The sequence below is a fragment of the Hypanus sabinus genome, chromosome 4 (genome assembly GCF_030144855.1).
Source record: "Hypanus sabinus isolate sHypSab1 chromosome 4, sHypSab1.hap1, whole genome shotgun sequence".
In the NCBI taxonomy this organism is placed as follows: Eukaryota; Metazoa; Chordata; class Chondrichthyes; order Myliobatiformes; family Dasyatidae; genus Hypanus; species Hypanus sabinus.
This window is the reverse complement of record NC_082709.1, coordinates 39,411,106-39,555,284: the sequence shown is the minus strand read 5'-3', so window position 1 is coordinate 39,555,284 and position 144,179 is coordinate 39,411,106. Positions and strand designations below refer to the sequence as shown.

Below are 144,179 nucleotides of genomic sequence, written 5' to 3'. Positions count from 1 at the left end.
GTCCATACTTCCAGTTCCCAAGTGAAATGAACCACTATTTGCTCTGCCTTCTCAGCTGGGATCATGGAGAATGGCTGATCAGTGCAGAAACAAATGTCACTGTGAAGGTTGAACACTCTAGTATCATTTGTTTGGTGACAATAAAGTAAAGAAGCCATATACATCAAGATGTATTCCCCCATGCCCCAACCTTAAATGCCAAGGCTTTGAAAATTGGCTTAATGGTACAGTGGACCAGCGGACTCCCCCCCCCCCCCCCCCCCACAAGTATATTGCTGGACTTTTAAAGTGGCTTCAAACTAATTATCTTTATTTTCCTAACCACACTTTCCAGCGATGTCTTCTCTTTTGATTAATTATGAATGACTTCCAATCACCAATTATCTAATAATATAATTGATAAGATATATATTAACAATCTAGCAAGTGATTTGGGCAAGAAAATAAAATTAAAACAAAAATTGCAATGAACAGGGAAGTAGCTTTGAAAGAGTTTATAACCTGATCTTTCTCTCTTTATGTTTAAGTGAAAATGTACTCTTTAATATGCATAACAAATAGAGTTCTAAATTATAACAAAATAAGAGAAATAACTGCTTGTATATTTTGGTCTACTACGTAATAACATTGTTTCCTTTACTGTCTTATCAGTTAAATAGAAATAAATTCTGAAGTGTGTGTTTTTATTACAAAAGAAAAATTAACTATGCTCTTCTATAATTGTTAGATCCAAAGTAAATTGTGTTTTTAATTTAATGAGACTGAAACACAGTTACTATTTGGTTCATTAATATGAATGTTTATATGTTGGCATGCTGCGCTATTTACAACTGTTTCATTGTGGATTAATATTAATGTATTATACCATTTAAGGGCACTTTTGTTAGAATAGCTGAATCTGAACAACTGCTCTAAAAAGGGTAAAGCACCATCCCGACTTCCAATTGGAAGTGCTCCCATTAAAAGAACTATATCTCAATTTGTGACTCTGCCTTTGCTGTACCACAGCTTCAACATGAAAAAAATGTGAAATATGGCAAGCTTCTGTATGAAAATTATATAGAAGGCAATTTTATAAAGCTTACCATAAACGTCAACATGCTCTTGCATAGCAGAGAGATGCCTGAAACAGAACATTTAGAACAATGAGTTCAAATAAACCAACAAATGTTTTTAAATTGAAAGAACAATGAGTGAGAACACTCGGGTTACATTTCATAAGAACGAAAAAGGATGTTAAATAGACATTGCAGAAAGATGTTAAATCTTTTTTTTTTGTTGGACCCCATCAAATCCTTGATTTCACTATTGAGGCTGCACCATCTGATATTCTAGTCCAAGTTCAGGACATAACAGACCATTTGATTGGTATTCCACCAATCTAAGTATTTGTTCCCTAGGCCAACAGTACAGTATGAAACATTTGCTAACTACATTGCAGTTACTCAGCGAGGTTAGTCTGAAAGCATCTCCTTAACTCATGAGAACCACCATTCAAAAGGACCAGCGCTTTAGATAGTTGCCATCTCCAGTTTCTATTTCAAGTGACATGTCATCCTGATTCAAAGATCCAGGATATAGTCATTGTCACCAGATTTAAATTCTGGAAAGGCACAACAGGAATACCTTCATTAGAATGTTTTCAGCAGTCTTGGAAGGTGGCTGTCTCACATTATCAAGGGTACTTAAGGATAGGATGGACAATGAATGCAGTCTTTATCATTGATGCCTATAATCCTGTAATATGCATGATTTTTAAAAAAATCAGATCCAGGTATGTTGACATGGCTGATGGGCATTTTTTCTGACCAGGCCTACACTACAGCCGGAATGTGATGGAGATGGTGTAGGAAGGAATTGGAATCCAATGTTCTGGTTGCGAGAGAAGAGGCATTGATGCACTTGGGTGGTGGTTTTAGGAATAGGAGTTGGCGCTAGGGGAAAATAGAGATCTGATGCAGTATTTGATTGAAATAGGCAATGAAAAGGCATTATAGTCATCTGCTATTGTGAAATGTAGTTTCTGAGTTAATGTGTGGAAAGAGATCAGGAAACTTGCCTTGAGTTGAGGAGAATAGAAAGGAATTAGAGACTTTGATGTCCAATGTTTTAAGTCACAGGTGGGCGATGTAAGAAAGTTCAGAAATAGTGATAGAGGAAGTGGCAGGTTGGAATGGTTAGAGTTAGATATTGAACATCAACAACCTTGACAATTCATGGAGTTGTGAAAATTGGGGACTCTGTTGAAGAGTTTTCATAGTGTGATAAAATTTGATTTTCAGAATGAGAAACGTAGGTCTAAAATACTAATGAACTTAAATAAAATCAATTACAAAGGAATGAAGGCAGAATTGACTAATGGGGGCTGGGGCACAAAATGGTAGATAAACTGTGGAAGGCATTCGAGGAAATATTTTATACTGCTGAACAAAATATATTCCACCAAGAAACACAGATTTCATGAGTAGGATGATCCATCTGTAGCTATAAAAAGTTAAAGATGGTAAAAGATTTAGTGAAGATATATACAATGTTGTTAAGGTTAATGATATAATTTGTTATAGAAGATTATCATTTGTTTTAAACCAGAGAGCACAAGTAATCTAATAATATCAAAAGAGAAAATAGCATACGGGGAAAATTAACTTCATCATCATTATGTTCCGTGTAGTATGACATGGCTGATCATGAGCTTCCCATTAATCTATAATCTGACTGTGATTATTCTTGGCAAGCTTTTCTACAGAAGTGATTTGCCATTGACTTCTTCTGGGCAGTGTCTTTATAAGATAGGTGACCCCAGCCTTTATCAATCTCCTTCAGCGATTGTCTGCCTGGTGTCAATGGTCACATAACCACAACTAGGATATACACCAGCTGTTCATACGACCAACCACCACATGCTCCCATGTCTTCACCTGCCCCTGATCAGGGAACTAAGCAGGTACTACACCTTGCCCAAGGGTGACTTGCAGGCTAATGGGGGGAGGGGGGAGGAAGGAAGAAACTCCACCCCACCATCCAAGAGCTAACAAGAAATATTAAGAAAATAGTAAGAACACAAGGGGCAACTTTTTTTCATCCGGAAAGTGTTCAGCATATTGAATGAGCTACCAAAGGAAGTGATTGAGACAGGTACATTAACAACATTTAAAAGAAACTTGGACAGATATTATGGAGAGGAAATCAGAGATACGGGCCAATGGATCAAGCTTAGTTGGAAATCTTGGTTGGCATGGACCGGTTGGGCTGAATGGGCTGTTTCTGCACTGAATGGCCATATATCTATATAACATATCAAATATATAAAGAGACCAGCTCAGGACTTCAATAGATGATCTTGGGAGTTACTCATAAAATTGAGGAAATGGCAAAGAAAAATGAACCTTTTCCCAATCTGAGATCACAGTAGAAGACGACAAAAGTTTTTTTCCACAAATAGAAGAAATCCAGGGACAAAGAGTCTGTGGGTGGGGGAAGGAGGTGAGGACTTACCCGAGTCCAAAGGCTTGGATGAAGCAGGAGATTTGCAGTCTGAGGGAGGGTTAGATCTGTGGCATTCAAGATCTATACCAGTAGTCCAGGTATGACCACAGATGGCTATTTTAAGAGCAAGGAAACAATTCCAATTGAAGTTAGAAGTGGAATCAGATGTATGGCAGCTCTGGAAGTGTTTGCAGGCCGTTACTTCCTGCAAGAAGGAACTCAACATGAGTGGCTTTGATGCTTTACTCCCAGATGAGGTCAACACCTTTTATGCATGCTTTGAAAGGGAGAATCAAACTACACCTGCGCAAATCCCTGCAGCATCTAGTCACCGTGTGATCGCAGTCTCAGAGGTTGACATCAGAACACAGTCCAAGAGCAAACCCTTGCAAAGTGTCAGAAGTACCTGGTAGTGCAGTGAAAACCTATGCAACCAACTGGTGGAAGCATTCAAGGACAGCTTCACTGCTGCATTTAGAGGTTCTCAACAGCTTCAAAAGGGCGACAATTGTACCAGTGCCCAAGGGCAGGACAGGATGTCTCAATGACTATTACCTAGTGGCATTCATATCTACTGTATGAAGTACTTTGAGAGGTTGGTCATGACCAGAATCAACTCCTGCCTAAACAAAGTTTAAAGTAAATTTATTATCAAAGTACATATATGCAACCCTGAGCTTAATTTTCTTGTGGGTGTTCACAGTAAACACAATAGAATCAATGAAAGACCACACCCAACAGTATGGACTAAAAAGTATGAAATACAAACTGCAAACACAAAATAATAATAAATAAATATCAATAAATATTGAGAACATGAGATGAAAAGTTTTTGAAAGTGAATGCATTGGTTGTGGGAACAGTTCAGCGATGGGGCAAGTGAAGTTGAGTGAAGTTATCCCCTTCAGCCTGATGGTTGAGGGATAATAACTGTTGCTGGACATACTGGTGTGGGTCCTCAGGCTTCAGTACCTTCTTCCTAATGGCAGTGATAAAAAGAGAGCGTGGCCTAGATGGTAGGGGTTCTTGATGATAGATGCTGCCTTCCCATGACAGCACCAAGATGTGCTTAGCGATGGAGAGGGATTTACATGTGTTGGACTTGGATGTAGCCATTGTTTTTTGTTGGCATTTCAATACCATGCCATGATGCAAACAATCAATCTATTTTCCACCATACATTTCTAGCAGTTTGTCAAAATAATGGCCAACATACAGAATCTTCACAAACTTCTAAGTAGAGGTACTGCCGTGCTTTTGTTGTAATTGCACTTGTATGCCGTACCCAAGACAGATCCTCTGAAACGACAACACCAAGGAATTTAAAGTTGCTGACCCTTTCCACCTGTGATCCTCCAGTGAGGACTGGCTCATGGAACTAGTTTCTTGCTCTTGAAATCAATAGTCAGCTCCTTGGTCTTGCTGATATTGAGTGAGAGGTTGTTGTTGTGGCACCACTCAGCCAAATTTTAAATCTCCCTACAATAGGTTGATGTGTCAGCACCTTTGATTTGGCTAACGACACTCCACGCTGCATCCGCAAAGGAAACAACATTATGAAGGACTCCATGCACCCCTCATACAATCTCTTCTCCCTCCTGCCGTCTGCGAAAAGGCTACGAAGCATTCAGGCTCTCACAACCAGACTATGTAACGGTTTCTTCCCCCAAGCTATCAGACTCCTCAACATCCAAAGCCTGGACCAACACCTTGCCCTACTGGCCTGTTTATTATTTATTGTAATGCCTGCACTGTTTTTGTGCACTTTATGCAGTCCAGTGTAGGTCTGTAGTCTAATGTAGCTTTCTGTGTTTTTTTTAATTACGTAGTTCAGTCTAGTTTATTGTATTGTGTTATGTAACACCATGGTCCTGAAAAAAATTATCTCATTTTTATTATGCACTGTATCAGCAGTTATGGTCGAAATGACAATAAAAGTTGACTTGACTTGACCTGGTGCCAGCACCAAACTTAAAATATGCTGTTGGAGTTGTGTTTGGTCTCACAGTCACTAGTATAAAGTGATTAGATCAGTGGGCTAACACAGCCTTGTAATGCACCTGAGTTAGTGGAGACGTTGCCAATCCTAATGCACTGGGGTCTGGAAATGAGGAAATAGAGGATCCTTTTGCACAAGGAGATATTGAGGTCTTGGTCTTGAAACTTATTGATTAGTTTTAAGGGATGATAGTAGCGAATATGGTCAATGAACAGCATCCTGATGTATGCATCTTCACTGTCCAGATGTCCTAGGGCTGAGTGAAGAGCCAATGAAATGGGATGTGCTGTTGACCTGCTGTGACCATAGGCAAATTGGAGCCAATTCAAGTCATTTTTCAGGTAGGAGTTGATATGTTTCATCACCAGCCTCTCAAAGCACTTCATTACAGTGGATGCAAGTGCTACTGGATAATAGTCATTGAGGCAGGTTACCATGTTCTTCTTTGACACTGGTATAAATGAAGCCTGTTTGCAGCAGGCAAGTACCTTAGACAGCCAAAGAGAGAGAGTAAAGATTTTGTACTTGGCCAGATACCCTGTCTGGACCGGATGCTTTCCATGGGTTCATCCTCTTGAAGGATGCTGTCGTGTCAACTGTAGAGACTAATCTCAGGGTCAGCAAGGGTTGTCGGAGTTCATAAAATGCCTCCTCATTTTGATGGTCAAAGCGAGCATAAAAGGCATGGAGCTCAACTTGGAACAAAACTTTGTTGTCACCTATGCCCCTTGGTTTTACTTTGTAGGTGCTAGCATTAAAGCTCTGCCACAGCTGTTAGGCATCCTTCAGCATATTGTGGAACTCATTGTTCTTCCAGGGTTTTTAGTTAGGAAGACAGAATGGTTGTCAAGACACACTCATCTACAACTGTTTTTATAAAGTCTGTGACAACTGTGGTGGATTTGCTGAGATCCTCTGATGAATCCTTGAACACAGCAAAGCCCACCAACTCCGCACAATCCCATAGCTGCTCCACTGCCTCCCATGAGCACCTCTTCATTGTCCTTCCTTCTGGAGCCTTGCTCTTCAACTTCTGCCTATATACGGGTAGGAGGACAGCTAATTGATCAGATTTCCCAAAATGCAGTCCAGGCATGGAACAGTAATAGTGGTCAAGTGTGTTAGGACACCCCCCCCCCCCCGACCGCCATTTGCTGCAGGTTACATGTTGATAATTGGCCAGACACTTCTTCAAACAAGCTGGATTGAAGCCCCTGACAGTGACTTGAAAAGTGTCGGGGTTGACTGCTTCTTGTTTGCTGATGACAGCACTCAGTACCTCAAGAGTCATTATAACATGAAAGGATCAGGACCTGCTGCAATTTGCTTATCACCACAATAGGTCTGCAGTGGATGCAATCTCTCTGCAGCTCTGTAGTTGTATCAATGGCAAATTTATAGATGGCATCCCAGCTTTGCCTAGCCACACAGTTGCAGGAGTAAGGAGGGTAGAGCAGTGGGCTAAGCATGCATCCTTGAGTTGTGTCAGTGTCGATTGCCATTGAGGAGCAGTTGTTATTTCCGAACCACACTGACAGTGGTCTCCCAATGAGGAAGTCATAGATCCAGTTGCAGAGGGAGGTGCAGAGGCCTTTTTGATTATTACTGAAGGAATGATGGTGATGAATGCTGAGCTGTAATCAATAACAGCAGTGGATGTCAGTCCAGGTGATCGAAGGGTGAATGGAGATCCAGCAAGGTTGCATCCATCATTGATCTATTGTGGTGATAGGCGAATTGCATTCTGTCCATGAACAACCTCTCAAAGCACTTCACAGAAGTGTGCATCTGGGTGATAGTCATTGAGGCAACTCGCCCTGCTCTTGGGCACTGATATGATTGGCACACTTTTAAAGCAGATGGGAACCTCTGATTGCAGCAGTGAGAGATGGAGGACGTCTTTGAACACTCCCACCAGTTGGTCGGCACAGGTTTTCAATGCCCTACCAGATACACCATTAGGGCCTGACACATTGTGAGCTTGCACCTTCTTGAAAGATGTTTTCATGTTGGCCTCCAAGATATAGATCACAAGGTCACCGGGTGCTACAGGGAACCACACAGGAGTAGTTTTATTCATGAGAGATTCTGCAGATGCTAGAAATCCACACACAAAATGTTGGAGGAGCTTAGCACATCAGGCAGCAGCTAAAAAAATCAGTGATCAGATGATGTTTTGGGCCAAGCCCCTTCTTCCAAACTAGTTTCATTCTCCTTTTCACGATGTGCATCAAAGGTGTTAAGTTTCTGGGTGGGAAGTAACATAACTATTGATGTCCAGTTTCATTTTGTAGGCCTACAAATCCTGCCAGCTAATGTGCATCCAATTCTGTCTCGAACTTAAATTGGAACTGCTTTTTCCACTTAAAAATAGCCTTCATTTGGTCATATCCAGACTTCTTGGATAGTTCTGGATCACTGGTCTTGAACACCAGTGATCTAGCCCTCAGAGTACAAATCTCCTGGTTCATCTGCAACTTTTGGTTTGGGTATGTCCAGTATGTTTTCAGAGGTACACACTCATCAATAAAGTTGGTAACAACTGTTGCATATTAATTCAGATTCAAAGATGATTCTCTGAAAATTGTGCTGTCCACTGACTCAAAGCAGTTTTGTAAGGGCTCTTTGGCCTCCCTAGACCATACCTTCTTGGTCCTCACAACTCGTGCTGAAGTCTTTAATCTCCATCTGTTCAAGTAGGGAAGTGTTGCTGCAAAAGTAATAGATTTTTGCTGAAACCACACCTACAGTATTGCATACAATTTTGTCTTCAGTATTTTAGGAAGAATGTATTTATGTTGAAGGCAGTTCTGAAGATAGCTTCATGGGAAGAAAAGATTGACTTATGAGGAAAGGCTGAACAGTTGGGGCTACACTTACTGAAGTTCAGAAGAATTATGAGCTATATTATTGAAACATACAATATGAGAAAGTGCATGTTGAGAAGACATTTCTTCTTATGGGGGCTTCTAGAACCAGGCAGCACCATTCAGAATACAAGTCAGCTGTTAATTTGGAAGGATTTTCTCCACTCTGAATGTTTTGAATCTTTAGAATTCTCCACTTGGATAGCCAAGAAGGCTGAATCATTGAATACATTCAATGCCAAAAAAAAGGTTTGTTGTTCTATAGTGGAATCAGCAGTTAATGAGAACAGAGAGCAAAGTGGAACTCAGGAAAAGATCAGACCAGCCATGACATTAGATTACAGTGCAAGTTCCAGGAGGTATATCTGGCTGATTCTGATTCTGTTATTATGCATCACTGGATTCAACACTAGTTTCACATTGGAGTATTAAAATACTTTGATTCTAACCCTCAGTATTATCATAACCATGTTAATTTAGATAGGATCACCAACCTCAGTTAAATCATTTCTCTTTGTCATTAATTCAGTCTTCTAGTTGTTAAAAACATTTCTCTAACTTTTATTACTTGGCGCTATTTGGTGTGTTTTGAATGCTTCTGATTTTCATTTAGAAATTATTAAAGAGGTCTATGGAATCATTGAGGTGTCTAAACATCATTGGGGTATCTAGTGCAAGGCCCTGGGACATTTTATTTCTACAGTGGCAAGGCCAACATTCATTTCCCATCCAATATGGCCTCAAGAGGGTGGTGATGAGCCACATTCCTGAACAGCCTCAGTCCTTCAGGTGCAGGTACTCCTGTAGTTCTATCGTGGTATTTCTAGGATTTGTAACCAGCAATGAAAGACTCTCAGAATTGGAAGTGACTTGGAGCAGAACATCATATGATGCTGCCCTCTCCCTTCTTAGTCGTAGAGGCCATCAATTTATGATGTTAGAACAACATAGATGAGTAACTGCAGTGCATTTGGTAGACAATGAGAAATGTGTATGGGAAAGAATGAATGTTTAGGATGATTGATGGGATGTCAGTCAAGAACCTTACTTTATCCTGGAAGGAACTAAACTTAAAGGTTACAGAACCATAGAATCACAGAACAAACCAGTACAGAAACAGGCACTTCAACCCATCTGGTCTTTGCTGAACTCTTAATCTGTCCAGTTCCAGTGACCTACACCATGACTATAGCCCTCCATAACCTCTCCCATCCACGTACCTATCCAAATTTCTCTTAAATGCTAAAATCAAACCCACATCTACCACTTTGTCTGGCAGTTTGTTCCACACTCTCACCACCCTCAGTGAAGAAATTCCCCCACATGTTATCCTAAAAAATTTCACCTTTCAATCTTTAGACCACAAGATATAGGTGCAGAATTAGGCCATTTGGCCCATCAAGTCTGTTCCACCATTTCATCATGGCTGATCCAATTTCCGCCTCAGCCTCAATATCCCTTCATACCTTACCAATCAAGAATCTATCAACCTCTGCCTTGTGTATACATAAAGACTTGACCTCCACAGCTGCCTGTAGCAAAGAATTCCAGATATTCACCACTCTCTGGCTTAAGAAATTCCTCCTCATCTCCATTCTAGAAAGACTCCCCTTTATTCTGAGGCTGTGTCCTCTGGTCAGAGACCTCCCACCATAGGAAACATCCTCTCCACATTCACTATCAAGGCCTTTCACTATTTGGTAAATTTCAATGAGGTCACCCCTCATTCTTCTGAATTCCAGTGAATACAGGCCCAGAGCCATCAAACGCTCTTCATATGACAAGCCATTCAATCCTGGAATAATTTTTGTGAACTTCTTGAATCCTCTCTAATTTCAGCACATCCTTTAAGATAGGGGCCCAAAACTGCTCACAATACTCTAGTTAGTCTGACCTCAGTTTTTGGGTAGATGTTGGAGTCAGTTAACAAGGATGAGGTCGCCGGGTACTTGGAAGCATATAATAACATTGACCATAGTCAGCATAGTTCCCTCAAGGGAAAACCTGCCTAACTAATCTATTGGAGTTCTTTGAAACAACAAGCAGGATAAAGACAAGATAAGGAAAATCAGTTGATGTTGTGTACTTGGATTTTCAGATGGTATTTGACAAGATGCCACACATGAAGGTGCATAACAAGCTATGAGCCCATGATATTACAAGGAAGATTATAGCATAGATAAAGCAGTAGTTGATTGGCAGAGTGGAAATATAGTGAACCTTTTCTGATTGGCTGCTGGTGACTAGAGGTGTTCCACAGGGGTTTCTGTTGGGACCAATTCTTCTTACATTTAATGTCAGTGATTTTGATGATGAATCGATTGCATTGTTGCAAACTTTGCAGACAATTTGAAGATAGGTGGAGGGTAAATAAAAGGCAGATGGAATATAGTGTCTGGAGGAGTATGGTCATGCACTTTGGTAGCAGAAATGAAAAGGGTTGACTTTTCTAAACGGAGTGCAAATACAAAAAATAAAGGTGCAAAGGGACCTGAGAGTCCCTTTAGGATTCTCTAAAGATCAGGCTTTCTTCTGCCTCTCTCCCTTTTTGAAGTCTGGAGTGACATTTGCAATTTTCCAGTCTTCCGGAACCATTCCAGAATCTAGTGATTTTTGTAAGACCGTCACTAATGCCCCCCATAATTACTTCAGCCACCTCTTTCAGAACCCTGTCGTGGACACCATTTTGTCTAGGTGACTTACCTACCTTCAGGCCTTTCAGTTTCTAAAGAGCCTTCTCTCTAGTAATGCTAATTTCATACACTTCATGACCCCTGACACCTGGAACTTTCACCATACTGCTAGTGTCTGCCACAGTGAAGACTGATGCAATAGACTTCAATTCATCCAGAATTTCCTTGTCCCCCATTACTACCCCTCCAGCATGCAACAGCACTGGACCAGTCATTTAACACCAACCACAAGAGCAGTCTTGCAGCTGTCTTTCAGGAATTCACCAGCTTAGGCAATATTGTTATCAACAGTTTCAGTGACACAAAAATCCCCCACCCCAGAGAGCCCTTCTGCACTCAGTTCTCATTCAGTGTGGTGTTCAACAGAGAAGAGTATTCATTAAAGGAGAGCTCTGTGGTAATCAAAGGGTTTTTTTTGCCCAAAGATGGCCAGATTGTATGAGATCATATAGGGAATGACACCAATACTCAGGATTTGTAGATTCATTTCTTACTAATTAAACAGCACTGTGCCATCACATCTGACTGGATTAGAAGAGAAAGGTCCAGAGTGTAAACTGCTGCTAGATTGTTCTCAAATTATGAAGATCAGATTCATGAGATCTTTTCAGGTCCTGTTTATTGGTGTGCCTCTGGCTTGTTGAAACGTACAAGTGTCACATTATTTCTATACTGATTGAGTCAAATTCTATTGGTAGATGGCCATTGAATCCTCAGGTTTGATGCCAATGCAATTGCTGAGATGTTTGTGTGGGCATTCTAATTCAGAAGTCTGTAAAATGCTCAGTAGGGTTCATCATTGGACTACACACAATTCAAAAAGCATGAAGTTGAGATTCCCAGCACTTATACTGCAGGATCGGTTCATCGATCCTGTGTCAAGATCAGATGCAGCTTCAATGAATTCATTTAATTCAGTGGAGATTTTATAGTTAGAAGGAAGAAAGGGAAGACCAAGGCAAGATACTTTAATTACTTTGGTTACCAGATTTTTAATAATTTCTCCTCTTGAAAAAAATTATTTCAAATTGTGTGTCATTGTTGATCATTTCTCAACGCTTCAGTATTGCCAGGAGTGTTCAGAGCATTGCAAAACCTTGAAAGCTGGGGGACATAGCTCTGCTATTTGTTAAAGGCTTCTTAGCATTGCACAGTGCTGCTGAGAATGCTTTAACCAGCAAGTTCAATCTGATAGATCTGAACTAGATAAGGAAGTCTCTGGATAATCTAATCAGTGATTAAAGATGATAAATCAGACAGCAGACCCAGGCAATTATATTTCACTGTAGTGTTTTGACAGTGGTTGCAAGTTAGATGTCATTTGCTTTGTAAGATTGAAGTCACCTTATAGCCAGAATGGGCAAGGATTGCTTTAATGAATATGGTTTGTTTTTTTTTTAAACTGAAAATAGCTATTTATTCCATATAATTTAATAAACTGAATCAAAATTATCCAGATGCTATTTCAAATACAAGTCTCTGGATCATTAGTTATTGTGTTGAAGCCATATGACAGGCTTGCCTCCATAGTTTGAGGCAAATAAAAAGATAAGTTGAGGCATTTCATTGCAGCTTGACAAAAACTGGTTAGACCTTCCATGGAAGTATGTGTACCATTCTAGTTGCTATACCATAGGAAGGATATGGTTGCACTGGAGATGGTGCAGAGCCAGTTCACCAGGATGCTGCCTGGTTTGGAGGTCTTGAGTTATGGAGGGAGATAGCCTAGGTTGAGCTTGTTTTCACTGGAGCAAAGGAGGCTGAGGGGGTGACCTGACAGATAGTCAATCTATTCCGCTCCCCTCCCCCTCCCCCTACTCCCCCCCCCCACGTAATAAATGTTTAATGTGAGAGAAAGGAGTTTTTAAACAAATAGGATTTGAAGGGCAAGTTGTGTTTTTTTTTATAAATAACAGCTGTTAATATCCAAAACCTGTGCTGGAGCAGGTGGCAGACTGATATACAATTACTATATTTAGAGTGATTTATACAGGCATTTCAATCAGCAGGCAAAGAAAATTGCAAGACCCAACAAGGGCAAATGAGATTAGAGTAGAGACTTGAGGACCCGAAGGTTCCGTATCTGTGGTGTACAACTGATTCTATAACTAGAATCCTGGAAGAATAGCAAAACTGAAATGATGATCCAGAAGTCTATTTACTTTAGTTTGAGGCTCAGATATTTTGAATGTTTCCAGTCACCAAAATGGAAAGCAGAAGCTGTATGATGTTGACTTACTTTCCACTTGCATTGATCCTCTCATTAAATAATATATCAGAGCACAGTTTACTAACTTTATCTGTATCATCTGATCCAAGTACAAGAATATTGTTTTGTCTTCAATTTTTAACACGTCTGTTGTATTTTGAATGTATCTGTTGTGCTACAGTTAACTTATTTAGCTTTCAGTGGGTTGGTTTGTGATATTACAGGTAACTAGTGACTGTCAGAAGGGGAGAGGTAGCCACTGCAGAGTACCTCTGTGGTCATTCCCCTCAACAACAGGTAGAGTGTTTTGGATACTGTTTGGGGATGGGTTACCTAGCAGAGGAAAGCCAGTGTGGCTCAGAAGGGGGAAGAAGAGTACAGTAGGGATAGGGAATTCCATTGTTAGAGAAGTGGACAAGAAAGAGAAACTGAATGGTTTGTTGCCTCCCAGGTTCAGAGATGTCTCAGATTGGGTCACAGCATTCCAAAGGGCAAGAGTAAGCAGCCAGAAGTGGAGGTACTTATTGATACCAACACCATTGGTAGGAAAAGGAGGCAGTCCTAAAGAGAGAATATAGGTGAGTTAAGTAAAAGCTGAAAAGCAGGACCTCCAGGGTAGTAATCTCTGGATTAACACCTGTGCTACACACCTTTGAAGGCAAGAATCGGATGGTTTGACAGATGGATGCATGGCTGAGGAACTAGTGCAGGGGCAGGGTCTCAGATGTTGGATCATTGGGATCACTTCTGGCCTAAGTATGACCTGTACTAAAAATGGGTTACACAAGAACCTGAGGGGGTGGGGCCAATATCCTCATGGGCAAATTTGCTAGAGCTGTTCGGGATGGTCTAAACTAATTTTGCTGGGGGACAGAAACCAGAGTGATAGGACTGAGGATGGGGCAGTTGACATCCACTTAGATGCAGTGTGTACTGAAACTGAGGCAGGTGATTGGTAAAAATGCAGTCAGTGGGAAGAGTTGAAGTATAATACAAGATCAAAAAAAATCAAAAAGGATGAATACACGACTGAAGACATTACATTTGAATGCACACAGTATATAGAATATGATAGTGATCTTGTAGCGCAACTAGAGATTGGCAGGTACGTTGTGGTCATCATTGAGTAGTGGCCGAGAGAAGCTCAGTTGGGAGCCTAACATCCAGGGATACACATTGATCTGAAAGTACAGGTGGGTAGGCAGAAAGGGTGGCATGGCTGTGTCGGCTAAACAGAGGCACGACAGTGCAGATTTCTGCAGATGCACCATGGAAAGCATCCAAAATGGCTATGTCACCATCTGGAATGGGGGAGGGGCTACTACTGCATAGGATTGAAATAAGCTACAAAGTGTTGTAAACTTAGTTAGCTCCATTATGGGCACAAGCCTCCGTAGTATCCAGGACATCTTGAAGGAGCAAAGCCCAAAAAAAAAACAAAAACGCAAGCAGCATCCATCATTAAGGAAAAGGGAGGGACTCTTGAAGAGGATCATTAAGGACTCTCATCACCCAGGGCATGCCATGTTCTTGTTGCCAGAATGATAGCCAGGATGTGGGGTACAAATGACAATGGGAGATTAAAAAAAAGGCATGCAAAGTGGGAAGGTTACAATAGTCATGGTAGATTTCAATATGCAGTTAGATTTGGGATGGCATCAATATGGTTTTCCTAGAGATTGTATTTTAGAGCAGCTTGTGATTGAGCCTACTAGGGGAAAGCAATTCTGAATTGGGTGTTGTGTAATAAACTAGATTTGATTTGGGAGCTTAAGGTAAAGGAACCCTTGGGAGACAGTGATTGTAATATTTTAGAACTCACGCTGCAGTTGGAAAGGGGAGGGGGAGAAGCTAAAGCCAGATATATCAGTATTACAGTGGAACAAGGGAATTAGAGAGGCATGAAAATTGATTAGAAGGGGACACCATCAGGGGATGATGGCAGAATAGCAATAGCTGGAGTTTCTGGGAACAATTTGGAAGGCCCTGGATAGATACATCCTAAAGTAGTATTCTTAAGGTAGAATGATGCAACCACAGGTGACAAGGTATGTCAAAGACAGCATAAAAGCAAAAGCAAGGGCATATAATTAACAAAGCTTAGTGGGAAATTTGAGGATTGGGAATCTTAAAAACCAACAGAAGGCAACAAAAAAAAAACTATAAAGAGAAGAATGAAATATGAAGGCAAGCTAGCCAATAATATAAAGAGAATACAAAGTTTTTTTGGATATACAAAGAAAGAAAGAGAGTGGATATTGGACCACTGGAAAATGACACTGGAGAGGTAGTAATGGAGGGGAAATAAATGGCAGCTGGAAGTCTTTTGCATCAGTCTGAACTGTGGATAATACTAGCAAAAAATCAACTAATGGGGGGAGGGAGGAGTACAAATGCAATTGCTATTACCAAGGAGAAAGTGCTTGGGAAGCTGAAAGGTCTGAAGGTAGACAAGTCACTTGGATCAAATGGTTTACACCCCAGGGTTCTGTAAGGAGGTAGCTGAAGAGCACTGGAGCATTACTAACAATCTTTCAAGAATCACTAGACTCTAGAATAGTTCAAGAGGATTGGAAAATTTACAAGTGTCACTCCAGACATTAAGGAAGAATAAGAAATGCAGTTATAGGCCATTTAGCCTGACTTCAGTGGTTGGGAGTCTGTTATTAAGAATGAGATCTTGGGATAGTTGGAGGTGCATGATTAAGTAGGGCAAAGTCAACATGGTTTCTTAAGGAGAAATCTTGCCTGACACATCTTTTGGAATTATTTGAATACTTTGCACTTGGAGTATTGAGCAGTTTATGGTCCCTTATCCAAATAAGGATGTGCTGGCATTGGGGAGAGCCCAGAAGTGGTTCACAAGAATGATTTCAGGAATGAAAGGGCCATTGTATGAGGAATATTTGATGGCTCTGGGCCCGTAATTGCTGGAGTTTAGAAGAATGAGGGGGAAATCTCATTGAAACCCATCAAATATTGGAAGTGGAAGAGAAAGTGGAAGTGGAGAGAAAGTTTCCTATAGTGGAGGAGTGTAGCACCAGAGGGTACAGACTCAGAATAGAGGGATGTGCATTTAGAACAGATGAGGAAGAATTTATTTGGCCAGAGGATGGCAAGTCTCTGGAATTCATTGCCAGAAACAGTGTTTGAGGCCAAGTCATTAGGTACAGTTAAATCAGAGGTTGACAGGTTCTTCATTAGTCAGGGCATCACAAGTTACAGGGAGAAGGCAGTAGAATGGGTTTGAGTTGGATTATAAATCAGCCAGGATGGAATGGCAGAATAGACTATGGGCTGAATGGCCTAATTCTGCTCCAACATCTCATGGTCTTAATACACATTGGATTATTTTAATACCAGTTCATTCAATTTAACTGTAATGGACAATGATGGGCTTGGATTTTCCAAATTGTTTTATTATATATTGAAATAAATTAAATGTGTCATTAAAAGTAATATCAGAAAATCCAGTAATCTATCTCATTGGTATGAGAAGAACACTCAATATTCCAGTAGATAAGTGAATTGAATAACCTCCAAGTAGTCAGTTGGAACAGATGTGAATGTTTGTTTGAGCAAAGTGCCAGAGGGCAGTTGAGACTTGTATTCCAGCAACTTGTCATCTTCAGAAAATACAACAAGGCAAAAACATCACATTTGCAGATAAACATAGCTAGAATGAGACACATTAGAAAGACTTATGGGTATAGATAACCTGGCTGAAATCCAGTGCGTACTTAAAAATATTTCATTGGAGTAAGACAAAGTGAGATATATATCATGTAAAAAGTTGGCATGATAATCATACTTAGCAAGGCTAAGGATGGAAGGGATTGCCTATTTGGAAGAAATAGAAGGGATCAGGACTGTGAGCTGATCAGAAACAAATAAGTACAGCATAAACAGGCCCTTCAGTCCATCTAGTCCATGCCAACACCATTTAAACTGCCTACACCTAATCGACCTGCAACCAGACCATAGCCCTCAATACTCCTACTATCCATTACCTACCCAAACTTCTTAAACATTGAAATAGAGCTCACATGCACCACTTGTGCAGCTTACTTCACACTCTCACAACACACTGAGTGAAGAGGTTTCCCTCATGTTCCCCTTAAACTTCTTGCATTTCATCCTTAACCCATGCCCTCTAGATGTAGTACCACCCAACCTCAGTGTAAAAAGCCTGCTTGCGTTTACCCTATCTATACCCCTCAATTTTGTATACTTTCATCAAATCATCTCTTAATCTTCTACATTCTAAAGATCTTTCCTTGTAGCTGAGGTCCTCCAGACCCAGCAACATACTTGTCAACTTAACCTGTACTTTTTCCAACTTTGTTTACATCTGTCCTCCAAGTAGTGGTTAAAACTGCACACAGTACTCCAAATTAGGCCCCAATGTCTTCTACAACTTCAACATAACATCCCATCTCCTGTACTCAGCACTTGATTTCTGAAGGCCAATGTACCAAAAGCTTTTGTTACAACCCTACCTACCTGTGATGCCACTTTCAATGAACCATGGACCTATATTTTCAGATCCCCTTTGTCTACTGCACTCCTCAGTGCCCTGCTGTTCACCATGCAAGACCCATGCTGGTTGGCCCTACTGAAGTGCAGAACCTCACTTGTCTGCATCAAATTCCATCTGCTATTTATCAGCTGAAGCAGGTCATTCTGCAAGCCATGACAGACTTCCTCACTGTCCACTATACCCCCAATCTTGGTGCCATCTGCAAATTCGTAATCCAGCTAACCAGATTAGCATCCAGATAGAGATGACAAACAAAGGACTCAGCACAGATCCCTGCAGCATACCACAATTCACAAGAACGCAGTCTGAGAGGCAATCCTCTACCACTCTGGCTTCTCCCACGAAGCCAATGCATAATCCAGTTTACTACCTCACCCTGAATGCCAAGCAACTGAACCTTTTTGACCAACCTCCCATGTATGGACCTTGTTGAGAATCTTTCAAGTGTTTCTTTTTCATATCTCGTGCAGTTGCATCAATGATTTGTATAACTGCAACTTAATATCCCATCTCCTGAACCTCAATACCCTTACTGAAATAAGCATGCTATACACCGTCACTACTGTATCTGCTTGATGACTACTTTCATCAGACTGCACTTGTGTTCTCAGGTGCTTCTGTTCCTCAATAATTCTGTGTCCTGCTATTCACTGTACAAATGATATTGTGATTTGACTGTCCAAAATAAATTACCTTGCATTAATCTAAGTCAACAGCATTTGCCATTCCTTGGCCCATCTCCTGAACTGATCAAGAGATCTGCAATTCATTGTAAAGTGCTTCACTACTAACAAGACACTAATTTAGTATCATTAGCAAACTTGCTAATTATGCCATGTGATTTCACAACAAAATCATTTACATAAATCATGAATAGTAGAGGGCCCAATATTAACTACTGGAGCACCCCATCTGTCACAGGCCTCTAGTCAGAGAATCAATCTTCAACCATCATCCACCATTTGCTGTCATCTAGTCAGTTCTGAAACCACCTCACCAACTCCCACGTGACCTTACAGACCAGCCTTCAGAATTCCCTCCAGCCGAAGTCAGACTCAGTAGCCTGTAGTTCCCTGGCCTCACCTCCTTGAATAATAAATCATCATTAGTGACACTCTTGTCTTCTGGAACTTTGCCAGTGGCTAAGAACAAAACAAATACATCTACAAGGGCATGATTTCTTCCCTGGCCTCCCTTAAGGTTCAGATACAGACTTGGTGAGGTCCTGGAGAATTGCTCACTTTAATGTGCTTCAAGGCAGCAAATGCCTCCTTCCTTATGCTGTGCCTATGATCCAAGACCTCTTTTCTTAATAGATTAAGCCAAGTGGATTGGCTGTATTCTGATTGGTTGGGCTACATATCCCTGATATCCTCACTGATTCCATTCTCTTGACTTACACCAACCTGCCACTCTACTGTAAGTTCTCTGTGGTGGCAAGTGCAAATTTTCTCACCAGAATAGTGGAACCCCTCCAGTTCAAGTGCAACCTGTCCCTCTTGTACATCGAAACATAGAAAATAGGTGCAGGAGTAGGCCATTCAGCCCTTTGAGCCTGCACCACCATTCAGCATGATCATGGCTGATCATCTAACTCAGAACCCTGTACCTGCTTTCTCTCCATACCCCCTGATCCCTTTAGCCACAAGGGCCATATCTAACTTCCTCTTAAATATAGCCAATGAACCAGCCTCAACTGTTTCCTGTGGCAGAGAATTCCATAGATTCACCACTCTGTGTGAAGAAGTTTTTCCTCATCTTGGTCCTAAAAGGCTTCCCCTTTATCCTTAAACTGTGACCCCTCGTTCTGGACTTCCCCAACATCGGAAACAATCTTCCTGCATCTAGCCTGTCCAACCCCTTTAGAATTTTATACGTTTCAATAAGATCCCCCCTCAATCTTCTAAATTTCAGTGACTATAAGCCTAGTCGATCCAGTCTTTCTTCATATGAAAGTCCTGCCATCCCAGGAATCAATCTGGTGAACCTTCTCTGTACTCGCTCTATGGCAAGAATGTCTTTCCTCAGATTAGGAGACCAAAACTGCACACAATATTCTAGGTGTGGTCTCACCGAGGCCTTGTACAACTGCAGTAGATCCTCCCTGCTCCTGTACTCAAGTCCTTTTGCTATGAATGCCAACATACCATTTGCCTTTTTCACCGCCTGCTGTACCTGCATGCCCACCTTCAATGACTGGTGTACAATGACACCCAGGTCTCGTTGCATCTCCCCTTTTCCTAATTGGCCACCGTTCAAATAATAATCTGTTTTCCTGTTCTTGCAACCAAAGTGGATAACCTCACATTTATTCACATTAAATTGCATCTGCCATGAATTTGCCCACTCACCTAACCTATCCAAGTCACCCTGCATCCTCTTAGCATCCTCCTCACAGCTAACACCTTTGCCCAGCTTCATGTTCTCCACAAACTTGGAGATGCTGCTTTTAATTTCCTCATGTAAATATTTAATATATATTGTAAACAACTGGGGTCCCAGCACTGAGCCTTGCAGTACCCCACTAGTCACTGCCTGCCATTATGAAAAGATCCCGTTTACTCCCACTCTTTGCTTCCTGTCTGTCAACCAATTTTCTATCCTCATCAATACCCTACCCCCAATACCATGTGCTTTAAGTTTGCACACTAATCTCCTGTGTGGGACCTTGTCAAAAGCTTTTTGAAAATCTAAATATACCACATCCACTGGTTCTCCCCTATCCACTCTACTAGTTATATCTTCAAAAAAGTTCTATAAGATTTGTCAAACATGATTTTCCTCTCACAAATCCATGCTGATTTTGTCCAATGATTTCACCTCTTTCCAAATGTGCTGTTATCACATATTTGATAACCGACTCTAGCATTTTCCCCACCACTGATGTCAGACTAACCGGTCTACAATTCCCCGGTTTCTCTCTCCCTCCTTTTTTAAAAAGTGGGGTTACATTAGCCACCCTCCAATCCTCAGGAACTAATCCAGAATCCAAGGAGTTTTGAAAAATTATCACTAATGTATCCACTATTTCTTGGGCTACTTCCTTAAGCACTCTGGGATGCAGACCATCTGGCCCTGGGGATTTATCTACCTTTAATCCCTTCAATTTACCTAACACCACTTCCCTACTAACATGTGTTTCCCTCAGTTCCTCCATCTCACTAGACCCCCCGGTCCCTTACTATTTCCGGAAGATTATTTATGTCCTCCTTAGTGAAGACAGAACCAAAGTAGTTATTTAATTGGTCTGCCATGTCTTTGTTCCCTATGATCAATAGATAGCCTCCACCCCAGACAAGATCCTAATGTTTCAAGAAACCATATACCTGTACCAACATTTCAGCTACACAGTCATCAAACCTATCTTTCAATTTCTTGGACTCACTAGCACTTGATACCAGGAGTAACCTAGATCCTGAATTTTACCCTGGAGATCCTGCATCTTAATTTCTTACTCAACTCCCTACATTCACTCTGAAGGACCTCATCCCTTCTTCAACCCATGGCATTTGGACAAACATGTATAAAGACCACTGGCTGTTCACCCACCCCCTGGAGAATCTTCTGTAGTTGCTTAGAGACATCCCTAATCCAGTCACCCAGGAAGTAATACACCATCCTAGCGTCTCTACTACAGGGAGAATCTTCTGACTGTCACCCTCAGTATCAATTTCCCACCACTATCACCTTAACAGCACCATTTCCCCCCCTCAGCCAGTCACATGGCCGGAGACCTGACCACTGCTGCTCACTCCTGAAAGAACATCTCCCTCAACAGTATCCAAGGGAGATGTCAGTTTGTGATTTGAAAGGCCAGAGGAACCTTGCTCTGACTGCCTACTCTTCAGACTAATCTGGTAGTCAGCCATCTGTTTGAAGCCTACATCTTGGGTATGATCACCTCACTAAAAGTCTCATCAATGAACCCCCCCACTTCCAAAATGGCCCTCCCTACATACACATCTAATTCCTAAACCCATTGCACCTGAATATACTTACCACAATCAATCATCAGAGAGACAGTGAGCTTGTCTAAACTATCCACACCTTGCAGGACGAGCATTCCACTGCCCTATCTCTCTGCCTATACTGAATCAAGGACAAACAGCAAAGTAAAACCTTACCTCAGAGCTGTTCTTACTCCCCACCTGGACCACTTTTCTACACAGAAAGCTCCTTCAGCCAAAGCCATAGCTTTCCATTCTTCTGAACTTTTTTATTGGCTGCTGTCAATTAGCCAATGAAGTATTAACTAACAATTTGCAAATATGCCTCTTTTGTTAAACTTTAGCAAGTCGCAAGACCTGCCTCTTTTAAATTCTCATGATTTTTGCTCCAAGACCTGTCTGCTGTAAAATGAAACTCACCAGCAAGATAACAACTAATTTGACAATGGTTTTGACGCAAAATGGGCTGGTCTGATCTAACAATTGGAAAAAACTGGGTGAAGTCAACTGAAGTTTATCAGTAAACAAAAAGATAGTTCAGGGATCATCTGAGAAAAATCACAACTGAGAGTAAAAAAAGTGGCAATTTAGTGACAGCTGAAACTTAGCAAAATGGAGAAGCAGGGTCATCCTTGCACTGCATTTTGCCCTCTCCTAGTAATCATCTCAAAAAGACCTGAGATTATGTATGTTCATGCAAGTGTTTGAGAAATAACACTTTATGATGCCTTTCTGCATTCTTTCCCTCTAAGCCAATCAATCGTAGTGCCAGTGACCTGACCACAACTGCTTGCCCCTGAAAGAATGTTCCTCTCCACAGCTTTTGCTTCCCACAAAAAACTAACAAAATTAGTCCTTAAGTGATTTCTGTTGAGGATAGCCTGATGTTAAGCACGATCAGCTGAGAAGACCAAAGCAGATCATTCAGTTCTCCTTATGGGGTGGCTTGGTAGCGCAACGGTTAGTGTAACTGCTCTGCAGTGGCAGACACCAGGGTTCAATTCCCACCACTGTCTGTAAGGAGTTTATAAATTCTTCCTGTGACTGTGTGGTTTCCTCCGCATGCTCCAGTCTCTTCCCACATTCTAAGGATGTACAGGTAAGTAGGTTAATTGGTCCCATGGGTGTAAACAGGTTCATTGGGCCTGGTACTATGCTGCATCTCCAAATTAAATAAAATTAAAAGATCCCAATGATGTGGATGTTACCTGATGACAAATCTATCATGGCTGAAAACTTCTCTCTCATCCCGTATCATACGATTCTAGTTTGAAATGCCACTACTAATATTTAAGCATGCTGACATTTTAGTTTGCTACTGTTGATATTAGATGCTGTCTTTGAGATAAGCTGTTAAATTAAGTTTGTATTATCACTCTCGTTTGTACATAACCAATTCCATGGCATTACATCTTGAACAAGAAAAAGCCTCAGTGTCCTGATCAATATTTATGCTGTACATCAGCATTACTAAAATAGATGATCTTATCATTACCTAATGCCAATTATGTGAGCTCATGTGTAAATTGGCTGCCACATGTTGTTATAAACGGGCTATAAAGTATGCTGGGACATTAAGGTGATTTAATAAAACACCATTTCCAGAAAGAAGAACTTGAGAAGCCCACGGAATAACTTGTGGTGCTTAAGCTACCTGCCGGTTAAATATGAAGAGACAGATCCCAGGTCCTATTAAAGAAAAAATAGGTTTCAGAACCAATCCCAGTTCATCTAGGAAGTGGTACAGAACCACTAACTCCATATCCTAGGAATATCTGTGCCATATCTCCTTTTCATTTGCCTCATGACACAGGCTTTATGTGGGGAAGGGATGTGGTTGCTTAGGGAAGTGTAGAGGGTATCGAGAGCTGGTTTATCTACTATAGGATAGTAATGGCTTTAGTTCCAAGTATACATCTAACCCTCCCCTCTAGGTATCAACTGGATGTTTACAAAAGTGAAGATTCGGGGAAAGGATTGAGAGAGGAGAATGAGGAGCTAAAAAAAAGTGAAGCTTGATTTCTTCTTTTTAAACAATCCCTAGGGATCGAGGATTACTTGCATCAATTCCTGTTTTGTAGGCTGTGAGGTGGCTAGTGAGGTAAATATGGGGCAGCCAACATTCATAGAATACTTGATTTAGTATTATGTACATAAAATATTTTTGTTAAATTTATGAATAAAAGTAAGCTTCAGTACCAGAGTGACAACTTGGAATTCTACGCTCAAACCACTGGAATGGACCAGACACCAGAACTTTTTGATCCAGGGTGGTGCGTATACCATCAAATTCAGAATCAGATTTATTTATCTATCACGAGCACATCAGAACATACAGTGGATATGCTAATTGTGCTGCCTCCTCCTCCTACCTGCAGGAGAGGGAAACCAGAAACCAGAGATCCCTGAGCCAGTCCTCCTCAGAGGTGGAGGGGGTTAGAGACTTTAAATTCCTGTACGTTACTATTTTGGAGGACCTGAGATTCAGCATAACAACTAAGACTTTGACAAACTTCTATAGAGTGTAGTGGAGAGTATATTGTTTGGCTACTTCATGGCTTGGTTGGATGCACTGATGTCAATGAATGGAAAATTCTAGGTAGAAGGTAATGGATTCAGCCCAGTAAATCATGAATAAAGCCCTCCCAACCATTGAGCACATCTACATGAAACGCTGTCATAGGAAAGCAGCTTCCAGCATCAGAAATCCTCACCACCCAGGCCATGGTTTCTTCTTGCTGCTGCCATCAGGTAGAAGGTACAATAGCCTCAGGACTCACACCACTAGGTTCAAGAACAGTTACTACCCCTCAGCCATCAGGCTGTTGAATAAAAGGGGATAACTACACTCACTTGCCCCATCATTGAAATGTTCCTACAACTAATGATCTCACTTTAAGGACTTCTTATCTCATCATCTGATATTCTCTTATTTATTGATACTTGCATTTGCACAGCTTGTTGTCTTCTGCACTCTTGTTAATTTTTCAGTGATGTTGTTATAGTTACTATATAGACTTGCTGAGTATGCCCACAAGAAAATGAATCACAAGGCTGTATATACTGATGTATATGTACTTTGATAATAAAATTTACTTTGAACTTTGAATAACTAGCACAACCTGAAGTGCCCACAAGTCCAAATCACCAATAAATCCACAAATAGAAATTGAACTCTTTAAGTAAAGTGGAACTAATCAGATTGCTAAAGGAGATCATGTAGAATTTTTTTTTTGTATTTTAAGTACATATCACTGTTGCAGTTTTCTTTTACTGAAGAAACAGGTTTTGGTAATGTCACAGTAAAACAAAAGGCAATACTGATATTGGATGAGATAAAATAGATAAAAAGGAGTCATTTCAAAGTTAACAGCACTAAAAGTAGAAAATCTGGATCATTAATTCAAAGCCACTTATGCTTGACACCTTTGTTTGAAAGGAATGGGATAGCAGAAGATGTGCCCACACTTTTCCATTCATTCCTTCGATCTATGGTGCCAGAGACAGAAGGATTACAAGTTTCATTTTCTGTTCTAAAACAAGAGAAATCTGACAGCTTGGATCCATTAGGCAATGATAATAATTTTTAATCATCCTTAATTCTGGTTTTGTATTTCTAGTTTAAGATTGAGTTCTAGATTATAGAAGGCACCAACTTAATATGGAATTATATTTATCTAACAAGTTATGGATGGAATTTATATTACAGTTTTAAAATGAAAACTTCTCATGTGCTTCTTTCTGATCTCTTTTTGTTCTTCAAAAGTCTAATCCAAACATACAATCTGTTAGGAAAAGCAATTTATACTCGAGGGATTCCAAAAGCCATAAATGAAACAAAATTTTGCATTGGCTCTTCTGTTTGCTGCAAGTTCCTTGGTTTCTGTATATACCACTAGATGGTGCACTATATTTAAAAAGGGCATTTCAATGTAATAAATAATTATGCTCCCAGTAACTGGATTAGTTTACCAGATCAATAGAAAATATAGCCATATCATCTCCTTAGCATATTGTATGCCCAGAGGGTACAGACATATTATCATGTAAAATTTGACAACAGATTACTAGCCTGAGTGAACAACTTCGTAGTCTGAAGATTAGGTAATAAGATCTTAAATGAGGAACATAGTAAGACTAGTAGTGGTCGCTGCCATATAAGACATCATGATTGGTCTGTAAATTAATTTCATCTCCCTGCTTGATTCTCTAATTCTTAGTATAAAATATCTATTAACCCCAATTTTGACATTTTCAGTTGACCTAGCCTCAACGAGACTCAGGATCCCACCACCTTTTGTGTGAAATGCTTCCAAAATCAGCTCCTGAATATTGGAGCTCTAATTTTATATGCACTTTCTTCTGAATGCTCCCTTTAAGGGGAATGGTTTTGGCCACCTGCTTCACACATCACTTTTACTCCTTAACGACCTCCATTATATCACTTAGTAATGTCCTGTAAGATTATCCATGCAACTCTTCCATGGCTTAGCCCTTAGAGGATCTGCCTGGTAGTTAGGTGAAGTTATGACAGGGCACAGAACGTGATTCCAAATTCAGCTGAAGGGCATCACTTTCAAAGTTCAAACAAATAATAATCTTTATAGATTGTATATGTTCTAGAAATATATACAAAAAAAGGTGAGAATTTTATTTTCTCAGGAGAATTGAACTAAATAAAAAATGAAAAAAATGGAGAAAATAAAAATCTAAAGAATAAATAAATTGGGAAAAAGGGGGGGGAAAAGGAAAAATTGTAATGGTTTTCCTATCCTACCTTCAGGTATCTACATGCTGAGGCTATGCACAGGCCTCTCAATGTGGCTGTAAATTTGGTTGGTAGCAAGAGCTTAAATTGCTTAATTTTCTGATTTTTCTCACCCTCTCACTGAGGCATCTGTGTACAACAGTTTCCATGAAATGATTGGTAACACAAACCTGTTCCCTTTCCATGCCATGTGACCATTTTATATCCAACGAGCCACCTACATCACTACATTCCAATCTGTGCTGATATCTGTCATGAAAGTCTTGTATTCCTTCCTTCCACAGTTCACAGAAAATCCCAGGATATGACATTGTCAAACTTGGTGTAAAAAAAAAGTGAGTGGATCGTAAGTTATAGTCCAGAAATAGGATAAGCATCAACCAATCATTGGATGAAAGATAGCAACTCAAAACACACACTCATCCACTTTTGGGATAATCCAGGACAATTAACAAATTGTCAGTGAAACAAATATCAATAATGTCATCACCAAAATTCTGTATAATGGAAGCATGTAGACTCCAAACTTTAAATATCATCTCAGAAGTGTTGAAGCTTTAAATGATTTTATGAGAAATTAAGAGAACTTTTGCATTCTTATTTTCCTTCTCTTAGTCACAGCTGTGTCCCACAAAATTTATTTCTAACCATATTGGTCACAGTGCTCTAGCAGTTTGATGCAGTTCAGGACATGTAACTGAGTTCTGTGTGCAACAAGGAGTTACATCCCACACGCCCACACTAAAGCAAGTCTTCATAGCAGCGGTTATTTGACCTATCTATCACACTTGAAAATAAGCTTCTCATAAAAGGCCCCGGCTTGGGTTTTTATGTAGGCGTAGATATAGTACTTTTCTAACTGTTAAATAAAAGTCGTAAATTGCAAAAAAATTTGCTGGTGTATGGATGAGTCATTCCTCAGTTTCAGTTTGTGTAAGTGTGATGCAAATCGTAATATGATCCATTAACAGCTTCCTTACCCATGTCAGCAAGCAGTTGTAACTGCGAATGATGGCCTGCAGTAATAATCAATGGTCAAACTGCAAACACAAGCCATTGCTCCCAGTATGCTGCAACAACCCTGACAGCTAACTTGGATTCCTCTCTCAAATTCACAACCTTTATATTCTGATGTAAATTTGATATTACTGACAGAAGCACTTTGATACTTAATTAACCTGTTCCCTTTATTAAAATAAATTATTTTAATCCAGAAAGAATCCTCTGCAAACATTTAACTAAAAACAAAATGATTTTTACTCATAAAAGCATAATTTTCAATCAAATTAATCAAGGTAGAACACAGTTTTAGTAATTCTCATGATATATATCTCATATCTCATGATTTTAGCAACATATCCAAAATAAGAAGTTTCCAAACTCAGCAACAGCCGATGGAGAAAGTCACATGAATCTTCCAGTTTTGAACCATGGTGAGTTCTGCAGGCAAAATTGGTGTTGCACGAATCTGCAGTGAATTAATTTTATAGCCTTCTTCTAAAAGTTCAAAGTAAATTTTATTATCAAAGTACATATATGTCACCATTAAGAACACTGAGATTCATTTTCTTGTGGGCATACTCAGGAAATCTATAGAATGATAACCATAAATGAATCAGTGAAAGATCGTCCAACGAGAGCAATCAACCAGACTGCAGAATACAAAAAAACTGTGCAAATACAAAAAGAAGAAATAATAATAACAAATAAAGCAGATGAAGGGTCCTTGAAAGTGAGTCCATTGGTTGTGCGAACATTTCCATGATGGGGCAAGTGAAGGTATCCCCTTTGGCTCAAGAGTCTAAAGGTTGAGAGATAATAACTGTCCCTGAACCTGGCGGTATTAGTCCTCAGACTTGTACCTTCTTCCTGAGGGTAGCAGCGAGAAGAGAGCATATCCTGGATGGTGGGAGACCCTGATGATGGATGCAGCTTTCCTGCGACAGTGATCTGTGTAGATGTGCTCAATGGTGGGGAGGGTTTTCCCCATGATGGACTGGGCTGTTTCCACAACTTTTTGTAGGATTTTCTGTTTGACTGTAGTGATGTTTCCAAACCAGGCTATGATGCAGCCAGTCAGCATGCACCTCACCACACATCTATAAAAGTTTATCAAAGTTCTAGGCGTCACACCCATTCTCTGTAAACTCCCAAGTAGTGGCGCTGCTGTACTTTCTTCATAATTGCACACATGTTGGATCCAGGACAGGTCCTCTGAAATAATAGCACCTAGGTATTTAAAGTTGCTGACCCTCTCCACCTGTGATTCTCCAATGAGGACTGGCTCATGGATTCTGGTTACTTTATCTTGAAGTCTATAATCAGCTCCTTGGTCTTGCTGACATGGACTGAGAGATTGTTGTAATGACATCACAAAGCCAGATTTTCAATTTCCCAAACACGAGGAAATCTGCAGATGCTGGAAATTCAAGCAACACACACAAAATGCTGCTGGAATGCAGCAGGCCAGGCAGCATCTATAGGAAGAAGTACAGTTGATGTTTCGGGCCGAGGCCCTTTGTCAGGACTAACTGAAAGAAGAGATAGTAAGAGATCTGAAAGTGGGAGGGGGTAGGGGAGATCCGAAATGATAGGAGAAGACAGGAGGGGGAGAGATGAAGCTCAGAGCTGTAAAGTTGATTGGAAAAAAGGATACACAGCTGGAGAAAGGATACAGAGGATTATGGGATGGGAGGCCTAGGGAGAAAGAAAGGGGGAGGGGAGCACCAGAGGGAGATGGAGAGCAGGCAAGGAGTGATTGTGAGAGGGGCAGAGAGAGGAAAAAAGGGGGGAAATAATAAGTAATTAAGGGATGGGGTAAGAAGGGAAGGAGGGGCATTAACAGAAGTTAGAGAAATCAATATTCATGCCATCAGGTTGGAGGCTACCCAGACGGAATATAAGGTATTGTTCCTCGATCCTGAGTGTGGCTTCATCTTGACAGTAGAAGAGGCCCACCCTGTCTCTTGCAAAAATGACAGCCCCTTCTCGCAATTCCTCCATCTCCACTGCATCTGCTTTCAGGATGAGGCTTTTCATTCCAGGGCAGAGGAGATGTCTTCCTTTTTTAAAGAAAAGGGCTTCCCTTCCTCCACCATCAACTCTGCTCTTAAACGCACCTTTCATGTACATCTGCTCTCACCCTATCCTTCCACCACCCCACTAGGGGTAGGGTTCCCCTTGACCTCACCTACCAACCCACCAGCCTCCAGGTCCAACATATAATTCTCTGTAACTTCCGCCACCTCCAACGGGATCCCACCACCAAGCACATCTTTCCCCCCCCCAACTCTTTCTGCTTTCTGCAGGGATCTCTACCTATGCGACTCCCCTGTCCATTCGTCCCCCCCCCCATCCCTTCCCACTGATCTCCCTCCCGGCACTTATCCTTGTAAGCGGAACAAGTGCTACACCTGCCCTTACACTTCCTCCATCACCACCATTCAGGGCCCCAGACAGTCCTTCCAGGTGAGGTGACAATTCACCTGTGAGTTGGCCGGTGTGATATATTATGTCCGGTGCTCTCGGTGCAGCCTTCTATATATTGGTGAGACCCGACGCAGACTGGGAGACCGTTTCGCTGAACACCTACGCTCTGTCCGCCAGAGAAAGCAGGATCTCCCAGTGGCCACACATTATAATTCCACGTCCCATTCCCATTCTGATATGTCTATCCATGGCCTCCTCTACTGTCAAGATGAAGCCACACTCAGGTTGGAGTAACAACACCTTATATTCTGTCTGGGTAGCCTCCAACCTGATGGCATGAACACTGATTTCTCTAACTTCCGTTAATGCCCCTCCTCCCCTTCTTACCCCATCCGTTATTCATCTATTTATTATTTCCCCCCTTTTTTCTCTCTAATTTTGTGTGTTTTCAATCTCCCTCCAATGTGCTGATTCATCACCACCTTTGATTCAGCCTCTGACAGTGGTGTCATCAGCAAACTTGAATATGGCATTGGAGCTGTGCTTAGATATACAGCCATAAGTGTAAAGTGAGTAGAGCAGGGAGCTAAGCTGATGCTGAGCTGTGCTGATGGAAATTATGGAGGAGATGTTGTTGCCAGTCTGAACTATCAGGGGTCTGCAAATGAGGAATTACACAAGGAGCTATTGAAGCCAAGGTCTTGGAGCTTATTGATTAGCTTTGAGGGGATGATGGTGTTGAATGTTGAGCTATAGTAGATAAAGAGCATCTTGATGTATGTATCTTTGCTGTCCAGATGTTCCATGATTGAGTGAAGAACCAATGAGATGACATCTGTGTTGACCTGTTGCTCCGGTAGGCAAATTGGTGCGGATCCAAGTCACTTCTCAGGCTGGAGTTGATACGTTTCATCACCAACCTCTCAATACACTTCATCACTACGGATGTAAATGCTACTGGGTAGTAGTCATTGAGGCAGGTCAGCAATGCTACAATTGAAGCAGGTGGGTCCCACACACTGTCGAAGTGAGAAGTTAAAGATCTCAGCAGACACACAGCACAGGTCTTTAGTATTTGGCCAGGTACCCAGTTTTGGCTGAATGTTTTTCATGGGTTGTTCCTCCTGAAGTCTACTTGCATGTCAGCTTCAGAGATTGAAATCATAGGCTCAGTGGGGAATGTGGGAATTCCACCATGTTTTGATTGTCAAAGTAAGCAATAGAAGGCATTGAGTTTATCTGGAAATGAAGCTCTGCAGTGTCCTATGCCATTTGATTTATGTTTATAAGTGTGATAACATTCAAGCCCTGCCACAACTGTCAAACATCCTTCGTTGATCCAAGTTTGGTTCAGAATTGCCATTTTGCCTGTTGAGATGGCTTTCCTGAGATCGTACCTGGACCCCTTGTAATTTTCCTGGTCACGAGACCTGAATGTCTCTGATCTGGCTCTCTGTAGATTTCGGATCTCATGGTTCAAATCCAGGGCTTTTTATTGGGGAAGTCTCTGAATGATTTTATGGGGACACATTTGTCTGCGGCTGTTTTAATAAGTCTGTTACAACCGTGGTGTGTGGACCCAGAGATGGAAGCAAGGTAAATATATCTTTTGTCCTAGTTAAGGCATCAATGAGGCCAATGAGGTTCAAGGGGAAAACACCACACTGGTTGGAGCTACACATAATGCCAAGAAAAAAAGTTTGTGGTTGTTAAGCCCATTGTTTAGGCTTATGATATTTTTGCAAGAATTCCTCTGGACAATGACCTCGGCTGAATCATCTTAAGCAGCTTAATCAATCCATCATAACATTGGAAGTGGAGCAGTGTTATGAAAATTCTATAGAATTTTGCTAATCAGATTTACAATATTTATCTTAATTTACAACTCCGCCAAGAAAAAGGCAGCAGGTCCTGGGCAATACCTTATCATGGGCAGGTAACATTCACACTGTAGAATTGACAGGGAAGGACAATTGCCAGAAGTAATATGTCTGCCTCCCATTAATCATTCATTATAGAATTCCCTTCCATCAATGTATTGGAGGGTTGAAGAAGATGATTTATGATCATAAATGATATCACCTACATCAAAATAATATTTATCGTAGGAATAGGCTGTGATGCATAACTCAACCCCAACTTCCTCTAATCCATCTCAGTATCTAGATTCAAACTCTGTTTTCAGCATTCAGATAAGGTCAATTTAATCAATGTCCCTGATGCTCAACTTAATGTTTATCCCATTGCCCTCATTAACATGTATGTGGAATGTGCTACTTCTAGGTCAAACTAAAGCAGTTAATTAAGTTGAAGTCACAGAAAATTCCATTCCATAACCTAAATCACTAAACAGAGCACAGCAGCAAATTCAATAGATTACCTTAATCTAAAAGTTTCCCTCCAAGCCACCCAGCATTTTGCCTTCAATAGTTACTGTACCGTTGTTGTGATAAAGTCCCAATTTAATTCATTTTTGGAGTATCCTTAGCAGCAACAGGTCAAAAAAGAATCACTTATCAAGAGAAGTAGAGATACAACTGATCAGTACAGGTGGTTCTCCTTATGGATGGTGATAAAAGAAAATAAGAAGACAGACTTGTATTACAAAATATCTTTGACAATTTATTGCTCTGGACATATGGTCTAAGGAAATGTAAATAAGAACAAATTGAACTACTTAAAATAAATCTGAGGTACAAGAATGGATAACTTTTGCATACTTCCACTTAGCCGGTTTGTAACATAGCCTCAGTGATGATATGTACCAAACTATTGTCTTGGATAAATTTAAAGACAAGATGATGTTACAGGAATGGACAGTAGGTGGGGTTGTGGTGTGGGGTGGGGGGGGGGGGGGGGGTTGCAGTTGACAACTATCTTTTCTAATTCATTTCCCTTTTACTTTGCAAAGCTTTTTTTTTAACTTTCCTATGAAAATTGCAATCATGGACTAGTTGTGAACAATGCCTCAAAAATTGAATAGCCTTAAAATTAAATGTGATTTCATTTGTGTACTTAAATTTGCAAGTTACATTATACTTGTACACCCCAAAAATAACTTTTACTATGTCCTCATGTTTGCATCACTGATGTTGGTTCCTAAGAACATAAGAAATAGGAGCAGGAGTAGGCCATCTGGATGGAGCCTGCTCCATCATTTGATAAGATCATGGCTGATCTGGCCATGGACTCATCTCCGCCTACCTGCCTTTTCCTATAATCTTTAATCCCTTACAATGCAGAAATCTATCCAACCTTGTCTTAAGTATAATACCTAAATCTCCCAGGAATATATCAGTAACCTTACTGTTTCTGATTGCAATCTTGGACTCAGTGAACTATTCGTAATATTGTGCTGTAATTAACTGTGGCTGATTCTGTCGATTACACTCTTTGGAGGTGCCAGCCAGAGGCGTGTTCAAACCTTCACAAAGGGTTAAGGACTGGCATGACTGCAGTGTATATCATCACCATGATGAATTATCATTTCCTATTGTGCGTCATTGTGGTAGCTTGAAAACATACATTTTGCAAAATTGTTTTAACTCTGAAAATAGTTCTGAAAGAAGTGGATAAGCAAAAATCTCTATAACTTCATATCTACTCAAGCTAAATTCTCAGAGCAATCTGATACATACTATTAATTACCATTCCAATTTAGCTTCTTCCATACTTCTGTGCTTTATGATTAGTAGAAAGAATCTAGTGTATTGGTTTCAATAAGCATTTTCTCACTCAGTTAGGTTCCTGTAATGATAATTTGTCATCCAGTAAGAAAAACCATGAAAGTCATGATAATACAGAATGGAGGAGAACTTGATGTTCTGTCTCACAAGTAAAAGAACTCTTAGTCATGTTCAATATCTGCCCCATACTCAAACACGTTTTGCTCAGTCACTTCTAATTGAAAAGAAGAACAGTTCCTCACTGGGTTTTACAAGAGGCTTTCTCATCGCTTCTCGGCCTTTTGGCTAAGATCAAGTGTAAAAGAGGCTTTCTCATATTCAAGTTCAAAGTTATTGCTGTGGGCATACATACTCAGGGCATAAATAAGCTTTTGATTAGGTTTCAATAGCAGCAGCAGAGTATATTACAAAGATGACAAATATAAATGATCTATGCATAAATTAAACATAACTTACATGACATAATAAATAAAAGATAATGACATCAAAGTTTCAAAGTACAGGTAGCCCCCGTTTTCCGAACGTTCACTTTACGACACCTCGCTTTTACAAAAGTCCTACGTTAGTTACCTGTTTTTGCTTTTACGAAGAAAGGCAGCATGCGCCCCGAGCAGCCAAGCTTCTCACCTGGATCTGCTTTCAGCATCAAGCCACCGTAGGTTAAACACATGTCTGAGAGCATCTGTGCTTTATCTCAATTTATTTTGTGCATCCGTTAGCAAGATGTGTCCTGAGGTATCAGAAAAGCCTAAGAGAGCTCGTAAGGGTGTTACGCTTAGTGTAAATCTGGACATAATCAAGTGTTTCAATCATGGTTACTGAAGTAAGGACATTGTCCTCGCGTTGAACTTGCCTGCGTCCACCATTCACACTATTTACACGGAGAGAGAAAGAATCTTGAAAGCCGTCGATGTTACTATTGGTTCTGCTCATAACAAAGTGGTCTCTTTTAGTCTGCTGGGAACTTTTCAGCAGCTTCATAGCTTAAAGTTTACTGGAGAGAGTGCTTCAGGTGATACTGAAGCTGTTGAAAAGTTCCCAGCAGAACTGAAGAAAATAATTACAGAAGGTGGTTATTCATATAAGCAAGTGTCCAACTGTGACAAAACTGCAATTTATTGGGAAAAATTGCCAAGCACCCCAACCTCTGATGACTCAGCCTAATACACCATCATCAGTGTGCTCACTGTCTTCCTGATTCTGGAGAGTGAAACTACATTGCACATACATCATTTCTACTTTATATAGGCTGTGTATTTTATGTGTTATTTGATATGATTTGGTAGGTTATTTTTCGGGTCTGGGAATGCGCAAACATTTTTCCCATATAAATTAAAGACTTTGTTGCAAAAGTGGGATTTAAAGCCAGTCATGGGTGGTTCGATAGGTTTTTGAGGCAACGGCAGCTTCTTAGCTTAAAGGTTACTGGAGGGAGTGCTTCCACCCAGAGCGCTTCGGCCAATAGCGCTTGCGTGAGATTTTCGCTATGCTTGACAGTACTGCAATGATTGCAGAAAAGTATTTCTACTTTACATTGGCTGTGTATTTATCATATTATTTCTGCTTTTACTATACGTTAGTGCTATTTTAGGTTTTGTGTTATTTGGTATGATTTGGTAGGTTATTTTTTGGGTCTGGGAACACTCACAAATTTTTCCCATATAAATAAATGGTAATTACTTATTCACTTTACAACATTCCGGCTTATGAACTGTTTCATAGGAATGCTCTACCTTCAGTTAGCAGGGGATCCCTGTATAGTTATTATCAAAATAGGTGAGATACAACTTCCCCACAGACTGCCACAAAACAAAGAAAACCATCAACCCCCTGTCCCAGGCACAAAAAAAAACAAATTGCACAAACAGCAACAAAAAATATATCTGAAAAACACAGAATATTAAAACGCAACATCTAAAGAGTCCAGTGCAAGTGGAATGAAACATAGAGCGAGGTGGAATGGGGGTTTTTCAGGCCAGTTTAAGAACATGATGGCAGTGGGGAAGATACTGTTGTTGAACCTTGGGGTACGTGGCTTCAGGCTCTTGAACCTCCTACCTAACGGCAGCGATGAGAAGCAGACATGGTCCAGATAATGGGGGTCCTTAATGATATAGGTCATGTTCCTGAGACATCATCGCTTATAGGTGTCCTTGATGGTAGGGAGAGCTCTCCTATCATGGAACTGGCGGAGTCCACCACAGTCTGTAACCTTCAGTGTTCCTGTGCATTTTAGTTACCGTACGAGGTTGTGATGCAACCAGTTAGAATGCTTTCTACTGTAATCTGTAGAAGTTGCTCAGAGTTTTCAATACTGCATCTCCCTAAACTTCTGAGAAAGTAGAAAAGCATGACCTTCTTAATGGTTTCACCTACATGTTGCAGCACTCTAGATCCTCAAAGATGTTCTCACCCAGGAAGCAGCTCATTCTTTCCACCACGGAGCCTTCAATGAGAGATGGCTGCTCGTTTGCCTGACTTTCCCTTCCTAAAGCCCTCGATCAGTTCCTTGATTTTGCAAGTCTGCTGTTCCCACACCACTCAACCAGCTGATCGATCTCACTCATTTATGCCTCCTTGTCACCATCCATGATTCTGCCAACAACAAAGAATTTGTAGATGGTGTTAGAGCTAAGCTTAGACACACACTCACAATTTATCTTATTTACAAGCAATAATCGCAGATGTTTTCAGGGGAATTTACATATATTTGTATTTTTATTTCACCTTGTTTTCTTTTAATATTGAATGAAATCATCTGGCCCTTTGTGTTTATGCCAGCCATTGGATCATCCCATACCCCCACCTCCAAACTACTCTCCCTGAAGAATTGCATAGTATTGTAGCACAAAATGTAAACAAATCTCCTATTCAATTGCTCTTACATTTTACCAAAGCAATCTGTAAAAAAAAACACATTTTCCTTTAGCTCCTTGCATCAATTATTTTAAATCTATGACCCCCAATTGTTGACCTCATTGTCAGAATACATAATTATTCCTATCTTGCTCTGTTATGCTGCTCCGTAATTTTGAAAACCTCTGCCATGTCCCGACTTAACCATTAAGAAAAGCTGAAAATGCTTTGCTCTTTAGCCAGCCAATTTTGATGGAGTTTTCCACTTGAAAGTTAACTCTGTATCTCTTTCCTAAGATGTTGCCTGATATGCTGAGTATTTCCAGCACTTTATATTTTTTAATTCATACATAGGGTGCAGGAAGTATGGAAAAGGAATTTCACCAAATTCATCAACTCTGGTGAACTTCCACCCACTGCCACCAACCTCATAGTACCCATACTACTCAATTCTTCCTCCTACCCAAGATCCACAGACCTGATGTGTCCAGGTAGAACTATTGTTTCTGCCTGCTCCTTCCAACTTGAACTCATGCCTACATACCTCGACTCCATTTTATCTCTCTTAGTTCAGTTCCTTCCCATCCACATCAACAACACTTCACATGCTCTTGACCTCTTCAACAACTTTCATTTCCCTGGCCCTTATTGCCTCATTTTCACCACGGACATCCAGGCCCTATACGGTTCAATACCCCAACAAGAAGGCCTTAAAGCTCTCCACTTCTTTCTCGACAACAAACCAGACCAGCTCCCCTCCAAAACCTCCCTTCTCTGACTGGCAGTACTGGTTCTCACACTCAGCAATTTCTCTTTTGACTTCTCCCACTTTTTCAAACCCAAGGTGTAGCCATGGGTATCCACATTGGCCCCAATCATGCCTACCTTTTCATCCATATTCCAAGCCTTCCCTGGTAATGCTCCCCAACTCTTCTTGCTCTACATTGATGACTGCATTGGTGCTGTTGGGCTCATCAAATTCATCAACTTTGCCTCCAACTTCCACTCTGCCCTTAAATTCACTTGGTCCATATCTGACACCTCTTTCTTCTTTCTCAGTCTCTTTGTCTCCATCTCTGGAGTGTCTACTGATGTCTCCTATAAGCTTACTGTGTCTTGCAGCCATGTCCAGGTAGAGCTATAACTGACTAAACGTCTTCTCACCCTGGCACCTGTAAAAATACCATTCTCTTTTCCCATTCCTTCACCTCCATTGTATCTGTTCCCAGGATGAAGCTTTACTTTCCAGAACATCAGAGATGTTCTACTTCTTCAAAGAATGTGGTTTTCCTTCCTCCATATTGATGCATCTCTCACCCGCATCTCCTCCATTTCCCATACATCTCCTTCACCCCATCTTCCTGCTACCTTAACAGTGCTAGAGTTCCCCTTGTCCTTACCTGTCAGTCTATGAGCTTTCACATTCAGCACATCCTTTGGTACAACTGCCACCATCTTCATTGGGATCGTACCACCAAATTTCCAGCCCCTTGACCTTTCCACAGGGATCGCTCCCTCTGTGATTCCCTTGTATATTCATCCCTTCCTATTAATCTCCCTCTTACCAACTGCAAGCAGAAAAAGTGCTACACCTGCCTATTCTTCTCTTCCTTCACTTCCATTCAGAGCTTCTAAAAGTCCTTCCAAGTGAGGCAACACTTAACCTGCAAATCTGTTGAGATCATCTACTGTATATGGTGCTCCAAGTGTGGCCTCCTCTAAACTGGTGAGAGCTGACGTAGACTGGGGTACCGCTTTGTCAAGTACCTTTGCTCCATCTGCAACTGTAGGATTTCCCGGTGGACAACCATTTTAATTCCAATCCCACTGCCATTCCAACATGTCAGTTCATGGCCTTCTCTACTGCCATAATGAGGCCACTCTCAGGCTGGACAAGCAACACCTCATATTATGTCTGGATAGCCTTCATCCTGTTGGAATGACCATCAATTCTTCTAACTTCTGGTGATTTCCCCCCACTTCTTTCCCGCCACTTCCATTTCCCATCTGACTTCCCTCTCACTACTTCTTTGCCCCTCACATCCCACTGAACATCAAGTCTTCATTTATACTAATCCCATTAAGCATCATCTCTACACTTTGCTGATGTACATATATATTTTTCTGGATACTTTTTAACTGCTGTGAGAAAAAGTGATCCAGATTCTAAGCAAGCACTGTGTGAAAAAAATGCTTCCACAGATCCCATCTAAAATTTTATTCTGTTCCTTAAATCTATGTCCTCTGGTTTTTGAACACTTCAGCCCATATCCCACCTATGCAGCAGTTAAATTTTGTCTATATCAGCCAGGGCTGCTCTCTGCCTCAGACAAATCCAACAGCTTGTCTCCTCCAAGGCATTGTTATCCTTCTGAGGGGTCCAGAATATTTTCAATACAAACTAAAGTTAAAGCCAGTTTTTGTGATGCAGTCTGACCTGTATAGTTCCTCCAGCGTTTTGTAGCTGTTGCTCAGCACTGCTTCCTTGATTTTCCATTCATTGGTCTGATCTACAAGATGAAACATCACAGTACATTTTTAATGTCCTATCAAATTGCAATGGTACCTTCGACAACCTATACACATACACCTCAAGATCACACTTCTTTCACCCACATCATCATTATGCTGAGAAGTCCATATCAGTAACCCAGGAAGAAATTCAATTGGTACATTTCCCTTGCCCTTTCACTTTGACACCGCGGTTCCGTACTTTCTTTTTCCTTTCAAGAGCCTATCCATTTCCGTTTGGAAAGCACTGATTGACTCTGCTTCCATCAGGCATGTGGGCAGTGAATTTCAGATCACCACCACTGAGCTCCTGTTCGCTGAAATTCCTTTCCTTGTTGCAGCCTTCAGCCAGTCTTCGTCATATCCAATCCTTTTCCTTGGATCTGCATTTTATTTTCACAAGATGTCATGGTACTCCTCATAAAGCACACAATTTCAGTGTTCCCTTAGATTTATTATATTTTTGCCATTATTTTTAATTGAAAAATACATTATTTGCTGATAAGCAAGTTAGTTGCTTCAGAAGAAAGACAAACTAGAAACATGGTCAAGATTTTCATGTTTGGTACTCAGTGCATTCATCAAATAAAACTCAATAAAAATAGTATTTTTATGTTCTCATTGTTTTTCCCAAATTGTCTCACTTCACATTTATCTTAATTCAATGACAATTTAAATGTACTTACTCAATCTCTGGTCACTATCCTCTTGTAGTTTGCTATTTTTTTTCACTTTTTATAACATTTATTACAAAATCAGTTTTGCCTGATTTTGATATTTTACTCCTGGCACCTAAGTCCAGATCATTGATATGCAAATGAAACACAATGGATCTCACTACAATTCCCAGGCAGAGCTGAATAGAAATCAAATTTGCAGATGTTGAAAATCTAAAATAAAAGAACATATGCTAGAAATACTCAGGAGGTTAGCCCTCTTCTGTGAGAGGAAGTGCACGGTTAATGTTTCAGGTTAAAGACCCTGCTTCAGAACTAGGAAGGAGAGGAAAGAAGCCTGTTAAGTTGCAGGGAAAGTGAGGAAGAAGAGGTGTCCCTGAAAGGGTGAAACAGAGGCAATCGTGAGATAGGCTGTAAACAAGATAATCTTGTCAATGAATTAATGAGTGTAGTTAGAGATGGAGAATATAATAAAAGACCAGAGTTATAGAGTACTACAGCACAGAAACAGGCTCTTTGGCCCATCCAGTCTGTGCTGAACTGTTATTCTGTCTAGTCCCATTGACACTCGCATAGAGCATAGCCCTCCCTATCCCTCTCATCCATGTACTTATCCAAATTTCTCTTAAATGTTGAAATTCAACCTGCATCCACCACTTCTGCTGGGAGCTCATTTCACCTTCTCACCACTCTCTGAGTTAACAAGATCCCCCTCAGATTCTCCTTAAATATTTCACCTTTCACCCTTACAAGGGAATGTGGGAATTGGAAAGGGACATGGCCTCCACTGCCAGAGGAAAGAAAAGGAAAATAAAACAAACAAGTTGAGCCAATATCATTGATGGATGATTGATAAAGACAAAAAAAATCAAGTTAGAATTCAATATTGTATCCAGGAAGCTGTAACATTATTAACTGACTAAACCTCTTCTCACCCTGGCACCTGTAAAAATACCATTCTCTTTTCCCATTCCTTCACTTGATACTTAGTCATTGAATGGCTACTTTTCTATTTACTTCTGCCAGTAACTATTGATTAAATAAATTCAATCTAGAACAATGAGGTTTACATTTAAAATACTGTATACCTGTTAACTGAATAAACAGGATATTAACATGCATATCTGTACAAAATATACCCTATGTAGTTCAAATTGCATCACCTATAAAGTCCATCCCAGGACTTGGATATGTTCTCCTTCCTAGCAGGTTAAATGCCATCCTTCAACCCACCCTTTCCTGTACAGCAAAATAACATACACATAACCTCATACCCAAAGAAAAGCATTGTGCTGAGGTTTTATGTTGCTTGATATAAAAATAGCTAAAAGATATATACTTGCCAGGCAGGAAAACTTGATATATTTTTAAAATCTCTGTTGATTGAAACATAACTTTGGTTTGTTTTTCCTTTATCCCTATGGTAATTTTTTGATGTTCTCATGCTAAAGTCTGCAATGCATAGGTTTGTCAGCTTCAACTTCTGTTGCTTTGAAGATGAAGGTTCCTGAGTAATCAAAGAAGAAATTATGCTACACTTGTCACTCTGATCTTGGGCACTGAGCTTATGTTCCTGTTCCTTTATTTCAGAGTTGATCAAGTTTAAATGACCCATTTCTCTGAAGAAAAGCTGAAATGTCACAGAAGACAGCATTCTGCTGCAATAAATGGAGGTCAATTAATGAGAAGAACACTTCCATTTTAGTAGTCATAATTTATCTGTGATTTGTGTGTCAAAAGCACTCTGCTTCTGTTTGGAGTTCTCTTCAATAACAAAATCATGTATTACTTTACCTACAAGCTCTTCAATGATTTAATGATGGGGCTTGATGAAAGCAGTGTGGTGGTAGTATGTCTGAATTTTCACAAAGAGTTTAATAGATTACCAAAATATATTCAAAAAATAAAAAAAACTAAATAATTAAAAGTACATTATTGTCATAAGGGTAGGGAGGAGTAATTCGTTATTTCTTTCTCCAGGCTAAGTAAAATGTGATGCTCCTTGGGAATAAAGTAGCAACCGGTAAGTGTTCAGTGGAATTTGAAGAGTGCTCCAGGGAGTTGCAAAGGGTATAATCGCTTCTCAGTGTTAGAAAGAGAGGCAGTAAGATGTACCTGGTGGCAGAATCTCTTTGAAGGTGCAAAAATGGCAGAGAATAATATGTTCAATGCAGCATTTGATGGGATTGAAGATGAGGACTGGAGGATATTTATTCTTGGTCTGTCCTGGAGGTGTGGGGGTGAAAGCAGGTGTGCAAGAAATGAATGAGAATCAACATACAGGAGGAAGATAGGACACTTGGTCAAGATAAATAAAACGCAACTTACTAAAGACTTCAGGAGGTGAACGGAGAGTAAACAGGCTCCAGTTTACATTAGTGGATTGGTGGTGAAAAGGATCAGCAACTTTAAATTCTCAGGAGTTAGCGTATTGGTTCACCTTTCTTGCACATTGATGCAGTAATAAGGAAAGCATGCCAGCACCTTTACTTTCTTAGAAGGTTAAGGAGATCCATCTTGAAACTGAACACTCTTAACAAATTTCTACAGGTGTACTGTTGCAAGTATCCTGATTGGTTGTTTCATGGTCTGTTACAATCATTTGAACACACATTAATGTAAGAAGGTGTACAGAGTAGTGGCCTCTGCCCTGTATTTCACTGGTATGTTCTTTCAGACTATCAGCTGCATCTACAAGAGGTGCTGCCTGGAGAAGGCAAAATCTTTCACCAAAGATCTCCACCATCTTCTTGCAGCTATCATTTTGCAAAAAGTACGGAAGCCTGATGTCCCCCACTCTACCCAATTCAAGAACAGTTACTTCTCTCCAACTATTTGGTTCTTGAACCAACCTCCACAACCCTCATCACTATCTCGGTATAGCAACATTATGACCACTTTGCACTACAATGGACATTTGTTGCTCTAATTGCATGCTTTTTTTTGCAAAAAATTGTGTATAATATGCTTTTAATGCCATTTATCTGATGCTATGCACCTGTGATGCTGCTGCAAATAAGTTTTTCATTGCACCTGTATACACCTGTACTTGTGTGCATATGACAATAAACTCAATTTTGAATTTGAGATGTGATTAAGAGCTTTGTTAGCAATAGGAGAGATGAAGCCACTCGTATGTTTCTATCAGCCCAACCCCTTTCTTATGGCAGCTGATGCAAAACTTATCCTTGTGTTCGGTGTCACAAAGGCCTAGGACCATGTTAAGAAATTAAGCAACTTCAATGTTGAGTGAGAGGAATTGGGTAATTGGCCAGCTCATATGGAGACTGATGACAATTTTGCCAGCTGAATTATTGAAGGATGTTCATTCAAACTTGTACATGAATACATCTGACTATTTTAAAAAATAATTAATGCTGGAAACTAAATTGGTGTATTGTTATGATGGAGCTTAATGAAAAATAACAAAATATAAGAAAAGAAAAACCAAATCAAATTCTTTCAATATTTATGCGGGTATGCAATAGGTTTCTTGTGATAAAGGGAAAAGTATTTAGCTATAATGTCAAAATGATTGATGTGCCAAAGTCAGTGTGGTGTTCCTAGACTCAGTCTGGCTCCATCATGAGATAGGTATCACTAACTTCTAAACTGTCTACTTGCAATCGCCCTAACACTGTCCTAACATATTAGAAGATAGCAAAATCTTGTCAATGTCTTTTTTTTTTGCATAGGAATGTATCTATAGCAGTGTAAGGATATTTGGTATTCTTGATTAGCAGCCACTTTTGCCTCAATTTTATTAAATATATACTTATAATATTATTTTTAGAGTTGATCTATCAGAATGTTAAAGGTTTATTGACTACAGGAAAAACTGGCTGACAATGTTTTGAATTGTGTCACTTCCATCAGCTGGATATATCATTAAAAAAACATTACAAATCATAGTTTCATCAACATAAAGACCACTAAAATTTAAGAAAATCTACAATTTTAACAGGTAGGTCTAAGTACCAACATTTAACATTATTCTGGGTTAAATAAAGGTTCACTGTTAAGGATGACAGGATATCCTTCACTAAGGAGAAGGATATTGAATTGTGTAAAGTAAGGGAAACCAGTAGGGAAGTTATGGAAACTATGACGATTAAAGAGGAGGAAGTACTGGCACTTTTAAGGAATATAAAAGTGGATAAATCTCTGGATCCTGACAGGATATTCCCTAGGACCTTGAGGGAAGTTAGTGTAGAAATAGCAGGGGCTCTGACAAATATTTCAAATGTCATTAGAAACGAGGATGGTGCCGGAAGATTGGCGTATTGCTCATGTGGTTCCTAGCAATTATAGGCCTGTCAGTTTGACATCAGTGGTGGGTAAATTAATGGAAAGTATTCTTCGAGATGGTACATATAATTATTTGGATAGACAGGGTCTGATTAGGAACATTCAGCATGGATTTGTGCGTGGAAGGTCATGGTTGACAAACCTTATTGAATTTTTTGAAGAGGTTACGAGGAAAGTTGACGAGGGTAAAGCAGTGGATGTTGTCTATATGTTCTTCAGTAAGGCCTTTGACAAGGTTCCGCATGGAAGGGTAGTTAGGAAGGTTCAATCGTTAGGTATTAATATTGAAGTAGTAAAATGGATTCAACAGTGGCTGGATGGGAGATGCCAGAGAGTAGTGGTGGATAACTGTTAGTCAGGTTGGAGGCCGGTGACTAGTGGTGTGCCTCAGGGATCTGTACTGGGTCCAATGTTGTTTGTCATATACATTAATGATCTGGATGATGGGGTGGTAAATTGGATTAGTAAGTATGCAGATGATACTAAGGTAGGTGGCGTTGTGGATAATGAAGTAGGTTTTCAAAGCTTGCAGAGAGATTTAGGCCAGTTAGAAGAGTGGGCTGAACAATGGCAGATGGAGTTTAATGCTGATAAGTGTGAGGTTCTACATTTTGGTAGGAATAATCCAAATGGAACATACATGGTAAATGGTAGGGCATTGAAGAATACAGCAGAACAGAGTGATCTAGGAATAATGGTGCATAGTTCCCTGAAGGTGGTATCTCATGTGGATAGGGTGGTATCTCATGTGGATAGGGTGACGAAAGCTTTTGGTATGCTGGCCTTTACAAATCAGAACATTGAGTATAGGAGTTGGGATGTAATGTTAAAATTGTACAAGGCATTGGTAAGGCCGAATTTGGAGTATTGTGTACAGCTCTGGTCACCAAATTATAGGAAAGATATCAACAAAATAGAGAGAGTACAGAGAAGATTTACTAGAACAAACACGAGGAAATCTGCAGATGCTGGAAATTCAAACAACTCACACAAAATACTGGTGGAACACAGCAGGCCAGGCAGCATCTATAAGGAGAAGCGCTGTCAACGTTTCGGGCCGAGACCGTTCGTCAGGACTGAATGAAAGGAGAGATACTGAGATTTGAAGGTAGTGAGGGGAGGGGGAAATGCAAAATGATAGGAGAAGACCAGAGAGGGTGGGATGAAGCTGAGAGCTGGAAAGGTGATTGGGGAAAGTGATATAGAGCTGGAGAAGGGAAAGGATCATGGGACGGGAGGCCTAGGGAGAAAGAAAGGGAGAGAGCACCAGAGTGAGATGGAGAACAGGCAGGGTGATGGGCAGAGAGAGAGAAAAAAAACAACTAAATATGTCAGGGATGGGGTAAGAAGGGGAGGAGGGGCATTAATGGAAGTTAGAGAAGTCAATGTTCATGCCATCAGGTTGGAGGCTACCCAGCCGGTATATAAGGTGTTGTTCCTCCAACCTGAGAGTGGATTCATCTTGACAGTAGAGGAGGCCATGGATAGACATATCAGAATGGAAGTCGGCTAGTGTGGTATACTGTGTCCAGTGCTCCCGGTGTGGCCTTTTATATATTGGTGAGACCCGACACAGACTGGGAGACCATTTCACTGAACACCTATGCTTGGTCTGCCAGAGACCCCATCCCTGACATATTTAGTTGTTTGTTTTTTTTCTCTCTGATTGTCAAGGCAGCTAGTTTGCCAAGTGCACTTTTACTAATTTTTACCTTTTTTGTGATATTTTTCAAATTAAATTACCTGAAAATCATTTGAGCCTCATAGGCTCGCTGTGCTCTATAGACTACCTACACCCCAATCTCTGCCTGACAGCTAATTCTTCAATTTGTGCTAGCACAAATTCTTGTCAGATACAGTATAATTCTAACATTCCAGGCACATTTGTACTTGTTACACTACTCATCAAGGTGGACTGAAATGTTCACAGAAAGTGAAACATGATCAGTTTGCTCTGTGGTTCCCAACCACTGGATCCCTACAGGTGGCAGAGATTGGGGTGTAGGTAGTCTATAGAGCACAGCGAGCCTATGAGGCTCAAATGATTTTCAGGTAATTTAATTTGAAAAATATCACAAAAAAGGTAAAAATTAGTAAAAGTGCACTTGGCAAACTAGCTGCCTTGACAATCAGGTTGTTTTATAGCCCCACATCTCCTAAAAAAAAGAGCAGTCTTTAATATCTTTATTTGGAGGATTGCTAATGTTACCAGGTACAAAACAAGTGGGGGTTTCATTCAAAAGACTTGAAACCACTGACTCAGCACCCTGTTTACCCACAAGCTTAGTGGTTGGGTTTCTATGCCAGGAGAAACTGTTAACTGTAACAATTTAAAGTGGGCTTCTTCTTCAGAATGGACTTCTTTTGGAAATGCCTTTGTATGAAAGCAATTTTAGAATTTGCTTTCCAGCAATAGCAGAAAAAAATAATATTGATTTAATAGTTCATCATCTCTTTGCTGCAAATAGGGTGGTCTAACCACAAAATTCAAAGCATTGAATATAAAACTGGCAGGTTAAATTTATACTAATAGTGTTGTGTCTCTGCTACATTTTCAAACTCAGCATTTCTAACTGATCATAGTTCCACAAAATAGATTGGAGTATCAATTTGTCCCTATTTATAGACAAGTGCTGTAAAAAGGAGGGAATGAGCTCCACTGTATGAATTGATTTTATATAACATAGAACAATGTCGCACAGAAAAAGGCCCTTTGGCCCACAATATTTGGTCAATCCAAATAAATTAGTAATCAAATGGCCAACTAAACAAATTCCCACTGCCTGCACAATTGCCATATCACTCCTGTAATGTACCGATCTATTTCTTTTAGCGCAATGACACCCTCCCCCTTTACACTGTGCGTTGATCTGTTGTCTACGCATGTGCTGTTGTCTACGCATGCACATTGTTCTCTCTCTCTCACTGCAATGTGAATACACCAGTTAAAGCCATTTCCCACATCTGTGCCCTTATTTAATCAATATGTAGTTGTGCACAGACACAACAAGTTGGCAATGAATACGAACCTGAAAGTCGGAGAATATCACCAACTCCATCAAGAGTTATGGGACGAAACAGCAAGAGTTAAACAACACAAGAAGGCCATCACAGACACTAACAAATGCGAGAGTACAGTGCATAGTCACAGTGAAAGACGTACTGAATTTCAACTGAAAATAATGTAGTATGTAAGTTGTTGAAATTAGCAGTAGTGAAGGCTGGGAGTCATATATCGAGAAGGTTGAACTGAACTTTAATGTGAACAATGTGGAGGAGCAAAATTAATACTCTGCACTTCCCAGCTTAATGGGTGCAAGAACATACAGTTTCTAATGCAACCTAGTAACACTTGAAAAGCCTACGAGCAAGATGTTCAATGAAATTGTTACAATTTTACAAAATCTCTTGAGCCCTAAACTGCTGGGAATAGCCAAGAGATTTAGATTTTACAAAAGGAACCAGCTAAAAGATGAAAGCATTTCTGGATACATTGCAGAACTGTGCAAACTTTCCCAGCATTGTGACGTTAGAGATGGACTTTCTAATGTATTAAGGGGCAGGCATGCATAGTCAAAGCACTCAAAAGAGGCTACTGTCTGAAAGAAACCTAACCTTAGAACAGGTTAGAGACTGCAGCAAAGGATGCAACAGAACTACAGAAAAGGAGGTTAGAATGTGAAAGGCACAATATGTCCCTAAATAGTACAAAAAGCTAAAAAATGTTATCAATGTGGAATATCCTCCCATGATGCAAATGACTGTTGGCTCAAAGAGAAAACCTGCAGAAAGTGTCAGAGACAAGGTCACACAGAGACAGTGCAAGGCAGACAAAAAGCACAACCCAGTGAAAAGCCTCAAACACAAAACTAAGCAAATGTATGAAGTTACCGAATGTAAAACAGAATCAGACAACATAGAGTCTGACAAAGGAGAACTGTCATGTTTAGAACTATGTATTACTACTGAAGTAGATCATAATATAATATCTATCACAATCGATGTGTCTAGTGTAGACAGAAGGTCAGCTTTGTCTACAATTCCGGAGGCTGACCACAACAGACTGTCTTCTAAGTTACGATTAGAAAAGACCTTAGTGATACTAAAAACCTACAAAGGCGAAAAAATGTCCCCCAAAGGCAAACTGAAAGTAAATGGGATGTATGGAGGCCAAAATCAACAGTTAGAGCTTTATGTATTGAGAAGTGAAAGGCCAACACTTTTCAGATGTGAATGTTTGAGAAAAATCCGACTAGACTGGCACTCAGTCAAAGCACTCACAGTGGCATTAATAGGTAACAGCAGCCTAAATGGCAGCACTAACCAGAGACTGGCACAGCCGCTTAATGCTAGTGAGAAGGCGTTTGAGAAGGGGATTTGTAAACTCAAAGGCATGAAGGCCAGAATTGAATTGAATGAAGCAGCAATACCAAGATTCCATAAAGCACATCCAGTGTCTTACGCACTACGTCCTAAAGTGGATGCTCAACTGCACAGCTTGGAGGCATCTGGAATTCTCTCCAAGGTGGAGTGGAGCATTTGGGCCATGCCCATTGTCCTAGGATCAAGCAAAAGAAGGCTGCAACCATTCGCAAATGTGGTGATTTCAAGGTGAGCATCAACCTGGTGCAGTGTACTGTGCAGTATCCCCTGCCATGAATAGAAGATATTTTTGCATCTTTGACAGGCAGGGAGAGGTTTTCAAAGATTAACATCACAAGCCTATCTGCAAATGGAGATAGTTCCTCACAAGCAACACTCACAAGGGTCTGTTCCAGTATAATCGTCTCGCATTTGGCGTCGCATCAGCTCCAATGATTTGGCAAAGAGCAATGAACCAAATGCTCCAAGATACCCCAGGAACACAATTCTCCATAACTTCCACCACCTCCAATGGGATCCCACTACCAAATACATTTTTCCCTCCCCCCACCTTTCTGCTTTTCACAGGGATCACTCCTTACGCGACTCCCTTGTCCACTAGTCCCCCCCATCCCTTCCTGCCGATCTCCCTCCTGGCACCTATCCTTGTAAACAGAACAAGTAACCTGCCCTTACACTTCCTCCCTCACCACCATTCAGGGCCCCAGACAGTCCTTCCAGGTGAGGTGACACTTCACCTGTGAGTCAGCTGGTGTGGTATACTGCGTCCGGTGCTCCCGGTGTGGCCTTTTATATATTGATGAGACCCGATGCAGACTGGGAGACTGTTTCGCTGAACACCCACGCTCGGTCCGCCAGAAAAAGCAGGTTCTCCTAGTGGCCTCACATTTTAATTCCACGTCCCATTCCCATTCTGATATGTCTATCCATGGCCTCCTCTATTGTCAAAATGAATCCAAACTCAGGTTGGAGGAACAACACCTTATATACCGGCTGGGTAGCCTCCGACCTGATGGCATAAACATTGACTTCTCTAACTTCTGTTAATGCCCCTCCTCCCCTTCTTACCCCATCCCTGACATATTTAGTTGTTTGCCTGTTCTCCATCTCCCTCTGGTGCTCCCCCCACCCTCCTTTCTTTCTCCTGAGGCCTCCCGTCCCATGATCCTTTCTCTTCTCCAGCTCTGTATCACTTTCACCAATCACCTTTCCAGCTCTTAACTTTATCCCACCCCCTCTGGTCTCCTCCTATCATTTTGCATTTCCCCCCTCCCCCCACTACTTTCAAATCTCTTACTATCTTTCCTTTCGGTTAGTCTTGACGAAGGGTCTTGGCCCGAAACGTCAACAACGCTTCTCCCTATAGATGCTGCCTGGCCTGCTGTGTTCCACCACCATTTTGTGTGTGTTGCTTGAATTTCCAGCATCTGCAGATTTCCTCGTGTTTGCCAGGAGCACAACATTACCTTGATGACTTCATAATGACTGGCAAGAATGGCGAAGAGCACCTCCAGAACCTTGGTAAAGTGCTTACCAGGCTGAGTGAGTATGGTCTGCATCAAAGAGAAGGAAATATGAGTTTTTCAAGAATGAAGTCTTAACTGTGGACATGTCATTGACAAGTATGGCGTACATAAATCACAAGAGCAGATTGAAGCACCCAAACCAGAAAATTTGTCACAACTCAGGTTATACTTGGGTCTGATAAACTGCTACCACCAGTTTCTCCCAAACATCGCTACAGTGCTGCATTCACTGAAAATACTGTTACAGACAGGAGCAAAGTGGGAATGGTCAGAATGATGTGAAAAAGATTTAAGGAAACAAAGAAACTAATAACATCCAATGAACTGCTCACCCATTATGACAACACATACAAACAAGCTGGATGAACTCAGCAGGTCGGCCCGAAACGTTGACTGCTCATTTCAACGGATGCTGCCTAACCTGCTGAGTTCATCCAGCTTGTTTGTATGTGTTGATTTGACCACACATCGGCAGTAAACTTTGTGTTCACCCATTATGGCCATTCCTGCCCATCAGGTTGGTGTGCAATGTATCCCCTTATGGCATTGGAGCTGTTTTGTCATACATTATGAAAGATGGATCTGAACTCCTGTTTGTGTTTGCTTCAAGAGCATTGTCGAGCGCAGAATGCAACTACGCACATATTGACCGAGAGGCCATTAGTCTAGTATGGGGAATAAAGAAATTCCACCACTACTTCTACAGACAAAAGTTTATGCTAATGACAAGATCACCAGCCCCTTGTGTTCATTTTCGATCCCAGCAAGGGAATTCCAATGATGACTGCTACCCAGTTACAATGTTGGCCAGTATTCCTAGGAGCCCATTCCTATGACTTAAGAGTTCAAGAGTTCAAACAACATAACAATGCTGATGGCTTGTTGCTTCTTCCATTATTGGCAACTGAAGAAGAAAAGTCTTCATACTGTGACCCATCAGAAGTACCAACACAGCGTTGGTAGACCAGTTGCGGGGTAACAAATTCTGAAATACAAAGGGAAACAAGCAGTGACCCGCCATTGTCAAAAGTCTGTGAACTCACAATGCAAGGATAGCCATCTCACGGTAACCCTAGGTTTCCAAAGTTCCCCATGTGACAAGACCAACTGTCAGGTTGTCAAGGAACATTGATACGTGAATGTCAAGTTGTACTGCACACCAGAGTGTTAGAAAATCTGCATGAAGGACACCTAAGTACTTTCAAGATAAAGCGTCTCACCCAGATGTGTGGTGGCCAGCAATAGATAACAAGATTGAAGACTTGGACAAAAGCTGTACAAGATCAAATGCACCCCCACAGGCACTGTTACACCCATGGAAGCAGCTGTCTTCACTATGGCAAAGTACATACTGATTTTGCTGGGCCATTCATGTTTCTGATTGCTGTGGATGCTCATTCAACCGAAGGCTATACCAATGAAGTCACCCACCTCAGCAAAGACTGACTCTGCTCTGAAATGGCTGACACAAACAAATCGTGAGTGACAACAGACCACAATACATGTCAGAAGGATTCCGACTGTTCATGAAGAAAAATGGCATCAGACGTTTCAAGTCAGCTCCTCACCACCTAACAATGAATGGGTTAGCTGAAAGTTTTACCCAAACCTTCAAGAAGTCCATTAAAGTGATGGACAAGGAGGACATTTCTCTACAGCATAAGGTGGACAACTTCCTTTGTGTGTATCGGAACTCTGTTCATGTGAAGACAAATCAAACGCCTGAAATGCTGTTCATGAACAGGAATCTGAGATCTTGCTTAGATCTCCTGAAACCAGCCCTCCAAAGGGAAGTATTGAATAAACAGTTCAGCTAGTTGCCAAGTGAAGCAGCAACAAGTGTTGAGATTGGACAGGAAGTGTGATTACTGAGAAGACAGGTGGACACCCGGTAGGACAGTTACAAGAAATGGACCACAGATGTACACAGTGGATATTGAAAATCATACGTGGAGATGTCATGTGGACCAGATACGGGATGTCTAACCAAAGAACACACTTGAGTCAACTGCATCCAACAAAATGGACACACTCCAGTCACCGGACTTACCTCTCGGTGATGATGTCTCTGACAGCAAAGTGACACTGGAAACTGAGGACCTTCCCTTAGATAAGACACCTACCAAACCTGATGCCACTCCACAGGTCCAGAGGCGCCATAGTGAAAGAAACAGAGCACCACCCAAAGGACTGAACTGTGAAGTTGGTTATGGATGTTTTGTACATATATGATTTTATATTGTATTAATCTAAAGGGGGAGGAGGTGTAGTGTATGGATCTATTTCTTTTAGAGCAATGACTCCCCCCACCTTAGCACCACGTATTGATCTGTTGTCTGCACATCCACATTGTTCTCTCTCTCTCTCATTGCAATGTGAATACACCAGTTAAAGCCATCTCCCATGTGTGTACTTTTATTTAATTGAGATGTAGTTGTGCACATGCATGACTCCATTTTCTTCACACTCATTTGTCTATCTAATCGCCTCTTAAAAGTTCCTAAAAAGCCTCATCCAGGCAGCATATAACAGACACCCTACGATTCTGTGTAAAAAAAAACTTGATACTTACATCACCTTTAAAATTATTCCTTTTCACATTAAATGAATGCCCTCTGGTATGAAACATTTCAGCCCTGGGAAAAAGCTACCAGCTGCCTACTGCGTCTGTTAATCTCATAAACCTCTATGAGATATCCCCTCAGCCTCTGCCACTGCAGAGGAAACAACTCAAGTTTGTCCAGCCTCTTGTTACAGCATATGCCCTCTAATCCAGGCAGCATCTTTGTAAACCTCCCCTGCACCCTCTCCAAAGCCTGAATATCCTTCCTATAATGGGGTGAGCAGAATTGTTTGCAATACTCCAGATGTGGCCTAACTAGAGTTTTCTAAACCTGCAACATAACTTCCTGACTTTTTAACTCATTGGGTTGACTAATAAAGGCAAAAAAGCTACAGTGGCATGCAAAAGTTTGGGCATCCCGGTCAAAATTTCTGTTACTGTGAATAGTTAACTGAGTAGAAGGTGAACTGATCTCCAAAAGTCATAAAGTTAAAGATGAAACATTTCTTTCAACATTTTAAGCAAGATTAGTGTATTTTTTTTTGTTTTGTACAATTTTAGAGTGAAAAAAGGAAAGGAGCACCATGCAAAAGTTTGGGCACCCCAAGAGATTTGAGCTCTCAGATAACTTTTACCAAGGTCTCAGACCTTAATTAGTTTGTTAGGGTTATGGCTTGTTCACAGTCACTGTTAGGAAAGGCCAGGTGATGCAAAGCTTTATAAATACCCTGACTCCTCAAACCTTGTCCCAACAAGCAGCAGCCATGGGCTTCTCTAAGCAGCTCCCTAGCACTCTAAAAATTAAAATAAATGATGCCCACAAAGCAGGAGAAGGCTATAAGAAGATAGCAAAGTGTTTTCAGGTAGCTGTTTCCTCAGTTCGTAATATAATTAAGAAATGGCAGTTAACAGGAGTGGTGGAGGTCAAGCTGAGGTCTGGAGATCACGAAAACTTTCTGAGAGAACTGCTCGGAGGATTGCTAGAAAGTCAAATCAAACCCCCCCCCCGCCCCCCCATTTGACCACAAAAGACCTTCAGGAAGATCTAGCAGACTCTGGAGTGGTGGTGCACTGTTCTACTGTGCAGCGACACCTGCACAAATATGACCTTCATGGAAGAGTCATCAGAAGAAAACCTTTCCTGTATCCTCACCACAAAATTCAGCGTCAGAAGTTTGCAAAGGAACATCTAAACAAGCCTGATACATTTTGGAAATGAGTCCTGTAGACTGATGAAGTTAAAATAGAACTTTTTGGCCACAATGAGCAAAGGTATGTTTGGAGAAAAAGGGTGCAGAATTTCATGAAAAGAACACCTCTCCAACTGTTAAGCACGGGGGTGGATCGATCTTGCTTTGGGTTTATGTCGCAGCCAGTGGCACAGGGAACATTTCACTGGTAGAGGGAAGAATGAATTCAATTAAATACCAGCATATTCTGGAAGCAAACATCACACCATCTGTAAAAAAAAAGCTGAAGATGAAAAGAGGATGGCTTCTACAACAGGATAATGATCCTAAACACACCTCAAAATCCACAATGGACTACCTCAAGAGGCGCAAGCTGAAGGCTTTGCCATGGCCCTCACAGTCCCCCGACCTAAACATCATCGAAAATCTGTGGATAGACCTCAGAAGAGCTGTGCATGCAAGACAGCCTAAGAATCTCACAGAACTAGAAGCCTTTTGCAAGGAAGAATGGGCGAAAATCCCCCAAACAAGAACTGAAAGACTCTTAGCTGGCTACAGAAAGCGTTTACAACATGTGATACTTGTCAAAGGGTGTGTTACTAAGTACTGACCATGCAGGGTGCCCAAACTTTTGCTTCGGGCCCTTTTCCTTTTTTGTTATTTTCAAACTGTAAAAGATGGAAGTAAAAAAATAACCTTGCTTAAAATATTAAAGAAATGTGTCATCTTTAACTTCATGCCTTTTGGAAATCAGTTCATCTTTTACTGGCTTAGCTATTCACAGTAACATAAATTTTGACCAGGGTGCCCAAATGGCCAATCCACCATTGATCAAATGCAGCTTAATCTTCTGGATGAGCTTCCCACCTTGTCACACACCTTACTAAAGTCCATGTAGACAAGATCCACAGCTCTACCGTCATCAATCATCCTCATTACCTCGTCTAAAAAACCAATCAAGTTAGTATGGCATGATTTGTCCCACACAAATTCATGCTGGCTCTCCCTAATAAGGCCATGGTTTTCCACATGCTCTTACATCCTATCCCTAAAATTTCTCTCCAGTAACTTCACTACCACTTGACGTGAGTCTCACTGGTCTGTAGTTTCCAGGATTATTCCTGGATCTGTACTTGAACAATGGAACAACATTAGCTACTCACCAGTCTGTGGTTAGAAAGGACACAAAGATACTGGGCAAGCCTCTAGCAATCTCTTCACTTGTTACTCTCAATAACTTGAGGTATTTCCCATCAGACCCTGGGGACCATCTACCTTCATATTCCTTAAGAGATCCAACACTGCCTCCTCCTTTGCCTCAAAATGCCTTAACATATTAATACTCTTGGCAGTGATTTCTCTATCCTCCGCATCCTTCTCCAAATACTGATGTAAAGTACTCATTTAGGACCTCACCCACATCCTTTGCTTCGAAGCTAATGTTCCCTCCTTTATCCTTGAGTGGTCCTACCCTCTCCCAAGTTATCCTCTTGCTCCTGATATAGAATAGAATGTCTTGGGATTCTCTTTAATCCTATTTGCAAAGGACTTTTCATGGCCCTTTCTAGCTTTCCTAATTCACTAATTTCTAATTTCCTAATTCTGAGTTCTTTCCTGGCTTCTTTATAAACTTCCAGGTCTCTGTTTGATTCTAGCTTCCTAAGCTTTACATACTTTTCCTTCTTTTTGACTAAATTTCTCGATATCCAAGATTCTGTAATCTTGCCATTCCTTTTTTTCCTTCTGACTGCAATATGCCTCTCCTGTACTCTGCGCAGTTGGTCTTTAAACACCCTCTATATCTTGGTTGTGACTTGCCCTAAAAGGACTGTTCCCAATCATCTCTCCCTAGTTCTTGCCTAATGTTCTTGTAACTTGACCTGATCCAATTTAATACTCTCTCACAAGCTGCTTATCTATCGCTATCTTAAGACTTAAGGAGTGGTAAACACTGTTTCCTAACTGCTCACCCTCTGCAAGGTTGGTCACCTAGCCAGGTTCATTGCACAACTCCAGGTCCAGTACATCCCCTCCTAATGTAGGACTATCTGCATATTGATTTAAGATACCCTCCTGAATGCACATAGCAAATTCTACCACAGCTAAACCATTTAAGACCATACGAAATAGTAGCAGAATTATGCCATTCAGCTATCAAGTATGCATTAAAAAGGTCCAAGTTTATATTAGGGAAGTTGAATTTGCATATGACAAAAACTCTATTGTTTTCACACCTCTCTTTTATCTGCCTGCATATCTGTTCCTCAATGTCCCCATGACTATTGGGGGGGGGGGGGGGGGGGAGGGCGTCTTATAGTACAATCCCAGAGAGATTTTCCCCTTCATATTTTTGAATTCTACTCATGCAGACTCAGTGAAAGAGCCCCCATTATGTCCCCTCTGAGTGCTGCTGTGATATTATCCCTGATCAGTATTGCAGCAGCATTCCTCCCCCACCTATTTTAGAAACATCAAAACCCCTGGGACATTAAGCACCCATTCCTGTCCCTCTCTCAATCAACCATCAGTAATAGCCACAACGTCATAGTTCCATGTATTGATCCATGCTCCAAGTTAATCACATTTATCTACAATACTCCTAGCATTAAAATACACACACTTCAAACTATCCATCTCTTCATATCTATCACTTTGCTCCTGCTTGTTTTTACTGGCCCTGACATCCACCTTCCTCTCCATCCTTCCACTTTCTGACCTGGTGACCTGGTCCTCATCCTCTTGCAAACTAGTTTAAGCCTCCTAAGTAGCAGTAATGAACCTCCCAGTCAGGACATTGGTGCCCCTCCTGTTTGGGTGCAACCCGTCCCAGTGTACAGTTAACCCCTGCTCTAGACATGGTTCCAATGATCCAAGAACCTGAATCTCTGGCCCCTACACCAGTTCCTCAGCCATTCATTCATCTGTACTATCATCCTATTCCTGCCCTAATGAGCACATGGCACCTAGGAGGTCCTGCTCCTCAGCCTCTTTTCTAGCTCCCTATACTCTGTCCAGGACCTCTTCAACCCTTTCTATCTATTTTGTCAGTGCCAATATGCACCACAACCACAGGCACCTCACCCTCTCCCTTGAGAATATTCTGCAGCCTCTGCAATACATCCTGGGCCTTAGCACATAGGAAGGAATGCACCATCCTGGTATCTCTTTCTTGGCGATAGAGTCTCCTGTCCAAATGCCTAACTATCGAGACTGCTATCATTATTACTCTGCCTGACTTTACCCTTTCCTATTGAGCCACAAGCGGGTCACGGTGTCACTGACTTGGCTGCTGCTGCTGTGCCTTGATGGGTCATCCTCCCCCAGAAGTGTCCACAGAGACACACTTGTTGTTGAGAGCAATGGCCACAGGGAAACTCTTCACTGACAGCTTGCTCCCCTTACTGCTTCAGGTGGTCACCCACCTGCTGTCTGATGTTGAACATCACAGTTGATCTCATCAATGATAAAGGAAATGAAAATCATCCTGGGCTCTCTTCCCAGATCATAATGTGGGTTGAAAGCCTCAAACAGGCAAAATGGATTTGTAAGGGCAGGATAGGTACGGCCCACAATGACTTGTTTTGTGAAACAGCCTTTCAACACTCATCAAAAATAAATAAATAAATATTCTTCGGATATCAAGTATAAACACCGTTCTTAAGAAAAGCAAGTAAAAGAAAAAGATAATGAACCCAGGTAATTAGTGAGTTCTTCACAGCAGCCCACAACCAATGAGCTCTTATCAAACAGCAGGTACCGGGGCTCACTATTATGAGATATCCCTGATCGCCTTTAAAAGTTTTGAATGAACCCCAGTTTTAGCCTAATTGGTGGATTTGCCTCATTTAATACCCAATCCTGCAGACTCCAGCAATACAGTACCTATGGAAAAATTGACATAAATATTAGTCTAGATTAATGTCACCACAATTAGTTTCCATGTTTCTGGATTGTACCATATAGCTTGCAGTATAATAAGGGATTACTTTATTTTAGTAACATGTTATTGAATGTGCTATTCGGTGCATATTGAGCATGCATTATTAGGCACATATTGATCTGTACGTATGTATTAAAGTTTGGATTCTGCCAGTAAAGAACCATGAAACTTAGCTCCCTTCTCCAGCATTTTTATTAAAAGCATTCTTGGGTAGCCAGGCCACATACACAACAAATTGGTGATGAGGGTAATAAACCTACATCATATTGGACCACCGTGTTTTAATTGATAACAACACTTAGAGGAACAGCACAAGGAATGAGCCAAAGAGTGAGAGAAGGAGGCAGAGCAAGGCCGGGAACATAGGGAGACCAAGAGACACAGTCAGAGCTGTAGCACGTCCAGGTGAGACCACAGCCAGCGCTGACCCCTAGGGGTTGAGGGTCTGCCTGCCCCAGAATGGAGATAAAAATGAGCAACACACACATCTAGATGGAGTGTGCTCATGGCACTAGCAAAAGAGACACGTGAGTCAAAAAGAAAACAAGAGGAAAATGGGGCTAAATTAACAGAACAAAGATGGCAGTGATTGGAACCATTACAGCATTTGATTGTGGCATTGAAGACTGGGAAACTTACAGTGAGAGAGTGGAGTTATATTGTGAGGCTAATGACAAAAGGAAAGCCAGCGTCTTACTCAGTATTATGGGAGCAAAAACGTACAGCCTGCTACGGAGCTTGTTAAGCCCTGAAAAGCCAGATGACAAAACATTCAAGCAAATAGTAGACACCTTCCAACAGCATTTAAATCCCAAACCACTGGTCAGTGCTGAAAAATTTAAATTTCACAAACTGAATCAGAGCAAAAATGAAAGCATTTCTGAATATTGTGCTGAATTGCGCAAATTATCAGAACATTGTCAATTTGGAGCTGATCTATCGGACACATTGAGGGACAGGTTAGTGTGAGGCATGCACTGTGAAACCACACAGAAGAAGCTCCTGGGTGAAAAAGACCTTACATTAGAGAGGGTGCTGAAGATTGCAATATCATTGGAAACAGCAGCACGGGGTGCTTCAGAGATACAACAAAAATCTCTGGAATATGCTATGAATAAAATGTCACTGAACAGAAATGAAGGAAAGAAATGTTACAGTTGTGGGAACATGTCACATGACCCTGATGACTGTTGGTTTAAAGACAAAGAATGCAGAAACTGTGGCAAACAGGGCCACACTGGCAGAGTATGCGAAGCTTGTAAACAGCAGAAAAAGGACAAAATACAGAGAAAAACGAAACCCCAGAAAGGAAAAACAACAATATACACAAAATGGAAGAAAGCAGTTCTGATGAAAATGACTCCGATGGAACTGTATTGTCTTGTCTGCAACTTCACCGTGTGAAAGAGCACAGCAGGCGTGAGACTGAAAATCGAGTTGGACACAGGCTCAGCTTTAACAGTGATATCTGTACATGATCATAAACAACTCTTTTCTCACATACCTCTGAAACAAACTAAACTACTGCTAAAGACTTACACAGGACAGAGAGTGCATCCCAAAGGTAAAATTAAAGTGACAGTGACCTACAGAGACAAAACACAGCAGCTGAACCTCTATGTACCGGAAAATGGAGGGCCACCGTTGCTGGGACGTGAATGGCTCAGGAAAATCCAGTTGGATTGGCACACCATCAAGGCACTAGATGTGTTAAAAAAGGAGGGCAGCTCGGCGGGGAAGATGTCTGCAGCTCTCCTCTCACCCATTGTTGACTATTACAATGACAAGGAGGAGCTAGACAGCGTGGACGATGAGGACGAACGCAATATCCGTGGCTGAGACTTGGATGAAGATACAGAGGATGCAAGGGAGACAGATATTGCCAATAAGCAGGATGATGAAAACTACCTGGAAGTAAAAGAGCAGATGTACCAGGAGAAATTGATATCTCTCAAAAAGACAGCTACAGCAGTTACAGGAAGGCACTTTGCAGGGCTACCAGAAAAGGATGAAGAAACTAGATCAAAAATACAAGGGAAGAATATGAAATGCAGAGATTTTTCTGCAACTGGAGACAGAACAAGTAGGAAGGAATTATATTAAAGAGAAGAAAGCAGCAATGAAGGAATTTGAAGATAAAAAGATTGAGTTAGAAGAAAAGAAAAAGATGATTGAGAGGCTAAAAATGGGACTCACAGGAGATTCTATGGAGGTAAAGCTAATAATGACGAGGAAACTAAGGAGGGGACCTAATGATCCTGTTCCAATTACAGACAAAAGACGAAAACATACACCTGCGCAGTTAAATTACTTATTAACAGATGAACAGATAATGGAAGATCTGTAAACTCTAATTAAGCTTAAATCTCTGAAAAGACCAGCATCTCCATCTTCTCCTGAGCATCTTCCCAGCACTCCGGCTGAATCACCATCACAAAGATATGAAGCACGAATAGAAGATGGAAAGTCATATCACAATAAGAGATGGTATCATAAAGGTCAGGCTGTCTATTTGGAATCTAAGGAGAATATGAAGATTGGCTGTGTAATTAGCTCAGTTGGAACAAATGAGATATGGGAAAGGAAGACAAGTGATAGCACAAAGATGCGTATATATCTAGGACAGCTGCACAGAGTAGTCTTCATTATTCGGAGGTGATCTGCTGCCTCGGACTCTTAGCAAGTTGGAGGTGCACATCTTCTTAACTCCCTATGCTCAGAGGGCAACTTTTCATGGCTTTTATATGGAAATCTGTATTAAAACAAACAAGTTATTGACAGACGTTAACTGGAGAGGCAGAGAAGACCCCCTCAGAGACTTGAGTTATAAATGGGTCTTAGAACAAAAGTCAAAAAAAGAACTTGTTATAATTTGATATTATTAAGTTACTAAGTAAACAAATGGTAGGTGTTTGAATGTTAAGGGTAAACATGTTTGTTAAGCAGAGTGCCCCAGTTAAAAAAAACAGTTGGCACACTATTAAAATAAAAGGGGAGGAGTGTACCATATAGCTTACAGTATAATAAGGGACTACTTTATATTGTAGCAACACGTCATTGAATGTGCTATTAGGCACATAGTGAGCATGCGTTATTAGGCATGTATTGATCTGTACGTGTATTAAAGTTCAAATTCTGCCAGTAAAGAACCATGAAACTTAGCTCTCGTCTCCAGCGTATTTATTAATAGCATTGTTGTGTTGCCAGGCCACATACACAACATGGATGAAAGGCATCTTGAGTAACAACTTAAAATATGCGCATTATTACACAAATATGGGTACTGGACAACAACAAAATTGCGGGTAGGAACACACAGTGAAGATTCACAGAAGAATAATATTTCAGAAGCTGCAAAGAAATACATGCCTAAAGACCCATTTAAACCTCTGACCTCATGACTCAATGGTGAGAAGTTTATCATTAAACCTCTCTGACAGTTCTATTTAATGTCTACAGTGAAAGTTGGTGCAAGAGAAAATTGAAGAATATTCAGCACTCTGTCTGATGCCTGGCCTCCATTAAGTTATGACTCAGCAGGAATGTCCATGTTTTAATTACACCTTAAATTGTGTTGACAGAAGAACCATGCAGGTTCCTTGGCAAATCTCAGGGATTTGAGTAAAGATTAGTATATATTGAAGTTGTATCCTCTTGTGGAATTGAATTTTCGTTTTGCCTTTTCGGATTAAGGAAGGGAGTGAATAGCTACAGCCTTGCTTTGCTGGTGGAAGAGTATAGCATAAGAAAAACGGAGGCTTAGAATTTGTTCCATGGCTCGAAAGGCTGTTCATGCTGGACAAATGCATCTTTGTAATTGGGAGTCTGCAGCTACATTCTACTACACACAAGACACAGCACAAGAATCAGGACAGTCATGGAACAAAGACTGAGAAGTGTGTCAGAACTTCAACAGGAGATGTGTGAGGGAGATCACCATTGGTAGGTTGGGTGGATGGCCTGGTCATTTGGGAAGCAACTGGCTGGTGAGTAGTGGGCTAGAAATGTATTCACCCTGCAGTTCAGTCAGGGACAACCCAAAAGAAGCAGGAGAGGTGTTTGATGGCACAGGATAAATAGAAAACTTAAAGGATCAACCTAAAGAAGGATCCAGACTCCAGAGCCACTGGCCAGCACAGGCTAGATTCCAGCTAATTGGGCTGCAGTAAGTATCCCTGACTAATAAGTGCTGTTTCAATACCTCTGTGCATGTCAGCACACCACTGGAAGTGAGTAAAGTCATATGGATGGGAAACCTTGAAGAGAGCCACACAACACTGTACCAGGCCCTTTTGTCCATTTGAACTAGTCTCATTTAATTCACATCAACTCCATAGCCTTCTATACATTGATGATTCAAGTGCTTATCCAATGGTTATTTAAATAAAACCATGTTTTATTTGGTAAATGTTTCTGAAGAACACAAAAACATTGTATCAGGAGATTACAGCCTGAAAAGTTCTCCTTCAATCTAAGGGTGGTGTGGCCACAGTGACCAGGAGGTCAATTATTATCTTAACATCTATAGTGGGTGATATTTTTGCTACCCTTGAAAACTCAAAGGATAAGGAACCACAAGTCACAGAACAAATGAAGTTTATAGAGATGGGGGAAGAAAAACGATCACCTCATCAGCACCAGTAATATAACCAGGAACCACAAAAAGGACGATGACTTTGTTTCAGAGGTCAAATCAATGCATCAAGGGAATCTTGCAGTTATCCCTAAAGTCCCTCACTTGAATTCTTCATCAATGCTGAGCAGAAGTGGTATTGTTTACTTCCAAAACCACAGCTCCTTTCACAGCATATCTGAATAAGAAGCGAACTATACTGGTCACTGAATCTTCAATTACACCAGCTGGCAGCTAACATTTTGTATGTCATGGATTCCAGCCAAATACTAATAGATGAAGTGATGCAAAGTACTACTGATCCCAGAAATCTGTAAAAATATATTCATGTAGCTTCATATTTTTAATCAGGAAAGAGAAACAAATGTTAACATTTTAATCTTTCATTAGTGATGAAAAGTCATTGACTACTGAAGATGCCCATAAAGGAAGCTCAACATCATGCAGAACAGAACTCAAGACATCTGTAGTTTTGCAAATCAAAGTTAATACCCATTTGCTTCAACATTAGCAGCTGGTAATTAAACATGCATTATTTTTATAAGCAGTCAACAGTCAAGTATCAAAGGTGCCATAAGCTGCTCAAAACAAGATAAAAATCCACATTCCTGATGGTTCTACATGGGGAAAAAAGCTCAGCATAACTTCAACTTCAGTTATAAATTTACCATGGTTGAAGATTGTTTGTATAAGTTTTGACACTGACTGGTTAAAATGACCAGTGAAACATTAGTAATTTTTAAAAGTATCAAGCCCTAATTAGATCCATGTTACTTACTGGTTCTGATCATTGAATTCTATGTAGATGTGCGTGTGAATAGACTGTATCTTATGTATACTTACACCAGCTTCTCTCAGCCATTTTGTCCTGGAGGAATACTTGAAATAATTTTCAGGACTCAGGGAACTCCTGCATAAAAATTAATATATCTAGAGCTCAAGGTACATTGGTGTGATCAGTCAGTTGTAAATATAATAATCCAAAATAATTGTCAATGCTCTTTTGAGTGGAAAGTGAATTTTTAGGCAACTGTTCTTGAAAAAAAAAATTAAGTTTAGCTTACCTTTCTTGAAATTAATCTCTTCCTTTCCCTATCATAAATTTTTAAAATTCATAATGAATTTCTCAATTCCGGGTTGAACTTGAGATAAGCACACATGGATTTCATCTTCATCTGAAATTAGATGATTTCTATCCTTGCTCTTGATACTTGTTAAACAAGAAAAAGCTTGCTCACATATGTAAGAAGTTGAAAACTACAGCACAATGTTCATTGTTTTCCCATGAAAGGCAGTATATTCTTCTTTCATAGAAATACAGAACCTGTCCTGGGGAGGTCAGTAAATCTCATCTTGAGTGCATGATCAGACCGCAGCTCACAAAGTTTTTCTTCTTCTCTCAAAGTCAAGTTATCAGGCTGAGCAGAAGATTCCGAGAAAGGGTCCCTCACCCAGTCATGTACTTGTGTTCAAAGAGAGGAAGAGTACTGTTCAATTTTGTTCTGCAGTTCTTCCAGGTGTTTTTCAATAAGACTCAAGACTTTTGATATCCTTTCTCACTATCCAGCCCAAGCAGCAGTGGAAACATTCCCTTTTGCAGCAAGATTTTTCAGAAGATTCAGTTTCCTTTTAAGTCCAAGTATCTTGTTAAGTGAAGTCAAAACATTTTCTCCAGGGCCTTGCAGAACCTTGTTCAACTGGTTCATATGATGAAAAATGTGTTAAGGAAGCTAGTTTCTGCAGCTATATTCACCTTCAAAGCACTCAGCAAAATCTGGTCTACTATTCTTTTTTTAATGTATTCCTGCAATTCACCTTTCAGCTCAAACACCCTGTTGAGAACTCTGTCTGCTATGCCACTGGATTTCTGTATGTAGCAGGAGTTTGTCCCAGGCTTTCACACACAGTTTTTTAATCAATTGAGTGAATTGGTCTTAAAGCTGCTACATAACTTGCTTCCTAAACCTTTTAATGAATGTGACTTTATTTTCCAAAGCTTTAATCTGTTTGCTTTGAGATTCCAATAGATGTTTAAAATAATCAGCACTTTTACATGGCATATGACTGTGATTTGTAGTTAGTGTCTTTTCAGTTTAGCTGGAGCCATTGCTGTATTTGTGGGTAGTTTGCCATGGACTGGGCACAATGGAAGAGGACAACCCGGATCACCAGTCCATGGAAAACCCAGTGATATGTAGCTTCCATTGTAAAGACAGATTTTTTTTTGTGTCCGTTGTTGCACTAGTGCAGTGAAATGACTCAGAAGATTGCAATTCTTTATCCTTAACCTTATTGGAATTGTCCGTAGGGTAGGCCTAGGATCCTCATCTTTAAAAATTGCCAAACTGAACCACCTTTAGAATGAAAATTTCCCTCCAGTTTGTTCATTCCCATTAGGCAGTTGGAAGTGCACAAGGGGAAATTAGGGGAAGTAATTCAGGAGGGAGAGTCTGATGTCACAGCCCAAGTTGGGAGAGTCTATTCGATGCTCGGGAAATGCACTTTACGCTCCTCAGCAGCCTACCATCCATTCCTCCATGCAATACACCTATTATCAGATAACTGTCCTCTCTCCATCTAATACAGTGCCCACCAATTATCAAGGGGCTCCCTTATCTCGTGTCAAAAACTGGGAATAGACTCGAGCAAATAAACCCTACGACCCATTGCCATACTGGGCTCAGGGACCTACGACGCACTGCCATACTGGGCTGAGGGCCTACGACACACTGCCATACTGGGCTGTGGGACCTACGACACACTGCCATACTGGGCTGAGGGACCTACGACGCACTGCCATACTGGGCTGAGGCCCTACGACGCACTACCATACTGGGCTGAGGGACCTACGACGCACTGCCATACTGGGCTGAGGACCTACGACACACTGCCATACTGGGCTGAGGGGCTACGACGCACTGCCATACTGGGCTGAGGCCCTACGACGCACTGCCATACTGGGCTGAGGGACCTACGACGCACTGCCATACTGGGCTGAGAGACCTACGACGCACTGCCATACTGGGCTGAGGACCTACGACGCACTGCCATACTGGGCTGAGGGCCTACGATGCACTGCCATACTGGGCTCAGCGACCTACGACGCACTGCCATACTGGGTTGAGGACCTACGACGCACTTTCATACTGGGCTGAGGTCCTACGGCACACTGCCATACTGGGCTGAGGGCCCTACGACGCACTTTCATACTGGGCTGAGAGACCTCTAACAGGATTCCTAACAGGGTTACTCATTCACTGGCGACCACTGTGAGCACTAGCATCACGCTTTGTACAAAGTTCAAAAAGAAATACATTTTTAAAAATCATGATCTCTCACTGAACCCTAGGATTCTATGGAACCCCAGTTGAGAAAACCCGACTTATGCAGTTTGGCAATTGATTTTTCTCAGATTATCCCTTAAATACAAAATCACAGTTAAAAGGAGGCAATAAATTCAACATGATCTCATTCCGAGAGACCACACAGAGTGCTTGGATTGACACATCATGATGGAGCTGAGCTCTCATCTGAAATGAGGATTAGGGTGTATTTCCATCAGTGGAGAGTGGTTTGCATCAGATCCAATCATTGCCAGTTGCTGTAATGTACTGCCAATAAAAACATGAAATGCTCCACAAGCACAGATCAGGCAAGATTTGAGAGACTTCAGAAGAATATAAACCATGGACAACAAATCAGAACTCCAAAAATATATTTTAATGTTTATATTACAAATTAAATACATTAGTGTTTATCCAAAACATCTTATGCTGTATTTTCAGACCGCTTAGAATAATTAACACTGGCCCATTTGTCAATTAAGTAGCAATTTCAGTACAGTACAGACCATTAGAAAAATGGCCATTCTCCCAGAGATCCTTGGACCCTTGTAATGTTCATTAACTTGAATTCCAAAAGGAAACAATAAAATTAGCACAACACATTACTGATTATATTAGAGTATGTGTACTCGTTGTTGTTCATCACCTTACTGTTGCTAAAGGATTATGAGGGAGACAGTTTAAAGTTACATTCTAACATACTACTGGTGAACAATAAAGACATCATTATAGTAACATCAGTACATTACAGGTCGAAATTCACAAGAACATTTCATGGCAACAAAGTACAAAACAGTTTTAAACTTGAGTTGTACCACAGGGAATTGCTTTTAATTCCCTTTCAGCTAATCTGCCACTATAACTCTACAGCTAGTTTGGCTAAAATGTAATAATCAGCTACCAGGGTTGTTTATTACATGTTATGAACACAAATCTACTTCCAGCTTTTTGAATCAAATGCATTAAATCAAAATTGTGTGTGTCATTATTGCATTTTTTTCCTCCCTGATGTCTCTTCTGTCAATACTTCTTTTGTATTGATTGCTGATCAATCTGCATCAAAAATAATACGGCACTTCGGCTGCGTGCACAATCCAAATGAGATGTGTTCTCAACAAACAAAATGCAACATTAATTTTAAACACTGAACAAAAAGTTAAAGTAGAAAAATAGATTTGAAAAAGCATGTTCCAGAAATCTTTAATGCAGTCCAATCAGAGCATTATTTCTGATAATTTCAATAAGTTGCCAACATAATGCTCTTGACTGAAGTTTTTGTTTACAATTAACTCTTCTTGGCCAGTCCTCATCAGATCTGCAAATGGCTGGAATGGTGTGGCAAGTTTTAAAAAATAATAAACAGCATAAATCACATAGTAATAATAGAAAAAAAAACAAAAAGATTGATGCATAATGTATATAAACATATGCTAAAATGAACATATGCTAAAATATGTTCTTCTCAATAGAAAAATGACATGTTTAGTATCCTCCCACAATCTGCCGTTTTCCTCTATGTGAAAATTTTCATATGTCTGGCTTGCAAAAATAAAAAAAAATGGAGCCTGCTGACATTTGTTGTATTTTAGTCAGAAATTTGCACTGCTTCTGATAAATGGAAATAACTTCAACAGGTGTGCTTGAAATGCACAGTAACATTCAGACTTGCTTTCAAACATTAGTTTCTTCCTCTTTCAATACAGGGCTGAACAGTTGTGCTTACTCTGTGGCCTATTTTGGTTCACCTCAACTACACTAATTCAGCAAAACTTGTGCTTGATTGAATTCAATCCCACATGCCTTATTGATGATAAATAAACATGTCAAATATATATATAATTACAGTACTTTGTATAGGTTTTGACATTACATGCATACGTCACATCACTTTGGAACAAAATAAAAATATACAATGAGCAAGTTTCATTAAGCTAAACTAGATTCTAGACAAAAGCAATGCATAACCTATCTCTTAAGCCAGTGTAGTTTAAAAGGTTAAGTATTGTTTATTAACTAGTTTCAACATTGTCATCCATTTTCATGAGAGTTTGCTTCTCTTAGTGATTATTTTTTTAAATAATGTTAAATAGGTTAGTTTTAAGGAGTTGATTCACTACTCAAACAAGCTGTAGAACTTCATGAACACAGCCAACAAGAAAGTAACAGTTTAGAAGTTGTTCAGTTTTCTATTGAATAAACAATTGTCCACAGCAACTTTAACAATAAAAACAGTAATGGAACAGATATGAGGCAACACTGGTCTTTAAGGCTTTGGTTACGGTACTTGCTGATGCCATTTTGAAGAGGAGGCAGTTTTGGGAAAAGGCTATCTAATATCTTCAGGCTCTATTTTTATAGACTTCAACGCTTCATTCTTCTTTTCTGTATGATTTAGAATCGTCTGGCAGAACTCCTTCAATGTGCCTATGTTTTCTGTCACAGAGAGAAAAAAAACTAGTTTAGTAATCCAGAGATAGATGAACAGTGATCATAGTATGCATTTCATAGAAAAGATGGAGTTTGCTAGCACTTCCATTATCTTTGTAGATATAGTGATTGTAGGCTTTACCCTTAAGCTGACATTTAGATCTGTTGTGGTTTTACCACAGTTAAAAACTCCCTTCTTTCTCCTCTTCACACCACAAGTTATAGAAAGCGCATACAATTCTACAGTAACGTGAATTGTTTATGCCATTATTTCTAGAAATGCTTATCAAATAATAAAGGCCTGAACAATGGAACACGTGATCAATTTAAATTAGCATCAGGTGGCACAGATCACAGTACTGAAAATGCTTGATTTTTAGCAAGATTAATAAAAATTCAAAAACAAGTAGGCATCCCACACCCTCCCAATATTATGGCCATTCAGGTTTATGGATCACAATAAAAAAAATTTGGAACACAGAATAAGATTTGCTCTCATAGAATTTATTGTCTTTTTTTAAAATCTAATTTCTTGACATATTGTATGCATAATGACATGGCTTTGTATTATGGAAAATAACAACATGAATTGCCTCCCAAGAATGCAACCCACCTGTAACACATAGGTGTCTGTTTGGAATTCTTTTGGCACAGCTTTTCTCTTCAATACAATATCCTTTCATTTTACTGAAAAGTAGTGCTTTCACTAGTTCTTGACTACAAAATATACTTTCTTGAAACCACTGGACAAACAGAGATAGTGAAGGTAAGTCACAGCTTGCTGGTTTGACAGAGGACCACGGTCAGAAACATTTTTGACTATGTCTTCCAGTATGCCTATACTGCAATATTCCTGGTGGAAAAACTGATTGTGCAGGGAAAATAAGATTCGATCTTAGGTCAGGTAACCTAAAGTACCCTCAGAAGTATTGTTGCAGGTGATTAATGTCAGGTTGTTTCTCTCCTTTTCATCTCCAAGCTATGGCATCCATACTTGTAAAGGACTGTACAGGACACATTTATGTAAAATGCATCCAAGGCTTTCCGATTGTAGTCAATGATAATTCAGATAGCACTATTACCCACATTTTAAGCTTTTTTTAAAAAAGTACTAACAGCAAAAATTCACTATCAATTCATGGTTTGTATCATCTTGTTGGTGGATCCATTCAAATTACCTGATGAGTGTGGCTCTCTCGCATTGCTAGAATATTGCCTGCTTAATTCTTCTCCCGATACCATTTGCTGAATTATTTGTCTGCTTTGCTGATTAGAGATCCTGAGATTCAATGGTTTGTCAGCTGAAGAAAAATGATGAACAAAGTAGCATGTGATAAATAACTGTCTTAATCTTTACAGATGCTCTAAATCTAAAGCAATCATACATAAAAAGATACATCTGGATTAAACAACTTCTGTGAAGGGGAGAAAGCCTTATTTTAAGCTTGAATCTAGTACTGCATTGTTTGATGGTTATTTTTTTTTAAACTGATTAAGTATTTCCAAAACTATATTGCATCATAAGGGCAAGACGAACTAAAATTTGAAGTCAGGAATGCAATCAGAAAGGTGTGTGTTATTCAGAAAGGTGTTTTCCACTAAAAGTATCAGCAATAATTTGGAGTTTCTCGGGGACTTTTATCAGATTCTGGTGTAAAAGAGTGTAAATGAGCTGCAAGTCATTCATGCCATGTGCAAATAGTACAGGAAGTTTGAAGATGGAATGTTGCTCATGCTTCTGGAATTAGCTTAACAATTCAATGACCTTTTTCCTGGAGACGTGGGCACCACATTGGCACAGCTGGTAAAGCTGCTACCTCAAACTCTGATGCTTCTGTGCAGAAGTGCATGTGTGCGTGTGCAAAGTTTTTAACCAATCCTCTGGTATTAAAAAAAAAACATGCTAGTCAGTAATTATCCCTATCATGCAGAAAAGTGGTTGAAGTTGATAGAAATGTGTGGAGAATAAAATGGGAATAAGTGCAATGTTGGTGTAGATGGTTGCTGACCCAGTGGCTTGTGGAGCCAATTTCCATGCTGTGTGACAATAACCCCTACTGCAAAGCAAAGTCATCACCCTGAAACTTGCTGCTGAACATTTCCAGAATGCTGTTTAATTTCAACATTTTAGGTCACACTTGGGCAATCTATTCCCGTGGCTTCTAACCAGTCATTCGCATCCCACAAATTGTATAATAGTCTTAACATGAAGATTCTGAACTGGTTTTGCTTCCAACATCACACCGCCACTTGTTCTTGCCTCGTCCAGCAAGTTCATCCAGCGATAACATTGACTTAGTGTTCACCATTAGCAGAGTAATAACAGTGTGGTCCAAGACCATTAATTAGCAAGGAGCTGTGTCAAATACATGCCTGTGCTTGCGTTGAAGGTTTCCAGATGTCCATGTCAAGATAGTACAACAGCTTATCACTGTAAGTCAGTTATCTGTTACACTACATCTACAACATGAGAGTTTGACTAGATGACTTGCACAAATTTAGGTGCTTCTTTCTGAAAAAAAAAGCCATGCCTGCAACCATTTCTTGAAGGGATGGTTGTGCCTATGAAATCTAGCTTGGGGAGACACAGCACAATAAAGTGCGTGCTGTGCAACAGAGCAGAAAGATGTAGGTCATGCTTCTGTGTCTCCAGATGCAACTCAATCACAAGTTTTGTGAAGTGCAGACTGAGCAGAAAATTGCTTTTCTACAAGTGAAATGTTCCTCTGAAAAGTACTTAAGGGGAAAAAAAAACACTCAAACACATCAAGAAGGTTACCCTTAAACAGCATTTGACAACTCCCTACTGAAATGTCATTAGCATAAAAAAGGCCTCAAGCAACTGCGGATAGCAGAAAGAAGAGGGAGAATACACTTAGAGGTAGTTAATTGTCAAGAATAATCTTTTCAGAATGGATTCAAAGGCAGCAAATATTCTTCCAAAGAGACAGAGGTCTTCATCTGCAAGGCAGCATGGTAAGTGCACACAGGGACTATGACTTGTTTTAAAACGGAATGACTGTGTTCTGAAATGCATGCATGTAACATGAATCTCTTGTCCAATAGGATCGAAGTATAGCACACACTGACAAAACAAATGCTTCACGCTTAAACACACTTAATATCAGGCATTCTGGAGAACAGGGGAGTGAGTGTTATTGCTTGTGTACATGGTGCAAGACAAGTGGGCATTCTCTTCCTGAGAAATTTTCAACTGTCTTATAGATAGATGGATACTTTACTGATCCCAAAGGGATTGTCACAATAGCATTACAACAGCAGATGATGATACAGTTAAGATATAGCAGGAGTAGGAATTGTATTAAACAGTCCCTAGAACCAAAAGATCTATACCCCTAAACCTGGATGTCTGTCCAACCCTTGGGTTGATTCAAGTACCAAAAGATTTTGTGCATCATATTATGGGAGAGCAAGGAAGCAGATTCAATAGAAATCCACTGAATTAATTGGCTTTCTGCCTACTCACATAAACATGTGGTCCAATTCAAGCTGAACTTGAACTCAACCACAGTACACTAGTGGTGGAAGAGTGAGTGTTACAAGTGGTCTACAGGGTGCAAGTCAAGCGGGCTGTCTCTTCCTGAAAGGCGTTGAGCTGCTTACATGTTGGAGTTGCCGCCGTCTATAAGGCAGAACTATGTAAATGCATATCATTTGTCCTTGCAAGTAACATTCCAACACAGATAGACAGCTCAGCACTTTCCAGAATACACAATGCTCTTGATCTGCGCCCTCTACACTGCTCCCTAGAAGCTCACTTCTCCACCATTGCTGCACTGTTGCTGCAGTTTGTGCCACTTGCAAAATGCACTGCAGCAGTTCATCAGAATCATGATCTCTACCTCTTTGAAGGACATGAATTGCAGGCACTTGAGAACATCACTAATAGCAAGTTCCCCTACAAGTCACATGCCATCCCAACTAGCTACTGGCTCAAGATCCTGAATCCCCGCACAACAGTATTCCAGGAGTAGTTAGTTAAAGAAGATGGTAGCCCACCTCCTTTATAGAAGTTAAATTTGGGTATTAAATGCTGGCCTTGCAAGCAATATCCTTGCCCTAGGAGTGAAATTTAAAAATCAATATTGGTCTTAATAACATGGCTTCCTGCAAGATCTGGCTATATTGCACCAAGAAATTATTTTGATCAATGCATATCTTACATTTGTTTTATATTAAGGCCAATAAAAAGGACATTTGAGGAACCTGAGGACTCTTGTTAGGTAGATGCTGCTACCATCATAGACATATTCCTTATATTTCCAAATAAAGGGAAAAACAAGTTGATACAATGAACCCATCCATCATAAACCTCTCTCTACAAGGCCGAGTCAGTTAGAGATCTAGTCATAATTACACCAGAAGATGGAGATTGGTGTTGGCCAAATGTCAAATCTATTTTGAGGCTCAATACTCTACAGAATGAGGTATAGTTTAGAGATTGTGGCAAAGCTTTAAAGATTTTAAATATTTATTACTACTAGTGATTCTGAAGAAAAATACAATTGATTTTGGTCTAGAGCATTAATTTGAAATTCAGTACAATCGTGTGCTCTGATGTTTGAGGTGCCATTTCATTTTGACAAGATGATTTATTATACATGATTGGCATACATGGATTTTGTACCTGGTCCATCCACATTCTCTGCTGAGGGGCTTCTGGAATTCTGCTCTTCAGAATATTGCCTGCAAGCTGTGGCAGAGAGACGTCTCTCATCTGTCTGAAACATGTCTTGGCCTGTTTGCTCACGTACAAGCATTATGTATTTAGCCGTTATGGCTTCAAGCTGGACCTGAAAAGTACAAAGATACAGTTTAATTAGTGACATCTGATAGGTAAAAAATAATATCATAGGGTAGGCGCTTCCCTCTCCATACTAATTGAAACATTAAACATACATTTTTCATCCATGGTTTAATTTGAATGTTATTGAATGATTACCTTGTACTAAAATTAATATTTACAATCACATCATTTTTGCACTTTGTTTCAATACTGTTCACAGCTCCATGCCTGGATCACCTTTGAAGAAACTATATTAACATTGCCTGTCTCGCTGCCCCACACACAAACACAGGCATTCAAGGTCTGTTTGTGATGAGCCAACAAACAATGTTTCCTTACATACCTCCCACCAAGCCACGACTACTTCAATGACTAGGGGTTAAGAAGCAGCAGCTTCAACATTAACCCAACTTCTTTGCTCTGGAAACCTATGGATAGGGTGTGGCACCTGGCTCTGCTCACAGTGCAAGCTAAACAGTTACTCCATGCCTGTTCCAATGCACCAAGTGTAGTGTTGAATCAGAAAGAGCCAAGCATATGGCAGGCCAAAATTCCCTGATAAATCAGGAAGAGCCTTGATCTCATCAACCACATGGCATTCATTTTAAGTAGAAGTAGGACTTGCTGAGTCATTGATTCCTCCAATTTGATGTGGACCTTTTAAGGAGTCAAGGATGCAGAAGGTCATCCACTGCGTCAGGAAGGTGCTCATCAGCAAGAAGGAACCAAAGATCCACGTAATTTACCAGTTCCTACTCAGTGGAAAAGCCAAAGAGGGAAACTGGTCAATAGATTTACATTAAAGTGGAATGGAAAAATAGAGAAACTTCCTACAGAGAAGCACAGTCCTTCCATGTGTGTTTGCACATGGCCTGCATTCCAAGCTCAGGTGCTTTTTCTGCAATTATATTAGCAGTTGACTAAAAAAATCTCCAGGTAAATTGACCGCAATCAAAACAGGAAAGGTAGAAGCAGCCACACTTCCACAAACAATGATATAAACGCAACGGACCTACGGTAATTCATTTTAGTGGGCACGACAAGCCACAGTCTCATTGGCTTTCCATTGATTAAAGAGTTTAAAATTATAGATAATAATCAATTAGGTTCAACCAAATAAATATACACAAAGTAAAATGCATATTGCAAAATATGAATCAAAAAATAACCAAATATAGTTTCATGTATTTAGATAGAATATAGCTATTTCCTATGGCATGCACAATACATTTTGATACATTGCTTTTCGTAGGAGGACTTGCTTAACAACAGCAAGTAACACTTCTTGAAAAATAGTAATAATATGACTGTTTTAAAATCTGCTCCACTGAGGGACAGTTCAATCAATTGCTATATTTCACTCAAAGTCCCTTTTAAACTTTTTATTCATGTTTTAATTGGAAAGTGTGGTCCAAAAAAGGGTTAAAATAAAGCATTCAAGAATATTTAAGTAAACCACAATAATGATGAAGGACGATGTACATCATCCTTCAGTCTCTTTGTACCTATTCCTCTTGGCTGCATTCATTTTAAAATATTTACTTACAGGTCAGATATTCCTGTGGGCATCTAGTACGGGCATCTGATGTGCAGCAATAAACTAATTCTGCAATCAAACCAGCATGATTCTAACGTAGAACAGACTGCTCAAATTGGCTTTGGTGACAAATAAACCCAATTACCGTAATCAGGGTTTTCCCACTACTTCACCAATATACTTCAGATTACAATTACATAACTCATCCTGATAGAAAAAGTTCACAATTAATAACAGTTGTACTGCTTGGTGCAGACCATTCAACAAGACACCTTCCTCCTTCCTGCATGCCATATGAGGGGGTGTGTTTCTAGAAAACCATCCACATCACAATTTTCACGTCACATGAACCTTTGACAAAAATTAACCAAGTATGTTGCTAGTTTCAGGCCTTGTTTATTATTTTTGTTTCCTCATGTAAATCCTATGTAAGAGTGAAATTAGTCCATTGTTTGGTAGCGACATGTGAATTTTGTAATGGTAATTGTTGCTACTGTAACACAGGAGTACGTTGTACTATAGTATGTAGCTAAAGCACACACTATTGACTTTTTAAACCAACTGATCTTCTGATTTCGACTCCGTCTACACTACTGATGAGTAAGCAGAGTCTCGACCAGTTGCAATATTCACTGATGTGTAACACTTGCTTTTCTGACTGATAGGAAAATACTGACAAAAATCTACTTAGCTGTCTTTTTTTTGGAGTATGGACTGGCCTCATTTTCAACCAATCTTCAAATAAAAACACTAGAGGAAAGTCTGTGCGTCAATTACCTGTGGGGGGGGGGGGTAGAATCCACCTCACAGTCTGATCGTTCCCCTCAAAAGCAATCGAACCATGCCAAAACTCAGCACGCAACCCAGCCAACCAGCACCCTCTCCCCCACAGCTATCAGCTCACTCCTGTTACTTCGCCTCCCTAATGCCCAGCCATTCCCACACCTCCCCTCTCACATCCTCCAACTTCTGCAACTCTGCATCACCCCACCTCCACTCCCTAGACCTCCTCCACATCCACCCCTCCAGGATTTCCCCTCCACCTGCCTCCCCTCCCTCTCTTCCTTAGGACTTCCCCTCAATCCCCATTAGTTCAGGAATTTCCCTGCATGGTCCGCGCTCCTGCATTACCTTAGGAATTTCCCACCAAAAACCCTCCTCCCCTGCCATCACAGGAGTTCCCCTCTATTACCCCTGTCCTTTCATCACCCCACCTCAGAATCTCGCTCTCTCCAACCCTCCCAAGGTGTCACTCATTAAGCTCACGACAATGCACTTTAACCGCCCCAACTAGCACACACCACCCGCCCCTCGGTACCTCTACAAGTTGTGCCTTTGCTCTATCTGCCTTCTTCAATTTCTCCCCTCACTCATCTCTCCGAGCCCCTTCCTTTTATGCTACCCTTCTCAATTCCCCTACTCTCCCAGACCACCCTTCCTCCAATCCACACCCAATCCCTAATTCCCCCTTTCTTCAGCTGCTAACAATTATAGTGTGTCCCAAATCATCCAAACAATGACGTAGATACTCAAATACCTACTCTTCAATGCTGCCAGTCTCTAATCCTATGCATTGCACTCTATTAAGGCCATGTAATCACAGAGTCAGTCTCTACTTAAACAGTCTCATGGGATTGAGAATGTCTTGCTTCTGTTCTGGTTCTGCCAATTCTTAGGTGGCTGAAAAGGCTAACATGGGAACTGCAGACTATACTGTGGATGGAGCAGGTGGCTGTAGACAGATAGGTTATAGAAAAAGGCCCTTTGGCCCACCAAGCCAATAACACTAATTGTACAGTAAATCCATTCTTTCATGCTCTCCACATTCCCATCTATCACTCACCTGCACACTATGAGGAACCGACAGTGACCAGTGAACCTAGACAACGGGCACATCTTTGGGAGTCAGGAGGAATCCAGAGAATAGGGAGAAGCTGCAGGCATAAACCTCAGGTTAGGAGTCAACCCAGGTATCTGACACCGTGAGGCAGCAGTTCTGTTAGCTGCTTCACTGTGTCACCCGGGGTTGCTGGTGGTTAAGAGGACAAGTGGGTGGTTAGCATGTGCAGTGCAGCACCCATAACACGGTTTTCAGACCCTGTGCCATTGAGCTTCACAATAACATTCCGAATATTCTTCCTCCACTTTGTATGGTCATGGGCCAGAGATTTCCATGAGTCAGGGAAGATGTTGCATTTCTTCAAGGAAGCTTTGAGCAATTCCTTAAATCTTTTCTTTTGTCTGCCTGGTGGTCTCTTCCCATTTCAATTACACTGTACCGGATTGGGAAAACCAGAATTCTTCACAAGATTCTGATGGGTGGAATAGCTTAAGCTCAAATTGAAGTGTTAGTTTCATTGTGGAGGATAATAAAAATAAAAAGATACCAATATTTGTGGTATCACTATTTTAATCTCATCGAAACTTATTGAATATTGGAAGGCCTAGATGGAGTAGATGTGGAAAGGATATTTCCTATAATGGGGGAGTCTAGGACCAGAGGGCACAGACTCAATAGAAAGATGTCACTTTTGAATAAAGATAAGGAATTTCTTTAGTCAGAGAGCATTAAATCTGTAGAATTCATTGCTACAGACAGCTGTAGAGGCCAAATCATTGGGTATATTTAAGGTGCAGATTGATAGGTTCTTGATTAGTACGAGTGTCAACGGTTATGGGGAGAAGGCAGGCAAATGGGGTTGAGAGAGATAATAATTCAGCCATGACAGACTGGTGAAACAGAGTCAATGGGCCAAGAAGCCTAATTCTACACTTATGTCTTATGATCTAAGGCAGGAATTCCCAAACTGGGGTCCACAGACTCCTTGGTTAATGGTAGCGATCCATGGCATTAAAAAGTTTGGGAACCCATGCTGTAAGGAGTGCTTGAGATGCTGGAGGATAAAACAATTAGATTCAAGCATGCAATCAAAGGCAGTTTAAGCCACTGGTAAAAACCCGAGTCCACTGTTGATTAATGTAAATTTTTATTCTCTAGTTGCAGCATTTTTATGACAAAAACAACAGATTGTAATGCATCACACACTAGACATATCATTGTGCCATCAGCAGCCGACAAGTATGACTCATGTGTATCATCAGCAGAGTGCGACATTTTATATATCAGCCAAGAAGATTTGTGTGCTCTTTTTAAATGTAGCACAATTAGTTACTATCAGAGGAATTGGACTAAGGGTAGCCATGGGACCAGAAGTATATGGTACAACTGTGAACATCACAGCAGCTTGGTGCAGAAGTATCTCCAGACGCTAAACTTCATTTTCCACATCAGCTAGAAATGTCTGACACTAGACAGAGCAATATTTCCACCTTCCCAGCCAAGTTATTTGCAATGCACGAAATCCAGACCCTAGCTTTCTTTGAAATTACCCATTTGGCAGGTGACCAACCCAAATCACACACTTGCACTAATACACAGAATAACCTCAGTCATATGCTTGTGAAAGAAAAATGAGAAGGAGGTATTACTCAATTTAATCTTCTCACAGGGCAAACAGTTCAACTTGATCTGCACTGACTAATATAGAAAATAGAGACTACATCCATCAGGGATAATAGCTTTCCAACAATTGAGTAACAATGATAAAAGTGGGCATGTGGTGAAAGAAAATGAGAAAATCAAAATACATTGTAAATCAAATATTACTTCAGAATTAATAATGTGATGAAAGTTGTAACAATGTGATAAAATTCTTGATGGTCTCAAAACAGAAATGTATAGAAAGTAGTAAGCATTTAATAGAACCAGTTTATGGTTGTAATTTTATTTCTTTTTCTTTTTTTATCTTGAATGAAGATTTCCTTGTGAGCTGTCCTCCCATCATAAGTCATCAGAGTCAAGCAAATCAGTATATAGAAGTCCCAACAAGATAGTGTGTGACACCTGATCTGCTATTAGAGAATGAGATAGGGCAGATGGCATACATTTGTGTATGGGACACCTTGTATCTGGTAATTACAATGCCATTAGTTTCAAGATAAATATGCAAACCAATTGGTCCGGTCTACCAGTTGAGATTCTAAATTGGAGAGAGGCTAATTTTGAGGACATCAGAAGGCATCTATATTCTTTCCAAGAGATGGACACAGTCTATTGAAGTGAGGGAAAATGGCATCAACTTCATGGACTCTATACAAATTACAGTTGTCATTTTGAGGCAAATTAGGGTGGATAAATCCCCATGGCCTGACAAGGTGTTCCCTTGGACCCTGCGAGAGGCTAGTGTAGAAAAAGCCAGGACCTGTGCATAGATATTTAAATCATCCTTTGCAACTGATGAGATACCAGAGGACTGGAAAATAGCCAATGCTGTTCCGCTGCTTAAGAAAGTCTCTCAAAATAAACAGGATATTATAGGAAGACTATCATGGCTTACAGCAGGATTTGGGCCCACTGGAAAAATGGGCTAAAAAATGGCAGATGGATATTAATGCAAGTGTGGGGTGTTGCACATCGGGACGACCATCTAGGGTAGGTCTTACACAATGAATGGTAGGGCACAGAGGAGTGCAGTGAGACAAAGGGATCTGGAAATATAGCTCCAGAATTCACTGAAAGTGGCATCACAAGTAGAGTGGGTCATACAGAAAGCTTTTGGCACAATGGCCTTCATAAGTCAAAATATTGATTACAGGAGATGGGATGTTATGTTGAAATTATACAAGATATTGGCGAGGCCTAATTTGAAGTATTGGGTGTCATTTTGGTCACCTACCTACAGGAAAGATGTAAGGTTGAAAGAGAGCAGAGAAAAAATTCAAGGACATTGCCAGATCTGGAGGTCCTGATTTACAAGGAAAGATTGAACAGGTCAGGACTATATTCCTTGGAAGGTAGAAGACAGAGAGGAGATTTGATAGTGGTATACAAGTTTATGAGGGGTATAGTTAGGGTAAATGCAAACAGGCTTCTTCCACAGAGTTTGGGTGGGACTACAAACAGAAGTCATGGGTTAAGGATGAAAGGTGAAATGTTTAGGGGATAGGAGGGCAATCTCCTTCAATCTAAATGGCAGGAGAGTGTGGAATGAGCTGCCAATGCAAAATGGAGCATGCGAGCTCAATTTCAATGTTTAAGATTTGTTTGGAAACGTACATGAATGATATGGATTTGGAGGGCTATGTTCCTGGTACAGATTGATGGGACTAGGCAGTTTAAATGGTTTGGCACAGACTAGATAGTTTGATGGGCCTGCTTTTGTGCTTTACTTTTCTATGACTCTACATCTATTGAACAAAGCTATCGTAAAGCTACAGAATGCAGAAGAAATTAAAAGCCTCCTAAAGGGCACAGCTTGTTCATCTCCCAAACATGGAGGAAGAAACATCGACAGGGTCTTTTGGGATTTAGTAATAGGCCAACATCCCAGTTAATGTAGCCAAGAGTGCAAAGGTGATCCATTGGAATAATGACAAAAAGTCATCCGCAGGGTAGTTTATTTATAGCAACTGAAAGTTTTTTTTAAAACCAATTACATGGGATTTTGAAATTTCACCAATGCACTAAGGATTATATAAGAATTCCTCATTTAATAGTGAATACATAAATGTGGGAAAATTTTGCCTGTCAAAACTCGGCCTACCAAGTCTGCTCTGCCATTCCATCATAGCTGATTTGTTATGCCTCTCAACCTGATTCTCTTGCCTTCTCTCCATAACCTTTGATGCCCTAACTAACCAAGAATCAATCTGTGCTTTAAATATACTCAATGACTTGAGCTCCACAGCCATCCATGATAATGGATTCCACCACGGATTTATTACCCTTTGGCTAAAGAAATTCCTTCTCATCTCTGTTCTAAATTGTAGGCTACATCCTTGCTACACTGGATAAATCCATAACCAAAGCTTTTTCTCTTCGTTTTTACCCTCCATCCACTCTAAAATGGCCTTTTTGTCCCCCGAAACTGGAGCTTTTCAGAAATGCTTTCCAGGGTGGGTTATTTTTGAAAATGCTGCTCAGGCAGATCAGTGTGGACGGGGTAACCGGAGAAATCTGAAAACGCTGTCAGATGGCAGCGCGCTATTTCATTGTTTTCTTGAACGCAACCTAACAACTTCAGAACAGATGGCAACAAGACTGAAGCCAGTAGAGTTAGAAATGTACTCACCAAATACTTTGACCCATAACTTACTGAATAAATAAGTATACTCACTTTGCCCTGTTTTCTGTCCTTGCTCGTATGAAGGTGGTTTACCTATTTATGCAAGTACTTCTCTGACAATAGATGTGTAACAGCCTAATGTAACATTATATGGAAATAAAAGATAACACTGATTCAGATATTAAAACATTCATACATTTAACAAGGTGCTTTTTTAATGCAACAGGGTTAGTCAGTTTTTCAATGTTCGTCAACAGCCAGGACAATCTGTCCATGAATTCCCTGTCAGTTGCTCCGTACACTCCAGTATATGTTTTTTTTTACTTTTAAGTTCTCCTGCGCGAGAGCCAACAGCTGTCCGTCGTTTTAAGTTTTTCTAACACAGCCTGCAAGTTAGCCTTTAGGGAATCCTGCACGAAGACTCTCAAGTGCCTTTGCACCTCTAATTTCTGAATTTGCTCCCTGTTTTAAAAAGTCCATGCCTTTACTCCTTCTACCAAAGTGCATGACCATACACTTCCCTACACTATATGCCACCTGCCACTTCTCTACCTATTCTCCCAATCTGTCTAAATCCTTCTGTGGACTCCTTGCTTCCTCAACACTACCTGCCCCTCCACTTACCTTTGCATCTTCTGCAAACTTGGCCACAAAGCCATCAACTCAATCATCCAAATAATTCACACACAACTTGACCCAATACTGACCCCTGCGGAACACCACTTGTCACTGGCAGTCAACCACAATTGGCCCATTTCTTGTAATATTTCCTCAAAGAATTCCAACAGATTTGTCAGGCAATAACTTCCCTTAGGAAACCATGCTGACTTTGGTTTACTTTATCATTCACCTCCAAGTACCCCAAAATTTCATCCTTAACAATGGACTCCAATGATTTCCCAACCACAGAAGTCAGGCAAACTGGCCTGCGATTTCCTCTCTTCTGCCTCCCTCCCTTCTTAGTGGGGTGACATTTGCAATCTTCCAGTCCTCCGGAACCATATCAGAATCTAGTGATGTTTGAAAGATCATTACAAATGCCCCCACTATCTCCCCCTATCAAAACCCTAGGACATAACCCATGTTGTCTAAGTGACATCTGCCTTCAGATCTTTCAGCTTCCCAAGCAATCTTCTCCTAGGTAATAACAACCATACTCTCTCCTGCTGCAACACACTTGGATTTCTGGCATACTGCTAGTATTTTCCGCAGTGAAGGGTGACTCAAAATACTTATTGACTTTGTCTGCCATTTCTTGGTCCCCCATTATTACCTCTCCAGTGTCATTTTCCAGTGGCACAATATCCACTCTCAACTCTGTTTTAGCTTTTATATACCTGGGAAAATATTTAGCATCCTCTGATAACTTTGCCTTCATGTTTCATCTTTTTTCTCCTTATGCTTTTTTAGTTGCCTTCTGTTGGTTTTTAAAAGCTTCCAAATTTTCTAACCTCCCACTAAGATTTATTATATTATATGCCCTCTCTTTTGCCTTTATGCTGTCTTTGATCTCCCTCGTCACCCATGGTTGCTTTATCCTCCCTTTCGTATATATCTTCATCTTCATTGCCTCCAGAAACTCCAGCTATTGCTTTTCTGATGTCATCCCTGCTAGTGTCCCCCTCTGATCAATTTTGGCCAGCTCCGCCCTCATACCTCTGTAGTTTCCTTTACGCCACTGTATTACTGATACATCTTACTTTATCTTCTCTCCCTCAAACTTCAGGGTGAATTCTATCATCTTATGCCACTGCCTCCCAAAGATTCCTTTACCTTAAGCTCCCTAATCAAATATGGGTCATTACACAACACACATTCCAGAAATGCCTTTCCACTAGTGGGTGCAACCACAAGCAGCTTTATCAAGCCATCTTGTAATCATTCAATAAATTCTCTCTCTTGGGATCCAGCACCAACCTGATTTTCCCAGTCTACCTGCATTTGAAATCCCCAATGACTATAGTAACATTGTCATTATTACATGCCTTTTCTATTACCATTGATGTTTATATCTCACATCCTGGCTAATATCTGAGGCATGTATATAACTCTCATCAAGGTGTTTTTCCCCTTGCAGCTTCTTAACTAACTGCTTATGATACTTATCACAAGAGGTTTGTTTGACATCACTCCACAGAGTGACAAACTTCTCTAATTTGGCTTGTACACTTTTGACATGGTTGGGAATGAATACTATGAGCAAATTTCAATATACCACAGATAACTTTATCAAAGCAAGTGTTGGGGGAATGCATCAATTTACCTCACTTACCCTAAATTCAGATTTCTTATCTCAGCAGTAAATTAAAAAGCCTTCATGGCTGGAATGAGGACAAGATTTGGCATTTTAAATTCAAGTCACTTAGCAAATAGTGACATAAATTGAACAGCAGAAGGTTATGTCCTGGAAAGCAGCATGTACTGAAAATGTCACAAGTCAAATACAATTCTTAATAAACTTATGTGGGTTGGTGCCACGTATATGGCTTGATTGCAAAAACTATGAATGAAATTAATGTGACTGGATGCAATTCACTTCCTTGGGGGAAAGAAAATCAACAAAATGCTTCAAATGCTGGAAAGCCAAAACAAAAACAGAAAATGCTGAAGTGGCTCAGTAGATAGCTCTGATAGACACCAACCTGAAACTAACTCTTTCTGTTCCTAGAGATACAGCCTGATCTGTTGAATATCTTCAGTGTTTCTTTAATTGTTTTAGCTATTTACTCTTTTGTTTAACAAAGTTGATTACAACATTATAGATCAAAAATAATTCAGAATAGAGGGACAGACAGGGACTTGGGAGTTCTTGCAAACACGAGGAAATCTGCAGATGCTGGAAATTCAAGCAACACACACAAAATGCTGGTGGAACGCAGCAGGCCAGGCAGCATCTATAGGAAGAAGTACAGTCAACATTTCGGGCCGAGACCCTCCGTCAGGACTAAATGAAAGAAAAGATAGTAAGAGATTTGAAAGTAGGACGGAGAGGGGGAGGGGGAAATCCGAAATGATAGGAGAAGACCGGAGGGGGTGGGATGAAGCTAAGAGCCGGAAAGGTGATTGGCAAAAGTGATACAGAGCTGGAGAGGGGAAAGGATCATGAAAGGGAGGCCTAGGGAGAAACAAAGGGGGAGGGGAGCACCAGAGGGAGATGGAGAACAGGCAAAGAGTGATGGGCAGAGAGAGAGACAGAAAAAGGGGGGGATAAATAAATCAGGGTTGGGGTAAGAAGGGGAGGAGGGGCATTAATGGAAGTTAGAAAAATCAATGTTCATGCCATCAGGTTGGAGGCTACCCAGACAGAATATAAGGTGTTGTTCCTTCAACCTGAGTGTGGCTTCATCTTGACAGTAAAGGAGGCCATGGACAGACATATCAGAATGGGAATGGGACGTGGAATTAAAATGTGTGGCCACTGGGAGATCCTGCTTTCTCTGGCGGACAGAGCGTAGGTGATTTTGCCAATCACCTTTCCAGCTCTTAGCTTCGCCCCACCCCCTCCTGTCTTCTCCTATCATTTTGGATTTCCCCCTCCGACTTTCAAATCTCTTACTATCTTTTCTTTCAGTTAGTCCTGACGAAGGGTCTTGGCCTGAAATGTCGACAGTGTTTCTTCCTATAGGTGCTGTCTGGCCTGCTGTGTTCCACGAGCATTTTGTGTGAGTTGCTTGAGAGTTCTAGTATAGGATTCCCTGAATGTTAACTTGCAGGCTGAGTTGGTAATACAAGCCAACTGCAATGCTAGCTCGAAGGCTAGAATATAAAAGCAACGATGTAATGTTGAGGCTTTTTATGGGAATGGTCAGATCATATTTAGAGTACCTTGAAAATTTTTGAGCCCTATATCTAAAAAAGGATGTGCTGCCTTTGGAGAGCGTCCAGAGAAGGGTTATGCAAGGAAATGAAAGGGTTAATGTTTGATGGCTCTGGGCCTGCACTCATGGGAGTTTAGAAGAATGAGGGAAAGTGTCATTGAAACCCAATCAAATATTGAAAGAACCAGATAGCGTGCATGTGGAGAGGATGTTTCTGCTAATCAGAGAATCTAGAACCAGAAGGCACAGCCTCAGAATAGGATGTCTCTTTAGAGCAGATATGAGGTGGAATTTATTTAGCCAGAAGGTGATGAATTTGTGGAATTCTTTGCCACAGACTACTGTGGAGGCCCAGTCATTGTGTATAAAAAACAGAGGTTGATAGAAATGATCAACACACACACACACACACACACACACACACACACACACACACACACACACACACACACACACACATCTTTTGCTACTAGCACACAAAGGAATTTAAACTGTGCACAAAAGGTTGTCACCCTCTACCTTGTTAGCATGTTAACTATATTTCACAATCATACACAGTCACATTTCCTTTTCTGGTTTCTGATACAAGCAGTGTTGACAATATGGGTTTTGCAATGATTTGTCTGCAGATTTTCAGACTGGCTTATTTATACTATTTTTACTGAACAAGTTATTCAGTGTGCATATATTGTTGTCACTGGGTAGAAAACTGCATAGCACAAGATACTGGTCATTACAAATCAGAGGGAATATTGGTTGATAGGTTCTTGATTAGTAATAGGGAAAAGACCAGAGAATGGGATTGACAGGGATAATAAATCAGCCATGATGGAATGGCACAGCAGACTCAATGGGCTGAATGACCTCATTCTGCCCCTATGTTTTATGATCTTATCTTCCACCATGATGCAACAAATAAATAAATAATAATGACACTTAACATTTAAACTTCAGAAATATACGTTATTATGCCAGGCAACACAAAACCTTGCTCACCTCATGGGTCATCTGGGCAAAGCAGGTTAATGGTGGCTTCCCCATCCCCCCACATTCCTAACATTACTGTGCACATCTCACAGCAACAGCAAAAGCAAAACACCTCGTGCAGGAGTCATCACTCGTGCAATAGGATCGGTTCTACTTGCGTATTACTCAGTCCCACAATGGGATGCATCGTGTTTGTAGAAAAGCCTTGTCATTATGATGAGGTAAACAATGGTCTTAAATGTCTAATTTAAAAAGAACTGAAACCAAAACTTGCGGTTTATATGATTAAGGTCAAGTTTGCTCACTGCCAGCTCAGGCAGTGCAGTAACTTCAAACCGTTTGGGGGCTTAACTAGCAAATCGAACCAAAGGCTTTGTAATCACTTTCATGCTTCGGATGACAGCATTTGTGACATTTAGGAATAGAAAAGAAAGTTTTTAGTCAGTCGTGTTTCATATGGAAGCCAGCTTGGAACCTTCAAAGTTGTACATAATTTTCTAATTTTGTACCTGAATATGATGAACCATGGCATCATCACCTTTAATCTTGGCAAGGGACATTTGCTCTTTTAATCCCTCTTGTCTCTGTTGTAAAATCTGTAGCGATTCCTGAATGTGAATGGAAGCATCCTGCAAAAATGCAGTCACCTGTTAAATATTTCATTATAAAACTATCAACTATTTCCTATCACTAACTATAGCCAATATGTCACATTTGGCAAAAGGAATAAAGACAAGACAGTACCAGTTTTAAGTACAGAGAAAGTCAGGTAGTAACTTATAGCCTCTCTACATGCTCAATGAATGAGCTTTGGAATTGTCATTTTTCTCTACACGTTATTAAACTCAAGTTGGCATTAAAATACACAAAGGACACAGTGCCAGAACATGCTAATAGACAGCTAGTGATTCCACACATAGCAACACATTCACAATTTCCATACATGTGGAGTGAAGTTTAAAACATGCTGGAGATTAGGTGTGAGTGCACTAGACCTTTAACTCATGGAGGAGCCAAACACATTTCATCACTGGCCTCCGAGCTTTATCCAGCCAAGGCAAATGCATCTGGCATAGCCTCATTCATTTCAATGGGGTCTGTGTCTTTCATTAAGAATATGCTTAGTTATTTCAGGATATATTTATATCTTAATTAATAGTAACTTGCAGGATAAGTTTAAAAATAATTTTCAGTTATCAATTAATTCCATCTGTTTTGAAATGTCAGCAGCGTTTGTGAACAGTGGAATTGTTAGCAAAAGCTATCAGGGTTGTGCTGGGGCAGGGCCCCAGGAAAGAGCTACTCTGCTCACATGACGGACAATGAACTGAGAAAGTACAGCTCTCGGGAACCACGTGACTACAAAAGTCCAGAGTCACTGATAAGTGCAGGTGGGGGGGGGGGGGGTCAAATTGAACATATCTGACCCAAGTTGCATTATTTACCCACAAGACCGATATGTTGATTAAATTAGGAATATGTTTACTATTTTAAGAGCAGGATAGCTCTCAACTGCTGCCAAATCTCTCTCAAACTCAACTTTACAAATGTGAAGTCTCATCCAATCAAAGTTCAATTATTGTGAGTGATTTAAAATTAATTTTTCCCTTCTTTCCATTTCATCTCTTGCCATTCCACTTTGTTTCCTCTCGTTCTTACATATTCTGTACTTTTTTAATACTTCATTATTCTCATATAAACTTTCCGGCGTAGACTGTCTGCTAGTTATGAAGGATCTCGAGTAATGAAGGTGCAGATGAAAAGCCCACAGAAAATCTGTGGGTAGCTGCGTGCATAACATTTGATAAAACACCGTTCACTCACCACTGACCACAAATCTGGGCCAATTTGCCGTACTTCTATGGTGTAGGGTACCTTTAAGAATAGCGTTGAATTAAATTGTACAAAATGATAAATTACTGTACGAAGATTCAGCAGTTCAATAAGAACTACTGGCTTCAATAAAAGATTGGTTTTGTTCTAGTTCCACCATATGCTGATTTTCTAAGTTCATAGCAACTTAAGAGAAACAGCAGACACAACATACAGCACAACTGAGAAATGTGTTAAATGTGAAGAATTTTAAAAGAATCAACTTGACAAACTAAAATTCTGCAATACTTTTCTCAAGATGAAGATCTGTAAGATTAGAGCTACATCAAGCCACACCCACCACATCATCAGCCCGTTCTATGCAACGTGTGTTTACAGCAGCAGCATTCTGGCTTGGACTGGCAAGCCCTGATTGTACAGTGAACTCTTGCAGCAATTGGCAAGCCTTAGAAACACAGCCAACTAAGTTCTACCCCCAAACTTGTGGCTGTCAGAAAAGATAGCAGCTCTAAGTGTCTGCTATTTAGATGTTAAGAAAAGTTTTTTTCAACTTTTAATTTTGAACAGTTAAAGAAGCAGTTATAACAAATACTTAGACTTATTGATTCTAGTTAACTGGGACACATCAGGGGTACAGTTAGGCCCAAATCAGCAGCTGCCCCAATCAGCCAAAGTTTCATGGAAAGAGTTAAAAAGGTTTAAAAAAGACAAACTACCATTTAACTGAGTAACAAATTACGTGTGTAAATGAAATACAAAAGAACACTACTAGTTCTACTACAGTACCATAAAACTGTATTAATTTGTAATGGCTCTTCATGGAGGAATTGATTCAGTGTAAACTGCTGTGTTCTTTTGATTGACTGTAAAGGAACAAAAATTAGTGCAGACGCCTAGACAATAGACTGCTTTCATACAATTTTCAATGATTGCATCTTGCAAATCTTCACTTTCATTGTAACATTGAAGACGATTGCCGATACCTTCAAATTTTTCATAGTTCCTAACTTGAGGTAGTGATTCACTTCAAGCTGTTTCTGGCATCTCCAAGCTTGAATGCATGAAAATACAGTGAGCAAAACAGCTGGGAACAGTCTTACTGCTTATTTCTTGCCAACTATCAGAGACAAAAAAAAATCACTACTTTTTGACCCACAAGAACATGCAACTGACACTATTTAAAAAGAGTGTAGTGTCTAACGGCAAGTGCAAAGGTCTGACACTAGTTAGAAACTGTTCAGCAACAGTCTCCTATACCAGGTAAATGGTATAGTACCTCAAATAAATGAAAGGGCCCTCAGATATTTTCTTGATTAGTTACTGCTCTTTAAGAGTTGTTCCAAATGAGCAGCTACCCTGATTAACTGATGGCCAATTAACCAGAATCCACTGACTTAGAATTAGTTCTAAAAATTATAAATTATATGCTTCATCTGGAGTTATTCCTTACTAGTGAAACAAGGAGAGTCCCTATGCATTTGCCAGGTCTAACCAAGAAGAGGATCAGCCTTCAGATTCCCCAACCTATCTGTCGGGGAACTACTGCTCCACCACAAGGAATCCAATGTTAGAAAGCACAGAGTAACAATGATGAAGATCACTAAAGTAGCTTAAAACATTTACAGAAGGCATTTACATGGCTGCTCAACAGAACTGCCTCAGATTATCAATGTAGTTATTTTAATAAGCTGTGCATTGATAGATATTGGCTATGAATTTGTAGCAAAGAAACACCATACACACAAGCTAGATGTTCTTCTCTTACACTAATTGGAAATCACATTCATAAATTCTCTGTCGTAAATGCAGATAATTTTTTCCCATGACATTTCCAAAACACCTTTCATGGTCCCAGAATACATTCTACAAAATCAGGAAAGTTCACCAACACCCGTACTTTCTGAAGAGGCTGACGAGAGCTGGACCATGAACATCTATACTCACATCATTCTACAGATGCACAGGAGGGAGCATCCCAACAAGCTGCATCACTGCTTGGTACAGGAAGCTGCAGTGCAGCAGACAGAAAGGCTCTACACCAGGTAGTCAAAACTGCCGAACTTATCTCAGGCATCAAGGACATGTATACAGAAAGGTGCCAGAAAAAGGGCCAAAAGCATCATGGAGGATCCCACCCACCCTGCTCATGCAATCTTTGTCACACTACCATCAGGGACAAGGCTAAGTAGCATATATGCCAGGACCACTAAAAATATATACAGTTGCTTTCCTCAAGCAGTAAGCCTGATCCAACACCTCCACCCACTAACCCATCCCTCCACACCCCAACCACCACTACTTTGTCATTTCCTGTCAGTCACCTCACGTACAAGCACTCCTACGCTTAGCATCACTTTATAGACATATAAACAATGTATATAAGCTATCTTATTTATATTTATTGTGCTTTTTTGTTATCGTGTTCTTTGTACTGCAGCGGATCCTGAGTAACCATTATCACATTCTCATTTACACTTCTGTTCTGGAAATGACATTGAACAATTTTGAATCTTGGAAAATAATGTGGACACTTCACAATCAGTCCTATTAGGAAAGTTCTGGACACAGAAAACCAATTTACTTTGCACAATGAGAACATTCTGGCTGGCGAAATCATGAAAGGACCCGAAAAATTTAATCTTAGGGAAAGATACTCCTACTATCTATGTACGTTTAATACTGTTATAGATCTTAGTATTACCCATTCTCCCAAGGAGAATTTCTACACAGATGATCTCTGATCTTGGTTTTCTAATTAGTACTCAGAGTATACATAAATATAACTCCCATTCAAATAAAACTATACAACTGGCATAGAAAATTAGAGAACAGCTAAGATCAAAGGCAAACTTATTCCTTTATTCAAAGTTCATGGAGGTTTAATTTACTAGACATCCCCTCAAATGAGTTAAACACATCACTGCCCATTTATCACTGTATCAGCAAAAATCTAAGCAAAATTTGAAGAGACTTATTTTAATTTCCTTGAAGATACAGCCTAGTAGCTGACAAATGAAAGTGAAGGGATTGAAAATCAGAAACATGACTTGAAGAGGAAAGTCCATTTATGAAATGAAAACACTTAGACAAATTTGTATTTGAACTGCAAACAGGAGGAGTCTGATCAGGATAACTGACTTTGTGTTCTGCAATCACTCCTTAACAAAATACAGATGTCCCACGGAGACCATTCTGAGTGGTTGCATCACCGTCTGGTGGCGCCAATGCACAGAAATGGAAGATGCTTCTGAGGGTTGAAGACTGAACCACCTCCATCATGGGAACGTCTCCCCGCCTTTGCGGGCATCTTCCGAAGGTGCTGCCTCAAAAAGTTGGCATCCAAAATTAAGGACCCCCACCATCCGAGCTAAGTCCTCTTCTCATGACAACCACCAGTGAGGTGCTGCCAGAGCTTTAAGACCCACACTCAACGGTTTACTAACAACCTCCAGATTTCAGAACAGTCCATGAACAATATTTGTCTTTAGCTTCATTTATTTTTATTGTAGCTTATTCTAATTTGTTATACCTGCACTGTAGTGCTGGCACAAAACAAGTTTCACAACTTATGTCAGTGATGATAACCCTGGTATGGATCTTCATACTAATAATGCATAATAGAAAATTTTCAGCCTGCACTGTATATTCAAAGCATCCCCAATCTAAACAGTATTAACATATACAAATAGAGTGAAGGATCTTTACAGTGTACCGAATAGAAAAAGAAAATGGCTGTGAAGATTTACTATTAGCAGGACATTAACATTCATAGCTTAAGAAGACCCTTGCCCAATGCCTGTCTGGCTCTGCAAAGCAACTCTTCTAGTAGACAAGCTATGAAATACTAGAACCAACATAAGGAACATAGGCAGGTTCAAATAAATCAGGCCATTTAGTTAAACCTCGGAAAGTATGCTATGAAGGAAACTTTTCATCATTCCTCAAATTGGATAGAGAATCCTGAGAATGTCAAGAGAGTGAAATTAGAAGGCAGCTGCTGTTTTGAGTGTTATTTTGACTACTGGTCAAACCACCATTGAGTACATCTACATGGAGTTCTGTCACAGGAAAGCAGTATCCATCATCATGGAACCCCACTATCCCAAACATCTTACCATCTTGCTGCTGCAATCAGGAAGAAGGCACTGGAGCCTCAGGATCCCACACCACCAGGATCAGGAACAGTTATTACCCCACACTAATCAGGCTCTTGAACCAGACAGGATAACTTAATTCAACTTCACTCACCCCATCACTGAACTGTTCCCACAGCCACTGGACTCACTTTCAAGGACACTTCATCTCACACTCTCGATATTTATTGCTGATTTATTTATTACTTTTAAAAAATTTCTTTTTGAATTTGCACAGGTTGTTGTCTTTTGCACACTGGTTGTTTGTCCATCCTGCTGGGTGAGGTCTGGATTTGATTTTATTGTGCTTCTTGTATTTACTGTGAATGCCCACAAAAAATAATCTTAGGGTTGTATATGTTGACATATACGTACTTTGGTAATAAATTTACTTCGAACTTTTGAAACAAATTTGCATTTTATTGATTAGCATTATCAGATTATTTGGGTATTATTTTAATTGTATATGTAAACTTTGCTCTATTTATAAATTAACAGACACCTTAGAAATGGGACAACTTTAAACCATTTTCACCATGATTTTTCAGTTACCTATACAAAGAAAGTGACAGGAAAGTATTGTGCACATGCTCTAATCCTCAGTCTACCCTATGATGCTGGCTGCTATTCTCCAGATACAACCACTCCCCACCTATGACCAGCTTTCTAATATTTTTCAGACACCTCACCCCACTCCCTGGCATTCCCTCTGCAAATTATTCCACTTCTCAAAATGTTCAACCTTTTTTTTTAAAAAAAATCTTTACCCTTCCTGGCTGAAGTTCTACTCCCATAGCTTCTTTCAGGAAATAAATGTAAGCACTTCTGATATACAAGACAAGTAACATAATTGTTTGGAAATAATTTTTAAAATTTCATCCAATATTTAAATATTTCTCATTATACAAGTTGTAAATAGAGAACTTTTTAAAAACTGTTGACAATGAATTGATGCATGAGAACGTCATCATAGTGATATGATCAACTTTCTTTTCCAGTAAATAACACTTGGTCATATATATTACTTGCATACAAATTTGATAATTATCATGCAAAATAAATAACGTGTTCTTGTGTTCTGTTCAATTAAATAAGTGACCATGCAGTATTTACATATGAAACTAGTATAGTGCATATGTAACCTTTGTCCCAGTTATTATACTCTGTAGGATTTCTGATTTTATTAAATCATACCACACCCTGCTTAGATTTTGCATGTTCACTGTGAAAATATATTCATTCCATTGGTAAAAAGAATTACCTTTTCCCCCCCAAAAGAGCTGAATCTATCACTTTTTCAAATGCGGGACAAATTCCACCCACACTTGGCCTAATTTTGGATAGAGGCAACCTTTTAAAAGAGAATCTCCTTTCCTTTTCCTGTACTTTAGCATATGTTCACTTTATTTCTCAAAAGCCAGAGTATTATACATACATGAAACTTCCTGACTTTTTGCAAAATGATGTCTCATTATATATCTTTTGCACTCACGAGCAGAAATAGTAGGAAGGATGCACATAAATACCAAATCATATGTTACCTCAGTCTTTATACGCTTGGGAGATGAGTCCTCTTGATCTGCACATCTAGACCTGCAGTTAAATAAACAAGAGCAGCTTTAATAATTAATAATAAATAATCAGGTTAAAATAGTTCAAAATAAAATATCTTACCTGGAAGTTTTGTAAGTATATTTGTAGGTTACTTCCCGGGAGACCTGTCGGGCTAACGAAAATAGTTCATCTCTCCGAGTGAGCAAAGCAATGTCCTTTGTACAAAGCTGAGCGGCTGCTTCATTAACAGTTAGCTGCAGAAAACATCAAATTATGAGTTGTACAGTTACTTTAATGGCTGAGCTGGCTAAAATGTGAATGGCTGAGTCATAAATAGCAAAAAGATTAAGTCCTTGAACTATAATGATTCAGCTGATCTTAGCTGAGTCTATGGCATAGGGGCTACTTTAATTGTAAAAACACCATCACTTTAAGATGCTTCCAAGAAGCATGAAGTGTTATAGATTGTTATCAAGAACTTGCGCACAAGTCAACAAAAGTTGTGGGTGGGAAAGAAAACCAAAGTTCTTACATTGATTACCATCTATTGACTTTGGGAGGTCTATTTGTTGGATGGTTGTAGCAAAAATGGGCTTAGCAACATTGTTTTTTAATGGAGTGAAGGGGATAAAATCACCAAGAAACAGCAAGCCTATCAATAAAGCACACGCCCGAGTTAATGGAGGCTTACAGTCTAATAGTGAGTGGCCATCCAAGTTGCTTTTCTTGTGATCAGAAGTCCCTTTTGGTTTAATCTGTCATGCCGCAAGTTTGATTCGCTGATTTATTGGCTAAGAGCAGAGCTGGATGGCGGAGAGCTGTGTGGCCTTGGTTGTAACATGAACTGAGCCTCAAGCCATGGTGTCTCCTGTTTGCGGCTGCTAGGAGAGAGGCATTGAAGCTGGAAATGGTGACTGTGATACCATTTGTGCTTGCTATCTTGTGTGCACTTTGTGCTGTAGGTGACTGTTGGTACTGCGTTTTGCACCCTGACCATGGAGTAACGCTGTTTTGTTTGGCTGTATTCATGTATGAGTGAATGACAATTAAACTTGAATTGAATTTAATTGAAAGTGTTTAATCTGAGCTGTAGAATTCAAAAATGCAATACAATAAAACTGAAGTTATGAGAACATGCATTATTTCTATAATATAACTTTAGATCTCTTGCCAAGATTAGATGGCACAACTAGTTATTGCAGATTGTTTTCCAAAACCCTACATTATACTACTTTTAGTCCAGCATACTCTTCATGAACTGGAATAAAGAAAGGTGAATGGCAACAGACTAGTTGTTTATGCCTTTACATGTGTGTGTGTGGGGGGGGGGGGGGGGAGCTTTTGCTACAATATGGAGTTCCTCAATTAAAACAGTATTACATGAGGAGAAGATTAAGATTATACAAATTTATAAAATTTCAATACAGTTGAAAGAAAAATGTACAACTTCACAGATACAAGTTACACTTTCTTTGTTTTATGGGTTAATAGTATAGAAAAGTCAAATAAACTGCATCACCACTTTAAATTAATAGTATAGATTTTGTCATCATAATTACAGACATCTTAATGGAATTCACCATTATTAATGTATAAATCCTCAGTAATTTGTGGTGGGGAGGGGTAATGCAATGACAAAAGTTACATAATGCTGAATAATTTGCATTAATATCTAATACTCTTGCAAAAACAACAGCTTGCCCATGGTAATTTCATGAAATTGTTGCATTAATTATCAATCAGACACACTGGCCACTGTCAGTACTGGCCAACCCACCCAAGTTGTTTTACAGTATTGAAATACTATTCTATTTCTTCTTCAATGTCTTTATCCCAAAAAATGAACCACGGAGGCTCACTTCTTCACTTAAGGTTTTTATTTTTGACTTTTTTTTATTCAAATCTTTCCAATATCCAACCTGACCTACACTGATTAAATTTTCCTGTTGTTCCTCCCTTTCTTTCTCAATCAGTGAATCTCATTGATGCCATTGGTTACAGAGTCAAACACCATGGAAACAGACCCTTCAGACCAATTGGTCCATGCCAAGTAAGATGCCCATCTTAGCTAAATTCAGTTTCCCATATTTGACCAATATCCTTTCCTATCCATGTCATCTAATAAAATGTCCATATGTGTGGAGAAAGTTGCCCCTCAGATTCCTATCAATCTTTCTCTTCACCCTTAAAACTATGTCCTCAGTTCTTGATTCAAGAGCTCTGGAAACACTCCGCATGCATTCACCCTCTGTCTCTTGTGACTTTACACAGCTCTACCAACACCTTTATGAAGTTCTAGCCTGCCCAACCTCTACTTACAACCCAGCTCCTCCAATCCAGGCAACATCCTCATAAATCTCTGTAGTCCTACTAGCATAATTGCATCTTTCCTATAGCAGTGTGATCAAAACTGAACATATACTCCAAATGCAGCCACACCAATGTCTTGTACAACTGCAATATAACATCCCAACGTCTATACTCTTTGTCATGACTAGTGAAGGCCAGTGTGCCAAATGTCCTGTTCAACACTGTCTACCTGTAGTGCCACTTTCTGGGAACTAAATACTTGTCTAGTACTTTTGTGTTCCTCCATTCTAGTACTTCCACTAGAATGTCATTCTAGTATGACATTCTCCAGAGCCCAACTATTCACTGTCAAATTACTATTCCAGTTTGACTTCTCAAAATGCAGCAAGGTTTCAGAAATGTCATTGTGTGCATCAAGCTGTTAGTAGCTTGTAACATCGGCAAGTTATATGGAAAAGATCACATTGAAAGGCAATAGAAAAAGTGCAAAAGGTGTACCTGCTGATGTGCTCATGCGCATTCAGTAAAACAGTCTGAGTGAATTAAAAATAACAAGTTGCCTACAATCTGGTCTAGGTTTAATTTGTCTGAAGACTACTGTGTTATGTTGAACGCATTATGGTCAAGGTACTTGACTGTTTATGAAAAGCCTCTTTGTAGACCATGCCCATGTTCTGCAAGAGTCTTCCAGTCACATAATGTTTTAAAATGAGATCTGATCATTTTGTTCATGCTTCAGTCCAACTTTTATTGGAAAGCAAGCATGTGACATTAACAACTCAAATACAGGCTTTGCACATTCCAGTAAATGATCAGAGTACCCAAGACAGACAACACTCCCACCCACTATGAACATATGCATGAAGATCTGTCATTTCTAAACTAAGGCGGGAGCTGAAATCCTGCCCATTTTCAAATACAGCACTTCAGCAAGTTTTGATGACCGAAGCAACATTGACAACAAAAGAAGCTTGGGCTTCACCTACTTCAAAAGTTACAGACATTATAAAAGAACAAAAGAAGAAAATCTTGTACCTCATGAAGTGTAAGATGCTTTCCATCTTTCCTTTTGGAATCAAAACGTCCATATATTGCACTATATTTTCGTATTTCTTCTTCTCTATGAGGATCACCATCTTTCATGTCAAAGATGTGACTGATCATTTTTGCTAACTTCTTATTGGTTCTTAGAAACTCTTTCACTTCATTCTTGTCTGTTTTTTGAATGCCTTGCATCAAACGTTCAACAGATTCTGTAATGGCAACAATGGCAGCAGCATCTAGAGTTTCACCATTTTCCCTCGGCGAGGAGGGAGATGAGGGGTCTGCAGGGGAAAGACTATGTTCACTCTCAGTTGCGGACTGTCCTTGCCAGAACCGTGGCTCATTAGGTATCTGCAGTGGTGAACTCCCTGCTAAACCAGGCTTACTTGGTCCCACTCCCTGTCCGCACAAAGCAGCCAAGCATTTTGGAAACTTCACAGGAGGGTCGCGAAGATTATTGTTTCTTTCATGACTGTTGGCATTTGGCCCAGAGTAGGCAGCTGAGCCCTCAGATATTTTGTATAGTGGGATGCTACTGACCGGAAGAGAGTTCAGTGGTTGATTAAAGATGGAAGGATTTGTCACCCAGTCTCTTAGAGCTTTTTGCAACCTCCTGACATGTAGAGGTTTGCTAGCCATGCCAACCAAGGCCATGATTTCCAAGAATTCCTCTTCCCCTGCTTCACAGAGCTGCTGCACATCATCTCCACCTTGCTGGATGAAAGCATCATAATAAGACAAGAGATTGGCTCGCTGCAGAATACGATAGAGTTGTAATTCACCAAGTGTCCTTGGTAATGAAGTTGCCATGACCAACAGCAGCACCTGTGTTTTAGAAAAGTTAAATTATTACAAGCACATCTTCCAGAGTAAATGTCAGGCTTTGGTTCTTTGCACAGCGAGTTCTGACTACGCTCATACCACACTCCACCTCTGCTTTGTGTAGGTGGCAAGAGACAGGCTCCTCTTGTTTGGAGCATAGACATTCTTTAAAATTCACAGCCTGATTACTTGACCACCATTTCACACCAGGCAAATCAAGTGTTGAGTAAATTTTATTTTGTACTTTAATATTGTTTTCATTTAAAACAAATTATTTACACAGTGGATTTTTCAAAAGAAAAAGATTAATTCAATACTTTGGCACCGAAAACCAGAAATTACTAAAATGTCTCAGCTGTACAGCAACGTGACCTGTTCAGGGGATTGGAAGCAAAAGATATTTTAAAAAGCTATCACAGATCTGAGGTGATTGACAACAGAACTTGAGACAACACAAAGAAAAACTTCTCTTTGCACCATAAGTAGTTGGGGGTTGGAACAGTGTGAACAACAGTCTTCAAAAATTAACTAGGTAAATGACAAAGCTGAAAATGATACAGAAATGTGGAAATATGTGAAACTGCTCTACAAGAGTGCTGGCACAGACTTATGGGCCAAATAGCTTTCCTTTGTGCTGCTGCTTGCTGACTGAATATTTACAAAATGCAGGTGAATAACTATCTGAACTCCCATTCGTAAACCCATATTGGAAGCTACCTGTATGATGAAGGAAGCCCTGAACACCCCTAGACCAAGACCAAAATTGGTTTTGATGGCCAAGGACAGACAAGAGATGCAGGACCTTCATTGCTGCCCTAAACACCAGCAAGACAACGGACAGCAAGAGAAGAGAGTTGCTGTGGAAAGTGTTGATGGGTAAGCACAATACATACTCCTGTCAAGGAACATCGGTAGCCATCTTGAGACCCATACAGCCACTTATTAAAAATGATTATCATGTTGAGGCGTTATTGACTTAGTTGCATGCAGCTATGATATATTTTTCATACTAAGAAAATTATTAAATTTTAATTTTTGGTATTTTTGACAGCAAAAGGGGGATCTTTAGGCAACAATCCTTCCAGCCATGTTAACTGGAATGGAATTAGGCTGGTCAGCCACTCAAACCCATTCCTAATGTCACACTAACTACTTGACATTAGTGAACATCAGGAAAGAATTAAAAAAAAATCAAGTTGATCAATAAAGATGTTGACTGTGGGAAGAAATAAAATTGATGCAGTGCCAAATATATTGCATTGGAGCATTACCAAATGTACTATTTGAATCAAGCTCTCAGTAAAGCTTCTTCACAAGAAAGAATAGAACTCTGAATTCCTGTCTGCACTTGTCTCTTCTTTCTATTTCTTCCCCTTAGCTTGCATTGGGTCTTCACATCAGTAGGCTACAACAGCTTATCCCCAGCTTCATTTACCATAATTTCAAAATCATTTCGATCCTAGACTCAAGTTCAGTGGGTATCTTGATCTCCATTATCACACAAAGCCACATCAGGAGCAATTTTGGAGGTACAAAGCATAATTTACCAGACCACTAAAGCTTCCTGTGAATAACAGCCAGAAAAATTGCTAGTTAAGTAATAGATTAGTCCAGTCAAAAATCACAGTACTTTATGAACATATACACACATAGTTTGGAACCAGGCAAAACCAGCCGTAAATTCCATCAGTTACTTTGAGCAAAAGGTACAAATAAAAAAATAGGATACAATGTTGCATATTTCTGTGTCATTTAGTTCATAACTTGGACTGCACAGAAATGCTATAAAATATAATGGGAATTCCTGTTAACAGTGCTTAAGGCAGTAAACATCAGCATAAATTCAGAATAGGATTTCTCAATTTGCCTAGATGGGGTTGGTGATGGGGTTTTGGCAAAAAGGATCAAGAAGAATTTCTCCACTCAAATATCAAACCAACAAGCTGTAGTTTCAACAATTTTTTAAAATATTATGAATCTCATGGACAGTTTATCTCAAACATGCAGTTGGGTACTCTGAAGATACTTCAGATAAATAACTGTGGCCATTGGTTTCTGCATTATTTTGGTAAGAAGATCTGGCCTGGGACATCAAAATATAAAGTATATGCCTACACTGATTTTAAAATCATTTTTAAAATTGTTTTAAAATTATTCAGTTGCAGTTACCATTTATTTGGTGACATTTGTACATTCTTAACCACAGAAGTCATGGAAGAACTTTGCCTTGAAATGAAAATCCAATTTTATGAACTTGTTTTCAAACACCACACAACTGCCTCCTGCTTTCAGATTTAGAGACTATTGATTTACTGTTTCTAATTTACAGTGATTAATGCTTTAATTTATGTTTATGATTCATTAATTTCAGGAAATTATGAAAGTAAATTTGACTTGTAGAAACAAATCCTTTGGTACACACCATATTGCTATTGTCTAAAAGCCATGTAACCCCTTAGTATTGGGTGCACAGGGACAGGTCATAGTTTGTAAGAGTAGCTATTAGTCAGACAGCAAACAAGGCATGAATTAAGTCTGGCAGAAAGTATAATGCTAGGTTAACTGGCCAGACAAAAGTGCTAAGGTGGATCAGGTAGGTACATAGCTTAAGGAAGTTCGATGCGCTAAAGCTGGATATCTAAACAGCTGAAAGTAGAGTAAATAGGGTTGTCAAACAAATAAAACATGTAAATGAAGGTCACAGGATTCCATCACAAATCCAAAAGAAAAATTGAGAACAAAAGCATTATAGAATTAAGCAAAAATGGTGAGGCATGAATAGGTCTATTTTTTAATTGACTGTTCACTGGTTAGAAAAATTGCAACTTATAATAGATGTCAAATTAAGTTCCAATTGTTTTCATTTTGCTTGTTGATCCCATGCAATAACAGCAATGGTACCAAAAGTCATCAGTCATATGGATACAGTAATTGTATTTCTTAAATATTTCTTAAATCATTAGATTAAGTTTTAATTGAGAAATTAATCACTTTTTTTAAAATCAGTGAACCGCCTTAATTATTTATAGTTGAATATCAACAACATAGACAAGTTTTGTTGGAATACTGAAAACTCTGCTGCCAAGTCCAAAGAAGGTGAGGGGATGTAGGGATTCAATTGTGGTGTGGTGTGGTAGGGTGAACTGGTGGCTATTGAGCACCACCAATGGTGAGACAGTGTGTTTACATGTTGACAAATTAAAACATTTCAATTGCAAATGAAATGTAGATGTAAGACTTGAAAAGTTGGTGCAAGAAAGTGGTAAAATGTATATGAATGTACATTTAAAAAATCCATGGTGTTGCAAAATAAACTGGTAGTTTCTTCTCTAGCTCCACTCCAGCCAACCCACCCCCCATCCCCCACAGAGAGAGAGAGAGAGAGAGAGAGAGAGAGAGAGAGAGAGAGACACACACACACACACAGAGGCCTTTTTCATCAAGGCAAACTTGTGACAAAGGAGGAACTGTGCCAACTTTGGTTTAATTGTTGCAACTATCAACCAGGGTGATGTACAAGGTAAATGGTTCAAAGTAGCTGGAGGAATATTTATGCTGTAATTAAAATTTGCATACTATTCAATTTAAAACTGTAACTCAAGAACATGAAAACTCAAAAATAGGATTTTGCCATTTTATGCCCGTGCTGCATTTAATAAATCCTGGCTAATTTGCCATTTCTACACCATATTTCTCCCTCCCCCCCTTGCCTCTAGATGTCTTTTGTTTTTAGAAATCTCTCTTTAAGTATATTTAGCATATTGGCCTCTATAGACATCTGAGGTTTTGAATTCCACAAGTTCGCCACATTAAGTTAAACTTCTTCTCATCCTAGTCCTAAATATATTAATATATTCACCAAATCTTGGCCACAAACCCTGGCTCCACATCCCCAAGCCAGGGAAATATCTGTCCTGCATTTAGCCTGTTCAACCCACTGCAGTGTTGTACCTTTCAATGAGCCCTCCCCATTTCTTCTGAACTGTAGTGAATGCAAGATTAGTAGACCCAAGTTCTTCCCACTGAATGGTCCTCCCATCACAGGAATCATTTTGATTAAATTGAGTTGCCTCCATGGCAAGAATATCAGGAGTTCAGTTGACCAGCACTGTGCTCAACACTCCAACTGTAGTCTTAGCAAGGAGAAATATAACTAACAGAGGGTCACAGAACTGAAGCATCAGCTGTTCAACTTTCTACATATGCTGAGTTTTTCCATTTCTGTTTCAGTATAGCTATGAAAAAAAATCCATGCATCCATGCTCTTATGTTCAGACCTTCCGACAAACAAGGTACATTTGAGAGGGAAAACTTCTGAGGGCCATTTAAAAAAAACAGTGTTGGGTGCCTGGAGTGCACTCCCTGGGGAAGCAGTGGAGGCAAATACATAAAGGAACTTTTAAGAGCCATTTAGATAGGCACATGAATGTGAGGGAATTGCAAAGGTATGGACATTGTATGGGCAGAAGGGATTAGTTTAGTTGCTCATTACTAATTTCATTGGTTCAGCACAACATTGTGGGCTGAAGGGCCTGACCCTGGGCTGTCCTGTTCTGTGTTTATTTACCTTCCTAGTTCCTTGCTACAACTGCATTTTTAACTTCTTCAACTGGTGTACAGACACCTAGGTTCATTTGCACATCAATATTTCTCTGTATATCACAATTTAAATATTATCCTATCTTTCTGTATTCTTCCCTGCTGTCATATTGAGCTAATTATGCTGCAGGTTTTTTAATTAACAAAATAGAAAATTGATAACTTGGAAACTAAATGCAGATATATAGAATTACTTTATTTCTTACACTTTGCACTCCAATGTACATTTCGGCAAATACTTTACAGTTTGCCTGTGATTTACAAATGAACAATAAAACAAGGCCGATGATGCCTATACCAGCTCCAATACCATTCACTGGCACAAATGTCATTGTTTTTACAACTTCCATTTCTCAATTTGCGCAGGAAACATGGGCAACTGTGACAGTTTAGTGCTGTGTCTGTCATTAAATCTTACCTGGTCTTAAAGCTCATTTCCTCACCTAATATTCTTGCAGCCAGAATACCAACATGGAATGAGAATCTGTCAATTCTACCCTCACCCTAAAACGTCCAGGACTGACAGGACTTCCATTAACACCTTCAGGGTCCAGCTGAGATAAGTTTCAACACTAACCAGGTTGCTTGAATTTCCTCGTTATCATTTCACCCTGAAGTATAAACTAATTTTCGATGCCCAATACAAAAACTATGGCACTGGCGGCCATTTATGTCACACTTCGGTACCAGTGTCAACTCTTCAAGTGGATCTATTCAATAGTGTCAAGAACAATCTCACAACTTACCCTAATAAGGTCTGACCGTCTATGCAACAGTTAAGGAAGAAGGGGGTCCAGGTAAGGCAACATTACCAGCTGATGGAGAAACCGGTCAACCAACGTCAAATCTCATGTTACTGCTGCAGTTAAAGAGATCAGCGAGTTGAGGTTCTTCTGCAAAGCCTGACATCAAGCAGCTGCCCACACACAGGCAGTGGTCATTGTGCAACTCATCCCCAGCTAGACCGACAATCCTTCAGTCGCTGTTTCGGTTGTCAGTATCCCGTACCCCGAATGTTTCCAGTCAGTTTCAAAGAAACCAAGGTTTGATTGAAAAAACACTTTATGCACGATTTCTTCACATCCCTTTCTTATCAACTCTTAGATCCGCTCCACCTTCACTGGACTAAGAACTGACAAGTGATATTTATACAGGGTTGAACGAATCAAAGTAACTTCTTTGAAAGGTCAATGTACGGGACGAACCGAAAAGACACGTCTATCTCATCAGATGCTTTTCGGTAGTAATGTACCACTTTCTTAAAAGTGCTGTGTAGATACAAACACTTACCCACAATGAGACAACATTTAAAAGCTCGCTCTATTTGGTATATAGGCTTCAAATAAATACAACCCAGTCGGTTCTTCCATTATTCCCCCCGCTCCCTTGCACTACTGCAGCTTTCACGCCCACTTGAGCCCATAGTATTCAAGCTCTTTGGGAATCACCCACACAACTACGAAATCCACCCTCTCCTTCCGGCATAAAAGGACCGTACAAACCGGGATTGAAAGGAGAGACAGACAGAGAGAGAAAACAAAGTAACAATCTTCACCAAACAACATTCCCTTCCCAACAAAAAAATACATTTGTCCGGTACACGTTAACACCACCCTGTCACAATTGAAAGGACAGAGCCCCAACATGTGCAAGTAAGCAAGCTTTGCAGCAGAAATGACGCCCGTGCCTACCTGGTGCACTATGAGTCTCTCTCACTCTTTGCTGTGTAACTGGGTGCTGTGGAGGCAATTGAGAACTTTGTCGCCCGCTATCCCGTCGGCTCTGTTCGCACCAAAGCCTCGAACACCGTGGGGCAGAGGGAAGGCGGGGGTGGGAGGTGGAGGAGGAGGAGGATCCCACCCCTCGCACTCACTCTAGTGATGTTGACACGCGCTCCCTCTTTCCCTGCCCGGAGTTGCCCGCGGCTCTAATTACAGTGCGCCTCTCGCTGCTATGATTCTTGGTTTGTTTCTTTTCCCCTTTCCCCACCCCTCAACTTTCTTCTTCTCCTCCTCCACCCTGTCTGTCTCCGATACACAGACACTCACACATAGCCCCTGTGCAGCCTCCTCCCCCTCCGGGCTGTATGGGATATTCCGCTCTTGCTCATACTCACTCCCACACGGGCAGCGTGACGCAGATCCTGGCGTGGGAGGACGCAGCGAGTGGGAGGCTGGTGGAAGGAATACCAAGCATAACTAGTGTAGCGACGAATTGCAATCCAGTTAGTTTATCGCCAGCTGAGCATTAGCTGCAGGGACTGCTTGTCGCCTCTATTTATAAAGTCTCCCTCACCGTGAAAGCAAAATACAATTTATTTTTCTAAATGTGTGTGTGTGTCTGCCTCTCTCTTGCAGTCCAACAGCTTTCTCGCGCTTGCGGAGCACATGTGGTAACATCTCGCTTTGAGAGGGACGTCTCTCTAAAGACTAGGAGTGGGCGGGGGTGGTGCTAGATAGGCTGATACAGAATGTACAATTTTATAGCTGTGTGAACTTATTAACCACTTCCATGGACCCCCTGTGTTTGATGTCAAAGGCTACTTTGAAACAGATGTTGGTGTTCTATGCCACGTTTTATTTTGTTAGTAAATACCTCAGTGAATGAGTTGCAGAACGTGGAACACAATATATTCAGTTTTAGAATTGCCCTAACATTGATAATTCGAAGTTTAAGACACTTGTATCAGTGTTGTAATGCATAAAAAGGGAATCCTGCGGGGATCTTGTTTCAGGTTTACTTTGATACCGATTTATTGGTGTAAAAGAAACGGAGACACATGGGAGTGCAGATGTTGGAGTCTGGAACAACCAAGAGATATTTGAGACTAACTGAATGATTTTTGTCACACACCCTAGGAGCTACTAAACACATCTCTGTGCATTAACGTCAACATAATTTGATTCAAATCTTCTGGCCTAATCCAGGTGAAAACAAGCATTCTGCTTCACTTGACTTTTCGTCTATCATACAACAGATATAAAATTGCAGACAGCAACATAAAAGTATAAGTTTCACACCCCTCCCCCCGCACAGACTATTCATTTTATAGGGTTTTATTTTAAACATAGAATGTTCAAGACAACTTGGCAACTCTGAATATGAAGACTGTAAGCCAACAATTGATGTCAGCATTAACATGTGAAAAGTTTCTTTGATTTAGCTAATAACTTTACTACTGTTTCTGTTGTTCACATGATGTACGTTTTCACACTGGATTTTTTAAAAATCCCTGAATTCATGAACTGTATTGTGTATTTTTAAAACAGGAGAAAGTCTGCAGATGCTGGAAATCCAAGCAACACACAGACAATGCTGGAGGAACTCAGCAGGCCAGGCAGCATCTACGGAAATGAACAAACAGTCGACGTTTTGGGCCGAGATGCATCTTCATGCATTTTGACTATTTTGTCTGAGGAGATCCTAAAATGGTGTAGAATACATCTCTGAACTCTAATTTGCTTTTATAATAATTCTCTGGTTAACAGTCTCTGCACCTTCTCTGAAACAATGCCAACAACTTAAATGAGTTAAGTGCAATAATGTAATAGAATTGGAGAGAAAAATAAGATTAATGATAGACAAATCACCAGTATCTGACAAACTTCACTCCAGAAGTTTAAAAAAGGTAGGAGGAAACTGCAGATGCTTTAGATATGTCTTTAAAGACTTCTTTCATTCAGGATTTGTCCTCTAATTTGGAAAATCACCAGTGTCACTTCATTAGTTAGGGAGATTTGAAACCTGTTGAAACCTCATTGAATGGTGAAAGGCCTGGATAGAGCGAATGTGGAAAGGATGTTTCAATGGTGGGAGAGTCTAAGACCAAAGGACACAGCCTCAGAATAGACGGGCATCCTTTTAGAATGGAGATGTGGAATTTCTTTAGCCAAAGAGTGATGTATCTGTGGAATTCATTGTCACAGGCAGCTATGGAGGCCAAGTCTTTTTGTATCTTTAAGGTAGAGATTGACAGAGTTTTGATTGGTCAGGGCATGAACGAATATGGGGAGAAGTGCATGAGACTGGGCTGAGAGCAAAATTGGATCAGCCATGATGAAATGGAGCAGCAGGCTCAATGGGCCAAATGGTTTAATTCTGCTCCTGTACCTTATGGTCTTAAGGATCATTGAAGTCTATTTTTCTTTATCATTGTCCTTTGTGAAATTCATATTAATACCCTTAGTTAACAAAAATCTGTATGATATTTTAAATTAACAATTGATTAATCATCAATTGTTATTTGTTTAAGGGTTTTTCAAAATGTTGCCATCCCTTTTGGGTGGGAATGTTTGCTAACTTCAACTCTGAACAATTTACTCTTTAAAACATGGCTCATTTTGTTCCTATACAACTTTGTGTCATTTATAATGCATTCTTTTCTGTCAGTTTTAGGTCTTGTGTTTCCTTGTGCTGTCACAACTTTACCCAATTGCTATTGATATTTCTGCCTAATGTTATGCTTCTAACTGCACTGTTTAAAATACTGTATTTTTTTTGCAGTCTATAAACCTGTTGTTATGTGCAATTCCATTCCAAAATCTAAGTTGTTGATAAGAACAGTGACTAGTCAATGTATTATGGGATACTACCAATCATATTCCACCAATACCGTTACATACCTCACTAATTGTTACCCTGTTCCTTGCCATTCAATTGATTTCAACAAAATAATTAATCACAACATTTAACAGGGAAGTATTTAAAAATAAATTTTAGCCATTGTTTCAAGGACATAGAAAGATAACCATTGGAATTTATATTTCACTCATTGAACAATGCAAAGTCAAGTCCAAACACTTTTTTTAAGGGTTCAAATATAAGGGAACAAGTTGGAGGCCAGTGAGAAAGAGTCCTGGGTAATGAAGTTGCTCTGTATTTCCTACAGTATAAAAAGATTAAAAGATCAATCTATTTGGGAGATTAATGATAAGTGAAGGAGCTGATAGGCAAGAAAGAGAGACACTTTTCTCTGTCAGGATTCCATTAAAGAGTAATAACTTTAAAATGAGAACTGGACGGTTCAAGAGTAGATGAAAAGTTAGATGAAAATTTTAACTCTGTTTAAAGTAAGTGTTATGAATGACTACTAAAAGAGGAAAATGAGTTACAGAAAATCTGTGATCAAATTCCCAACTGTGGCCTATGAGTCAAACTTGTCCAGTGGTAACTTTTACTTAATTGTGCTGACCCAGCTCACATGAGGTCCAAAACATCACGCACAGTAGGGCAGACCAGTTCTTTGCATTTTCCTACCCTTGCAATGAGTGCAAAGGAAATAAGGTTGTTGGGAAAAGGATCACATGACAGAAGTGGTTGTATCAGCTGATGAGTTGGTGAGGCAGATGATGGGGAAGGCTTAGATGATGGTCAGGTTGGCTATTATTACATAGAGTGGGTTGGTATCATTACAGGCATTGTAAAGGGCTGAGCTAAGAACATTGACAATGAACAGTGAGATTAGAAATCGGAAGAAACCACGTTCCGGAAAGAAGGTAGCCATTTTGGATGCACCCATGATGGCAAAGGCTGGGTAAAGCTCTTCAACCAAGACTGAAATAGACCTCAAACCTTTGGTTAAGATGTACTTCAGAGCTCCGATAGGTGGAATTTTGCACAGCTGATGTCTCGATACTTTTATAGGTTGCCTGACATTGTTTTACAGGTACAGTGACCTCCACGCACTAACATATCGTTATCTGTTTCATGCTGCCTTTACTTTGACCTGTGGTCTTCTGCTCCAACCCGAAAAGAATTTGGATTCTTCAGATCTAATTATAGGAACTGAGTTGTCTGTTCCTGTTTTTGTTTGCACTGCCTTGTGCTACACAGAATGACATACTAATAGAGCAACCTGGATGGTTTTGTAATCTAGTAAGTATGGTTTAAGTGCATAAATATCATCTTGAATCTCTTAACTTGCTTGTAGGCCATGTTGCAATATACAAGAAAAATAAAATACAGGAGAAAGAATAGTGCAGAAAGAAATCAGAGAAATAGAAAACAAAATATTGGTAAGCAATATTATAAGGAATTCTACTTCTCAAGGGTTGAACTGGATCAGGCAGGGAGCTAAAATGATTAAAATCACAAAATTAACTCTAATCCACCCACTGACTGAACACTGAACCAATTCTCAGTACAGAAGTCAGTCACTGAAATATTTTAATAATAATGCATTTTAACTTTTTTTATTTTAAGCTCATGGAGGTCCAGATACCAAGCAGGTATCCCTTTCAGATACCCTTGAAAGGAGTCAAGAAACATTGAATCCAACACCTAAGTAGCTTCACAGCATGATTGTACTTCCCTGGGTCCAATGAGGTTAACCACAAATGAATGGATCTCCAGATTCAGCTGACACGACCACCTCTCCAAGGAATGTCTAGTGCCATTTTCACAATGTCCAAGGATATCAAGTAATTGAGACCCGAGTTCTACTGGGCACTCTTGTTATCTATTACCAAATTTCTTCTCTGCCTAACTACTGGTCATGATATATTTTTAATGATATTCTGCAGGACACATAGGAAACGCATGTATTTAGGTCTCCCATCTGTAGAGCCCTAAACTCTCTCTCCATTATCACCACAGCAAACCACAATTTCCTGCATGCCTCCTCCCCTCCAAGCCCTACTTTCCTATCAGCCCAAATTTTACTTCTGTTTGTTAAAAAATTTTAGTGTTGTGTTGGTTAGTTGCAGCATTGGGCTGAGATGTAATATCATAGCACCTGATCTGAAACAATTCCTTAAGCAATACCAGGGTGTATACAGAGTTCTTGCTGGCAAAAGTAAAATCTGAAAGATTAAATGAATCTCTTTGTTTTTATCTGCACTTTAACCTGCAACAAAAACTAACAGTTAAGAAAAAAATCTTCACAAGCAGTAAGAATGCTAATCTGTGATGGACGAATCCTTGGTTTAAGTGTGGGTGTATATAAAAGGCATAACCTTATCTTAGACTGAAGTCATACCCACAGAATGCTTACACCCATGCATTAGACTGAATTCTAAATTGACTAACCTTAACTATCTTCAAGAAATAAAGCAACTATCTTGTGGATTTCTGGAAAATGTTACTTGAAATTCAAGAAGAAATCCCATTCAGCTTAGAATGATACCATTTAAAAAGAGATGGTGATGTAGACATAAAAAGCTTGAAGTTTTCTGTGTATCTTTTTGCCCTGTTGCAGGCCATTATTTTTCATCCCTAATACACAGGGATTGTCTTTGTAATAGGCTCTGCAGATGTCTGTAATGGTCAGCTAGCAAGAGGTGACATTAAGTTGTGGTGATGCAAACAATACCAGAATGGAAAAGGTAATTCGTTCCATTTGATGTTTCATCTAGCATATTCAGTTGAATAATGAGCTCAGAACCTCCTAGTAATGTAAGTCTGATTAAACATTCAGTTACTGACTTAATGAAATCTCAATTTTTATAAGCATTCAAAATACTAGACCTGATCTATTCATTGACTCTGTATCATTTAAGTAAGGGCCAATCTAATCAGACATTGGTTTACCTTAGCTTTTTGAATCAACTATTAAAAGTTCACGTCTTTGTTCTGCTAGCTAAAATCATCCTTAAGAGGATCTTAGAAAAAGAAAAATTTGTTTCAGGTTCCTAAGGGCAGAAAACTAGTACAATAAAGAAAGAAATCTATACCATATCAGACTTTGAGATTATGATTTCTTCCTGTTCGATAGAAAGGAAATGTTATAGAAGGACGTAAAATTATCAAATTAAACAGTGGAGTTCCAACTATCAGATTATTTTTTTAAGGATATTGGTGCTTCTAAAGAGTATTCATTGATTATCCTGCGTTGTGTTAAGGAAATTGGCTTATAGAGCCAGACTGCATGAAATTAATGAAACACTTAGATCTTTAGAGTAAATCAATAGTTTTATAATTAATTTACGTGCCCTCATGAAGTGCAGCATTAATCTCAAAGGTTCTCGTTCTTTCGGTTCTTCCTTTTGTGAATTTTATCTTTGTTTTTTCCCATGTTTCATTCAAACCTGAGATCTTCCTCAAATAAAATACAATTACATTTCACGAACTAACAGTAGGGCAACCAGTTTCAGAAACTATCACATTTATTGAAAAGTTATGGTGGGGTTCAAACTCACTATTTTGTATTGCTAGATGTGTTCTATGTATTGAAAACTATGCTATTCTGCTGCAGCAACAGACTAGAAGCTGCAGTTTATGCAGTATGGTAGAGATGGGATCACAAGTTCAGATGTGTGGAGATTGTTGCATGTTTCAAGGTGAGCCACTGCAGGGCAGCACAAGGAGAAGAAATTGAAATGGTCCATAGGGAAGTGCCTGGTAGAGTAAAGGGTCAAAAAAATATGCTGGGGTAGAAAAGAATATCAACAAGTTGCTCTTCCATGAATTTCCAATACTGTACTTCGAATGTAATTGATCAAAGTACTAACAAAAATGTTTGTTATGAAGATGTAGCTTGACTTGATTCTAATAGCTTTCACAGGCTTTCAGTTATCAATGGGCAGGAAGCCAACTCTAGTCACCAGAGTTAGAGGCACTTAGGAAGCATGGGAAAAGAATTGACCAATTAACTCCTTGAGTCTGTTTAGTCGTTCAGTTAGATTATGGCCAATCTGTAACCGAACTCCTCTGAACTGCTAAGGTCAGAATAAAACTCATATATAGTGGAATGGTACTAGGGATAAGCAATTTGAATCAAGTCAAGACAATTAAGCTTTGTCTGTTTATGAAGATGAAGAATAAATTTATTGTGGTTTTCAGAACCACAAAAATGGTTTGATAAAGATTTGGGATTATTCCACTGTCAGAACGGCTGTAAACCAATTTCAAAAGCACCGGGGTTGACACAAGAAGGGGTAAAACAATACACTATCATAGAATTTATTCTGATCCAGGACTAAAGTAATAACCTAGCAAAGCACAGTTCATCTGCAACATTTCTGTTGCCTGTATTATAGAGTGGCAGTTTTAGATCAGTCTCCAAGCATCAGCATAGACCAATGAAAAGAGAAGGCAAGCAGCCAGGTTTGTAACAAACAAGTTATGAAACTGCCCCAGTAGCAAGGAGCACTGATCCACAATAGGATTCACTCTGTGAAGGACACACCCAAAGTGTTCTGTGCTGTTAAAATGATTGTGAAATGAAAGAGAGTGACAGAAAAAAACAGAGACAAAGATACAGACAGAGTGACAAACAGACTGGGGGGGGGCAGGGACTCTGAAGCCCCTCACAGCCCAATCCTCGTTCAGATTTACAGATATTGACCCCATGTATTTGTGAACGAGGTAGAGAATAGGTATCAGATCCGTTGTGAACAGTCAGATTAGCAGCAAATGGGCACAGATCTAGCCCCTGTCAGTGACTCGTCTCACAACATGAAACCGGACCTAAAGAAATACCATCAGCAGCATCACAAGGTTAGCGCTGTGATATTTGGAAATACACCGTGTGTGTGTTCAGATGCACCATGCTGACTATTCAGACAGAAATGTATGCCCACGCACAGAAAGATAGGCTGGCAGACACTCCCAAATACACCCACACTCAGGGAGAGACAATCAAGCACCCTCCCCTCAAAGCCACACCCCAAGACAGACAGGAAGGCACCACACCCATGGTCAGAAAGAGGCAGTCAGACATGCACACAGAGGGACAGGCAGATGCATAGCAATGTGCAGTCACAGAATCACACACAAATAGGAAGACACTTAAACCCACAGAAAGGTCAGGGAGAGCAAACACATGACTCAGACAGGAGACGACACCTCCTTCAAAATGCACATACAATCACACACACAGAAAACTTGACAAGCATGTCAAAATCCAGCAAGAAAATACATTTTTGCACTTTGTTTTTCCTTTGCACTTTCAAGTGCTCAGAACCAAACCGGGGGTATTTCTCCTAATGGGCACTAGTTCAGAACAGGCTTTTAGTGCTGCTACAAATGCTCTTGTAAACAAATACATTACATCCATTCACCATGCAGACCTCACTCGTAACAATAAATATTCTATCTGTGTTTGGAAGCCACAGCCCCAGACAGCTTCTTACAGATTCAACTTGATTTTTTTCGGTGTCTTCACGGGCACTTACTATCCACCATCCCCACTTGTTTTCAAACAACATCAGTGAAAGGGGAAGAAGAGGAAGAGGAACAAACAAGAACGTTGTGCCTGACACTATTAAAGCACCAGCTTGGGTAATGGTGCCGTGGGGGCTGAAAAGACTGGATTTGAGGCACGTGTTTCCTGTGGAGAATCACCCAAAATCAGAAGCAAAGGGAATCTAGTATGCCGATCCCTTATGGCTGCTGTGTATGTTTAACAAAATGCCTAACATTTTGTTTGGTCTCCCTGACAGACTGCAAGAGATGGCAAGGAGCTTACAGGGAAATAAGAGCGCTTCTTTTTCGCACTAGAAATTAAACTGGTAACTACATTCCCAAGCTGAAGTAGCTGAGGAAGCAGGTTATCCAGGCTGTAATTGTGTAGTCTCCAGAATGAACATGGCTCACTTTCTCTCACCTTTACACTGAAATGATTCCATAACCTGTCAACTCACTTTCAAGGACTCAACAAATTATGTTCTTGGTAGTATATTTTTTTCACTGCTTGTCTTCTTTTATACATTAGTTGTTAATGTATAGTTTTCATAAATTCTATTTTATTTCTTTATTTTCCTGTAAATGCGAGAAAATGAATCTCAAGGTAGTATATGGTCACAAATATGTACTTTGGTAATAAATTTACTTTAACTTGACTTTTGAGGTTCCTGCTTCCTCAGAGTTACCATCAGAGGTTATTTAAAGTCTTCATGCCTCTGCTGATTTCATCAGAGCCCTGATTACTGTGAACCAGGAGCATGCTCTCATCATGAGAGGACAGAGAGGTGCCACTTGTGAACAGAAATCAGCCAGCTACCAATTGGAGGCAAATTATTCCTCTTTGGGAATAGAGAACTGAGAATAACAGATCGCTGTTGCCTGCAAGGAGTTGATTTCTGTGTCATAGGATTGAGTGGTCAGTGTTGGCTCTTGTCACAAAGTTTTCAGTGCCTGTAGTGTGATCTGGGTCACAAGTCAAAGGTTGAAACCTGAAAGCCAGTCGCAAGTCCAGAAGACAAAGCATGGAGACCGGTCCTGGACTTGGATAACTGTCCATATGTTGGGTGGGGGAAGGGGGGGGAGGGGAGAGGAAAAACAACCTGCTTTGTTGTTGTTATTTTGTTGCTTGTTGGGTTCCATTTTGTTATGTTCTGCATTGTCCTGCCGAGCATTGTGTACACACTATGTTTGCATCAGAATGTGTGGTGACACTTTGCGGGCTGTCCTCAACATATCCTTGGATGTGTTGTTGTTAACACAAGTGATGCAGTTCACTGTATATTTATATGTACGTGTGATAATTAACTCTGAATCAGGCTCTTTTGGTCCATAGAGTCCATACCCATTCACAGAACAACCCAATTCCTTGAATAATTTCCCCTAGAGCTTGATTTTCCCCACAGTCCTATCAGTCAAGAAGGCTGTTGGAGACATGGTGCCCTTAATGAATAATGGTTGCTCATCTATTGCAGATAAGAAGTGTCAAGAAAAGATCAAGTCGGACATAGACGGTGTGAAAGTGAGAATAGGACAGAAATTGACACCCAAGGCAATAGCACCTTCAATTCTGAAGAAGTAACACATACAAAATGCTGGATGATCTCAGCAGGCCAGGCAGTGTCTATGGAAAAGAGTACAGTCAACGCTTCGGGCCAAGACCCTTCAGCAGGACTGGCATTTTGTGTGTGTTTCTTGGATTTCCAGCATCTGCAGATTTTCTCTGGTTTGTAATCCTGAACAAATGCAGGATGCAACACCAATACAGTAGACAATGTTGAGGGAAGTAAATTGAGGAAGTGATACTGAATAGAACTGAAACAAGATCTATTCCATATCCAAAAGATAGGCAGAGTTCATGCTCATGAGAACTCCCATAGCTGTACACTTTAGTTGGTGGAATAATTAAGCGGAGTTGAAGAAGTGGTAAACAATTTCCTGAGGATTTCCAATATGTTCTGTTGCCATTTCGGATTTTTGCCATCTACTTTGATGATGATCCAACCTACTGTTTGGTTAATGCTCCCACAAGCTCAGGTCTTGTCAATGAGAGTTCCTTCTCATTAGAAGATCCTGTTCATTTGGCTTAATTGTTGAGATAAATGGTCATGAATCCTCAAGTTTTTTATGCCTTTTGTACAATTTTTTTTTCCCTTTTAGATTTTCTTCTTGAGCATTTGCCACATGATGATATACAGATCATACAAAATCCCTGTGGCACAGCTCAAAGGCCATCTATAAGTTTGCCCACTACACAACTATTGTTGGCAGAATTTCAAATGGTGACAAGGAGGTGTACAGGAATGAGATAGATCAGCTGATTGAGTAGTGTTACAGTAGCACCCTTGCACTCAATATCAGTAAGACCAAGGAATTGCTTGTGAACTTCAAGAAGGGGAAGTCGAGGTAACACATACCAGTCATCATCGAGTTTCAAGTTCCGGGCTCTGAGGATCCAACATACTGATGCAATTACAAAGCATGACAGCACCTATATTTCACTAGGAGGTTGAGGAGAACTGGTATGTCACCAAAGTCACTCACAAATTTCCACAGATGTACCATGGAGACCATTCTAACTAGTTGCATCACCATCTGGTATGGAGTGGCCACTGCACAGGATCACAAAAAGCTGCAGACAATTGTAAACTCAGCCAGCTCCATCATGGGCACTGGCCTCGCCAGCATCCAGAACCCCTTTAAAAGGCGATGCCCCAAAAAGGCAGCTTCCATCGTGAGTCTGAAGACACACTCTCAGTGTTTCAGGAACAGCTTCTTCACCTCCACCATTGTATTTCTGCATGGATAATGAAACCATGAACACTACATCAATATTTTTCCCTTTTTGCACTACCTAACGTATGTACGTATGTATGTATGTATGTATGTATTTATTTATTTATTTATTATTTATACCTCTTATTGTAAGCTTTGTCTTTTATTATTACATAATGCAATGTACTGCTGCTGCTGTAGCAAAACAACACATGTCATGCCATATGCCAGTGATACTAAACCTGGTTCTGATTCTGACGAAATGGACTTGTGGGGTCATGGAATTTGTGTTTCTGTGACCTTCCTGCATTCTGTGAGTTGTTTGCCTGACAATCCCTTTCACTCACTCTGTCAGTGCCAGCACCACAACCACTTTGTTCATATCCAAAGATCTTCAGACAGCAAAAGAACTGTCAGCTGAATGTTCCATCAGATAGCTACATTACCTCTGCCTCCTCTAGACTTTTCTAAGTAAACGAAACAGTATACTGAGAACTGGGCAAGCACAGTAAGAAATCCAATGAGAATCAATATTGCTAATTAGATTTATAGTATGGAAATTGCAGAGTCATTCCTGAAGAGATCCTTAATAAAAGGCCCTGAATGAAATTTGTAAGGACCTTTACAGCTTGCAATGCTTACTTGTTTGCAGGGAGGTCACTAAGACAGCAGATGTAAATGATGAAGCTTGATGTGATCCTCTCCTCACAGAGTATGTTCAACCACTACAGACCAGCCAATGAGGTCACAGAAAACTTTGGAGGGTAATCTAGCTCTGTAAATATTGCCCGTTTCATTTACTGTTGTGTTGATGGGTAGGTTTGGACACAACAATCCTAGCCCCTCAGTTATTCCCTCCCCTCCCTCCAATCATACCCAGCCTTGTAGGATCTTTACAGAGAGATTAAATACTTTCAATAAAGTCTGCACCTGAGGTTCTGTCTGAAGAGTGGCCTTGCCACATGGACCTCTTGACTTCGATCTCTGGCTAATGAATAGAAATTACTTGTGTGTGTGTGTCAACACCATCCAGGAAAATCTTTCTCACTAGGAATAGATCCCACACATCCAGAGGAGGTCTCCTCAGTGCCACCTGGCATGAGCATCATCCTCTGCCATCTTCTGTGCATGCTGCTTTTTCTGTCTACTCCTTCTTGTGGATTGTCTCTGCTTGGCTTAGCTCTCTAAAATGGATTACGCAGGAAGCAGCAGATAGCAAATTACTCTCTTCCAGGGAATACTCAAGGGTGCCTCAGAGCAGTGCAGACAGCCTGGGGAAACCAGTGGCATTCTCGTTGATGCTTCTGAGGCCTTCCTTCTAGCAGCTTAAGAAGCAGAGGGGAGAAAGAACAGCTCCTCCTCCACGATCCAATCTTTCAGATGATGTGAAGCTTGACACACAGAAAGAAATACAACAATCTGCTTCAGAATAAAAGTTACCCAGACACTGGCTACTGATCACTGAACATTATTCTCATAGTAGTTGACCGTTACTTGTACTGATCAAGGAACATTAACATTTGCAATTCATTAAAGGGTCATAGAGTCATAGAAAAGTATAGCACAGGTTCAGGCCACTTGGCCCATCTAGACCAAACCAAACCATTTAAAGCTGCCTATTCCGACCCCTCCCCTCCATACCCCTACCATCCCTGTACCCATCTAAACTTCACTCAAATGTAGAAATTGAGCTTGTGTGCAGCATTTGTGCTGGCAGCTCATTCCACACTCTCAGAACCCTCTGAGTGAAGAAGTTTCCCCTCATGTTCCCTTTAGATTTTTCACCTTTCATCCTTAACCCATGACCTCTAGCTGAAGTCCCACCCAATCTCAATGGAACAAGCCTGCTTGCATTTACACTATCTATATCCCCCATAGTATTGTATACCTCTATCAAATCTCCTCTCGATCTTCTTTGTTCCAAGGAATAAAGTCCAAATATATTTAATCTTTCCTTACAACTCAGGTCCTCCAGAACCATCAACGTCCTTGTAAATGTTCCCCGTACTCTTTCAAGCTTATTTACATCTTTCCTGTAGATGCAGATGATACCAAGATAGGTGGCGTTGTGGATAATGAAGTAGGTTTTCAAAGGTTGCAGAGAGATTTAGCCCAGTTAGAAGAGTGGGCTGAAAGATCGCAGATGGAGTTTAATGCTGATAAGTGTGAGGTGCTATATTTTGGTAGGACTAATCAAAATAGGACATACATGGTAAATGGTAGGGCATTGAGGAATGCAGTAGAACAGAGTGATCTAGGAATAATGGTGCATAGTTCCTTGAAGGTGGAATCTCATGTGGATAGGGTGGTGAAGAAAGCTTTTGGTATGCTGGCCTTTATAAATCAGAGCATTGAGTATAGGAGTTGGGATGTAATGTTAAAATTGTATAAGGCATTGGTAAGGCCGAATTTGGAGTATTGTGTACAGTTCTGGTCACCGAATTATAGGAAAGATGTCAACAAAATAGAGAGAGTACAGAGAAGATTTACGAGAATGTTACCTGGGTTTCAGCACCTAAGTTACAGGGAAAGGTTGAACAAGTTAGGTCTTTATTCTTTGGAGCGTAGAAGGTTGAGGGAGGACTTGATAAAGGTATTTAAAATTAGGAGGGGGATAGATATAGTTGACGTGGATAGGCTTTTTCCATTGAGAGTAGGGGAGATTCAAACAAGACGACATGGGTTGAGAGTTGGGGTGCAAAAGTTTAGGGGTAACACAAGGGGGGATTTCTTTACTCAGAGAGCGGTAGCTGTGTGGAACGAGCCTCCAGTAGAAGTGGTAGAGGCAGGTTTGGTATTGTCATTTAAAGTAAAATTGAATAGGTATATGGATAGGAAAGGGATGGAGGGTTATGGGCTGAGTGCAGGTCGGTGGGACTAGGTGAGAGTAAACATTTAGCATGGACTAGAAGGGCCAAGATGGCCTGTTTCTGTGCTGTAATTGTTATATGGTTATGTAGGTGGGCAAAACTGCACACAATACTCCAAGTTAGGCCTCACAATGTCTTATACATCTTCCACATAATATCCTATCTCCTGTACTTAATACTTTTATTTATAAAGGCCAAGGTGTTAAAAGCTTTTGTTATGACCCTATCTACCTGTGACACCACTTTCAACAAATTATGGACCTGTTTTCCCAGATCCCTTTGCTGTACCACATTCCTCGATGCCCTACAGTTCACTGCGTAGGACCTACCCTGGTCTTACCTCGCACATATCTGCATTAAGTTTCATTTGCCATTTTTCCAGCTGGTCCAGATCCTGCTACAAGCCATGATAGCCTTCCTCACTGTCTACTACACCCCCAATCTTGGTGTCATCCACAAATTTGCTGAACCAGTTAACCACATTATCTTTGAAATAGATGACAAACAACAACAGACCCAGCACCAATCCCTCCGGACCTCCAGCAGTCACAGGCCTCCAGTCAGAGAGGCAACCATCTACTACCACTCTCTGGCTTCTCCCACAAAGCCAACATCTAATCCAATTTGCGACCTCATCTTGTATGCCGAGTGATCTGGATTCTAAAGGGGAACGTGATGTGTAATGTACCATATATGCAACCTTTTATTACCTGAGTCTTCAGGAAGCTTCAAACAATGCAATTTCACAAATAAGCTTTGTTAATAGTAGAAGTAATAAAAACTGTGTATTGGCTCTGTTTAGATTTTTATTATGAGGTTCAGTCTATACACCTACAGAGGTGTCTGGCTATATAGTGTAGTGTTCACACATTTTGTGTATACACGTGTTTTCCTGAGATGATACGAACGTCATGCAAATCTTTGTTTCAAAATTGAGTTTTATTCATAAAAATATGTACAAAGCCTGCATGATTTTGTTTATATTCAAAGAAATGTGCTTGTCCATTCAGCAAGTTGGTATTGACTGAAGGAAAATTAAAGTTCCTTTCCTTTGAACAAAGAGCATCCAAGATCTCGTTAATACTGCAATGACCAGAAAAATGGGAGATATGACTTAGATCAGCTGCTGCAAACTAAATGACCTGGAGGCTAGCATGTCCAGGATGAGTTGGAAAAGACATTATGCTGGAAGTACCATGAACTTAGATACTGGAATACGACCTCAGTAAATCAAGTTAAATATACAACTTAGCTCAGTTACCACCAATGAGCTGGCAAAACATTTTGGAATGAATATAATATGTATTAATTTTGCATGGAACTAATTCAGCCAAGTTTTATTTTTTATTTTATACTGAAACCTATGCTAATATAGAAATAGATTTAGGACTAAATAGGCAAAATTTTTAAGCATGTTAATTAAATTTTCCTGAAAAAACTATTGCATATAGAGTATCAAAATAGTTAACTGGCGGATCATGTTTCAATTAATCATTACTTGATTACCCAGTGTAGTATCAAATTTTAACTCCCTCTTAGCTACCTTTTATTTTAAAATGCTATGTGAAAATAATGACAGTTGTGAACCAAAATCACCATTGGCAATCCTCCTTCAAAATTTTGGTTTGGGGACTTGAATTATTAGGTTCCAAGATGCTAAGGTTATCATTTAATACATCCTTGAATGAAATGTTACAAATATATTGCCCCTCTATTGGTTAAATCTGTAAATTTTTATCAGCAGTACTTTATATTGTGCAATTTTTTTTTCATTTTACTGTCTAAAACTAACAAGAAAAAAGTTGCTATTGATGAGTTCATTCTTTTATGTTGTCCCCTTCATTTGTTAGTATTTAACAACATTTGCAATGTACATAATTTAGAGTCTAGGACAGACATCCAATTTATCTTTCTTACCATTAATATCCAAATGGTTGTGAGAAGTCAAGTTACTGTCATTCAAACTTTGATGTTGAATATCGTGGAAATATGATGGCATTGATTGTCTAAGAGTTAGCCAATATTATTTAAGGATGGATAATAAGCTGAAATGAAAACAAAAAAAAAAATTGGTGAAAACTCTCAGCAGGCTAGAAAAAAGAAAGGAGATAATATTTCAGATTGAAGGCCCTTCATCAAAACTGGGAATTGGAGAAAATAAATTGGTTTTAAGTTGCAGAGAAGACGGTGAAGGACAAAAAGAATATCTGGTAAGATGAGGCTATGGTTATTCTGGGGAAAAGCTGTAGAACTGATCAAACTGATAATTTAGTGGGGTTAACTAGGGTATGGGAATATAAACCAAGGAGCATGAAAAATAGATCAGGCTGTGCCTAATAAAGGAAGGAAGTTTGCACTAACCACATAGATTGATAACTTGAAGCAGAAGTCACTTACAGAAAGAAAAAGAGAATCACCTGAAGTTGTAGAAACCAATACTGAATTCTGAAGACTGCAGCCAGCCCAGAGAGATAATGAGGTGCTTTCCCTAAATTTACTATTATAACAGTGATAGGTTACGGCAGAGAGGAAATGAGTAATTCAGGTGACAGGCAAGACTGCACCTCTTGACTGAATGCCAATGCTCCCGGAGTATTTATCCAATCTGTGCTTGGTTTTACCAATGTAAAAGAGACTATACTATGAAAAGAGTAAACTAGAATTGTACTACTTCCACTCCTTCCCATTCCTGATGAAGGCACTTCACCCTGAAAGTTAATCTGTTTCTCTGCTTTAGTTACTGAGTACTTCCATCATTTTCTGATTTTACTTGTGATTTTCAGCATCTATACTTCTCAGTTTTATTTTAAATCAGCAGACATTCTGGGCACATTAACCTAGCGATGATAATAAGATGAAACTCACTGTTCAAAATGCACAAACTCAGCAGAATTACTGATATTTTGACAAAAGTGTAGTTTAATGATTTGAGACTAATGATAGCAAACTCATCCAAAATATTATTAGGCAAAGCCGCAAATGAAAATGTCTGGTGTTGGAAGGATAAATTAATGTATTCTGTGATCCTGAAAGGGTCATTTCTTAAGAATTGCTCTTGGCTCTAAATTATCAAATGGTCAATTAAAAAAAATTAAAAATAACACAAAACATGTGGAGTGAGCATAAAAAAAATCCAAAGGATAGAAACAGAAGTGATAAAAGGAAAATCAATAAATCCATATGAAGGAATGCAGAAGGAATATTCAGAAATAATAAGTGTTTACAATTAATCTAGAAGAGAAAGATTGTCAAGTGTAAAGTAAGACCTTTAGTGTAACATGAATCACTACATTAAAAAATTGGGAACTGACAAGTACTGAGTAATTCTTTATGGCAGTTTTATCAATAGAACAAAAGGGTAAATGCCTGAATTTTCAGGAAAAATGGTAAATCAAAATTCAGAATTTTAATACATTTATTTCAATCAAACAGTAAAAGTCATTTGATTATATTTCATTGTATGTGACTGATAATAAATATAAAATATGGAACAGAAAAGGAATTAATGGCCTAACTAGAAAAATAGGAGGGTAACAGATAAACAAAGGAGGAAGAATGAATAAGTACACAAATCAGAAGGAAGTAACTAATGATATCCCATAAGGACATCTCTGAGGACTAAACTATTAATTATATTTCTTCATAGTGTCGATAATACAACAGAGGGTCACATAGCCAAATTTGCCAGCAATGCAAAGTCTGCTGGCCTTTTCAGTAATAAAGATGAAAGCATAAAATTTCAAGGAGACATTGATGGATTTAAATGTGTCGTCAAAACTGCCATGGATGAATTTTAACATGAAATTGGACCTAAGATCAAGTAGCAGAGAAACAGTGGTAAAACAGGGAGCTGAAAACCATCAGGTCTGTGGCTGAGATAAAAGAAAATAAAGCGAGTTTACTGTTCTTTGAAGTATCCCAACATTCTGTAGGTAAAGGGGAATCAGTGGGTGCACAAACTTCAGTTTTAGAATGCATTTGATTCAATGATGACCATAAAGATTGCTCATGGTTCAGAAGGCATCTAAAATAGGTGTCTGTTTCCTGTTAGCCACACTAATATTGTTGCGTAGGAGTATGAGGGGTGATCTTATAGGTGTGTATAAGATTATGAGGGGTTAGATAGGTTGAATGCACATAATCTGTTTCCCATGGTCAGGAAATCAAGAACAGGAAGGCATAATTTTAAAGTGAGAGGGGAAGAATTTATTAGGAACCTGAAGGGCAACTTTTTCCACAAGGGGTTCAATATATGAAATAAATTGCCAGAGCAAGTGGTTGAGTTAAAAACATTAAGAACACTTAAAGTGTACTTGGACAGGTCAATGAACAGGAAAGGTTTAGAGGGATTTGTGCCAAACACAGGCAAATGGGATGAGCTTGGGGGAGGGGGGAATATTGGTCGGCAGAGACCATTTGGGCAGAGGGCTAAATTTCATGCTGTATTACTCTGACAAGTGAATGCCACAGGAATTGGTGCAGAAGCCTCAACTTTTTTTTTACAAATTACAGAAATGATTTGGAAGAAGACATCAAGCATATAATTGCTGAATGTGCAGAAAAAACAGAGCTTGGGAGGAAAGTAAGTTGTAAAGATGACACGTAAATGACATAAAGGGATGTTGGTTAGCTAGGTGAGTGGGCAAAGATCTCACAAATGGAGGAAAATCTGAGGAATGTGAAATTATCAATTTTGCAGGAGAAAGTATATTATCTTAATACAGATTGCAGCACCCTGAGATGCTGAGGGTTATGGGTGACTTATAAAACTCTAGAAAACAAGTAAAGTAAGTAGTTCGGAAAGCTAATGATGTTATCATATGTTGCTGTGAAATTAAATACAAGTCTATGGAGGTTATGCTTCTGTTAAATACGATGTTGGTATGTCCATGTCGAGAGCATTATATGAGGTTTTGGTTTGCTTATTTAAGGAAAAAATATTGATGCATTGGAAGCAATACAGAAAATATTCACAAGACTGATACCTAGAATGGGCAGGTTGTCTTAGGAGGAATGGTTCAGATTCTGCTTCTACCGGTTGGAGTTTAGAAGAGCTTCGGAGAGCTTAACTAAAACGTATCTGATCATGTGGGGTTTAGATTAGGTGGATGTGGAGAGAATATTTCCTTGTATGTTATGATCTAGAATAGAAAGTCAATTAAAAGGTAAGCGTTGGCTAATTTAAAAGAGAAATGTGATATTTTTTTTCTTTCAGTGTGCCTTTGAAACTCCAAGCTTCCTCCTTTAAAGGCAATGGAAGGGGAGTCTTTGAATATTTTTGGAAGAGGCAGATAGGAATTCAAATAGATGACGCTCTGCCTTCAGAGGCACTATTTGCACCCCCCGCCCCCTGGTGCTGCTTCAGCAAGTCCAGGGGTCCCTGTACCACCAACCATACCAAAGATCAAAGGATGAGAACCCAGTGAATGTTTGAGGAACTTCCCAAAATGCAAAAAAGCAGAAATGGCAGCAAAATGTCCCAATCTTTTCTGGTGTCAGATACAAATTTCCTTGCACTTCAATATTTGATTGAACCTCTCAACCAGGCCATTTCTCTCTTGGTGGTATGGAGTAGTCTTCAAGACTGTGAGGCCACTACTGCCTACAGATGAATTAGAACATGATACATCCCACAATATAATCATTATAATTTACAAAATAAGCAGAAGTATCTACATTAAGTACAGTATACAAGCAACATATACACTTTTACATATCTCCATTACTAAAGAAATTAAATATTCTGCTGAGTATAGTGGGAAAAGCACCATAAAGCCAACCCAAGTGCATCAGCCTGGTTTAGCACCCAGCAGACACCAAAGAACTGCCAGGAGATGAACAGCGTGAAACAGCAGACGCTTAGAGTTAAATATAAATAAAGAATTAAGTTAAACTCACACCCACAAAATACACTGCCCGTCCCACTCAGGCTGCTCCATCGACAACTCCCAAACCCATTATATCTCCAAGCATAAAGGATAAGGACAGTAGACATCTTGGAACATGTGGTGAACTACATATACCTGTCTGGACACGCCCCCTGCTGACTGCTCTTGTGGCTCCTCCCACAGACCCCTGTATAAAGGCGATCGAGGCCTGAGCCCAGCCTCTCAGTCTCCAGGATGTAGTATGGTGGTCACTCACTGCTTGTTCCTTCTTCCAGTCAATAAAAGCCGATATCTCACCTTACGTCTCAGAGTGAGTTATTGATGGTGCATCAGAACATCAGCATCTACAGATTCCATTCATGTTTAATTGTCATGCAGCTATACATGAATACAGCCAAACAAAACAGCGTTCCTCCAGAGTCAAACAGCAAAATACAGTACCAACAGTCATACACAGCACAAGGTACATACAGCACAAATGAGATAGCAGGTACACAAAAAATATATATAATATAGCCCAAGTCACAGAGAGCCTGGATGTTGTCTGCAGGAACAAGCCTGTACCAGTATGCAGACGAACACAATCCAGCCTCTCTTCCACTGAGTGAACACTGGAGAGCAGCATGGATGCTGTTGCACACCGCCTCTGGTGTTACCTCTCCTGGATGGCTGCAGTAGGCGACACTGCAGCATGAGGCATAGACCACACTACAACCGAGGCCACGCATCTCCCCCAGTGTCGGTGCCACCAATAAACCGAGTGAACTGGACTCGCAGCAGTCCACAATACCAGGGACCAACAAGGTCTTGTGATCACAAGAAAAATAACTTAGACTCTGACACCTCTCAGTAGCAACACAGTCTGCACCAAATCCAGCTTCCCAGCTCCTTCGCCAACAAGCAACTTGCTGTTAGGGCAGACCTGCAGTACCTGAAGTTCCTGATGTTTAGCAGGCAGTATCTTAGGACAATTACAAAAGACATTTAAAAAAGACAATAACACCTTTGGTTGGCCCTGTAATGACCACTGCATCCAAATGTTCCAGCGTCTTACTGGAAGAAGAACACCAAGTCGCTCACCAGCCTGACTTTGCATGTAATCTGTGGATGCTTCGTCATCACAGGGTCCAAATCCTGGAAATCTCTAGCCTACAATAATGAGGGAATACCTTCAGATAAGGACTGTAATAGTTCAAGAAAACAGTTTATCAGAATTAAAATCAGGTTTAATATTATCGGCATATGTTGTAAAATTTGTTGTATTGCAGTATCAATACATTGTGATATATAATAATTTTTAAAACCTATACAAAGCAATAAGTATACTGTATATTAAAAAGTACAAGGGGTGATCGATAAGTTCATGGTCTAAGGTAGAAGGACTCCAATGCTATGGTAAAGGAGATAGAATTGTCTATAAAAAAACACCCAGTAGAGTTACTGACCCTTTCTTGTTCCTAACTTCCACCCACAGAGACTCTGTAGACAATCCCTCCATGACTTCCTCCTTTTCTGCAGCCATGACACTATCTCTGATCAACAATGCCACATCCCCACCTCTTGTGGCTCCCTCCCTGTCCTTTCTGAAACATCTAAAGCCTGGCACTCAAAGTAACCATTCCTGCCCGAGCCATCCAAGTCTCTGTGACGGTAACAACATCATAGCTCTAAGTACTGATCCACACTCTAAGCTCATCCGCTTTGTTCATAATACTGCTTGCATTAAAATAGACACATCTCAAACCATCAATCTGAGTGCGTCCCTTCTCTATCACTTGCCTATCCTCCCTCTCGCACTGTCTCCAATCTTTCTCTATTTGTGAGCCAACCTCCTCTTCCCCAGACTCTTCACTTCAGTTCCCACCCCCGAACAATCCTAGTTTAAGCTCTCCCCAGTAGCCTTTGCAGACCTCCCTGCCAGGATATTGGTCCCGTTTGACTCCTTCAAAAGGAGTCATAGGTTTTCTATGTTTCTATGAAGTCCTCAGTGCTGGGGAGGCTAGTGCAGAATGCCCATGAAGGAACTGATTGAGTTTACAACTTTCTCCAGCTTTTTGTGATCGTGTGCAGTGCCTCCTCCATACCAGATGGTGATGCAACCAATTAGAATACTTTCCATGGTACATCTATAGAGATTTGCGAGAGTCTTTAGTGACATATCAAATCTCCTCAAACTCTTAATGAAATCCAGCTGTCGTGCCTTCTTTGTAATTATATTAATTTGTTGGATCCAGGATAGATCTTCTGAGATGTTGACACCAAGGAACTTGAAACTGCTCACTGTTTCCACTGCTGATCCCTCAATGAGGACTGCTGTATATTCCCTCAGCTTCTTTCCTGAAGTTCACAATTAGTTCCTTGGTCTTACTGATATTGAGTGAAAGGTCACCAAGTTCAAAAGTAATTAGGGATAGGTTATGGCCAGATTCCAAAAGTGAGTACTAAAGAAATCAACATACTAAAACAAGTTATTACAGTAAACTAGAAATACTGCCATGGAATCATTTTTATAAAATAATAATTGATCGATATCTTCCACAATGAAGATTGAAGGAATATAAACAAGATAAGTCATCTGATAAATCATTGAAGTTGACTTCGCTTATAAAACAAATACACTTTTAGTCTCCTTCTAATTCTATCAAACAGTTTAGTTCATTTCTTTTAATACTTGATAGCATTGCCAAATTTCCTTATTTGTTGGTGAATCTCAGCAACCACCACTTTATTTTTGTATTAAGGCGATAGACCTCTCCAAAACTTCCTCTTGATTCCTTTTTAGAAACTTTATGGAGATGCATTGCCACTATTTCTATTAATAAAATATGTTGGATACTTTTTATTTATTTTTTTTGAGATATAGCACAGAATAGACCCTTCTGGCCCTCTGAGCCTTGCCACTGAACGACCTCTGATTTATTCCTCAGCTAATCACTGGACAACTTGCAACAACCAATTTACCTATCAACCAGTAGGTTGTTGGACTGTGGGAGAAAACTGGAGCGCCTGGAGAAAACCCACACATTCCACAAGGAGGACTTACAGATGACATTGGAATTGAACTCCCTACTGCGATGCCTCGAAATGTTATAGTACTGCACTATCTGCAATGCTGTAATGACACACTATTGATATTGCTTCAGAACAGTTGTAATATGTCATTCAATCCACTTCAATAAAGTTTTGCTCCAAAAATGTATGACAGATTCTCAAACTTTAACACAGAATGGCATGATGTAGAAAGAAAGTTCTTGTTACATCTTTAAAAGCATAACATTTTAAAACTATATAGTCTTATTGTAACTAACCTTTGTTCAGAAATATTGACCCCAGGCAGTTGTGACTCTGCCTACTTGTAACTTCACTCAGACTGGAAGCAAAACTCTGTTACAGTGCCACAAGTGACAAGTTTGACAGAATTTTCAGTTGACACATATTATCATAAAGGTTGATAATATACATTGTATAAAAGCAAAGGGACATTACATAAGTAGGTTTATTTTGTCAACATAATTAAATAAACTAAGTTGTTGCAGAAAAACTTTGTGTGTAACTGTGACAATGGCTGAAAGTAGTGATTAAAAAACTCAACTAGCCTGATTATATTACGCAACATTTAATTAAGCTTATAGAGTTATAACAAAGTCCAATTATGTGGCTGACAGTATTTTTATTCAGATGTGTTGTATTACTCCCCTTTAAGCTTTTTCAATAATTCATTTTGTGCGGGCAACTTTCTCTAAACTATGCTGCTTTACTGAGTTTCATGCCAACAATGACACAATGATCACTTCCAGGAAATTATTCATAAGTATTTCAGCCCAAACCTGAAAACCATCCTCTGCTTTCAACTCCACCCAACCTTACCCACGCTCCCCATTGCATATGTTACTTTATCATTGAATTTCACTTTTCCATTGAAGTTCACCTTTCCATTGTTCACAATTTGTAATTCCTTTTTAAGGATAATGCCATGAATATGACAGAGAAAATTAACCCACTATAAATACACATTTAATTTGATGTTCACATTAGAGATGCTAACAGTTTATACCTTGAATTAATTTAGTTAGAGGGCACAAGCAAGTAGATCATGTTTTGGAAATTAATAACCTCCCTTCCAATAGGTGAGCCTCTTCATGTTACTATCATTTCTTTTACTATCATTACTTCAGTGATAACAATAGATGAAGACACTTTTCCAGTGCTGTCAACATACAATTGCATGCTGGGTCTTTACAAACCAGTTTAAGATCTTACTGCACCCATCCACATCCTGGGAATAAATAAAGATCTGATTTTGTGGTAATCGTGATAATTTTCATTTAACCTTTCTGCCGAAAATTTGTTGGCTGGATTAAAGGGACTACAGGAGACAGCAGCTTCTTAAGAATGGGTGCACCATAGATGAATGTAGGTCGGATGCTCTGGACTGATGAATGAAGAACATTGCTTGGGTGGCAGGAAGGCTTTTGTGCAGAAGCTATCGGGACAAGGACTATGGTCAGATGCTCTGCTTAGAAGTTGCCAATGCAAACAATGTAAGATTGAAGAACAGATAAATGCAGTCCATGAATGCCTGAATTTTCAGGAACCCTCATGCAAACAAATACTTGTGCCTATCAGCCTGTCCCTGTGGGATGAAGGAACAACTGGTGAAGTGTTCTTTGAATCGCCATGGGCTTTGAGAGAGCTCCTAATCAAGCAGCAAACAGTGTGAGATGGCAAGAGTTCAGCAGCAGCACCTTAAATGATCTCTGCTAATGTACTTACTCTACACATTCATGCACGAGGAACTGTTCCATAATGAATTGTTTCGTAAAACTTATCTGCACATTGAGGCTAAAAAAGCAAGAGCGGCGATGAGGATCTTAGCCTCTATGGGTAAATCTGAAAAAGCACATCTGAGAGGCTGTGTCCACAGACACAGGAAGCCCAAGTTTGCTGACAACACCACTATCATGGGCTGTACTAAAGGTGGTGACAAATGAGTTTATGGAGGGAGATTGAAAACCTAGCTGAGTGCTGCCACAGCAACAATCTCTTAATCAATATCAGCAAGATGAAGGAACTGATTATTCAGGAGGAAACCAGTGGTCCATGAGCCAGTCTTCCTCAGGGGATCACAGTTGGGGCAGATCAGCAATTTCAAATTCCTCAGTGTTACCATTTCAGGAGACCTGTCCTGAGTCTAGCGCATAAGTGCAAGTACGAAGAAAGCCGGGTCTTTCTTGTGAAAGGCTTCCTTGTGAATAATTTACTTCCTTGTGAATAATTGGCATGACATCTATGACTTTGACTAACTTCTATAGATATGTGTTGTAGAGTATATTGACCAGATGCCTTGCAGCCTGGTATGGAAACACCAATGCCCTTGAAGTAAAAATCTTACAAAAAGTAGTGGATACAGCCTAGTTCATTGTGGGTAAAGCCCTCCCAATCATTGAACACTTTTACTCAGAACTCAGTCACAACAAAGCAGCATCCATTATCAAGGACCCTCATCATCCATGCCGTGCACTCTTCTCTCTGCTGCCATCAGGAAAAAGGTACAACAGCCTCAGAATTCCCACCACCAGGTTCAAGAACAGTTATTACCCCTCAGCAATTAAGCTCTTGAACCAGCAGGGATATCTTATTTCAACTTCACTTGCCCCATCACTGAACTGTTCCCACAAACTATGAATTCACTTTCAAGGGCACTTCTAGGTTGTTCTTGATATTTATTGCTATTTATTTATTTATTTATTATTATTTCTTTTGCATTTGGTTAGTTTGTTGTCTTTTGCACATTGGTTGTTTATCCGTCTTGTTGGGTGCAATCTTTCATTGATTCTATTATGGTTCTTGGATTTACTGTGAATGCCCACAAGAAGATGTATCTCAGGCTTGTATATGGTGACATATATGTACTTCAATAATAAATATACTTAAAACTTTGAGGGCAAAGCATGAAGCCTAAGTGTTTGACCCTTTAAACAGCAGAGTCTCAGGGAATCAAGATTAAATCTTGTCCTTTTGTAAGACTAATAAGATTAAAATATCTTTCAAAAGAGGAACTCTAGTCCTTGTATTACTGTTACTTCACTTGAGGGAATTTTCCATTGTAAAAAGTCAATCCTGCTGAGAAGTCAGGAATGAAATTTCCCAGTGGGCACCAAGAAAACCAGAAATTTGAACAATATTATTCCTGGTTAAATTGATCATCTGCTGCATGGTTATTTTTTTGAGCTATGTAACTGAATTGTGAGACTCTGGTGTTCTATTTTGTTCCTAACATTTGAGTGAGACATGCCTTTATTTTCGGGGAAGTATTTGATAAACATTCGAACCAAGATAGATTCAATGCAGTTGTGAGAGCATATCCTTATTTTTGAATTGATCTAGCAACAAGCTATCACAATGGGTTTAAAAGTCTTCTCTGCACTGCCAACACCTATGAGTTTCTGTCTATTGCATATCAGAATGAAATAAATGCAAAAAGAATGACAATTTCTTTCCTGTTTTTCATGACAAGGTATTAGATAAGGGGCTAGTATGAAATTCAGTGCAAAGGTCAATTAGGAAAATGTGTCTGGTAGGAAGCAGCGTGTTCAAGCGATCCAGATTAAGAATAATATTGTTGACACTGGACATAATTGGCTCCATCTTTGAAAGGTTTGTAGATGGCAATAATTGCAAGGGTGTGGCAAATAATATGAACACAGCACCAAAGCACTGGATGTCATAAAAAGATCTGAATTAGCATGGTGAATAAATGGCAGATTAAACTTAGTCTACTGCAACATGAGATGATTAATAGCCTACTAATTATGTAGCAGGTAAGAAACTAAATAGCTGCATAGGATATGAAAATACAAATAAATCAATCAGAAACACCAACCACACAAAACAGATTATTCACCAGAAGTGAACATGGGAATACATAGATAATTGAAATTACAGTATGTTAATTTTAAATTGAAATCGTGAGAAAATTAAACTTCAAAAATGCAACCAGTTTTTAGTGTTCACATTACCAAATAAAAACTAGATGATGCATGGAAAAGACTTACAAGGATGTTGCTGCTTTTGGTGTGGAAAAGACCATGAAGATCAAGCAATGTTAGAGGCTTTTCTCTGTGTGACAAAAGAGGAGATCTGAAGTTGAAAGTTAGATGCTTTGGGGTGGCGCTGTGGATGAGTGGGAGGCATAAATGTAAGATAACCATCAAATGATTGAAAAGATCACTTTGTAAAGAGTAACAGGAGCATATGGAACTCAGCTTTTCTGGAAATGGCTGAATCTGAGATTATTGATGCACTTGAAAAGGAACTTTAACGTATTAATGAGAGGAAGGGGGTTAGAGGAAAATAGTAAGCCAGTGTGGGAAGAGAAAATTGGAGTAGAGGAAAGCTCTTGTTGACTCTGGGGAAAACCTGGGACAACTGGGCCAAAACTCTTGAGTTTGTGCTGTAGATTTTACGTAATTTTGTAGAAATTTGTACCTATTTTCAAACTAATTATGCCCACATCAACAGTATTTGGCAACTAGCTGCTTTCAGATTTACAGCTGTTACATCCTGAGGCCTGAGACAGCAAACTGCAGGCTGAGAATAATCTCAAAATCTCTAGTCGCCCAAAAGCCAAATAGGTGCAATGAAGTTCATTTGGACCACTGGGTGACTCAGCGTTTTACAGTCACTGGTAAGGCATCAAATATAATAATAAAATAATCATATGTATGATTCCAGCTCTTTGATGTTCTTGAAAATGTTTTCAGATGGCAAATAATAAATGCTGCTATGTGGAAGAGTTAATAAAATGCTATTGTTAGATAAGGCTAAAAATCATTGCTGATTAAGTATGTATTGTGATCAGAGAAATTCTGTTGGTATGTTGGTTTAATTACCTTCACTATGGAAGAATCCCCTGTCTTGATTATGGTAGGGAACTTTAGTGTTCTGGTGGTCTCTCAAACATAAGTCAGTTGAAATTAAAGGAGCAGGTCTGCCTTGTGTTCTCTGGTCTGTTGACACTACCATCGCCATTAGAAAGGTTTTCATTGCACTCTGTCCAATATTTATCCTCAGTCAAAATCACTACAGAAATCGATTGCTATTTTGCGGGAACTTACTGCAGTCTTCCCAATATTACAACTGCGGGTATTCCTGAAAGTTCCTTCGATTGAAAAAGGATCATAATTTTTCCAACGCACTTTGTGGCACCATGATTAAGGTTATATCAATGCAGGTGCTTCTATTTTTCTTGCGGCGAAGTGGGTTCTCTAAATCATGCCTTACCCCAGTGGGCACTTGGCGTCACGTCTGAACAACATCGGGAGCCGGAACTTCATGTATGTGACACCACATGTTACTACTTTATTCCCGCAAGCCATAGCATTGCCTCTTAAATGCATTTAGCTTAAATTCCTCCATTACGCTCAGTTACACAACCAAATTTGCCAAGTATAAATAAGGTACAATTACATTCCTGCTGTTTAATATTAGCTCCCATCAACCAAAAAATACAGACTTGTAAGTAATCAAATCCACTACTCAATGGTCTCAACAGATTTGGGAAATAAAACTAATAAAAGAGGAGAAGTCATTTTCACCGGTATCTGTGAAATAAAAATTGACCTTATAGAACGCGGTGCGTACAGATATGTTTATATCCTAAATAACAACTTGATCAATGTTGAGTAAATACGTTTTATTCCCTTCCCCGATGCATCATGATCCAGAACCGCTAACTTTAATCAGAAATTTAGTTAATTATAGATACCTGTCTTCAAAAGGGATATTTAGAACGCCAGGCAGATGGGAGTGTCTTTGATGCAGTAATTTATCTCCTAGCTGATACAAGTATTCCAATGTGAAAATCACGCACGAAACATCGCGTATCTAAGCGAATGATAAGCACATTGGCTCTTTTTTCCAGTCAACTTTGCTGAACACGTGTGATGCAATATTGCCCTAGACAGGTGCAGGAAGCTGCGGGGGCGGGGGAGTGTAATGAGAGGTCGTGAGCCGCTGCTGAAATTTCTTGGGTGTGTTTGATGAGTGAAGAGGTGGGCCATTTAATGGTTTCACAACACTGCGCCCTGAATTATCAAGGTTACAGGTGTTCTAATCCAATCATTTTCTGCTGCTGGGGACACGGTTACATGGAAAGTATGTTTTGTTAAAAGAACTTTAGATCGAAGGCATTTTTAATTGGATCCCTCGTGCTAATTGTGTTTTGAATAAGTCATTAGTTTTCCCAGCAAATTTACTCTGTTAGTTAAATTACTCTGTTAGTTAAATTCAAGTTTTTGTCATCTGACTGTACAAATGTACAATCAAACGAAACAACGTTCCTCCGGACCACGGTGAGCCCTCGAAACACATATCGCTCACAGCACAAAATATTACCATGAAAAAGTTAATAAAATATAATTCAAAATGGGACAGCTGATATGCAGCTAATGAGAAATTTACACTTGTTTTGAGGAAGGGTGTTATTTGCTTCTCTTAAAGAAATCCGATCGCATATTGGAATGCGGTCAAGCGTTATAACCGTAACAAGGCTGTAAGTGTGACCCCTGAACTGCCGAGATGACTAATTCAGAATTAAGCCGCTCGGCAATTACTTCATCACAGAGAAACCGCCTGAATATACCCGCCTTAGGACGGGTTTAAATCCTTGCAGAATTTTTTCCTTTTTTTTCCATAAGCAAAACACGAATCTATTATTAATGATGGTTTCTTCATGGAATGTTGGCGTTTTAGGCTAGTGATGGTCAAAGACTGCATAAAGGGAATGAAGTTTCCGCACACACTCTTCCCCTGAATAATGGAATGCTAAAGATTTCGCTACAGATTCAAGGATTTATGTTGTTATAAATAAATACGGTCATGTTTCATTCTATTATTGCGGTTATCAGTACCGTTGAAAAGATGGTCTCTTACTTAAAAAAAAATAAACCCCATTTAATAATAAAGTCGTTCAGTGCTCTTAATACAGATTCAGTTTAATTTTAAAATTATGTATGTAGAGATCATCAGTGTTTCATTAGAAAATAATAGTATGTAGTAAAGATTAAAACAGCAAAAGAAGAAGGGGCACACTATTTATTCTCAAACATGGCTCTCTTATTGTGGAAAAATCGCCTTGGTTTGACCAAGAGTCTTTAGTACAAAGTTGCGTGGGATTTATTCTTTCGAGGGTATATTCAGGGTATTTCATTTGAACTTGCCTGCGTCATAAGTGATGAGAAAACCAGTCAGTGGGCGCTTCCGACCAACGTTAACACCCACCAAATCCCAAAGGCCGGTTTATTATTTGGCGTTGTCAGATCACCTCTTTTTTTTTCGCGGCTAAGGTTGTGTTCATGTTGTAAAAACCTCGACTATTATCGATTGAAATGCAAATGTACAATCACTAACAAACTTATTGGGATAGCTGTGTGGTATATTAACAAGGCGTTTTTGTGAGCTTGGTTTGCAGAGCAAAGCTCTTCCTTCCCCCAACCATATAATGGAGGGGCTCTGAATTTGCACAATTATTAACATTGCTAAACTCGGTCAGGTTCACAATCGTCAAGGCACCGGGATAAAGGAACCGAGACACCAAATCTCGGCTGTTTCTGTTCTGTGCTTGTTTTCCCTTTGATGTATCTAACGCGGCACCTGTTCATAATCAGACCACTTTGAGTAATGGAGCATTGCACAACCGCTTAAATGATTCTTTTCCACACCCTTTATTTATTTGGATCAATAAGGATCAAATAGACTTCTGAAAGCTGCCCAGAATTTCAGAAATACCCCCAGGTAGGTCCTGCATCTGCATTTATGTGCCTTTTATCAACTGATCTAAAGCCAAGTATTTTAAACCTTTGGGAGGAAAACAAAATCTCTTAACGAGCCAGACTGGTCCGCCTCCTTTGACGTGATACACCTGCCCACAAATGCCACAGAATCCAACGCCAATGTCTCTCCGAGTAAACTGTGCGGTACACCAGAGTCAGAGGGACTCGCAGTGAGGTAATAGCCCTTCGACCTGGGAATTTATGGCGTCCAGATCGCGTTCCGACTACCACCACAGACAAGGCTTCCAGCTGTTTCTTCTATCGTTTTCTGTAAGTTAGCAGCAACTCAAGGGGGACTGGAATCTCAATCACGATTGTGGAGGAGGGTGCTTATCATGGGACTCTTTCCCACATAAACTCCCACACTGCCGCCCACGTCGGAAAAAATGAGTTAGCCGTTTCTAACAAGAAAAAAATGTTTAGAAAAATGACTGCTTAATGAACTCTACGATCGTTACAGTATTCTCTGGGTAAAAATGACTCTTTATTGCCTGGCGGTACAGATATTAAAATGCAAAGGTGTTTTCTGTGGTATCATTTTGCAAATGTTCTGACATTCCGTTCTATACCCCGCAACCATATAACTTTGTAGCAAGCCGGAGTTCCTCTTCGGTTGTCCGTCACAGGGGAATATTTTAATCCGCGGGATGCGTCAGTGTTTTAAATCCCTGGGGCTCCCGAAGAAAGTGGGAGGTTTGCATGTAAGGAACTGCAAGCTCTTGCCAGGATAGCAAAACGCGGAAAGAAGGTCAATCGAGGATTTACTCTAAGCAATACCTGCGACAATGGAATCTGCTTAGTAGTATTGTTCAGTAATTGTAACCAAAATATTTCAGTTATGCATCACCAGCATAGCGCGGTTCTTAAATATAATCGATATGACACAGTTACACATGACACAATTATAACTGCTTACCCAGACATTGATAGAGCGGCGTTTGGATTGCAGATTGCTGGAAATGCAAATAATGAGGTCGGATGCATGCAGGACCTGTCTTGAATTCTAAACTATTTATGTTCAAAGTAATGGCATAAACAAGAATGACTGAAAAGAAAGTAAATTACTGTCAAATTAGATACAGAAAGAAAACATAATTGGAATTGGAGCAGGGGGCAGGGATACAGATTTCTGGAATATTGGGACCTATTTTGAGGCAGGCTCTTGAATCCGAGGGGGACCGATATCCTGGCAGGGAGGTTTGCTAAGGCTATTGGTGAGTGTTTAAACTAGAATTGCTGGAGTGTGCGAACTGAACAGAAGAGACAGATGAAGGGGAGGTTGGCTCACAAATGGAGAAAGCTTGTAGACAGTGTGAGAGGGAGGACAGGCAGGTGATAGAGAATGGATGCGCTCAGACTGATGGTTTGAGACGTGTCTATTTAAGGCAACAAGCATCATGAACAAAGCAGATAAGCTTAGAGCGTGGATCAGTACTTCGAGCTATGGTGTTGTGCCCATTACAGAGACTTGGATGGCTCAAGGGCAGGAGTGGTTACTTAGAGTGCCATGCTTTAGATGTTTCAGAAAGAACAGGGAGGGAGGCAAGAGAGGTGGGGGTGTAGCACTGCTGATCAGAGATAGTGTCACAGCTGCAGAAAAGGAGGAAGACATGGAAGGATTGTCTACTAAGTCTCTGTGGGTGGTAGTTAGGAACAGGAAGGGGTCAGTAACTCTACTGGGTGTTTTTTTTATATAGACCACCCAAAAGTAACAGGGACATCAAGGAGTAGGTAGGGAGACAGATCCTGGAAAGGTGTAATAATAACAGAGTTGTTGTGATGGAAGATTTTAATTTCCCAAATATTAATTGGTATCTCCCTAGAACGGGGGTTTAGATGGTGTGGAGTTTGATAGGTGTGTTCAGGAAGGTTTCTTGACACAATATGTAGATAAGCCTACAAGAGGAGAGGCTGTACTTGATTTGGTATTGGGAAATGAACCTGGTCAGGTGTCAGATCTCTCAGTGGGAAAGTATTTTGGAGATAGTGATCACAATTCTATCTCCTTTACCATAGCATTGGAAAGGGATAGGAGCAGACAAGTTAGCAAAGTGTTTAATTTGAGTAAGGGGAAATATAAAGCTATCAGGCAGGAACTTGGAAGCATAAATTGGGAACTGCTGTTCTCTGGGAAATGTACTGCAGAAATGTGGCGAATGTTCAGAGGATATTTGCGTGGTGTTCTGCACAGGTACATTCCAATGAGACAGGGAAAGGATGGTAGGGTACAGGAGCCGTGGTGTACAAAGGCTGTTGAAAATGTCGTTAAGAAGAAAAGCTTACAAAAGGTTTAAAAAAACTGGGTAATGATAGAGATTTAGAAAATTATAAGGCTAGCAGGAAGGAGTTCAGGAATGAAATTATGAGAGCCAGGAGGGGCCATGAGAAGGCCTTGGTGAGCAGGATTAAGGAAAATCCCAAAGCATTCTACAAGTATGTGAAGAGCATAAGGATAAGACATGAGAGAATGGGACAGTGGAAATGTGTGTATGGAACCGGAGGAGATAGCAGAGGTACTTAATGAATATTTTGCTTCAGTATTCACTACGGAAAAGAACATTGGTGATTGTAGGGATGACTTGCAGTGGACTGAAATGCTTGAATATATAGACATTAAGAAAGAGCTTTTGGAAAGCATCAAGTTGGACAAGTCACCGGGACCAGATGAGATATACCCCAGGCTACTGTGGGAGACAAGGGAGGAGATTGTTGATCCTTTGGTAATGATCTTTACATCATCAATGGGGACCAGAGAGGTTCTGGTGGATTGGAGGGTTGTTCCCTTATTCATGAAAGTGAGTAGAGATAGCCCAGGAAATTGTAGTCCAGTGAGTCTTACCTCAGTGGCTGGTAAGTTAATGGAGAAGGTCCTAAGAGGCACGGGCCTGATTGAATTTTTTGAGGATGTGATACATTGATGAAGGTAGAGCAGTAGATGTAGTGTATATGGATTTCAGCAAGGCATTTAATAAGGTATCCCATGCAAGGCTTATTGAGAAAGTAAGGAAGCATAGGATCAAAGGAGACCTTACTTTGTGGATCCAGAATTGGCCTGTCCACAGAAGGCAAAGAATGGTTGTAGACGGGTCATATTCTGCATGGAGGTTGGTGACCAGTCGTGTGTCTCGGGGATCTGTTCGTGATTGTTATAAATGACCTGGATGAGGAAGTGGAGGGATGGGTTAGTAATTTGCTGATGACACAAATGTTAGGGATGTTGTGGAAAGTGTAGAGGGCTGTCAAGAGGTTACAGTGGGGCTTTGATGGGTTGCAAAACTGGGTTGTGAAGTGGCAGATGGAGTTCAACCCAGTTAAGTGTGAGGTGATTCATTTTGGTAGGTCAAATATGATGGCAGAATATAGTATTAATGGTAAGACTCTTGGTATTGTGGTGAATCAGAGAGATCTTGGGGCCTAAGTCCATCAGACACTCAAACCTGTTGCGCAGGTTGACTCTGGTTAAGAAAGCAAATGGTGCATTGACCTTCATCAACCGTGGGATTGTGTTTAAGAGCTGAGAGGTAATGTTACAGCTATATAGGACCCTGGTCAGACCCCACTTGGAGTATTGTGCTCAGTTCTGGTCACCTCACTACAGGAAGGATGTGGAAACTATAGAAAGGGTGCAGAGGAGAATTACAAGGATGTTGCCTTGATTGGGGAGCGTGTCCTATGAGAATTGGTTGAGTGTACTTGGCCTTTTCTCCTTGGAGCAATGGAGGATGAGAGGTGACCTGATAGAGCTGTATAAGATGATGAGAGGCATTGATCATGTGGCTAGTCAGAGGCTTATTCCCAGGGCTGAAATGGCTGACAAGAGGGCACAGTTTTAAGGCTGCTTGGAAGTAGGTACAGAGGAGATGTTGGGTAAGTTTTTTTACGCAGAGAGTGGTGACTATGTGGAATGGGCTGCTGGTGACGGTGGTGGTGATGGATATGATAGAGTTTCTTAAGAGATTCCTGGATAGATACATGGAGCTATGGGTAACCCTAAGTAATTTCTAAAGGAAGTACATGTTTGGCTCAGCATCGTGAGCCGAAGGGCCTGTATTGTGCTGTAGGTTTTCAATGTTTCTGTAATGAGATAACCCCAAACATCATATGCAACAAAGCATGCAGACACAGTCAAGTGGTTCAGTTGGCATTCAGACCAAACATTAGAATTGGGAGAAATGTGATCTAAATGACTTTGACCATGGAATGATTGTTGGTGCCAGAGGGGGTGATTAGAATATCTCAGAAACTGCCAGTCTCCTGGGATTTTCATGCACAACAGTCTCCAGAGATTACAAAGAATAGTGCAAATCGCATTTTCCCCTCCCCCCACTACTTTCAAATCTCTTACTATCTTTCCTTTCAGTCAGTCCTGACGAAGGGTCTCGGCCTGAAACGTCGACGGTGCTTCTCCTTATAGATGCTGCCTGGCCTGCTGTGTTCCACCAGCATTTTGTTTGTGTTGTTTGAATTTCCAGCACCTGCAGATTTCCTCGTGTTTGCCAGATAAAACCCAATTAAAAACATCCAGAGTAGAAGTTCTGTGGGTGAGGGGTGGCATGAGGGAATGCCTTGTTAATGAGAGAGGTTAAGAGAGAATGGTCAGACTGGTTCTGGAAGGACACAGTAACTCAAATAACCACATGTTACAATAGTGGTGTGCAGAAGAGCAACTCTGAGCACACAGCAAGTCGAACCTTGTAGTGCATAGGCACAGCAGCATCATCACAACCATCACTCAGTGAGAGTACTCTCAACATCTGCAAAACAGACAGAGACAGAAAATAGGAAATTATAGGCCATCAGCTTTACTTGTATGCTGCGGAGATGCTGGAAGCATATTTAAAGAACTTTTAGGACACAAAGAAAACCATAATACCAAGCATTAGTAACATTGCTACATGAAACGGAAATCATTTTTGACAAAGGATTAGATTGTTCCTAAAGTTTGCAAGGAGCAGAGGCGCTCAGTGGGAACTATAAATGTTTATTTAAGAGCTGAGTGAATAAGGGGGGAGTGGATCCAAAGATATGTATTTGTCTTTCTGGAAGACCATCAAACAGATCCCAGTTAAAAGGTTTCTATTCATGATGAAATATTACTAGGGATAGATGAATGGCTGATGAACAACTGAACAGATAGTTGAAATAAATTGATGGATTTCAGGTTGGCAAGCTTCTTCAAGGAGTGATGCCTAAAAGAGGTGGCATCCATTATTAAGGACCTCTACCACCCAGAACATGCCCTCTTCTCAGTGTTACCATCAGGAAGGAGATACAGAAACCTGAAGGTGCACACTCAGTGATTCACAAACAGCTTCTTCCCTTCTGCCATCTGATGACAGAATGGACATTGAACCCATCAACACTACCTCATTACTTTTTTAGTTTCTGTTTTTGCACTACTTAATTAATTATTACATGTATATATTTATATACTGTATTTCACAGTTGTTTTCTCTCTCTTATCATGTATTGAATTGTACTGCTGCCACAAAGATAACAATCTCACGACATATGGCCCTGGTATGAAATCTGATTCTGATTCTGTAAAAGCAATCAGCGCTAGACTGTCAGATAATTAAATATATTTGAAGGTCTATTTTGCGTGAAATACATATATCGCAGTCATCTTTGCAGATGATGCAAAGAGATTAGAAAGGAAATAGTGAGAAGGATGTAGATAACCTGCAAAAGGAATTGGATAGGTGAGGCAAATGGACAAAAAAACAGTCAGAATGTGAATAATGTGGAATCTACATTGGTTGTAAGGACAGAAAAGTGGGTTCTTGTTTATAAGGAGCAAATTTACAGAATGCTACAGTGCAATCTGGTTGTCTCATTCATGCAATACACAAAGTGTGACATGCACTAGAAAGACAAATAAAATGTTGGCCTTTATGGCAAAGAGGAAGGAGTACAAATGTATAGAAGTCTTACTATAAGTGTACAGGATGTTGGTGAGACTACATTTGGAGTAGTGCATGGTTTTGGTTTCCTTATTCAAGGATGTTTCCTGGAATGGAAGAGTTAACTTATGAGAAAAACGTTGAGCAGCCAGTCTCAATGGAGTTTAGAAACAGAAGTGATCTTTTTGAAATGTATAACATTCTAAGATGGGCTTAACAAGTTAGAAGTTGAAAGGTTATTTCTCAAAGTGAAACCTAACATCATGAACAGCAGTGATGCTTCACTCCCAGATGAGCTCAATGCCTTTTATGCTCACTTTGAAAGGGAGAATAAAACTACAGCTGTGAGAATCCCTACTGCATTTGGTGACCCTGTGATCTCTGTCTCAGAGGCCGATGTCAGGCTGTCTTTCAAGGGGGTTAACACTCATAAGGTGACAGGCCGTGATGGAGTACCTGGTAAGGCCCTGAAAACCTGTGCCAACCAGCTGGCAGGTGAGATCAAAGACATTTTCAATCTCTCATTGAGACAGTTGGAAGATCCCACCTACTTCAACAGGGCAACAATTATACCCAAGAAGAGCAGGGTGGGCTGCCTTAAAGACTATCATCCAGTAGCACTCGCATCTTCATGCTTTGAGAAGGTTGGTTATGGCTAGAATTACCTCCTGTCTCAGCAAGGACCTGGACCCACTGCAATTTGCCTATTGCCACAATAGGTCTACGGGGGATACTATCTCAGTGGCTCTTGACACAGCCTTGGATCACCTGGACAATACTAATACCTCTGTCAGGATGCTGTTTATTGACTGCAGTTCAGCATTTAAGACAATCATTCCTACAGTTCTGATTGAAGAGCTCCAGAACCTGATACTCTGTACCTCCCTGTGCAACTGGATTCTCGACTTCCTAACCAGAAGACCACAATCTGTGAAGATTGGAGGTAACATCTCCAATCTCGCTGACGATCAAAACTGGTGCATCTCAGGGATGTGTGCTTATCCGACTGCTCTGGTCTCTCTACACCCACGACTGTGTGGCTAACCAGAGTTCAAATGCCATCTATAAATTTGCTGTTGGCACAACTATGGCTGACAGAATTTCAGCTGGTGACAAGAGGGCATACAAGAAAAGGATATATCAGCAAGTTGAGCGGTGTCACAGCAACAACCTTGCACTGAATGTCAGTGGATTTCAGAAAGGGTAAGTTGAGGGACCGTACACCAGTTCTCAAAGAGGGATCAGGGTGGAAAGGGTGAGCAATTTCAATCTTCTGGGTGTCAACATCTCTGAGAATCTATCCTGGGCACAACATATCAATGCAGCTACAAGGAAGGCACGAAAGAGGCTATATTTCATTAAGAGATTGAGAAGATTCTATCTGTCACCAAAAACACTCGCATATTTCTACAAATGTACCATGGAGACTGGGTGGGGGGTTGGGTTACTGCAAAGGATCAAAATAAGCTGGAGAGACGTGTAAAATTAGTCAGTTCTATCATGGGCACTAGCCTCCATACTATCCAGGATAACTTCAAGGAGTGATGCCTCAAAAAAGTGGCATCCATCTTTAAGGATCCTCACCATCCGGAACATGCCCCGTTCTTATTGCTACCACCATGGAGGTGGTACAAGAGCATGAAGGCACACATTCAAAGATTCAGGAACAGATTCTTCCACATTGCCATCTGATTTCTGAATGGATATTGAACCAGTAAATGCTACCTCACTACTTCCTTTATTTTTAAAATTTTTTTTGCAGTACTTATTTAATTTATCTATTTAATATACTGTACTTTTTATAAGCTATATCATGCTATGGGGATGCTTCTCTGCAGCAGGCCCTGTAATAAATTTAGACCAATTTGTAGAAATTTGTTTTCACTTTGACATGGAAGAGTCTTTTCTTTTGATCAGTGTCAAAAAAGCCAGATTAAATCTGCTGTGATTCAGTGTTGGAAAACAACAAAACACAGAACTTTCGGGGGGGTGGGGGGTGGGGATGAAATATTTTTATGAGCACTGCATATATGTACTGTAATTCAGTTTATTTTTCTCTATTATTATTTTACATTGTACTGCTGCCGCAAAGACAACAAATTTCACAACATACGCTGGTGATATTTAACCTGATTCTGATTCATGGGAAAGTCTAGAATTAAGAGGCAGGGTTTCAGAATAAAGGGTAACTAGTGTAAGACAGAGATAAGGAGAAAAGAGGATCATGAAACTTCAATATTCTCCACCCCACATAATTCTCTAAGTTGAATCATTGAATATATTCAAGATCAAGATAGATATTTGGTCCATTTCAGAGTCAAAATTTCAGGATAACTGACAAAAGTGGTACTGAGGACAAGCTCAAAGTAAATAAATGATTTTGTAGGCTCCACCTCATATAGTTGATATTGCTAGTGTACTTAGGATTGGTTCCTAAGGCTGTCATAGCCGGGGTGGTGGTGGGGATAAGCTCCCACTACAGATAAAGTGCTCGAAATGGCATACGACTAGCAGCCTCTGACAACCAAATCCAGCTCTTGGTCTTCACGTGTGGCTTAGTTACTAGGCCCAGCGGAACTGTTTCTACTGACAAGAGCAGGGGCAAAGGCAGACGACTGGCGCCTCAAAACCAGTTGCTTCTGGCAGGTGGGGCTCGTCAGCCTTGGATGGCAGCCCGCCTAGGAGAAGGAAATCTCTGAATTTAAACCCCCGCTGCCTTACGGTCATAACCACTCATGGCTTCGGTAGTAAACCCTGAGGAAGAAATAGTGCCGGGTTCCCTAAGGCAGTTTGATGTTGTTTGCAACTTCATTCTGGCAACCTCAGTGACGACACTAGTGCCAAGGTGTATCAGCGCTTGCCCTTCCCTTGGACTACATCAGTGAAGTTGAGAGGGGGAACCCGCTGCATGGGCAACAGCTGGTTCTTCAAATCTTCCCGCCCAGGCTTGCGCCATGGAGAAGACCCAGTCCACCAGAGGCACAAACCCATGACCCCTGGGATCCACAGCTGCCTACTCACTCAGGAATATAAATTTTTCTTCACCTCAATGCTAAACATTATAAAACCTTATCATAACATTATGCCCTCTGTTTCTGGAGTCTCTTCTGGGAGGAAATACGTAGTCAATTTCTGCTTCATCAATCCATTTTATACTCTTGTATGAATCAATGACAGCACCTCTTGTCCTTTTAAACTCCAGTCAGCTTTGGCTGAACTTGCTCAATTGTTCTTCCTTAATTGTTCCTCAATTGTTCTTCTGATACAGGGAATCAAAATGTAAAAGGCCTCTGAACAATGGGTAAGAATCCAACTTAACAACTGCCTTTTCTGGAGGGATCTCATTAAGTTCCTGTTTTCCTGATTAGCAGAATTTTTACCATGTGAAATGCCCGCTTTAAACTTTACTGTGCAGATTCAACAATTTACTAATACTATGGGAAAATTAATTAGCAAGCTCCTGTTTTTGTGAGGGATATGGTGTGGTGCACCAGTTTTTGGTGGATCAAATCTTAGTTGATCTGTTTCCCACCAACAATTGCTGCAAGGCTTCATACATTAATAGTCAGGACAGAGAAATACAGCACAGAAACAGGTTCTTGGGCCCATTGAGTCCATGTCAACTATCAAGCTCCATTTTTAAACTAATTCTACTCTTACTCTTTTTTTTCTTACATGCTTATCAGCTACCTTCCAGATTCTCCTGCTCACTTACACAAGGGCAATTTACTGTTGCCAATTAACACATGAGGTCACGGCTAAATTTGGAACTAGTTTTACTTGAGGATGTTATGATATAATCTAATAACAATTTAAAGACGTAACTTTCATGCATTCCACGTCATTAATATTGCTCAGCCTAGCAGCTCCCCTCCAAAATTGAAAATTTACAATTTGACCAAGTACTGTTTCCAAGTAGCTAATTTTTGGAGCACATACAATGCCTGATTGAATATAAAAATCCAAAATAAAAGCATCTGTCAAACAGAAAACATGAAACTGAGGCAAACAAAATCAAACTGCTGGAGGAATTCAGTGGGCCATGAGGCACCTGTGGGTTAGGACTTTTTAGGGGGTATGGGGAGGGGATGTAGGCAGTGGGGAATAATTACGCAGAAAAATAAACACAGTGTTAAATGTGCAAGTCAGAGAATCTGATAGGAAGGGCGCCACCGTAGCGTAGCGGTTAGTGCCATGTTATTACAGCTCGGGGCGATCCAGAGGTCAGAGCTCCAATCTGC

General features: G+C 40.1%; 1 protein-coding gene and 1 pseudogene across 4 annotated transcripts; one reads left to right on the top strand and one right to left on the bottom strand.

The window, feature by feature from the left end:
* Window positions 1–59,318: 59,318 nt before the first annotated feature.
* On the top strand, window positions 59,319–60,258 carry LOC132393596 (sin3 histone deacetylase corepressor complex component SDS3-like; annotated as a pseudogene).
* Window positions 60,259–65,909: 5,651 nt separating this feature from the next.
* On the bottom strand, window positions 65,910–103,651 carry LOC132392677 (NGFI-A-binding protein 1-like). Of its 4 annotated transcripts, none has more exons than XM_059966885.1 (8): window positions 103,600–103,651; window positions 96,122–96,955; window positions 92,897–93,030; window positions 92,764–92,815; window positions 85,766–85,885; window positions 72,631–72,796; window positions 69,161–69,283; window positions 65,910–67,988 (listed from the first exon to the last, which is right to left on the bottom strand). In XM_059966885.1, the coding sequence occupies exons 2-8, from the start codon at window positions 96,938–96,940 to the stop codon at window positions 67,882–67,884; spliced, it is 1,521 nt and encodes a 506-aa protein (XP_059822868.1). In that variant the 5' UTR covers window positions 96,941–96,955; window positions 103,600–103,651; the 3' UTR covers window positions 65,910–67,881. The 4 variants fall into 4 exon arrangements, with proteins under 4 accessions (XP_059822868.1, XP_059822867.1, XP_059822869.1 ...); XM_059966884.1 differs by lacking the exon at window positions 103,600–103,651 and adding an exon at window positions 103,243–103,581; XM_059966886.1 differs by lacking the exon at window positions 103,600–103,651 and adding an exon at window positions 103,425–103,576.
* Window positions 103,652–144,179: the final 40,528 nt, after the last annotated feature.

Coding starts and splice junctions, on each gene's coding strand:
- LOC132392677 (XM_059966885.1), bottom strand. CDS start 96,940: ATGGCAACTTCATTACCAAGGACACTTGGTGAATTACAACTCTATCGT. Junction 92,816..92,896: donor TATACTTACAAAACTTCCAG/GTAAGATATTTT, acceptor ATTTAACTGCAG/GTCTAGATGTGCAGATCAAG. Junction 69,284..72,630: donor AGAGAATGTGGATGGACCAG/GTACAAAATCCA, acceptor ATTTTTCTTCAG/CTGACAAACCATTGAATCTC.